The following is a 144179-nucleotide window of genomic DNA, read 5'->3' on the forward strand; positions in this document are numbered from 1 at the left end:
TTTGACTTCCGATTTAATTTAGAGAAATGAAGGCAAAATTATGAGAAATGTTTCATATATTGTTTCACTTCATTTACATACTAAACGCCAAGTAGCTATGAGTATTTAATGTAGGTTTAGAAAGAATCGGAAAAAAGACTTCGAAAACTTTCCTTGTACAGAGTTTATAAGCTGTATGTGGGTGTAATTTATTTATTGTGATTTCCCTGTAGACTACGATATATTGGAAACACTACTTACTATCTTAAGAGACCAGATGAGCAAGAGCTGCATCTTTTATATGTAACTGACTTTAACCTCCTTTTCTCACATAAAGACCATGTTTCCTCAAGGGCATTCCAAATGATACAATCTTTTTTATGGAAGAGAAATGTTCTGCTCTCTCAAGCTGCAAATTCGATGTAAAAATGTTCTGAATGGAGCTGTCAAGACTTTTTACCAACCACAACTATCCTTATTTTTCCCCCTCGTATACCTAATCTTCACTTTATTAGGCTGAACCTGCACGGCGACTTTGGCCACGACATAGGTCTACCCACCAAAGATTGCTTTAACTCATTGCAAGATTGCAGCAAGGTACCACAATGGACTAAACAAGTGACAAAAAGTCAGAATCAGGTTAATAATAATAATCTTTATTTTTATATAGCACTAACATATTCCACAGCGCTTTACAGTTTGCACAGATCATCGCTGACCCGATGGGGCTCACAATCTAGATTCCCTATCAGTATGTCTTTGGAATGTGGGAGGAAACTGGAGAACCCAGAGGAAACCCACACAAGCACAGAGAGAACACACAAACTCTTTGCAGATGTTGTCCTGGGTGGGATTAGAACCCAGGACCCCAGCGCTGCAATGCTAACCACTGCGCCACCGTGCTGCCCAGGTTTTTGTGACTTGCATGTTGCTGTACCTTCTCATCTATCTGCACTATGTTGTGATGTAGCAGCAGCATACATTGATCTTTGTTGTGTGGCCCGCGTCATAGCCAAAGACGCCGTGTAGCTCCAGCCATAATTAGACTCAATGGTTCATCAATCGTTCTATTTTTCAATGAAAGTTTAAATTTTGGATTTCTCTACTCCAAATTCATTATGGAGTTTACCAATGTTTACATTTTTTACATTTTGCTTGACAATGTGAGTGTGATTTTCTTTATCCAGTAGTTAATTAGGACTTTTTGAGTTGGAGCTAAATTTGAGTGCAATAGCACTCCAGTATCCTACAGGAGTAGTAAATCTTTCCAATATTATTTTTTGGTGGTGTTTCAGACTAGCATGTAAGTTGCAACATTTTTTAGCTTGAAAAAGTGTACATTTTACTGTAAAAGGAGCAAAAAAAATCCTCAAAAGAGCAAAAAAATATAATTTCAGCTAAATTCATTAAAATTCGAGTTCCATTTTGATGAAATTGTTGCAAAAACCATCTGCAACAATGGAAAGGCTTAGGGTATGTGCACACGTTGCAGATTTACTGCAGATCTGCAGCTTTTTTTTCCATGCAGAAACGCTGCAGATCTGCAAGTGATTTACAGTACAATGTAAATCAATGGCAAAAAAAAAAAATGCTGTGCTGATGGTGCAGAAAAATCTGCACGGAAAACGCAGCAGATTCAAAAAAGGACCATGTCACTTCTTTTGTGCAGATCTGCTGTGTTTCTGCACCGATTCCATAATAGAAATCTGCAGGGGTAAAAAAAGGAAGAAATCTGCACAAAAATCTGCAACGTGTGCACATACCAAAAAAAGGTGAAGATTCTGACCTGCGTTTTCTGCCAAGAAATGCAGAATCTGCACAGAAAATTCCACAGTCAAATCTGCATAATATGCGTTTAAGCAGTCATAACCTGGCTCCAATAATCAAAATGTACCCGTATTTTTCGGACTATAAGACGCACCGGGCTATAAGACACACCCAGGTTTTAGAGGTGGAAAATAGGGAAAAAAATATTTGAAGCAAAAAAATGTGGTAAAATATTTAATAACATAAATAACATACTATTATATGTGGTGTTACTATATATAATAGTATGTTATTATGTTGGAAGCTGCGGGTAGAAGATGGTGCTGCGGGACCAGTGTGGGCTTATATTTAAAGCACCACTCCAGCACTGAAAAATAACACTGGAGTGCTGCTTTAAGATCCCATTTGGAGAACTATAAATCCCAGCATGTTCTGCAGATCCTATGGTATGCTGGGAGTTATAGTTCACCACAGGAGAGGCAGAGTGCTTTATTGTGTGTTGTAAAGACTAACCTTTTAATTGTGGCAGCCAGCCACACTGTGGTGAGGTAAAAAGCTGGAGCATCCCATGACTGCACAGAGCCCTCCCTCTTGTTGCCTCTCCACAGCACAGGTCATAAGAGGAAGCTTGCAGATTCTAGGGCGGTGTCTGAAGGACATGTGCTGACATCAGAAGAGGGAGGGCTCTGTGCTGTTATGTGATGCTCCAGCCTGCCCTTCATGACATCACACAGGTCCTTATGCCTCAGCATCCAGCACAGCCCAGGCAGGTATGCGGTGATCTTGTCCCCTCTGGCTCCTGCTGCTGCCTCCTCCTCCACCAGACACAGATCTCCCCAGCTGCTGCAGGAATCCAGCGCTGGTGAAACCATGTGTGTCCCTAAGTGAAGGAGTATTCAATGGCTGCTCCTGCTCACTGCTCAGCTGACAGGTGGGCGGGGAAGCGGCTAATGAATATTCACTGCATTTTAATCATCCGGATCACATGGTTTTCCCAGCGCTGGATTCGGGCAGCAGGCACATTTTTCTGCCTCCTGCAAGTGGGATCACAGTGTGATCCCACTCGCTGGTGCCCCTCCCCACATGCTAAATTCCGACCATAAGACGCACCCACACTTTCCTCCCAAATTTGGAGGAAAAAAGTGCGTCTTATGGTCGGAAAAATACCATATATCATACATCACAGCCACATGATTTGGACACCCTGCAAGACAAAAATTACAGTTTACTTTGGACAGCCAGCTAAACATAGAAAATTAACCAATGGAAGACCAAAAGTGTATGCAAAAGGAAGACTTCACATCTAAAAAATGAAACTTTATTATGAATCAAATGTAACAGAGCGATTAAAAACTAAAAATACCAAAGATGTGTATGATAACGTATCTCAGCCAAAGATAATGAGAAAATATAGACCACTTCCTCAAACTAAAATAATGCGGACAGATATGTAGTTGGAACACACAAAAATAAAAAAAACAATAACCCCAATAATGATTACGTTATAAAATTCAAACAATATTTTGAGAATGTGTAATAAATATATGTTTCAGAGCCTAAGAGGGATGATGAGAAAATAAGAAATGAAAAAAGAGCGCTAGAGGTGTGTAGTGGCCAACGCAATATTGGTCAAGATAGAAAAAACATGCATGGTGGATAAACAGAGTAAAGAAACGCAGTAAATAATAGTGAAGTCAACCCATAGGCGAAAAAAAATAAAAGTGCAAATTTTGCTGACCATATCTGGAGACAAGAAGCAGGTGTACAGAGCGCTGCACCATGTTTCGCCACATACAGTGGCTTTGTCAGGAGCTAGCAGATTGTAGATAGAGCTGTGTTTTATGTGTAACAAAAGCTAGTAATAGGTAAAACCTGAAATGGAAGCACCTGAGGATACAGCAGCCAAAAGGCACAAGGGAGTTTTCTCCACTTATTATCATAATTCCAAATAACAGGCAGGAGTGCTCAGGACCACATACAAGGAGATGCTTTTTAAATAACCAAAATGTGTCATATTGGACAATGAGTAAGACACAATATAGTACAAATGCGACTAATAAAGTCAATGAGATGATTCACTAATCACAGCCTTAAAGACCTACTTAAAAATACAACTGATGATTTGTGCCCCAAATCTTTTTCTTTGTGCAGTTTTCCTAATGTTTTACAAATGGAGTATGCTGATGAACAGGACTAGTCTGATGCTCCTCCATTGACTGCCTAGCTGAGAATAGGAGCATAGTTATGATGTGCAGTCCTTTGTATTGACCCCACATGTATTTGTACATATAAATGAGATCCCCCCTGAGACGACTCTTTTTCTAAGCTAAACATGTCCAATGTTTCTATTCTCTCATCATATGGGAGGCCTTCCATACCATGTAGTAATCTAATTGCCTGCTTTTAAATTTACTTTAACTTTCCAATATAATTTTTGAAATGTTGAGCCTAAAACTTGGATGCAATTTCAGACATCTGGGTCTTCAAGGTTTTGAATGTCCTTTGTTTTTGTCTTATTATAAAAACCTAAAGAGATTAAGTGGAATATAAGTTGGTGTGCATACAGCTTGCAGGCGTATGTTCACACTGGCCACTAAACAGACAAAACCTAAGATCAAAGCAAAATAAGCAAATACCCTGCGGTAAATAAATAGCAACAGTGCATGGAAATAATATATGATACTTAAGGTACCTTCACACGAAACGACTTTGTAACGATATCGCTAGCGATCCGTGACGTTGCAGCGTCCTCGCTAGTGATATCGTTTAGTTTGACACGCAGCAGCGATCAGGATCCTGCTGTGATGTCGCTGGTCGCTGAATAAAGTCCAGAACTTTATTTGGTCGTCCGATCGCCGTGTATCGTTGTGTTTGACAGCAAAAGCAACGATACCAGCGATATTTTACACTGGTAACCAGGGTAAACATCGGGTTACTAAGCGCAGGGCCGCGCTTAGTAACCCGATGTTTACCCTGGTTACCAGAGTAGAATGTAAAAAAAACAAACAGTACATACTCACCTGCGCGTCCCCCAGCGTCTGCTTCCTGACACTTACTGAGCGCCGGCCCTAAAGTGAAAGTGAAAGCACAGCGGTGACGTCACCGCTGTGCTGTTAGGGCCGGAGCTCAGTCAGTGTCAGGAAGCGGACGCTGGGGGACGCGCAGGTGAGCATGTACTGTTTGTTTTTTTTAACTTTTACGCTGGTAACCAGGGTAAACATCGGGTTACTAAGCGCGGCCCTGCGCTTAGTAACCCGATGTTTACCCTGGTTACCCGGGGACCTCGGCATCGTTGGTCGCTGGAGAGCTGTCTGTGTGACAGCTCCCCAGCGATCAAACAGCGACGCTGCAGCGATCGGCATCGTTGTCGCTATCGCTGCAGCGTCGCTTCGTGTGAAGGTACCTTTAGTTAACATACTTTTGATTAAAAAATGTAAAAGTCATCCCACTGCGTCAAGGTGACCCTATCTCAAGTTTTTTTGTGCTCTGTGCAAATAAGGGTGTGGACTGCCTTTTCAGGAATAGGATTACATTGACGTGGTGGGATGACTTTTACGTTTTTTTTTTAAAATCAAAATTATGTTAACTAAGTACCCTATATTATTTTCATGTTGTATTGCTATATATTTATTTGTAACTTACAAATAGAAAAATAACCCCCATAAAATGGAATACTTTATTAAATATTGCACTAAAAAATCCCTATCTAATAATTCAGTATAATGGGGCAGATAACCCCAACATATATACACACACGCCCTATACTGAAAATATACCAACAATAAACATCATAACATGTCCTACTTAGGTGATATAGCACAGGTGGTATATAAAATACCTAAAGAGTGTCAGGATATATGTGTACTGCCCCTAATGGTAATGCAGACCTGTAATATATCCCTACCTAGATGCGGGGGTTGTCACCCTAAGAAAATACGAGAACGGCGCCCCCGCTCGTACGATGACTATCCCTGGTCTCCTAGGGATTCCCTATAAGGGATAGACTATGAAACAGAAAGCCAGTTGGCTGTATATAACTTGTAAGAATATGTGATACCGTTAACACAGCATGTCAGGCCCGCATCCCACAATGTGCTGTAAGATAGGGATAGAGGTAAAAGCTAAATATCACAAGTTACCGGACAATAAATAGAAAAATACAAAATATATATTCAGCATACTAAGGAACCGATACCATGAAACATATTAATGCCATAAAAAGCAATAACTAAGGCAAGCCCCCACCACATAAACCTGGAAATGGGCAGATAATGCAGTCAGTTCAGTCGGGAATGCAGCAAGTAATAAAGATACATATTAATGATAATTGTCATATACTCATCTGCTGCAAAAATCAACCCCAGCCAAACGTCCATCCAGCAGTGGTGGCTCATACGATAAATTAGGGCACACCAACTTCACAAAAGACCTCTCAACGCGTTTCCCCCAGACCATGGGTTCATCAGGAGAGTAAGAACATCAGCATGGCAGTAAATGATATATATAGATACATACAAAGATAGGGCTGCAGCGACATACCGGAGGCTATTGCTTAAATAGATGGTCTCCCAGCAAGGTAGTAAAGTACTTCCTAATTCAAGGTGTAAAGTCCGTAGCCGTCCCTCAATCCAGATAAAGTAATAGCAAGTGTAGGTAAATCCATGAATACCGCCATATTGGTGAAGTACACGGCGGCCCCACACGGAAGTGGACAGTGAAAAATGCCTCTATCAGTAAAAACAGGCCAGCAGTGCCCGGTATCAGCGCTACAAACAGCGCATGCGTAGTGCTAGACCAGAAAGGCAGAGTAAAGCCTCACCGACCGCCATAATGGTGGAGTCCAGAGGTGCCTTGTATATATAGTAAGCAGCCGCGCACGCGCCGCACTGCGCAGGCTACATGCGATAAATCCCCATAGACCACCATAATTCTGGGGTCCAGCAGAGACCTAAGAAAGAAAATATACAACCTATATTACGGCGATAACAGCACAAGACAATGATATTTACTGTAATAGATACACCGGTTTATGAACAAAAGAGGCATAATGGATACATCACTGAATGCGCATACAGACCAAATATGGTAATATACACTCACAACGGTAAGGGAAAGAAGCGCAGGACTATACATACAACACTAATATAGATGGTAGAAAAATGAAGCAAATATGCTATATCACAAAAAGATAACTTAACTACCAAAAAATAAACAGGGAAGCAGAAAAATAATAATAAATCACAATTACTATGGAGAAACCACTGATCAATAGAAACCACGAGGTTACACTGCACAGGATCAAATATGGATAAATAAAGATAGCTTAATATAATAAACCGGGAAGGATAACCCAAATAAGACTAGCTGACATCAATGAATTGACCCATCACAAAAAACAGCAATAATTTTGCTGCTCATTCAAGCCATAAGGTGCAAGAGTGCGTAGCCTAAAAATCCACTGACATTCCTTTTGGAGGAGCAATTTGTCCAGGTTACCACCCCTGGGATTACGTCGCACAACTTCAAGCACACAAAAAGAGATAGCTCTATCGTTATTGAAATGAACACATCTAACATGCTTCGCTATTGGTGTATCCCGCTTATGTTTTATGTCCCCCAAATGTTCACCGATGCGTCTCCGTAGCTCTCTCTTAGTTTTTCCAATATAACTGAGTGGACACGAACACGTAGCCATATATACTACCCCCTCAGATTTACAATTGGCAAAGTCCCTCATATAGTAAATCCTATCAGATGTGGTGCTCTTGAATGTTTTCTCCTTCCTTACCCATGAACAAAATTTACAGCTACCACACCTAAACGTGCCACACGGTTTACGATCCAACCAGGTACCAGACATAACGGGGCGCTCATAGAAACTATGGACCAGACGGTCCTTGATGGATCTACCCTTTTTATACGTAATTTTAGGGGTAGGGGGGACAAAATCCTTAAGATCAGGATCCGCCCTAAGGATCCCCCAATGTCTTTTCAAGATACTCTGTACCGCATTCGATCTGTTATCAAACATACCAATGATTCTCGGTATCTCGGGTATATCCTCTCCAGGTGGTGGGTGAAGCAAGTCTTGCCGAGAACAACCAGCTGCATGTCTCAGGGCCCCATCCAGAACTGTCCCAGGGTAACCCCTTTGGCCAAATCTACACCTAAGATCATAAGCCTGCTCAGAAAAATCATGATTATTGGAGCAGTTTCTCCTGACACGTAAAAATTGCCCTTTTGGGATTCCTCTACGCAGGGGGCCAGGATGGAAACTATCCCACCTAAGGAGACCATTAGTGGATGTGGGTTTCCTATAAGTCTTAGTGGTAAGTCTACCCCTCTGATCCTTACTAATATTAAGGTCAAGGAAGTTGATGGATTCTTCCTGAATCTCCGATGTGAACCTCATGTTTATGTTATTCTTATTAATACACAGAATGAACTGATTAAACTCGGCAACAGTGCCTGACCAGAGTACGAACACATCGTCGATAAATCTCGACCAAAATAAAATCTTAGGGAACCACCAAGCTTCTTCCACAAAAATAACAGTCTCTTCCCACCAGCCCAGGAAGAGGTTGGCGTACGATGGGGCACAGGAGCTCCCCATCGCCGTCCCCCTGAGCTGGTGGTAAGTCTTGCCAAAGAAAAGAAAACAATTATGATTCAATATGAATGTCATTAACTCAACCACAAATTTGTTGTGCGGGATACATTGGGTGGCACGTGTATTAAGAAAAAATTCCATCCCCCTGATACCTGCCTCATGTGGAATATTACTGTACAACGCTTCCACATCTATGGACGCCAAAAAAGTGTTAGTATCAATGTCAAGACCCTCGAGTTTAGTAAGTAAGTCCAGGGTATCCCTAAGGTATGAGGGCAGAGACACAACAAAAGGGCGGAGGATCTTATCGATGTAGACCCCTACATTTTGGCCCACCGAGTTAACCCCCGACACAATAGGACGACCCCTAAGGGGCAAAAGCCCCTTATGAACCTTAGGAAGACAATAAAAGGCAGGTACCAGAGGGAAAGATGGGGAGAGAAACTCAAATTCGTCTTTGGTAATCAATCTGAGATCAAGGCCTCTGATAAGAAGACACATTAGCGTATCTGTATATTGGGGAGTTGGATCCTTACTGAGAATTTCATATGTCTCACTGTCATCAAGTATCAGCTTACACATTGACATATACTGATCATGGTTCATTATGACCATATTGCCCCCCTTATCGGAGGGCTTAATAATTATATCTCTATTTTTCTCTAATTCAGTTAAGGCCAACATCTCAGACCTAGTCAGATTAGACGATAGAGTGTCCCCCCTCTCTCTGGAATTAATCCTCAATAGATCTTCCTCAACAACTTTGAGAAAGATATCAATAGAATCCAGAGTCCCAGCCGGGGGTGCCCTAGTACTCTTACGTTTGAGTGATGTAAAGGGACCCAAACCATCATTACGTTCATTATCTCTCAATAGGTCAGTCAAGATGTCAACAGCTTCAAGATCATCGACCGCAATACCCAAATCCACGCACCTTTCTCTATCTTTATCAAGATGGAACTTGTGCCACTTGAGTTTCCGTGCAAACAAATTAATGTCTTTAACCCAACCAAAAGCATCAAACTTAGTTGTGGGGACAAAATTAAGGCCCTTATGAAGGACATTACACTCGTCAAACGACAACTCATAATTACTCAAATTAATGATTTGACCAGACCCCACACGTCCTAAACCATTCTGTTTCTCAGTGGATAAACAAGTGGGGCCCTCTGCTCCAAAAAAGGAGAGGAAGAAGGCAAAGAGGGCGTAGGTCCAGATACTGGCATTGGAAGGGATGGCTCGCCCAAACCGATAGTGGAGTTGTTTGTTTGTATACCTCCTCGTGTCTGTATACCCATGTTGGTGGACCCCATAGGGGTATGCATATGTGTGCCATATCCTTGCCATCTCTGTCTCTGTCTTTGTCCCCTGCCTCTTGACCTACCCCTCTGCCTCCACCTATTACTGGAGTTGGATCTCTCACTATCAGAATTATCCGTTTCAGATGACGAAATATGAGTCCGGTTATCCCGTTGAGGATTCACAAAATTATACGCCCTATTTTCTTTGAATTCCGTATAATCCCTTGTAAACTGGAAATGCTTTCTATCCTTGATGTTTGCCTGAAATTTTTCCACAGAGGTCTGTAGCAAAGATTCCCTCCTCGTAAATTCAGGGTCAGATTTAAACACTAGCACTTTTTCTATAAGTTCTCCCAATATTTTCCTAGTGCGTTCAAAATTGATCTTCTCCTCTTCAATCAGGATTCTCATGAACCTACAAGAGGATTCAATTGATTCCCGTTGCCAGACCTCTAACAATTGGGGATTCACCAGTCTTGGAGACGGAAACAACCGAATCCTCAAGCCACTGGGAACAATGTTGTTTTTGAGATAGTTTTCAAGGGCCTTTATTTCCCAAAACGATTTGATATTGTTTTTGTACCCCACAAATAGTTCATTAAATAGATTTTTTATGGAAATTGAGCTACTAGCTCCTACCCGGCTATTATCAGTGGAGAAGGCTAAATTAGCATCCTCTATCCATTGCCCCGTATTAATGGGTCCAGATAAAAAGCTAGCCATGAAAAAAAGCAATAAGAGACTTACTAATGAAAAAATATATGTTTAGGAGGAAAAACCAAAAATAACTTACAAATAGAAAAATAACCCCCATAAAATGGAATACTTTATTAAATATTGCACTAAAAAATCCCTATCTAATAATTCAGTATAATGGGGCAGATAACCCCAACATATATACACACACGCCCTATACTGAAAATATACCAACAATAAACATCATAACATGTCCTACTTAGGTGATATAGCACAGGTGGTATATAAAATACCTAAAGAGTGTCAGGATATATGTGTACTGCCCCTAATGGTAATGCAGACCTGTAATATATCCCTACCTAGATGCGGGGGTTGTCACCCTAAGAAAATACGAGAACGGCGCCCCCGCTCGTACGATGACTATCCCTGGTCTCCTAGGGATTCCCTATAAGGGATAGACTATGAAACAGAAAGCCAGTTGGCTGTATATAACTTGTAAGAATATGTGATACCGTTAACACAGCATGTCAGGCCCGCATCCCACAATGTGCTGTAAGATAGGGATAGAGGTAAAAGCTAAATATCACAAGTTACCGGACAATAAATAGAAAAATACAAAATATATATTCAGCATACTAAGGAACCGATACCATGAAACATATTAATGCCATAAAAAGCAATAACTAAGGCAAGCCCCCACCACATAAACCTGGAAATGGGCAGATAATGCAGTCAGTTCAGTCGGGAATGCAGCAAGTAATAAAGATACATATTAATGATAATTGTCATATACTCATCTGCTGCAAAAATCAACCCCAGCCAAACGTCCATCCAGCAGTGGTGGCTCATACGATAAATTAGGGCACACCAACTTCACAAAAGACCTCTCAACGCGTTTCCCCCAGACCATGGGTTCATCAGGAGAGTAAGAACATCAGCATGGCAGTAAATGATATATATAGATACATACAAAGATAGGGCTGCAGCGACATACCGGAGGCTATTGCTTAAATAGATGGTCTCCCAGCAAGGTAGTAAAGTACTTCCTAATTCAAGGTGTAAAGTCCGTAGCCGTCCCTCAATCCAGATAAAGTAATAGCAAGTGTAGGTAAATCCATGAATACCGCCATATTGGTGAAGTACACGGCGGCCCCACACGGAAGTGGACAGTGAAAAATGCCTCTATCAGTAAAAACAGGCCAGCAGTGCCCGGTATCAGCGCTACAAACAGCGCATGCGTAGTGCTAGACCAGAAAGGCAGAGTAAAGCCTCACCGACCGCCATAATGGTGGAGTCCAGAGGTGCCTTGTATATATAGTAAGCAGCCGCGCACGCGCCGCACTGCGCAGGCTACATGCGATAAATCCCCATAGACCACCATAATTCTGGGGTCCAGCAGAGACCTAAGAAAGAAAATATACAACCTATATTACGGCGATAACAGCACAAGACAATGATATTTACTGTAATAGATACACCGGTTTATGAACAAAAGAGGCATAATGGATACATCACTGAATGCGCATACAGACCAAATATGGTAATATACACTCACAACGGTAAGGGAAAGAAGCGCAGGACTATACATACAACACTAATATAGATGGTAGAAAAATGAAGCAAATATGCTATATCACAAAAAGATAACTTAACTACCAAAAAATAAACAGGGAAGCAGAAAAATAATAATAAATCACAATTACTATGGAGAAACCACTGATCAATAGAAACCACGAGGTTACACTGCACAGGATCAAATATGGATAAATAAAGATAGCTTAATATAATAAACCGGGAAGGATAACCCAAATAAGACTAGCTGACATCAATGAATTGACCCATCACAAAAAACAGCAATAATTTTGCTGCTCATTCAAGCCATAAGGTGCAAGAGTGCGTAGCCTAAAAATCCACTGACATTCCTTTTGGAGGAGCAATTTGTCCAGGTTACCACCCCTGGGATTACGTCGCACAACTTCAAGCACACAAAAAGAGATAGCTCTATCGTTATTGAAATGAACACATCTAACATGCTTCGCTATTGGTGTATCCCGCTTATGTTTTATGTCCCCCAAATGTTCACCGATGCGTCTCCGTAGCTCTCTCTTAGTTTTTCCAATATAACTGAGTGGACACGAACACGTAGCCATATATACTACCCCCTCAGATTTACAATTGGCAAAGTCCCTCATATAGTAAATCCTATCAGATGTGGTGCTCTTGAATGTTTTCTCCTTCCTTACCCATGAACAAAATTTACAGCTACCACACCTAAACGTGCCACACGGTTTACGATCCAACCAGGTACCAGACATAACGGGGCGCTCATAGAAACTATGGACCAGACGGTCCTTGATGGATCTACCCTTTTTATACGTAATTTTAGGGGTAGGGGGGACAAAATCCTTAAGATCAGGATCCGCCCTAAGGATCCCCCAATGTCTTTTCAAGATACTCTGTACCGCATTCGATCTGTTATCAAACATACCAATGATTCTCGGTATCTCGGGTATATCCTCTCCAGGTGGTGGGTGAAGCAAGTCTTGCCGAGAACAACCAGCTGCATGTCTCAGGGCCCCATCCAGAACTGTCCCAGGGTAACCCCTTTGGCCAAATCTACACCTAAGATCATAAGCCTGCTCAGAAAAATCATGATTATTGGAGCAGTTTCTCCTGACACGTAAAAATTGCCCTTTTGGGATTCCTCTACGCAGGGGGCCAGGATGGAAACTATCCCACCTAAGGAGACCATTAGTGGATGTGGGTTTCCTATAAGTCTTAGTGGTAAGTCTACCCCTCTGATCCTTACTAATATTAAGGTCAAGGAAGTTGATGGATTCTTCCTGAATCTCCGATGTGAACCTCATGTTTATGTTATTCTTATTAATACACAGAATGAACTGATTAAACTCGGCAACAGTGCCTGACCAGAGTACGAACACATCGTCGATAAATCTCGACCAAAATAAAATCTTAGGGAACCACCAAGCTTCTTCCACAAAAATAACAGTCTCTTCCCACCAGCCCAGGAAGAGGTTGGCGTACGATGGGGCACAGGAGCTCCCCATCGCCGTCCCCCTGAGCTGGTGGTAAGTCTTGCCAAAGAAAAGAAAACAATTATGATTCAATATGAATGTCATTAACTCAACCACAAATTTGTTGTGCGGGATACATTGGGTGGCACGTGTATTAAGAAAAAATTCCATCCCCCTGATACCTGCCTCATGTGGAATATTACTGTACAACGCTTCCACATCTATGGACGCCAAAAAAGTGTTAGTATCAATGTCAAGACCCTCGAGTTTAGTAAGTAAGTCCAGGGTATCCCTAAGGTATGAGGGCAGAGACACAACAAAAGGGCGGAGGATCTTATCGATGTAGACCCCTACATTTTGGCCCACCGAGTTAACCCCCGACACAATAGGACGACCCCTAAGGGGCAAAAGCCCCTTATGAACCTTAGGAAGACAATAAAAGGCAGGTACCAGAGGGAAAGATGGGGAGAGAAACTCAAATTCGTCTTTGGTAATCAATCTGAGATCAAGGCCTCTGATAAGAAGACACATTAGCGTATCTGTATATTGGGGAGTTGGATCCTTACTGAGAATTTCATATGTCTCACTGTCATCAAGTATCAGCTTACACATTGACATATACTGATCATGGTTCATTATGACCATATTGCCCCCCTTATCGGAGGGCTTAATAATTATATCTCTATTTTTCTCTAATTCAGTTAAGGCCAACATCTCAGACCTAGTCAGATTAGACGATAGAGTGTCCCCCCTCTCTCTGGAATTAATCCTCAATAGATCTTCCTCAACAACTTTGAGAAAGATATCAATAGAATCCAGAGTCCCAGCCGGGGGTGCCCTAGTACTCTTACGTTTGAGTGATGTAAAGGGACCCAAACCATCATTACGTTCATTATCTCTCAATAGGTCAGTCAAGATGTCAACAGCTTCAAGATCATCGACCGCAATACCCAAATCCACGCACCTTTCTCTATCTTTATCAAGATGGAACTTGTGCCACTTGAGTTTCCGTGCAAACAAATTAATGTCTTTAACCCAACCAAAAGCATCAAACTTAGTTGTGGGGACAAAATTAAGGCCCTTATGAAGGACATTACACTCGTCAAACGACAACTCATAATTACTCAAATTAATGATTTGACCAGACCCCACACGTCCTAAACCATTCTGTTTCTCAGTGGATAAACAAGTGGGGCCCTCTGCTCCAAAAAAGGAGAGGAAGAAGGCAAAGAGGGCGTAGGTCCAGATACTGGCATTGGAAGGGATGGCTCGCCCAAACCGATAGTGGAGTTGTTTGTTTGTATACCTCCTCGTGTCTGTATACCCATGTTGGTGGACCCCATAGGGGTATGCATATGTGTGCCATATCCTTGCCATCTCTGTCTCTGTCTTTGTCCCCTGCCTCTTGACCTACCCCTCTGCCTCCACCTATTACTGGAGTTGGATCTCTCACTATCAGAATTATCCGTTTCAGATGACGAAATATGAGTCCGGTTATCCCGTTGAGGATTCACAAAATTATACGCCCTATTTTCTTTGAATTCCGTATAATCCCTTGTAAACTGGAAATGCTTTCTATCCTTGATGTTTGCCTGAAATTTTTCCACAGAGGTCTGTAGCAAAGATTCCCTCCTCGTAAATTCAGGGTCAGATTTAAACACTAGCACTTTTTCTATAAGTTCTCCCAATATTTTCCTAGTGCGTTCAAAATTGATCTTCTCCTCTTCAATCAGGATTCTCATGAACCTACAAGAGGATTCAATTGATTCCCGTTGCCAGACCTCTAACAATTGGGGATTCACCAGTCTTGGAGACGGAAACAACCGAATCCTCAAGCCACTGGGAACAATGTTGTTTTTGAGATAGTTTTCAAGGGCCTTTATTTCCCAAAACGATTTGATATTGTTTTTGTACCCCACAAATAGTTCATTAAATAGATTTTTTATGGAAATTGAGCTACTAGCTCCTACCCGGCTATTATCAGTGGAGAAGGCTAAATTAGCATCCTCTATCCATTGCCCCGTATTAATGGGTCCAGATAAAAAGCTAGCCATGAAAAAAAGCAATAAGAGACTTACTAATGAAAAAATATATGTTTAGGAGGAAAAACCAAAAATAACTTACAAATAGAAAAATAACCCCCATAAAATGGAATACTTTATTAAATATTGCACTAAAAAATCCCTATCTAATAATTCAGTATAATGGGGCAGATAACCCCAACATATATACACACACGCCCTATACTGAAAATATACCAACAATAAACATCATAACATGTCCTACTTAGGTGATATAGCACAGGTGGTATATAAAATACCTAAAGAGTGTCAGGATATATGTGTACTGCCCCTAATGGTAATGCAGACCTGTAATATATCCCTACCTAGATGCGGGGGTTGTCACCCTAAGAAAATACGAGAACGGCGCCCCCGCTCGTACGATGACTATCCCTGGTCTCCTAGGGATTCCCTATAAGGGATAGACTATGAAACAGAAAGCCAGTTGGCTGTATATAACTTGTAAGAATATGTGATACCGTTAACACAGCATGTCAGGCCCGCATCCCACAATGTGCTGTAAGATAGGGATAGAGGTAAAAGCTAAATATCACAAGTTACCGGACAATAAATAGAAAAATACAAAATATATATTCAGCATACTAAGGAACCGATACCATGAAACATATTAATGCCATAAAAAGCAATAACTAAGGCAAGCCCCCACCACATAAACCTGGAAATGGGCAGATAATGCAGTCAGTTCAGTCGGGAATGCAGCAAGTAATAAAGATACATATTAATGATAATTGTCATATACTCATCTGCTGCAAAAATCAACCCCAGCCAAACGTCCATCCAGCAGTGGTGGCTCATACGATAAATTAGGGCACACCAACTTCACAAAAGACCTCTCAACGCGTTTCCCCCAGACCATGGGTTCATCAGGAGAGTAAGAACATCAGCATGGCAGTAAATGATATATATAGATACATACAACGATAGGGCTGCAGCGACATACCGGAGGCTATTGCTTAAATAGATGGTCTCCCAGCAAGGTAGTAAAGTACTTCCTAATTCAAGGTGTAAAGTCCGTAGCCGTCCCTCAATCCAGATAAAGTAATAGCAAGTGTAGGTAAATCCATGAATACCGCCATATTGGTGAAGTACACGGCGGCCCCACACGGAAGTGGACAGTGAAAAATGCCTCTATCAGTAAAAACAGGCCAGCAGTGCCCGGTATCAGCGCTACAAACAGCGCATGCGTAGTGCTAAACCAGAAAGGCAGAGTAAAGCCTCACCGACCGCCATAATGGTGGAGTCCAGAGGTGCCTTGTATATATAGTAAGCAGCCGCGCACGCGCCGCACTGCGCAGGCTACATGCGATAAATCCCCATAGACCACCATAATTCTGGGGTCCAGCAGAGACCTAAGAAAGAAAATATACAACCTATATTACGGCGATAACAGCACAAGACAATGATATTTATATATTTATTTGCTCATTTTGCTATTATCTTAGGTTATATCTTATTACAGTTTGTACTGCTCTATAGTGTTGAGCATTCCAATACCGCAAGTATCGGGTATCGGCCGATATTTGCTGTATCGGAATTCCGATACCGAGTTCCGATATTTTTGTGATATCGGAAATCGGAATCGGAAGTTCCCAGTGTATGGTTCCCAGGGTCTGGAGGAGAGGAGACTCTCCTTCAGGCCCTGGGATCCATATTCATGTAAAAAATAAAGAATAAAAATTATGGATATACTCACCCCTCCGGCGGACCCTGGACCTTAGCGGTGTAATCGGCAGCCTCCGTTCCTAAGAATGCAGTGAGTGTAGGACCTGCGATGACGTCGTGGCTTGTGATTTGTCGCGTGAGCGGTCACATGAGCGGTCACGCGACCAATCACAAGCCGCGACGTCATCGAAGGTCCTTCACTCTGCATTCTTAGGAACGGAGGCTGCCGGTTACATCGCTAAGGTCCAGGGTCCGCCGGAGGGGTGAGTATATCCATATTTTTTATTTTTATTCTTTATTTTTTACATGAATATGGATCCCAGGGCCTGAAGGAGAGTTTCCTCTCCTTCAGACGCTGGGAACCATCCAGGATACCTTCCGATATTTGTGTCCAATTGACAAGTATTGGTATCGGGTATCGACGAGATCCGATATTTTGCCGTATCGGACGATCCAATCCGATACCGATACTTTCGAATATCGAAAAGTATCGCTCAACACTACTGCTCTATTTAACCAGAATGATTTCTTTTTATTCCTGGACATTTTATTTTCAGAGGGTATAATCTTTCTATAGGATACTAGTAATATATCTTTAGATATGCCCCATTTGTATTCAGCATCCCCAGTTACCAGGACATGATACCAGTCTTAGAGACTAAGCTCTGCCCTTAACTGATTGAATTTAGCTTTCCTAATGCTCCAGGTTTTTGCATTTGCCCTTTGAAATGTTTTACTATGACTTTGAAACTTATTATACAGTATTACGGTCGCTACAGCTCAAATGTTCCCAGACCTGTAGATCTGAAATTATAACTGGTCAATTTGATAGGACGGCAAATTTTATCTCCCCAGATTGACTCATCTACCAACGGTGTGGGGTAATTGTCTTGAATGGCGGATGAGATCTTGCAGCTTTTAGCATAATCAGCAAATTCTATATCTCATTGAATGTCTCGATAATTAAAATCCCCCATAATAGGGACCGTATTATTATTTATTGCCTTTTTAATTTGTTGCAGCATTTCCTCCTCTACCTGTTCAGCTATATTAGGAGGCTTGTAGCAAATTCCTATTAGCAGCTTTCAATGATTGCCATCCCCATGTATATTTACCCATACTGACTCTACATTGTCATAGCGTCCCCCAATGCCATCAGTGAGCACAGGTCTTAAGTTGGATTTAATGAAAATACGCACTCCTCCACATTATGTGTTTTTTTGTGTCCTTTCTGAATATAACCCTCTACATTTGTCATCAAGCCTTGGCTTCATACAGCCAAATTTCTGTAATGTCCACCACATCGTAATCTAAAGATGAGATAAGCATCTCCAATTCATTCATTTTGTTTGCAAGATGTCTTGCGTTCGTCAGCAAACTTTAAAACGTTTAGCACATCTATAATATAACGCTGGGAGCGTCACTCTGTCCGAAGCCTTTATAGACTGCGCAAGCGCAAGCGCCGGCGCAGTCTGGACCCCACAGAGCGACGCTCCCAGGAGATCGCGGTATGCGTAAGCGCTGAACGCACACCGCGATCTCCAACAGAGAAACAGGGACGAGCCAGGAGGCGGAGGGTGAGTATACTTACCTGTCCCGTTCCACCGACGCCATTCCGGGCCATGACTATCCCCCTGCTCCCGGAATCGGCGCCTGCGCAGTCCGCGCTTTCCGGCGCCATTTTCTTGAAGACACATTGCAGTGTGTCTTCAAGAAAATGGCGCCGGAAAGCGCGGACTGCGCAGGCGCCTTTTCCGGCACCAGGAGGACACAGAAAATCTGTCCTCCTGGTGCCGGAAAAGGCGCCTGCGCGGTCCGCGCTTTCCGGCGCCATTTTCTTGAAGACACACTGCAATGTCTTCAAGAAAATGGCGCCGGAAAGCGCGGACTGCGCAGGCGCCGATTCTGGGAGCAGGGGGATAGTCATGGCCCGGAATGGCGTCGGTGGAACGGGACAGGTAAGTATACTCACCCTCCGCAAGTAACAAATTGCTGTGCCATGAGGCTGTGGCACTTCATGCCACAGCTATTTGTTACTTACGCCACTTACGTCCACAGCCACCGCACCCACCACAGCCACCGCACCCAGCACAGCCGCCGCACCCAGCACAGCCACGCACAGCCGCCGCACCCAGCACAGCCGCCGCACCCAGCACAGCCACGCACAGGCGCCTACAGCCGCCCACAGCCGCCGCCCACAGCCGCACTCAGCACAGCCGCCCGCACTCAGCACAGCCGCCCGCACTCAGCACAGCCGCCCGCACTCAGCACAGCCGCCCGCACTCAGCACAGCTGCCCGCACTCAGCACAGCCGCCCGCAATGATGGGGGCGCAGGATGGAGCAGCACGTGATAGGATGGGGGCGCAGGATGGGAGCACATGACAGGATGGGGATGCAGGATGGAGCAGCACATGACACGGTGGAGCAGCACATGACAGGATGGGGCGCAGGATGGAGCAGCACATGACACGGTGGAGCAGCACATGACAGGATGGGGATGCAGGATGGAGCAGCACATGACAGGATGGGGGCGCAGGATGGAGCAGCACATGACAGGATGGGAGAGCAAGAAGGGAGCAGCACATACCAGGATGGAGACCATATACCAATATAAATGCTCGCCACCCGGGCGTAGAACGGGTTCAATAGCTAGTACATTATATTATTCCTAGTTACCTCCTGCTTTCCTTTCTTGTCACAGTGTAAGCAGGTTGCGGGATGCAGTAACAGACAGAAGGCAGAACACGGGTTAACAAATATAGCAGTTTTAATTTATCAAGTGGATAACTCCTCGCAGGGAGGTGTAGGGTTAAAGTAGGGAGAATAACAGTCCAATTGTAAAGGATATGCAGAGTTAAGGAACAATGAATCAGATAACGGCAGTTCTTGTGAATGTTGCGGGGGAGTCAATAGCGCCAGCAATGGCTGGCGCGGTGCTGAAGAAGGCTCAGCTGGTAACTGTGGTACGTCTTCTGGCGGCAGCGGTCGGTCTCCAGTACCTTTCGCCGAGCCCCTAGTCCATGAACATATGTGGCCGGAGCAAACAAGGCTGCAGCACGATTAGAGCCCCCCGGCTGAGAACGTCTGAGTTGGAGTGGAGCTCTCTGCCCTTTACTGATCCAGCCTCTGGCCCATCAAGAGTCACTCTCATTTCATCAGTCCATAAAACCTTTGAAAAGTCAATCTTAAGATATTTCTTGGCCCAGTCTTGACATTTTATCTTATGTTTCTTGTTCAACGGTGGTCGTTTTTCAGCCTTCCTCACCTTGGCCATGTCTCTGAGTATTGCACAGCTTGGGCTTTTTCTTACTCCAGTAACGTTGCAGCTCTGAAATATGGCAAAACTGGTGACAAATGGCATCTTGGCAACTTCACGCTTGATTTTCCTCAATTCATGGGCAGTTGTTTTGCGCCTTTTTTGCCCTACACGCTTCTTGCGACCCTGTTGGCTATTTGCCAAGAAACGCTTGATTGTTTGGTGATCACGCTTTAAAAGTTTGGCAATTTCAAGACTGCTGCATCCCTCTGCAAGACATCTCACAATTTTGGACTTTTCAGAGCCCGTCAAATCTCTCTTCTGACCCATTTTGCCAAAGGAAAGGAAGTTGCCTGCTAATTAAGCACACCTTAAATAGGGGTTTGATGTCATTAGACAACACCCCTCCTCATTACAGAGATGCATATCATCTGATTTACTTAATTGGTAGTTGACTCTCAAGCCTGAACAGCTTGGAGCAGGACAACATGTATAAAGAGTATCATGTGATCAAAATACAACTTGCCTAATAATTCTGCACGCAGTGTATTGTATATACAGTTGGTACAGAATGTATTCAGACCCCTTTAAATTTTTCACTCTTTGTTTCATTGCAGCCATTTGGTAAATTCAAAATTGTTCATTTTTTTTCACATTAATGTACACGCTGCACCCCATCTTGACTGAAACAAACAGAAATGTAGACATTTTTGCAAATTTAATAAAAATGAAAAACTGAAATATCACATGGTCATAAGTATTCAGACCCTTTGCTCAGACACTCATATTTATGTCACATGCTGTCCATTTCCTTGTGATCCTCCTTGAGATGGCAGGACTTAAGGCCCCGTCTCACATAGCGATTTACCAACGATCACGACCAGCGATACGACCTGGCCGTGATCGTTGGTAAGTCGTTGTGTGGTCGCTGGGGAGCTGTCACACAGACAGCTCTCTCCAGCGACCAACGATCAGGGGAACGACTTCGGCATCGTTGAAACTGTCTTCAACGATGCCGAAGTCCCCCTGCAGCACCCGGGTAACCAGGGTAAACATCGGGTTACTAAGCGCAGGGCCGCGCTTAGTAACCCGATGTTTACCCTGGTTACCAAAAAAAACAAACAGTACATACTCGCCTTTCGGTGTCCCTTGCCGTCTGCTTCCTGCTCTGACTGAGCCGCCGTACAGTGAGAGCAGAGTGCAGCGGTGACGTCACTGCTGTGATCTGCTCTCACTTTCCGGCCGGCAGTCAGTCAGAGCAGGAAGCAGACGCCGGGGGACCTGACGGACATCAGATGGTGAGTATGTAGTGAGTTATCTTTTCAGCATCGAGATACATGACACTAATATCGGGCCTCCTGATGAGCCAGTGGGGCGAAACGCGTCGAGGCGAACTATGCTAAGTGGCAGATGGCGCGGCACCTAGAGAGTGATAAGTACAAGCCGCACGGACATTGATTCATGAAGTCATATTCAGCTGCTAATCGGGCCATAGCAATACATTGCACTGTGACACTTTAAAATCAATGTCACAGCATCTTGTATAACGTGCCCTTTGGGTACAGCTCATGATATTCAATCTGTCCGCTTGTTCAGAGCTGTTGTTCTACAGTGGTAGTGTTAAAACTGTGGCACCGAAGGTTGTGGTGGGCAGTGGGCCCTACGGAGGATTGATTTCCATGGTCTTGATTACTGCTTATAGACTGCCTTCATTTAAATAGGTGCTGCTGATATTTGCAAATATTGTTTACAACTTCTATATGCACCATGACACTTTAAATGATTTAATATCAGGTACAACAAGTCGCTCCTAGAGGGACAGTGCGTGCTATCTAAAAGACATTCACTCTCATGGTACAGCATGGTGTTCATGTGCCTATCGTCACAGCATCTCTTATTGCTCATTGTGGCAATATGAATGGGTAATGTGCCATATGCAGGATTTATTCTAATACCCTGCAGTCTGTGACATTTTAATAGGTGCTGTGTATAGTTTCCCAGGTGAATATCGCTTCTTCTGGGTTAGCATCTCACAATTTGCCATCATAAGCCCACTACATGTACTCAAACTTTTTAATTCACGTTGTTGGGGTATAGCATTCCCTATCGTTAGGTTCATCTTTGTCTAGCCGATTAGGGGCACCTTTAGATACATGCAATGTGTGGGTAGGGGAACCCTCTTATACTGGCAGGGTCTATCAGGATCCTAGGGTAAGACTACGAGGAGTGGGGGCGCCACAACGTTCCCCCTAGGGCGCCAACCCCCACTGATAGGTAGTTAACAGTGTAGCAATCTTGATAGGGTTTATACTTACCCCCAACAGCAGGTTTTTCACTGTGTGTTTTGGTTTTTTTGGTGCAGCCACAGGTTGGTGGCATTTTAAATATTTATTAATAAATATATTGGGTTTTATATGATTTTTGCAGATGGTGAGTATGTACTGTTTGTTTTTTTTTACATTTACGCTGGTAACCAGGGTAAACATCGGGTTACTAAGCGCGGCCCTGCGCTTAGTAACCCGATGTTTACCCTGGTTACCAGTGAAGACATCGCTGGATCGGTGTCACACACACCGATTCAGCGATGTCAGCGGGACCTCAACGACCAAAAAAAGGTCCAGGCCATTCCGACACGACCAGCGATCTCACAGCAGGGGCCTGATCGCTGGTACATGTCACACATAGCGAGATCGCTACTGAGGTCGCTGTTGCGTCACAAAACTAGTGACTCAGCAGCGATCTCGCTAGCGATCTCGCTATGTGAGACGGGGCCGTTAGTTTGAAAAGGCACACACCTGTCTATATAAGACCTCACAGCTCACAGTGCATGTCAGATCAAATGAGAATCATGAGGTCAAAGGAACTGGCCAAGGAGCTCAGAGACAGAATTGTGGCAAGGCACAGTTCTGGCCAAGGTTACAACAGAATGTCTGCAGTACACAAGTTTCCTAGGAGCACAGTGGCCTCCATAATCCTTAAATGGAAGAAGTTTGGGACCACCAAAAGTCTTCCTAGACCTGGCTGTCCAGCCAAACTGAGCAATCGTGGGAGAAGAGCCTTGGTGAGAGAGGTAAAGAAGAACCCCAAGATCACTATGGCTGAGCTCTAAAGATGCAGTAGGGAGATGGGAGAAAGTTCCACAAAGTCAACTATCACTGTAGCCCTCCACCAGTCGGGCCTTTATGGCAGGGTGGCCAGACGGAAGCCTCTCCTCAGTGCAAGACATATGAAAGCCTGCATAGAGTTTGCTAAAAAACACATGAAGGACTCCCAGACTATGAGAAATAAGATTCTCTGGTATGATAAGACGAAGGTAGACAGTTTTGGTGATAATTCAAATTAGTTGTGTGGAGAAAACCAGGCACTGCTCATCACCTGCCCAATACAATCCCAACAGTGAAACATGGCAGTGACAGCATCGTGCTATGGGGGTGTTTTTCATCTCAATATTGAGCAAAGGGTCTGAATACTTATGACCATGTGATATTTCAGTATTTCTTTTTAAATAAATTTGCAAAAATTTTCAGTCAAGATGGGGTGCAGAATGAACAATAATGAGAAAAAAAGAACTTTTTTGAATTTACCAAATGGCTGCAATGAAACAGAGTGAAAAATTTAAAGAGGCCTGAATATCCTCCATACCCACTGCATACTCTCCCTAAAATGGCTGTTCAAGGCATGCATTTATCTTACAATATATGCACTTGGTAGCATTGTCCATGGAGCTCTGTGCAATTAGTGAGGAAGGCATCACTAAAAAGACTATGAGAAGACCGTGTAATACATACAGTAGCTCCCAACTGTCCTGGATCCAGTGGGATAGTCCCATTTTGAAGGAACTGTCCCAGTGTTCCAAGAGTTCAGGACTATGTCCTGTCTTTCATTTAGGCCGGGGTCACACTAGAGAGAAATACAGACAGGGAGAGGCGCAAAAACAACGCATTGCACACGGACCAATGTTTCTCTATGGGGCAGCTTCCATCAGCCGTATATTTCTCAGCCGTATTTTACGGGCTGAGAAAATCGCAGCACCAATGAAAGTCTATGGGTGTGAGAAAAATACGGATTGCACACGGATAATTTTGGAGAAAAAAGCACATCCTCGCATTGAATATGGATCACTGTTCAGGAACTTTTCTGCATATTTCGGCTGTAAAAAACGGACTGTATTTTGATACGTTAGGTCTGACCCCGGCCTTACTCTGTGTGATGCCTCATTTCCTGCTGTGCAGGACTTCACTGAGTGCATTGCCCCCATCTCTCTGCAAATTTAAGTTCATTTAATTATCTCATTCATCTCCTTTGTTGAAATGTGCTCTTCACTGGGATTTGACTGCTTATCCTGTAACAATGGAGGCAGCAATAATAGCCATAGGCTGCACTGTCAATTGTAAGAAAATTTGCATCGCGTTCTTCCACTTTACAGGCACATTGTGCTTGTACATAGCGCTACATCTCTATATACCAGTGCATTTCTATATACCTTTATTTTAGGGGTAAAATAAAAGTTAAGGATTTTTTTTTCTACCTATGAAATTACTAAAAATTTTAATGTACTTAAAAAAGAGATATAACAAATCTGCAAATAACAGACATATTTTGTATCCCTGTAATTGTAACAATCTATGCAAAACAATGAACAAATTATTTATGGTGATCAGTAAATAGCGTAAAAAAATTGTGTGATTTGATTTTATTTCTCCATTAAACCCATAAAAAATATACTAAAAATGGAACATTGAGGCTGTGTTCACTCAGTATAAATGCTTTGTGTTTTCTGTGGGTGTCCGCACCACAATACACAATAACAATCTTATTGTGCTTTAGCTTTGTTTTTTAGGACTTTTCTACTTTGCTTGATGTGCTTTCGGTGTAGATTGGAGACAGCGTTTTTAATTATTTTTTATAGAACATAAAAGTATTGATACTGCATTTATAAACACAAATACACTTTTTTTTTGCATGCATTTTTTTTCAGGCTCACCATAGCAACTTATAGAGACAAAATGCAACAAAACCACTCAGTTAAACAGTTTCCTGAAATGCACAGTGAGCAGTTTTCATAAAATGACATCTACTTTTCATGGACAGGTAGGCCGTATTTACATTGTAGCATAAATGCTGCATTTTTTTTTGCTCAGAAAATCTGCTGCTTAAGTGTTAAAACAAAGTTGATGTGATTTCATAAAAACTCCTGGTGCTGTTTTATCTCTAAAATTTTCCATGGGTAGCCAAAAAAATTGCATTTTAAAAAGCATGCAGAACTGCAAATGTATAAAACAAGATATCAGCCACAATAAACACAAATAATATCTGGTTTTGGCGTCAGCACAGTCTAAGGATGCATTTACATTAGCCAATTTGCAGCGAGAAATGATCACCAATCTGCAAATATTTGCCATGGAATCACAGGTCCTGTTTACACAGGACAATGCAATGCCGAAAACCATGATTTTTGGAGTTGGAGCGCCCCCATGGGGCCGTGGGGTACTCGGTACCAGGTCCTGTGGTTCACAGGGGGGATGTCACAGTGGCTGACCCAGTCCGTGGCCCTGGGACGTCCGTGTAAAAGGGAAAGGTCTTTAAAGGGATAAAGTTTGTGTTCGTGACGCCACCTGTGGTATTCGGTCAGGGTGACCGACGCTGCTTTAAGGGGTCCGCTGGGGTGATGTTATGGCAGCTAGATGGTATACCTTCCCACAGGTGAAGTATGTCCCCAGGGCTTCCCAGTGTGTAGATGGTGATATGGTGAATGGCGCAGGGAATAACAAAGACACAAGGTTGCAGTCTCTTTACCTTTACTGAAGACTTCAGCATCCACAGTCCAGGGCACCAGATCACAGGGCAGGCAGAGTCCGGCCAGTTTGGAGGCAAGTCCAGAGTCCCCTTGTCCAGGTGGAAATCAATAGCCTTCCTCTAACGCCGTGGTGTTGTAGTCCCTTACTGCTAAGCTTCTCATAAGGTCCTCACAACTGTTGCAGATGTTGTGTCTTTCTCTGTCCCCCGGATAGGACAAACCCGTATGACTGGTGGCTTGAGGCGGTTTATAGGGACTCTATCATGCCTCAGCCTCTAAGGGGTGCCACCGTGCCTCCTGGGTGTAGGGTGGACAGGTAACGTGAAATTAGCTGTCATGCCGGTCTCCTGGAGCAAAGCATAAAGGTCCTTACTCCCTCGGTGTTCCGGCTACCGGGATCCTGCGCCTCAGAAGGAGGCAGCCTGTGTAGGGCTGGTCCCCTTCTGGTATCCTCTCCTTTTGCTTCCTCTCCTTATACGCTCGCTGCAATACAATTCTGATTTCAATGTCTCTTTCTGGGAGCTGCAGCTCTGAGGTCATGCACAGCTCCTTTGGACCCTCTGTCCACCTCAGACTCAAGTTTGGAACGTTCTAACTTTCCCTACAGATTACCAGTTATATATATATGGGGAGTCACCTAATAAATAGGAGCAGAAGCTCCCCCTGGTGGTCTGGAGTGTGAAATGTGTTGCATGTTTGTGATACCTGGATGCAGTTATCCTTCTTTGCCTCCAAACGTAGCATCACTCTCCCAGAGAGGAAAGCAATACCACTGTGACGACCAGGACCCTGGGGCGCCGCACTGGATGCACAGATAGACACAAGGCAGGAACAGCCAATGAACTATTTATTTCCCTTGCTTTGACGAGAACTTGCAATTGTTAAGAAACAGTTTAAACAGGGTATTCACAAGTAGACTATAAAGTACAGGACATATAATGAGTTTTAAAGTACAATTAGAACAGCAGTAAAATCTATCAGAAATTATACTAGTGTTCCTCTGACGGGGGAGGCACACCACTCTCTGTTGAAGCTACTACAGTGGCTACTACTGAAGCAATGGCCTTAGCGGGGATCGTCGGTTGGTCCCCCTAGGCCTAGGCCATAAGTCCTCCTGAAAAAGTCTACCAATCCATATTGATCCTCCACTCCAGCTGACCCACACTGTCTACTGACTTAGCCCTGGTCGACCCCTGTACCGTACGTCAGTGCTAGAAGCGATGGCCTGGCTCACTTGTGCCTTCCTTCTACCACGACAGCCATCCTCCTCCTAGCTGAGTCTCCTCAGGGGTCTTTGGTGCCTGACCAGTGATGGTTGTCTTCCATATCTGGGAAGAAGAGGGCTGGGCTTAGGATCTTGACCTTCGTTTTGCATTTTGACCAGCGCGGGTCTGGGATTTCTGCCTTGACCGGCACAGTCTGAACTCTGAGTCTTGTCCAGTGGATCGGGGCCATGCGTCTTGACCGGCATCATCGGGGCCTGGATCTGAGTTGGTGTCGTCTGGATCCCATCTGAAAGCAGCCAGCAACCTGCTGCCACTCGCTTACTGCTGCAGCCTGTCATGCAGGCTGCAGCGTCTTCTCCTGTGCACCTCTCTCTCTATTGGCGCCAAAACCTGTTCTGGTTTGGTACGCTGCTAATAAAAAAAAATTCAAACTATATAAATATGTTTGCTGCTTCTCTGTAGATCTCTATAGGTTTAGAACAAAACCAACCTTGCCACACCACATGACCCAGAGGAAAAGTTGCCCAAGTATAGCCATATAACCAGGTCAAGCCATCACAGCTGGATTTTTACTGACCATACGTGCAGCTACAGAACAACCAGAACCTAATGCATGCCATATAGTGAGCTCAGAGGCTGATAATAATTTCATGGAAAGTGCAAAATGATAGGTTACTTTCATTGTCTAGGGGCAAAACTCCTTAAGGCTATGTGCCCATGTTGCGGATTCGTGTGCGGATTTTTCTGCACTGTTTTTGAAAAATCCGCAGGTAAAACGCACTGCGTTCTACTTGCGGATTTCCATTTTTTGTGCGGATTTCACCTGCGGATTCCTATTGAGGAGCAGGTGAAAAACGCTGCGGAATCCGCACAAAGAATTGACATGCTGCGGAAAATACAATGCAGCGTTTCCGCACCATGGACACAGCGGATTTGGTTTTCTATAGGTTTACATGGTACTGTAAACCTGATGGAAAACTGCTGCGAATAAGCAGTGGCCAATCTGCTGCGGATCCACAGGCAAATCCGCACCGTGTGCACATAGCCTAAAGGGAACCCATCATCCCCCCAGGGCCTATTAAAGTATAATGGCCACCTTTAGCAGCACTAAGGCTGCATTCTGTGAAGGTGGCTCTTATGTTTATTATCCCTAGGAACGCTGAAATAATGACTTTTATAAATTTCCAGCCATACCTCTATTGAGTCAGGGAGGAATGTTTTCTCCCCCTGACTCAACCGCCTCACAGCCATCCATCATCCAGCTCTGTCCTCCGTGCACTGCAGCGGCTGTAACCGTTCCCCTGGCACCGACTGACAGTAAGTCCATCAGAGTCGACTATCAGTCAGTGCCGGGGACATGGTCACAGCCGCCCGTCTCTATGCACAGAGTGGTGACTGAAACAGCGCCAGTGCCACCCGTGTCTAAGCACTGGAAGCTGCTGGGTGGAATAAAGTTCATTTCCTCCTGGAATCGGGGGCCGCACAGTGTCAGAACTCTATTAGCCTGCAGATTAATCCCATATCTGTAGGTTAATAGCATTATTTTACATGGCAGGTTCCCTTTAACACCTTTCTGGCATTGGACGTACTATTCCGTCCATGTGACCTGGGACTTAATTCCCATGGACGAAATAGTAAGTCATAGGCGATCAGCCGCACTCACGGGGGGAGCACGGCTGATCGAGGCCGGGTGTCAGCTGATTCTCACAGCTGACACCCGGCACTATGTGCCAGGAGGGGTCACGGACCGCTCCCAGCACTTTAACACCCGGGACACTGCGATCAAACATGATCGCAGCATTCTGGAGCCGGCAGAGGGACTGACAGCCCCTCTGCCTTTAGATCGGAGACCCCGTGGCATGACGCGGGGTCTCGATCGCTGCCATGGAGACCCAATGCCGTCATTACGACATCTGGGTCTCCAGAGCTGAGAGACTTCCTGTCATCCGCAGTGCATGTCAGGAAGTCTCTAAGGTCAGTGTGTAAGGTTCTAGCAGGAACGCGGGATGCAGTGATGGACGGGGAGGCAGAGCAAGGGTAAACAGATTTATTAACAAGGGAATACTCTACGCAGGGAGGTAATGGGTTAAACGGTATAAATGGGAACAGATGGTGGGAGGTACAGGGTACACGGGGGAATAAACAGTTTAAATGGCAAAGGATATGTGAGTAGACGAACGATGGTTCAGATGACGACAGTTCCATGGGAAACACATATCAGAAGTTCCGCAAACTGTAACTCCTGCTGGGAACTCAATAGCGCCAGCAACGGCTGGTGCGGTGTCTTTTCCAGGATGGTCCTGATGATGACGGTGGTTTGTCTTCTGGCAGCAGTGGGCGGTCTCCGGTACCTTCCACTGGGCCTTGTCCATGAACTGCAGTGGCCAAAAGAGGCACGGGCCACAGTGCTGTAAGAGCCCAACATGGCTCTGCAATTATATTCACTGGAGAAGTCAGCTCACAAGTGTCTAGGCAAATAGTCACTGGAAACGTCAGGGCGCAAGTATCAGTCCCGTATGACGTCACTCTTATATGGCACGTGTACTGTACTCACAGTCATGAAGCACACAGCACCTCGATCTCTGTCAACTGCAGGGCGCGCTGCACTCTTCTATGTTGCGCACTGCTTGTTCCCACCAAGACTGAAGCGCCGACAAAAACTGGTGCGCTGCTTTTCTGGCGGGGTACTGCACCCGATCTCTCTGGCAGCACGCTCTCAGTACTCACTCGCCCGTAACTCTGTGGTGACCAACGGGCACCCTGCACGTCTCTCCTCACAGTCTAGGTAAGCGGTGGTGCTGCTTGGGTGCGGGCCTGCGTTGTACAGATGCTCTGGGGCCGCAGACCTCACTGGTCCCTGCTGTGCACTATCTGGCTCTGCACAGCTTTGCTCTGCACGGCTCTGCTGTGTGCATGGCTCTACTCTGAAGGCAACGGGGGCTCCTTCTATACGGCCCGTTGCCACGCCAGTACTCTCTGGTGGGGGAAGCAGAGTGCATCGCTCACCCCTCTGCGCGCTGCTCTTTGTGCTGCCCTCCGCACTGCTCTGCAGCAGCGCCAGACTCTCCAGCTTCACGCGCTTTCTCCTCTTATGCCTCTGATCAAAAAGACAGATATAAATAAACATGGTACTGATGAAAACGTCATTTTGTCCCACAAAAAAACAAGCCTCCCATACAGCTCCATCACCAGAAAAATAAAAAAGTTATAGCTCTCAGAATAAAGTGATGCAAAAATAATTATTTTTATATAAAATAGCTTTTATTGTATAAAAGTGCCAACACATAAAAAAAGATATAAGTGAGGTATCGCTGTAATCATACTGACCCGAAGAATAAAACTGCTTTATCAGTTTTACCACACGCGGAACGGTATAAACGCCCCCCCCCCTAAAAATTCATGAATTGATGGTTTTTGTTCATTCTGTCTCACAAAAATCGGAAACAAAAGCGATCTAAGAATGTCATGTGCCCAAAAATGGAACAAATAAAAATGTCAACTCGTCCCGCAAAAAACAAGATCTCACATGACTCTGTGGGCCAAAATATTGAAAAATTATAGCTCCAAAAATGTGGTGATGCAAAAACTATTTTTTGCAATGAAAAGTGTCTTTTTGTGTGTGACAGCTGCCAAAGATAAAAACCCGCTATAAATAGTAAATCCCCCCTTTATCACCCCCTTAGTTAGGGAAAAATAATAAAATAGAAACAATGTATTAATTCCATTTTCCCATTAGGGTTAGGGCTAAAGTTAGGGTTAGGGTTGGGGCTAAAGTTAGGATTACGGTTACGGTTGGGATTAGGGTTGGAATTAGGGTTGGGGATGTGTTGGGGTTAGGGTTGGAGTTAGAATTGGGGGGTTTCCACTGTTTAGGAATATAAGGGGCTCTCCAAACACGACATGGCGTCTGATCTCAATTCCAGCCAATTCTGCATTGAAAAAGTCAAACGGTGCTCCTTCCCTTTTGCGCTCTGCCATGCCCCCAAACAATGGTTTACCCCCACATATGGGGTATCAGCGTACTCAGGACAAATGGCACAACAACTATTAGTGTCCAGTTTTGCCTTTTACCCTTGGGAAAACTGAATTAAATGGGGACTAAAAGATCATGTTTGTGGAAAAAATATGATTTTTTTATTTTCACGTTCGGGCGCTATAAATTTTAGTGAAACATATGGGGGCTCAAAGTTCTCACCACACATCTAGATAAGTTCCTTGGGGGGTGTAGTTTCCAAAAGGGGGTCACTTGTGGGGGGTTTCCACTGTTTAGGAACATCAGGGGCTCTCCAAACGTGACATGACGTCCGCAGACCATTCTATCAAAGTCTGTATTTTAAAACTTCACTACTTCCCTTCCGAGCCCAGACGTGTGGCCATACAGTAGTTTTCTCCCACATATGAGGTATCGGCATACTCAGGACAAATTGGACAACTTTTGGGGTCCAAATTCTGCTGTTACCCTTGAGAAAATAAAAAATTGGGGACTACAAGATCATGTTTGTGGAAAAAATATGATTTTTTTATTTTCACGCCGGGGCGTTATAAAATGTTGTGAAACACCTAGGGGTTCAAAGTTCTCACCACACATCTAGAAAAGTTCTTTGAGGGGTCTAGTTTCCAAAATGGGGTCACTTGTGGGGGGTTTCCACTGTTTAGGCACATCAAGGGCTCTCCAAACGCGACATGGCGTCTGATCTCAATTCCAGACGATTTTGCGTTGAAAAAGTCAAACGGCGCTCCTTCCCTTCCAAGCTCTGCCATGCGCCCAAACAGTGGTTTACCCCCACATATGGGGTATCAGCATACTCAGCACAAATTTCTCAATAACTTTTTGGGTCCTGTTACCCTTGGGAAAATTGAAATTGGGGGTGAAAACATCATTTTTGTGGAAAAAATATGATTTTTTTAATTTTACGGCTCTACGTTATAAACTTCTGTGAAGCCCTTGTGGGTTCAAAGGTCTCAGCACACATCTAGACAAGTTCTTTGGGGGTCTAGTTTCCAAAATGGTGTCACTTGAGGGGGGTTTCCATTGTTTGGGCACATCAGTGGCTCTCCAAAAACGACATGGCATCCGATCTCAATTCCAGCCAATTTTGTGTTGAAAAAGTCAAACGGCGCTCCTTCCCTTCCGAGCTCTGCCATGCGCCCAAACAGTGGTTTACCCCCACATATGGGGTATTAGCGTACTCAGGACAAATTGTACAATAACTTTTTAGGTCCTGTTATCCTTGGGAAAATTAAAATTTGGGGTGAAAACATCATTTTTGAGGAAAAACTATGATTTTTTTAATTTTACGGCTCTACGTTAAAAACTTCTGTGAAGCCCTTAGGGGTTGAAAGTTCTCACCCCACATCTAGATAGGTTCCTTGGGGGGTCTAGTTTTCAAAATGGTGTCACTTGAGGGTGGTTTCCACTGTTTAGGCACATCAGGGGCTCTCCAAACGCGACATGGCATCCGATCTCAATTCCAGCCAATTTTGCGTTGAAAAAGCCAAGGGGAGAGCAAAGTACTGCAGTGCGCAGGCGCCGGGAAAGGTCAGAGAGGACCGGCACCTGCGCACTGCAGTACTTTGCTCTGCCCTCAACAGGGCAGACAAAGTACGCCTGCGCCGGAGCCGCAACATGAATACAAGAAGAGGACGTCATCCTATGAAGATGGGAGGCCCCGGACCGCGACGCCCACCGCAGCGGGACCGCCCCTGGGTGAGTATAATCTAACCTCTTTTTCTCATCTTTCAGGTTACATCGGGGGCTTATCTACAGCATTACAGAATGCTTTAGATAAGCCCCTGATGCCGGTGGGCTTAGCTCAACTTCCATTTTGGGGGTGACAGGTTCCCTTTAAGCATTTTTTCTTGCAAAAACACATTCGGTTTCTTAATTGTGGAATGAAGTTAAAATTAAAAAATAGACTGGAAGTGGCAGTAAAAAAGACACAACAAAAGCACTGTAGAGATGCTAAAAAAGGCATTGTGTGCACATAGTCTAAAAATGACATACATAGGACAGATGCACTTGGCCATATGATGGCGCTCCGTGGTACAATATGGCACCTTGGCATTGTCATGCACATAGTAAGGCCAATTAGACAAAGTCTAGGTAATGAAAGGATGTAACATGAACAGCAAGCTGCATCTCATCATGAATGCACCACCTTTACCCCAGCATAGGCTTCGCCATGATCAGAATATCTACCACTCATTTTACCATTTTTTCCCTCACAGATTGACATGGTCTACACCTGATAAGTCCCCATCTGTCATTTTTGCACAGAGCCATTGTTTCAGTTGCTACGGCAATCGGTTGATGACTTTTGTTCATTATGACCTTGAGAACGTCATTATTTCCCATCTATTTGTGGCGCAGAGCTGTAAATGGAGGTCGGCCTCTTTCTCTATACTACGCTTGTTATATGATGCAGCAGTTGTAATATACCATGACGCTAAATCATTCAGCAATGGAATAACAAAGCATCGGCCAGGACGCTACAGCGCCTTTCTGACTCCAAACAGCAGATCCCAGCTCCCCTCACTTAAAGGGGATGTTCATTTCTGCAGCTGAAAATCAATGCCATGTGTGAATGCGGCTGTTTCTGCAGCATGTGCCTGGCTCCCTGTAAACCCCATTCAGATGACGGGGACTATCGTAGAAATATCTGCCACAAATCTTGTAAACATTCTCTAAGGGTGCCAAGACCGACGTATCGAAGGCAACCGGTCAGCACGTTTTTACATGTGGATCTGGTGATGAGATTGTATAGGTGTTTGCCCCCAATAAAATGCTACCTTTATTGTAGTGTCAGTCATGAGAAATATAGGAGAAGGTGGAGAAAGAAATGTCTCCATCTTCTCCATTCTGTCAGTCTGTGGAAATCTGACTGCACTCAGATGTCATCTGAGTGCAGGCTGATGATTTCTATGGACTCATTGTCTTGCATGGCCGAGTGTGATCCGAACATCAGATCAAACTCTTGCATGTAGCTATTTTTTTTTCTCCAGATCTCTGTTTAAGAAAAAAATTGGACAGGTGCACATCCCATTAGGCAAATATTGCTCTGGACTGGACTCGGACCAATAAGATGGCCATGCACACGAGCCCATACATGTATTTATGTACAAAATCTTCGTTAATGCTGCGTGCCTCAATCACTTTAGTCCACAGTGACATTTTGTTCACGCTTGTAATGGCACATAGGGGAACTGGTGAATCCCCCGGTGGGCTCCTGTGAAGGAGAGAGCGACCACATACCTGCATGAGCCATGCTGATACACTTGGTTCCCTATTTAAGGACAAAGGCAGCATCTAATCCTGCATCAGACACCCCCCGGGGTATTATATGGAAACAATGTGTGTACTAGGGCCACGTATAGGAACAGTTGGCCCCAGGAACAATATTGGGGTCCCAGTCCGACGCTGATTTCGCCCATAGTGACTTAACATCCCATTGTAATATACCCTACATGCATTTCTGAGTCATCTCTGACAGCTGTGACATTGTGGAGAGCGGATTATAGACGGGTACCACAATGTATTTCCTATCCAACTGACCCCACAAATAACTGGCCGGACCCTCAGCGTCACAGTCCACCACACGCCACAAGTGACCGACCGGACCCTCAGCGTCACAGTCCCCCACACCCCACAAATGACCGGCGGGACCATCAGCGTCACAGTCCCCCACCCCACAAATGACTGGCCGGACCCTCAGCGTCATAGCCCCCCACTAATGACCGGCTGGACCCTCAGCGTCACAGTCCACCACACACCACAAATGACCGGCCGGACCCTCAGCATCATAGTCCCCCATACCCCACAAATGACCGGTCGGACCCTCAGCATCAGTCCCCCACACCCCACAAATGACTGGCCGGACCCTCAGTGTCACAATCCCCCACACCCCACAAATGACCGGCCGGACCCTCAGCGTCATAGTCCCCCACACCCCACTAATGACCGGCCGGACCCTCAGCGTCATAGCCCCCCACTAATGACCGGCCGGACCCTCAGCGTCACAGTCCACCACACACCACAAATGACCGGCCGGACCCTCAGCATCATAGTCCCCCACACCCCACAAATGACCGTCTGGACCCTCAGTGTCACAGGCACCCACTAATGACCAGCCGGACCCTCAGCATCATAGCCCCCCACTAATGACCGGCCGGACCCTCAGCGTCACAGTCCACCACACACCACAAATGACCAGCCGGACCCTCAGCATCATAGTCCCCCACACCCCACAAATGACCGGCCGGACCCTCAGCGTCACAGTCCCCCACACCCCACAAATGACTGGCCGGAGCCTCAGCATTACAGTCCCCCACACCCCATAAATGACCGGACGGACCCTCAGCATCAAAGTCCCCCACACCCCACTAATGACCGGCCGGACCCTCAGTGTCACAGTCCCCCACAAATGACTGGCCGGACCCTCAGCATCATAGTCCCCCACACCCCACAAATGACCGTCCGGACCCTCAGCGTCACAGTCCCCCACACCCCACTAATGACCGGCCGGACCCTCAGCGTCATAGTCCCCCACACCCCACAAATGACCGGCCGGACCCTCAGCGTCACAGTCCCCCACACCCCACAAATGACCGGCCGGACCCTCAGCGTCATAGTCCCCCACACCCCACAAATGACCGGCAGGACCCTCAGCGTCACAGTCCCCCACACCCCACAAATGACCGGCCGGACCCTCAGCGTCATAGCCCCCCACTAATGACCGGCCGGACCCTCAGCATCACAGTCCCCCACACCCCACAAATGACTGGCCGGACACTCAGCGTCATAGTCCCCCACACCCCACAAATGACCGGCAGGACCCTCAGTGTCACAGTCCCCCACACCCCACAAATGACCGGCTGGACCCTCAGCGTCACAGTCCCCCACACCCCACAAATGACCGGCCGGACCCTCAGCGTCATAGTTCCCCACACCCCACAAATGACCGGCCGGACCCTCAGCGTCACAGTCCCCCAAACCCCACAAATGACCGGCCGGACCCTCAGCATTATAGCCCCCCACTAATGACCGGCCGGACCCTCAGCGTCACAGTCCCCCACACCCCACAAATGACCGGCCGGACCCTCAGCGTCATAGTCCCCCACACCCCACAAATGACTGGCAGGACCCTCAGTGTCACAGTCCCCCACACCCCACAAATGACCGGCCAGACCCTCAGCGTCATAGCCCCCCACACCCCACTAATGACCGGCCGGACCCACAACGTCATAGTCCCCCACACCCCACTAATGACCGGCCGGACCCTCAGCATCAAAGTCCCCCACACCCCACTAATGACCGGCCGGACCCTCAGTGTCACAGTCCCCCACAAATGACTGGCCGGACCCTCAGCGTCATAGTCCCCCACACCCCACAAATGACCGTCCGGACCCTCAGCGTCACAGTCCCCCACACCCCACTAATGACCGGCCGGACCCTCAGCGTCATAGTCCCCCACACCCCACAAATGACCGGCCGGACCCTCAGCGTCACAGTCCCCCACACCCCACAAATGACCGGCCGGACCCTCAGCGTCATAGTCCCCCACACCCCACAAATGACCGGCAGGACCCTCAGCGTCACAGTCCCCCACACCCCACAAATGACCGGCCGGACCCTCAGCGTCATAGCCCCCCACTAATGACCGGCCGGACCCTCAGCATCACAGTCCCCCACACCCCACAAATGACTGGCCGGACACTCAGCGTCATAGTCCCCCACACCCCACAAATGACCGGCAGGACCCTCAGTGTCACAGTCCCCCACACCCCACAAATGACCGGCTGGACCCTCAGCGTCACAGTCCCCCACACCCCACAAATGACCGGCCGGACCCTCAGCGTCATAGTTCCCCACACCCCACAAATGACCGGCCGGACCCTCAGCGTCACAGTCCCCCAAACCCCACAAATGACCGGCCGGACCCTCAGCATCATAGCCCCCCACTAATGACCGGCCGGACCCTCAGCGTCACAGTCCCCCACACCCCACAAATGACCGGCCGGACCCTCAGCGTCATAGTCCCCCACACCCCACAAATGACTGGCAGGACCCTCAGTGTCACAGTCCCCCACACCCCACAAATGACCGGCCAGACCCTCAGCGTCATAGCCCCCCACACCCCACTAATGACCGGCCGGACCCACAACGTCATAGTCCCCCACACCCCACAAATGACCGGCAGGACCCTCAGCGTCACAGTCCCACATCCCACAAATGACCGGCCGGACCCTCAGCATCATAGCCCCCCACTAATGACCGGCCGGACCCTCAGCGTCACAGTCCCCCACACCCCACAAATGACCGGCCGGACCCTCAGCATCATAGTCCCCCACACCCCACAAATGACTGGCAGGACCCTCAGTGTCACAGTCCCCCACACCCCACAAATGACCGGCCAGACCCTCAGCGTCATAGCCCCCCACACCCCACTAATGACCGGCCGGACCCACAACGTCATAGTCCCCCACACCCCACAAATGACCGGCCGGACCCTCAGCGTCACAGTCCCCCACACCCCACAAATGACCGGCCGGACCCTCAGCGTCACAGTCCTCCACACCCCACAAATGACCGGCCGGACCCTCAGCATCACAGTCCTCCACACCCCACAAATGACCGGCCGGACCCTCAGCGTCATAGCCCCCCACACCCCACTAATGACCGTCCGGACCCTCAGCACCACAGTCGCCCACACATCCCACCGAACCATTGCTTTAGATGCAGCGGTGTCAGGCAGACATCTGCTGATGAGAGGAGCCGGACCTCAGGGGTCTGCACAGCATGTAAGGCGCTGGTGGTCTGCTGACAGGTGGGCAGGGGCTTCTGCTACTGGGGGCCCCACTGAATAATGTATATAACGGCAGGCTCTCAGACTGGGCACTCATCATTGTGGGTGAAGTGTGGCCCTCAGCCTGCAGATCAGCATGTCTGTCCGTCTGCTTCTTCCTGTACCAGGAATGACTGCTAGGAAACTGGGTCAGCAGCAGAAGAAATGGAGCCCTCGCTAATCTGCGCAGGCAGGGCTCGGCTGGAAGGTGTAACCTGTTCGGTGCCGCTCCAGCCCCTCACGATGCAGAATAGCTGCAGACCCGGCGATTTAGGATGCAGCGCAGGTAACGGGGGCGGGGCGGTGACGGGCAGTGGGCGGGGCCAGTGCAGGACTCGGCTGCAGCAGCCAGTGGTGTGTGCGGCCTGTGTGAGCTGCAGCGCTCCGTCCCTCCTCCGGAGCTGTCCGTCCCTCCTCCGGAGCTGTCCGTCCCTCCTCCGGAGCTGTCCGTCCCTCCTCCGGAGCTGCCCTCCCCTCTTTGTGAGGGCTGCAGATAAGAGACAGGAGGGCTAGGACTGGCAGCAGCAGCAGGCGACCACTGCGATATCACTGCACCACAGCATGCCGCTGCCAGGGAGGAGGATGCCCGGGCCACTGACGACACCTCTGTAGGGAGCGAGCAGGGGGCGATGCCCGTGTGATTGGGGGCTGTGTGTCCGCTATGCCAGCATAGTGCCATCCGAGGCTCCGTCTCCGCGCACAGCATCAGCACTCTCACATTGTGCCGCACTGGAAAATGGCCACACTGCTGCGGAAAATAGGACTGATCCGTCTCCACGACCGAGATACGGAGGACCCCAAGCATCACCACCACCATCACCAGCGCAGCCAGCAGGGATCGCTGAAGAAGGGCAAGAACTGCAGCAACAAGCAGCAAGGGGGCTCCGCGGGAGGCAGCGGCGGCGCGGGGGGCTGCAGCACGGAGGGCATCCTCAGCCAGGCCGACCTCAAGGGCAAGAAGAACGAGCAGTGCCACAAGCACGAGAAGAGCAGCGCCAAAGAGACCAGCACCCCCACTATCACCAAGGAGCCCAAGCAGCAGGGGGGCGGCACTGCAGGAGGGGGCAACAAGCCCAGCGGGGGCTCCGCACTGCAACCGCTGCTGCCCCCCAACAGGCAGCACTGCACCCAGGTGAGGAGCCGGCGGCTGATGAAGGAGCTCCAAGACATCCGCAAACTCAGCGACCGCTTCATCTCGGTGGAGCTGGTGGATGACAGCCTGTTTGACTGGAACGTCAAGCTGCACCAGGTGGACAAGGACTCCACCCTGTGGCAGGACATGAAGGAGACCAACACGGAGTTCATCCTGCTCAACCTGACCTTCCCGGACAACTTCCCCTTCTCCCCACCTTTCATGAGGGTGCTGAGCCCCAGGCTGGAGAATGGCTATGTGCTGGATGGTGGAGCTATCTGCATGGAGCTCCTCACCCCCAGGGGATGGTCCAGTGCCTACACGGTGGAAGCAGTTATGAGACAGTTTGCAGCCAGCCTAGTTAAAGGGCAGGTAAGTGTGAGGATCAGTCTTCCACATTCTGTCATGGGCAGTGGTGGTGCCAGCCTTCTCCTAAGTCTTTCCTAGATGTTCCACCATTGCTTATCCATATGGTCCACATTCTGTCATGGGCAGTGGTGGTGCTAGCCTTCTCCCAAGTCTTTCCTAGATGTTCCACCATTGCTTATCCATATGTTCCACATTCTGTCATGGGCAGTGGTGGTGCCAGCCTTCTCCTAAGTCTTTCCTAGATGTTCCACCATTGCTTATCCATATGTTCCACATTCTGTCATGGGCAGTGATGGTGCTAGCCTTCTCCTAAGTCTTTCCTAGATGTTCCACCATTGCTTATCCATATGTTCCACATTCTGTCATGGGCAGTGGTGGTGCCAGCCTTCTCCCAAGTCTTTCCTAGATGTTCCACCATTGCTTATCCATATGGTCCACATTCTGTCATGGGCAGTGGTGGTGCTAGCCTTCTGCTAAGTCTTTCCTAGATGTTCCACCATTGCTTATCCATATGTTCCACATTCTGTCATGGGCAGTGATGGTGCCAGCCTTCTGCTAAGTCTTTCCTAGATGTTCTACCATTGCTTATCCATATGTTCCACATTCTGTCATGGGCAGTGATGGTGCCAGCCTTCTGCTAAGTCTTTCCTAAATGTTCCACCATTGCTTATCCATATGTTCCATATTCTGTCATGGGTAGTGATGGTGCAAGCCTTCTCCTAAGTCTTTCCTAGATGTTCCACCATTGCTTATCCATATGTTCCATATTCTGTCATGGGCAGATCACATGTAGGGTGCCATTACCGAGCTTGTACCATTAGGTATTCTGCAGACCTGGTAATGTAGTAGCCTTATGTTCCTACACCGGTCCAGCTCTTTTCTGCTCCCCACTATTAGCTCTACCAGACCTACCGTGAAGTGTCATCCCTTGTGGAGCTCATTGTACAATATGGCACCCTTGACAGGTGAAATCTGAGGCTGTAGAACAATCGCCACCTATCTGCTGCATATCTACTAAGGTTTTATCATCATCCTTTATGGTTTATTGTACCCGATCTGCCAATACAAGCCGGTGGGACCCCATGGAGAACAATTCCCGAGCCCTAGGTGCTGATGTGATATCAGGCCTGGAGCATTGTTCTCAGATCATCAGTGACCTCCACAAGATTGGGAAGATTGTAATGAGCCAGTGACCACTTGCTGACCTCAGATTTTCATTCATTGTCTAGCCTTTGTCACTTATTTTCAGATCACATCTGCTTCTGAGATTGAGATTACAGCACCCAGAGGAATATTATGTAGAGTGAGGTTTGCTTTCCTCAGGCACTTCCACCATCGGTGATTGCAGAATCCAAAGTGCTGGTTTAACCCATACTGGTTTTGTGCCTGATATGTCTTATTTGCTTGGTGTGCAGAAAATGGAAGTTATGTTCTTGTGATGATGAGATAGACTAAGAACTGCTGATCATGAGGTACAAGCTTGTTATCACCATTGATACATGGCTGGTGATACTATGTCTAATGGAATTGATACATGTCAATGGACTTTTGTTCATTGAGCCGACAAGCTATGTGATGGGTGGTGTTACAAAGGACGCAGGCTAAAGAAAGAGCACTCGACCGTAATTGATGGTCACTGCGTTCCGTAGACATTTTCAGGGGCTAACCCTCATTTTCTTCCTAGTGTTTATGAAATTGAACCAATTCTCTAACTTTGCCTATATCTGAGCCAAATGTTTGATATAAACCCAATAAAATATATTCTGAATTATTATTTTTTTTTCAATGGGGCATCATGTACCAGTATAATATCGACACTCGTACATTCTATATCTGCACATGTTACAATAGGTAGTAGCCACCTTACCTAACGCCATTGTCATGTATACAGAATCCGTCGTGTTTGTATGTGCTGCCCCATCACACCACCATCCGCTCTTCTATTCCTGCATATCGATTTCTGAATTACACGACATTGCCCAGAATTATCACTGGAAATGTGAATTTTTCCATATCTGCTCTATGAGGGCACAGCTGATAAGACATTTCTAGATTGATAAATTGGAAATATAAATATTGGCGAGGGGGGTTTTAGATGATGAGTGGCGTGAATGGAGAAGCTTTTATGATAAAGGTTATATTCAGTGTAAAAATGTGTGATGGTAAACGCATAGAGGAATATACAGTCATATATGGGGAAATGAGCCAAAGTCGATACTGGGAGCCAAGCAATAAATGATGAATCTCTGCATGTACTCTACCCTCAGCCTGAGCACTCTACCCTCAGCCTGAGCACTCTATCCTCAGCCTGAGCACTCTACCCTCAGTCTGAACACTCTAACCTCTGCATGCGCACTCTAACCTCAACCTGAGCACTCTACCCTCAGCCTGAGCGCTCTACCCTCAGCCTGCACGCTCTATCCTCAGCCTGAGCACTCTACCCTCAGCCTGAGCGCTCTATCCTCAGCCTGAGCACTCTACCCTCAGCCTGAGCACTCTACCCTCAGCCTGAGCACTCTACCCTCTGCATGCACACTCTAACCTCTGCATGCACACTCTAACCTCAACCTGAGCACTCTACCCTCAGCCTGAGCGCTCTATCCTCAGTCTGCGCGCTCTATCCTCAGCCTGCGTGCTCTATCCTCAGCCTGAGCACTCTACCTCAGCCTGAGCACTCTAACCTCAGCCTGCGCACTCTACTCACTGCCTGAGAACTCTATCCTCAGCCCGCGCACTCTATCCTCAGCCTGCGCACTCTATCCCCAGACTGAGCACTCTATCCTCAGCCTGAGCACTCTATCCTCAGCCTGAGCACTCTACCCTCAGCCTGAGCACTCTGACCTCAGCCAGAGCACTCTGTCCTCAGCCTGAGCACTCTAGAATTACTCTAAAGATATTTTAGGATAAATAAATATAGGAAAGTATCACGTACATAATATACTGTACAATGCACATTGGATATTTTTTGTTATGGAAATACACGTAGAAATCCAATCCCAACATCCCTATTTTGAATAAGAAGCCCCCAAAATGGACAGCTGTTATTACCAGGGGCTTCAATGTGTGTGTGCTAACACTGCAGTAAAAAAGAAGCGTACTACAAAGCAATGAAATCAGTAGGCGTGTATTGTTATCAGTGGTGACCTCTCATAGGCAAGAGCTGAGGAAGGAGATCGTTCCTGACGGCAGAAGCCCCCTCAGTGACCCACCAAGTACATATCTGATTATCTTGAGGAGCCTCCTCTTAATAAAAGGGATCTTGAACAGAAAGGATGGGTTGGGCTGTGTACACACTGCGTCACCGACACCACTGAGCTGTGCCCTTGTCATTAACGTCATGCTTTGCCTACAGGGCCGTTGGCCAATCCCATTGGCGTTTTTGTTTTCGGCATCCATGATTAGCTCTTTATGCATGATGCCATTTGTGGCCTACCAGGACGGCAAGGGAAGCCAGCTGTTACAGTCACCATTGTCTTTTATGTTACTAAATTAGTGCTGGAGGCCGCACCTTTTATATATTTCTTTCACATCCTTCAGATTTGCCCTAGTTTATGGTTGTTGTCAAAATGCTTCCTTACATAGGAGATTGTAAGGGTATGTGCACACGTAGAATAGTCCACTGCGGATTTTTCCGCAGCGGATTTTATAAATCCGCAGGGCAAAAACACTGCGGATTTATCGCAGATTTACTGCAGATTTACCGCGTTTTTTGTGCGGATTCCACTACGGTTTTACACCTGCGGTTTTCTATTATGTAAAACCGCTGTGGATTCCGCACAAAGAATTGACATGCTGCGGAATGTAAACCGCTGCGTTTCCGCGCGTTTTTTTCCGCAGCATGTGCACTGCGGATTGCGTTTCCCATAGGTTTACATTGTACTGTAAACGCATGGGAAACTGCTGCGGAAGCGCTGCGAATCCGCAGCAAAATCCGCAGCGTGTGAATATGGCCTAAGGGTCTATTCTGCCGTCTCATGCACATCACTACAAGGATTGACGCGTCTTCTGTCACCGCAGAGGGGGAGTGGTTTCAGTATAAAAAAGAGTCTGACATTTCCATTGTAAGGAAAATGTAAAATATGCACATACTTATATTTTTAATGTCTCTGCTGGTCTCTGATTGCTGTTAGTATAGCATTGGGCTGTGCCAACACGTGACCACACTGGCTGTAGCAGTGATGCCATTATGTAAAGCACCTGAATACTGCACTGATGTGAACAGGGACCAGCATTAAAGGGAATGTGTCACTATGAAAATGCAGTCTCATCTGAAGGCCTCATGTTATAGCGCTGAGCAGATTCATATATAGATTTGTGATCAGATATTCAGTATAACCCATGATCTAACCATTTAATCCCTTTTTGGAATTTTCGGTCCAGTGGGCGGTCCCCCTGCCCTACAATGTGGTGCCTGCACGTTGGATGGCATTTTCTCTTTAACCATTTAACCACTGCCGCCAGATCAGTGGGATATCTAAAAGGAAACTGTCCATTTGTTATTTTACACCATAAGCATAGTTTTATAGAACTGAAAAAACCCTTCAAGGTGTAGGTGAGTCTTAAAGGGGGGGTCCACCCCAGGGAAATCCTTCAGCAGGCTTACTGAATGCCAACAGTGTGTATCATACACAGTGTTGGGATGTGGCTCTGCTGGCCGGTTTTAGTGGCCGTCACGTGTCCATAAGTACCGATTCACATGCTGACTAGCTTCTCGTCCTCACCATTCATTAGAGCATTGAAAGGAGCAGATGAGAAGCTGCAAGTATGCGAATCGGCACTGCTCGCCAAAACGATTGCCCTGGAGTGGCATTTGAAGCCATTTTGGTTATATATATATATATATATATATATATATATATATATATATATATATATATATACATATATGGAATGAATGAAAAAGTGATTTTATTCTGAGTGTTATTATCATATTTCCTCTGTGTTTACCTGTATGGTAAAAATATCTAATAATCAGGTGACTTTTTCCAGGATTTTGAGGTGTTTATTTATTCATTGTTGGCAGGTACCAGAGTCGTTCCATTTCCAGCAATTATCGGTTACGTTTTGGCTCTGGTCCTGGTGCCCTGTTACAATCACTGGAGCATATTACCCCAATTCCTCTTCCAGAGATCAGATTAAGCATCTGATCCCCTGCAGCGTTCCCCTTCATAATTGCCATCATTTGCTCAATAGTTGTGATAAAATGGCATTTCCACATTAGGGTAAAGCTTCATTGTCAATGTCCTGAAATCCTGATAAAGTGTAAATGAGCCTTTGTTTTCTATTGGCCTTTGTGAAGCTTTTAATTCCTGTGTTTTAGGTTTTCATAGCTATGTGTGAGGGCTGTCGTGTGGGTGTACTGCAGAAATGAAAAATAATTGTTTTTCAGAGACTAGTCGTACTGGTAAAAGAGGTCTTTGAAGGCATGCCGGCTTCTAGATGCATTCTTCAGTAGAAGGAAGCTTTTCTATATTCTGTGCCGTCCTTAAAGGATATATACAGCCAGAAATCTGGGATTACTCCAGGCTTGTAGTCCTGCCTTCAGATTCTGGAGGAAGAAGTTGTCAGGCATAGTAGCTCTCTTGGGGCTAATTTCGCTGTCACCCGGTCACCTAGAGGGTCACGCGGTCACCTAGAGGGCCACCCACCTTCCATATCTCTACTCATCTGAGCTGGAAATCCCCAAACTCTTGCTGTACCGATACATGCTGTATTGACTCTGCCTATGGGGCATGATCTAGTATTAGTGACCAGTGATTGTGCATTTGTCTATTAGGGATGTGTCCAACAAACCAAAACTTTTACCCTTATTTATTGCCTTTAAGGTTACAAGATGTAGTAAAAGTATAAATTGCAAATAGGATACACCATTTAAAACTTATATAGATAAAACAGGTACGCTCGTTACAAAGTAAAAGTCACCAAGAACAAAAAAATAGTAAAATAAAAAACTATTTTACTGAAACTATAATAACCCCTTACCACCACTTTCAGTTTTATTTTATTTTTTTTAACCAATCTTTTGACCATAACTTTTATTCTTCCGTTGAGCCATATGAGGGCTTGTATTTTTTAATGGTGCCAGGTTTACACTGCTAGAGCACTATTTTTTTTTTAGCAGGTGTAAGGTGTAGTAGAAAAAGTCAGCACTTCCTCAGTTCTCTGAGATTTGTCTTTCGGGTTCTGTTTGGTTGGAAATACTTCAATAAAACTTTTTTTTTTGTTTTGTTTTTACAAATTAACCTTTTTGAGTTGCCAGACTTGCCTCATTGAGAGATTAGATAATATTTTCATTTTGGAGTGCAAACTTTTAATCAATGTTTATTCCATGTTTTTGAGAGGATTTATGAACAAAAAAAATGGTTTATTTTTTTTGTTTTTAATATATATTTTTTTTTAGCAGCGCTGGGAGTGGATGGTTATGTGACCCAATAAAGGGATCTTCATGATTCCAGCCACATTCAGACTAGACTGTGTCTCTTGTATTGAGCCAGGCCACCCCCATCTAGTCGGCACATAACCATATGTATGCAAATCGCATACTTGCGGCCTCCAGCCTGCCAATCCTGGCCCTGGCACTAGTGAATTCCCACAGCCCACAGTCTGTGCGATGTGAGAACTCACAAGTCTGCAGTAACATAAAGTGACAACACACTTGTAGCCTAACACAGGACAACCCCTCTAACGTACACGTAATGTCTGCTGTAAAGGGGAAGGGCAGCTATCATACCACTGTACATAAATGACCAATGTCAACAAGAGATTAAAAAATCCATATCATTGTATACATTTAATTTATAGCAAAATTGCTTTACCCCGGCATGTGGAATCCGTGAGTAATCTACATAGTATGATAATCCACCATTTTTTTCAATCACTGCAATATAATGAGGAATTTTCACAAAACCGAAAGCAAAAAACTGAGCAGATAGAACAAACTTGGAAATAACTTTGAAGTTAAAGTCGTTTTATTTTGGGATGTCTTTCTGAAGGTTTTCCACTCCTGAAAGTGAGTTTTATCTACTTCTCAATAACTATCCAATAATCCAAAATATCCAATAAGCTGGCACCTGCCATGCCCCTTTTCTGTTTTGCTGTTTAGATGCTGGAATCGCTTTTCCTCCACACGTAATGAATGTCTCCCGATCCTTTGTAAGGTCTTTCGAAGGAATAAATCATGCCCCAGTTCTTTGTATTGAGCACACATGTATAAATACATATAAATGAGATTGCATCTGAGACTAAGCCCAACGTTCTCAACTTCTCATTATAGGAGAGGCCTTCCATCCTTTTGAACCATCCTTTTTCATATTTCCTTTTTAAAATCTGGCACCAAAACTAGATCCCATATTCTAGATGTGGCCTCACTAGTGATTTATAAAGAGGTAACAATACATTGGGATCGTGGTATTTTATCTCTCTTTTTATAAATCCTAAAATCTTGTTTGTGGCTGCTGCTTGACATTGAGTACTGCTGCTCAGCTTACTTGTAACCAGAATACCCAAGTCCTCCTGTTCTGAAATCCCGAGTATGTTTTCATTTCATGTAAATTCAGCATATTACTCCATCCTAGGTGCATTACTTTACATTTACCAACATTAAAGTTCATCTGCTTTCTTTGTTCAGGATACCAGCTTATCCAGGCCTTCCTGTACTCTTTTACGTTTAATTCCATACATAAGGACACTATTAGGGTATGTGCGCACGATGCAGATTTAGTGCAGAATTGGTGCAGATCTGCAGCAGAAACGCTGCAGAAGTGCACTGTGATTTACAGTACAATGTAAATCAATGTGAAAAAAAAAGAAGCTGTGCACATGGTGCAGAAAAATCTGCGCAGAAACGCTGCAGATTTCAAAGAAGTGCATGTCACTTCTTTTGTGCAGTTCTGCAGCGTTTCTGCACCCCTCCATTATAGAAATAAAATCTGCACAAAAACGCACTAAAAACGCATAAAAAACGCAGCTGCGGATTCTGCCAGGAGATGCAGATTTTGTGCAGAAAATTCTGCACCTCTTTTCTTACGTGTGCACATAGCCTTATAGATATTAAAAAGAATTTGGCATAAAACAGATCCTTTACGTCCCCACTGCTGATTTGGTCCCATTTAAAGAATGGAACATTTACAGCTTTTGTTTTTCCTGTCCCTTAACCATTTTTTTACCAATGCGCATATAGTGTCCCCAAGTCCCTGCTTTTAACTTCAGTATAAGGCTGCTGTGTGGTACAGTATCAAATGCCTTTCCATAGATCAGATACATTTCAAGTGCATGACCAACATGCAGAATTGCACTTATCTCCTCCAACATTTTGGTTAAAAAACATATCTTTCAAGAAACCACGCTGGTTAGTATATATATTCCCTTCTATTGTTAGGTCATCTCTTCTAAACCTTCAAAAATTCTGTACACCCCTGATGTCAAACTTATTGGATGGTAGTAACCTGGAACCACCTTCTTACCACATCAGCCACCCTTCCATTTTTGTGACACCAATTGTAATTCAAGAAAGTCTAAAATGAGATACAGTGGTCTGTCAATTACTAAGCTCAACTCCCTCAATATCCATGGATGAATGCCTTCTTGCCTGGGAGATGTGTCAATATTACATTTGCTCAGATGCAGGCGTACTTCTTCTTGTGGTGTTAATAATTGGTGCTCAACCTTGATTACACCTTTAGTGAATAATATATGCCACTTCCTGCTCATTTTGTCAGCACAGATCTAAAGTACACGTTTAACCCTTATAGAAGGGCAGATTTTTATTTTAGTGCTTTGGTTTTTCTTATATTTTCTCCCCTTTATCAAGAGCAATATCATTTTTTTTTTCGACGTCATAGCCAAATGTGCTCTTGTTTTTTACTGGATGAGTTGTAGTTTTGAATAACATTTGAATTGACAGTGACAATTTGAAGTGTTTTGAAATGGTAAAAACAAAAATATTCAACCATTGTTTTTAGGGGTATTGTTATTAAGGTTTTCATTATCCATTAAAAAAACAGGCAACATGGTACTCCAGGTCAGTACCATTACAATGGGACCAAATATCTATAGTTCTTCTTTTTTTATTCTGTTTTTTTTCAAGTGGTGAAAAAAAATCAGAAATGTATAAAAATAACTAAAAAAAAGGGTGGGTGGTTGTGTTACCCTTCTCTGAGACCCATTGATGGAACTACTGCTACGACAGTATACTGGCTGTGTATCAGTGAGCCAACATCTCCCAGGTATGTATGGTGCAGGCTCAGCACCTGAGCACGCTGCATACACTTGTGACGTACCATTGCATGACACGCCTGGTATGAGTTATTATATCAGACTTGTATTCCTGTGGTCCTCTTTTAGTATTTCTATATTATCTTTTTTTTTTGTCTTTTTGACATTTATGCAATTATATAGTTAGTACAGTTGAAAAAAAGACAAATGTTTATCGAGTTCAACCGAGAGATGGTAAAGTACATAGGGAATGGGGTATAGGTCCATAATGCATCACCCAGTCTGCCCTAAAGAGCATATTCTTCCCTCCGGATCCCAATTGTTTGTCAACTGTATCAACATTCAGAACAAGTATTTTATTTTACTGTGACTAATATATAATTTTTTTTTTCCGCTTGGGAAAGGTTTATACTTCAGTAACAAAATGTTGCCATTGTGGGCCAATAAACTGTCACAGCTCTTTGATGATATTGGCAATCAGCACAGGTTTTTAGTTGGATTTTACAAAAACGCATACCTCCATCTTTTTATTTTTTCCTATCTTGTCCTTAAGCTTCCTCTTTCTTTCTAAAGAAGCTTCCCGCACTGGCAGTATTTCTGAAAACAGCACCTTGAAGGTCCAGGATTTTAGATTCTCTTATGATTTCTTAAAATGATTTTCAAGTACAATCCATCTCCCTCTAGCCTTATCATTGGTACTAGAGATGCGCAGATCAATACACAAGACTGCAGTCCATCGGCCGGGTCAGTAGTCTCTTGTTCCTGGACAGAAGTCTCGTGAATATCAGTGGTTCGGCTTTTGATTAGCTGCGCTGATATGTATTAGTAGATCATAAATCTATAATCACAAATTTATCCTTTATGTTTTGTTAACATAATATCATGATTTTATTGAAATTACAGCTATTAGGGTCTAACACATAAATTATAGGTTTCCACAATTGATTTTTGTACATGTAAGGAACGTGGATTTGGCTGTTTTTTGTACTGTTTTCTAATGATACATTTTCCATGTAAAAAAAAAATGGGTGAGAGCTTTACAAATATGGCGTTCTGCCTAAACATCATATTTTTCTATGTATTTTCTATGGAAAACGGCATAAATTTAGATAAATCTTTCCTAGTGAGCTCCAAATTACATACTTCTATTCACACTGTAAATAATAAAGCTGTATCTGACTCTCTCTCTTAACTAGGGTGAGCTTAATGCATATACAAAAGATACATTATTTATGGCTACTATTGAGCTATACAGTACAGACCAAAAGTTTGGACACACCTTCTCATTTAAAGATTTTTTCTGTATTTTCATGACTATGAAAATTGTACATTTACACTGAAGGCATCAAAACTATGAATTAACACATGTGGAATTATATACTTAACAAAAAAGTGTGAAACAACTGAAATTATGTCTTATATTCTAGGTTCTTCAAAGTAGCCACCTTTTGCTTTGATGATTGCTTTGCACACTCTTGGCATTCTCTTGATGAGGTTCAAGAGGTAGTCACCGGGAATGGTCTTCCAACAATCTTGAAGGAGTTCCCAGAGATGCTTAGCACTTGTTGGTCCTTTTGCCTTCACTCTGCGGTCCAGCTCACCCCGAACCATCTCAATTGGGTTCAGGTCTGGTGACTGTGGAGGCCAGGTCATCTGGCGTAGCACCCCATCACTCTCCTTCTTGGTCAAATAGCCAATACACAGCCTATCGGATTGCTGATAGATGCTACCAATCAAGTGCGAGCGGCGCCATCTTGGAGACAATTTATCTTTTTTCTAGCAAGATGGCGGCACCTGTGCAGTAGCAGCTATAGGTGATGTGATAGATGCTACTGTGCAGGTGCCGCCATCTTGGAGGAGGCAATTTTATAGTAAGATGGTGCTGCCGGCGCCTGTGCAGTAGCAGCTATTGGATTTCCAATAGCTGCTACTGTGCAGGCACGGCAGGTGTCATTTTAAAACAGTTTTTTTTTTTCAATGAATTTATGGATACCATCAAAGAAAATAATTAAATGTACATTATAAATGCGATCATGCTGCAGCACAGGAGGAGGCAATTTTTTTTCTCTAGCTGCTACTGCGCCGGCATGGCCAGCACCATTTTCAAACTGATTTTTGTTGTTGTTCATGAATACCATCAAAGTAAAGAATTCAATACACATTATAGATCGCATGATCATGCTGCAGCGCAGGCGTCTCCGCCTGCCTGCAGAAGGGAATTTTTTTTTTTATTTATAATATTCATTATGTAAGTATCTTGTAGCGTTACTTCTCTAGTGCCTAAAACAAGACACAATATTGTGGCTGATGTCTTCTGTGCAGTGCTAGGCACAGCCCATGAGCAAGACTGATACTGTTCTGTGAATAATTAAATCAAACTTTCTTAATAAATATATATTTTTTGCTTTTTTCTTAGCACTATGCAATATTTGTATATTACATGATTTTACTATAAGAACAGCCTGAGCATTGTACTGTACACACCCAGACATACCTCAGACATATTTTGTTCAACTCCGTCAATCTGTTTCAAACGAGATCTTTCATTGATTTCACACCACCCAAACAGCTTGTTAGCACTTGATAAATTATGACGTAGTATTTGTACAGTTTGCCAAGCTACAAATGCTATAAGGTGAAATTGGAGAAAACATTTCAGTCAGCTTTGGCTTTGCCAAGACATGGCGCAAATCTCTGGAAACCGAATTCTGCATATGTCGAGGTATTAAATCATTGGCTGTCACTCTTCGATGCTGGATAGTACTAGCCCTTTAATTTTAGTGCTGAGTTTTGAAAGCATTGACATATTTTCAGTTTTAAAAAATGTTCCATTGTGGAAAATAGCGGTACTAACAACGTTTGCATCCTGTAGAGGCACCGTACTTTATCTGACTCCTGTTTGCTATTAACAGAAGTCTCTTGTGGTGAGAAATGGAGGAATATCGAGAACCTTTTATGGACAGGTCAACATAGTTCAGGCATCATGCGACTATTTCAGCTGAAGCTAACTATTGGTACTAGTAAAATATAATTCTTTAAGAGTAACCTTTATTTTAATTTGTATTTCATAAATCTATAGTAAATCACATGAAAAACAGCAAATTTTAATACAGTGCTCAGCATAAATGAGTACCCCCCCTTTTGAAAATTAAGATTTTAATCAATATCTCACTGAATACAAGAACCACATCCAAATTTCTGTACAATACAAGACTGAGTTTCATAGAACAGTTTTAACCCATAATATGAAGGTTATGTTAATAATATAACTTTTATTACAGAATCTTCAGTTTTACTCAAATTAGTTAATGCAAAGATGAATATTCCACGTCAAAAACAATGGCATCTAGTATTTTGTATGACCTCCATGATTTTTAAGGACAGCACCAAGTCTTCTAGGCTTGCAGTGAACAAGATGGTGACATATTGCAACATCTATCTTTTTCCATCTTTCAAAAACGACCTCTTGTAGAGCCTGGATGCTGGATGGAGAGTGATGCTCAACTTGTCTCTTCAGGATTTCCTATAGGTGTCTGCCTCCCAAAAATCTGAATAGAAAGTGATCGAAAAATGTTCTGCAATAAAAACGTCAACTCGTCTCTCCAAAAACAAGCCTTCATGACTCTGTCGGCAGAAATATAGAACAATTATAGCTTTCAAAATATGGCGATGTAAAAGCTTGTTTTTGCAAAAAAGAGTCTTTAAGTGTGTGACAGCAGCCGAACGAAAAACCCTAATATAAATCTGGTATTGCTGTAATCTCACCGACCTCAAAAATAGTCATCTAATCACTTTACCATACGAGGAACGGCATAAAAATGAACAAAACTAACTGTTCACCTACTGTTGATTTGTTCATTCTTGCTCCCAAAGATCACAGTAAGGCTCACATTTATCCTACGCTCTGCGCTGAACGCTTACACCGGAGTTTCCATGTAAATATCTGAAATACGTGATTCAGATCCAATCCCCAGAGGAAGATTCCCTATAATGAGGCAGATGGAGGCACTGTGGACGCTGTCCGGCTGTGTTCATCTTTTTAAGAGTGCAGTCAGACACAGTTTTGTGCACTTCTGCAAAGAAGGACACTGATGAACAGAGGACAGATGAAATCCAGAGTAATTCTGCTGCCTCATTATAGTAAATGGATCCCTCGGAGGTTTCATCTAAATCACATCACTCGGGAGATTAAGCTGGAAACCCTAAAGTAAGTGCTCAGCATAGAGCGCCGGATAAATGTGATCCTAAATGTTTTGCAAAATGTTGTTCAGCATAGAGCACTGGATAAATGTGATCCTAAATGTTAAGTAAAATGTAAAAAAGATGCTGTTAAATTGTGTGATTTAAAAATAAATAAATAAAATGCAATACAAAAATACAGTAGTAACCTAATTTACTGAATAGAAACAGAAATACTACAGAATTTCTATCAAAAACTCACCAAATACTCATGGTGAGAATGTAATCTTAATATCACCGGTGGTGAGGTGACATGTGAATCATAAGCAGCACATGTGTTATTTGTTGCAATTTGTTGTGTTTGCTTTGTACCTGCTGATCACATATTCTACTGCGGATGTTCAGTGATTCACCTTCAGGCCACCTTTGTTGAATACATTATTAATCTTACTGTCTACCTCATGTGTTCAGTAAGGCAGCTCATTTTCATGTCTTCGGACAGAGTATAAACAAATTCACTGCACTGTAAAAATACTACACTGGCAGGTGAACCAGAAATCCAAGGAGCGGATACTTTGTTTTTTTTTAAGGTAAAACCTAAAAGGGTGGCCAGGCAGTTATAATAGAAGTGGAAAAGCCACAGAACTGTAACGGCAGGGTTATAAGATTATTTTACTGAAATGAAGGTGATATATTTGTGCAGCCCTAGCTATTGAAAAAGCAGAAATTTACAGCTCTAATTTTAGTTTTCTAGGCATTTCTGCATCACAAATATTTGTTGCAATCCTTATGGATATTATCTTCCACAGCTTTCATCTATCTAGCTAGGAAAATCCAGACGGCTTAGATTTATTTACCCTCGTGCATAATGGCAACGTTTTGGCTCAAATAAGTACGGTAATTGAGCTTTTGTCAAGGTGCAGTGCCATATAAAGGGAAGCGCTGCCGAGTCATAACCTCCTCCCATTTATATTTTTATTATTTATTTTTAGAGCACCATTGATTTCATAGGGTAGGGGCTACATACAAAATACAGATATAAATTACAGTGAATAAACTAATAGTGACAGACTGCTACAGAGGAGAGAGGGACCTGCCTTGCGGGCTTACAGTTTACAAATAATCACAGCCTCCTCCCACCTAAATTAATGACCAGTTGCAAAATTGGAAAAGGGGGGTATCCATGGAGTGTAGTAGGCTGACTTTCATGGCAATGGGGTGTGGCTTCAGAAATCAAGTAACACATAACTTGTGAAGACTACATTACTAAGTTGTAGTAGAAATAGTCTCTTGTAGATGTTGGTGCTCAGAAGGAAAAATTACCGATTTCCAGAAAAAACCATCGGCACTCAAAACAAGACACTTTGGGTATATTCAAATTGAATCAAAAGATTTTTAATTCACAGCCGATGGTTGAAAATGACAGAGCATAGTTTCCAACTTTTCGGCACTTAGGCCTTTATCAAGGATGTCTATGTATGAAATAAGACCATAATGAAACCAAAAATTAGCAAAAAACCTGCTATATCTAATTGAGTCCCATTAAATTTAATTTATCAATATGAATATGTACAATACGTTTACTCAGCTGGTCAATATACATGAAATCATTTTACATTCATTTTATGTAGGAGTGAATCATCTTCGAAATACATCCAATGAAATGAAGGTAAGGGTAAGCATATATACATAAACACAAGCCAGTGGGATAATACAGGTAAATAATTTCAGTCTGAGTAGCCGTGGTCTCTGTTTCAGGGAGTGATTCTTATCTGTAGAGATCATGACATGGGAATCCCTCAGAATCCCAGAGGAGGAGAGCAATCATGGATGTTGGGGGAAGAAAGTCGGTGTTTGAAGCCCTATGTGTGTGAGTTCCCCACTATATGTCTAAGCATAGGAAGGTTACTGTGAAGAAGAAAGACAAATGAGCTAGATACAAATAATGGAGAGTAAAGGGTTACCCTGTCCCATGGTGCGTCAGCTTGCTGTCCAGAGCGATGGTGGGTGTATAATGGGGGCTCCACACTGGTTTTTAACTTGCCGGTTGTCGTCGGCACTTTTGGGTGCGACACGTGTTCGGGACAGGTCATGTAACCGAGGGTGCAGTCTGTCGGAGAGTGCTGAGCTGCCGAATGCAGTAGTGCGCATGCGATACACATCGTGAATGAGGATGGTATCATTATGCTCATAAAACAACATGAGACAAATGTTTAAACATAAAGAATGAATGACAGGTGACTCCAACATGGTCCAAAGAAGCCTTACACCATAAATGGGTGAGTAAAGAGTTTTTAAGGGAATTAAACTAAAATAGGAACCACAATATGAAATGAATTGGGAGAAAAAAGGTGTTATGAAGAAAAGGAGAGAGGATAGCGGGAAAATAAGGAAAACAAAATGGAAAAGGGGGAAAAAAGGAAAACAAGGGGGAGAGGGGGTGAACAAAAAGGAAGAATGAGGAGAAAAGAGAAAGCGGGGAAGGGGACAAAAGGCGAGTGGAAGACGGGGAGGGGGAAGAAAGGTAGGAGGGAAAAGGGTATGATAAATGCATTAAGTGATGTAAAAATGGGTCAGTGGAGGAGAGGGGGAAAAAAGGGGTTAGGAATCAGAAAAATAAAAAAAAGGGAGAAAGAAACGTGGAGGGAAAAGTCGAGGGGTTGATGAGAGGGAAAAGAAAGGAAAAAGCAAGGGTTAGAAAACAGGTATGAAAAGAGAAAAGAGAGGAAGGAAAAATAGGGAACTATTTTTTAAGGAAGAATTGGAAAACCTATTGCTAGGTTCGGAAATCACTGTGTCATCTAAAAGATAAGATAAACAACAATTACCTTCGAGGAAAAGTTATAAAACCAAAAAGTCATGAAACGGGGTAAAACGAATTCAAAAGAATGTTATTTAAAAGAAGACTTCATATTCTCTATTCAACCCCCTGGGTTCCAAGGTCTGTAAGGTGTATATCCAATACGCTTCTCTTTCTCTCAACATCCTGACCCTATTTCCAGCCCTTCTTAAGATTGTTACACTTTCGAGTACCTGATATTTCAGTTGGGCCACAGTGTGCCTGCTGAGGCAAAATGTGCTGGGATAGGTAGCATCACTCTTTTACATCAGATAGTCGATTTGTGTTGAGAGATGCGGTCTCGGATATGCTGGGTGGTCTGACCAACATAGCCGAGATCGCATGGGCACTTGATGAGGTAAGTCACATGTGACGAGTCAAACGTGAAGAATCCCTTGATGGAGAACCATTTACCCTATCTTGGATGCGTAAACGTATCACCTTTAGTAATATTAGAACACTGAAGGCAGTGTAAGCAGGGGAACATTCCCTGTTTTTGTGTGAGAAGAGTTCTCTGACAATTAATGAGTTTACTGGAACCAATATCAGTCCTAGCTAAGAGATTCTTGGGGTTGGGTTGTTTTTTGTTACATTTGAGGGGATGGTTGTTAAGTTCAGGGATATTGGGATATGTTTTCCCGAGGAATGACCAGTGTTCATTGATGCAGCCCTTTATAATCTGCATGTAGGGTTGTTCATTTGGAAAGACAAGGTGATACAAATTTCCCAGCTCGATAAAAACTCAACCTTTTCTAACTTTGTGCCAAAAAACAGCAGCCATCGGTTCTTCTAAGTAGCTTCATAGCACTCTGAAAATAAAAATGGTGGAACCTCACAAAGCAGGGAAAGGGTATATGAAGATAGCAGTGTTTTCAAGCTGCCATTTTCTTAGTTTGAAATGTAATTAAGGAATTGCAGTTAACAAGAACAGTGGAGGTCAATATAAGGTCTGGAAAACCAAGGAAAAATTCAGTGAGAACTGCTCGTAGGATTGCTAGAGAGGCAAATCAGAACTCCTGGCTTGTCTGCACAAGACCTTCAGAAAGATTTAGCAGACTCCGAAGTTGTGTTACATTGTTCTACTGTTCAGAGGCACCTGCACAAATATGGCCTTCATGGAACAGTCATCAGAAGAAAACGTCTCCCCATAAAATTCAGGGTAAGAAGTTTGCAAAAGAACATCTAAACAAGCCTGATGCATTTTGGAAACAAGTCCTGTCAGCCAATTATATTAAAATAAAACTATTTGGCCACAATGATCAAAGGTATGTGTGGAGAAAAAAAGGGCACATGATTTTTAGGAAAGCAACATTTCGCCACCCATTGCAGTAAGTGGCACGGGGAACATTTCATGGGTAGAGGGAAGAATGGATTAAATGAAATTTCAACAAATTCTTGATGCAAACATAACACCATCTGTAAAAAAGATGAAGCTGAAAAGAGGATGGCTTCTTAAAATGGACAATGATCCTAAACAAGTCAAAATTCACAATAGACTACCCCAAAAGGCGCAAGCTGAAGGTTTTCAATGTATCTCACAGTCTCCTGGTCTGAACATCATTGCAAATCTGTGACTAGACCTCAAAATAGCAGTGCATGCAAGACGAACCAGGAATCTCACAGAACTGGAAGAATTTTCCGAGGAAGAATGGATGAAAATATTCTTGGCTGGCTACAAAAAGCATTTACAAGCTGTGATACTTGCAAAAGGGGGTGCTACTATGTACTAAACATGCAGGGTGCCTAAACGTTCGTACTGACCCATTTTCCTTTTTCTAATGTTTTTAAATGTAAAAGATGAATATATATATTATATGTACTCGAGTATAAGCCGACCCGAGTATAGGCCGAGGCACCTACTTTTGCCACAGAAAACTGGGTAAGCTTATTGACTCGGGTATGCATTGTCCCCTCATCCTTGTTCTGCTATGCGTGGCTCCCCCTGTCCCTGTCCTGGTATGAATAACCTCCCCATCCCTGTCCCTCTTTGCATGCCTCCCCTGTCCCTGTCATTGTATGCATGCCTCCCCTTCCCTGTCCTGGTATGAATGCCTCCCCCATTCCGTTCTTGTATGCATGCCTCCCATTTCCATCCCTGTATGCATGCCTCCTTATCCCCTATCCCTGTGTGCATGTATTGAAAAAAAAGCAAAACATCATACTCAGCTACCTGTGCGCCCTAGGTGCTGGCACTGCATCTCGTTCCGGCCGCCAGTGCCACTCATTAAGGTGATGAATATGCGCTCCACGCCTATGGAGTGGAGACTCGTCTATATTCATCACCTTAATGAGCAGTGCCAGCACCGAGGTGACGTGCAGGTAGGTGAGTATAATGTGTGCGCCGGCTCCTGGCACCCGCTGAAAATGTGCTGAAAAACTCTGCTTATACAGGAGTACAGTACAGACCAAAAGTTTGGACACACCTCATTTAAAGATTTTTCTATATTTTCATGACTATGAAAATTGTACATTCACACTGAAAGCATCAAAACTATGAAGTAACACGTGGAATTATATACTTAACAAAAATGTGTGAAACAACTGAAATTATGTCTTATATTCTAGGTTCTTCAAAGTAGCCACCTTTTGCTTTGATGACTGCTTTGCACACTCTTGGCATTCTCTTGATGAGCTTCAAGAGATAGTCACCGGGAATGGTTTTCACTTCACAGGTGTGCCCTGTCAGGTTTAATAAGTGGGATTTCTTGCCTTAAAAATGGGGTTGGGACCATCAGTTGTGTTGTGCAGAAGTCTGGTGGATACACAGCTGATATTTATACTGAATAGACTGTTAGAATGTGTGTTATAGCAAGAAAAAAACAGCTAAGTAAAGAAAAATGAGTGGCCATCATTACTATAAGAAATGAAGGTCAGTCAGTCCGAAAAATTGGGAAAACTTTGAAAGTGTCCCCAAGTGCAGTGGCAAAACCATCAAGCGCTACAAAGAAACTGGCTCACATGAGGACCGCCCCAGGAAAGGAAGACCAAGAGTCACCTCTGCTTCTGAGAATAAGTTTATCCGAGTCACCAGCCTCAGAAATCGCAGGTTAACAGCAGCTCAGATTAGAGACCAGGTCAATGCCACACAGAGTTCTAGCAGCAGACACATCTCTACAACAACTGTTAAGAGGAGACTTTGTGCAGCAGGCCTTCATGGTAAAATAGCTGCTAGGAAACCACTGCTAAGGACAGGCAACAAGCAGAAGAGAGTTGTTTGGGCTAAAGAACACAAGGAATGGACATTAGACCAGTAGAAATCTGTGCTTTGGTCTGATGAGTCCAAATTTGAGATCTTTGGTTCCAATCACCGTGTCTTTGTGCGACCCAGAAAAGGTGAATGGATGGACTCTACATGCCTGGTTCCCACCTTGAAGCATGGAGGAGGAGGTGTGATGGTGTGGGGGTGCTTTGCTGGTGACACTGTTGGGGATTTATTCACAATTGAAGGCATACTGGACCAGCATGGCTACCACAGAATCTTGCAGCGGGATGCTCTTCCATCCGGTTTGCGTTTAGTTGGACCATCATTTATTTTTCAACAGGACAGTGACCCCAAACACACCTCCAGGCTGTGTAAGGGCTATTTGACCAAGAAGGAGAGTGATGGGGTGCTACGCCAGATGACTTGGCCTCTACAGTCACTAGACCTGAACCCAGTCGAGATGGTTTGGGGTGAGCTGGACCGCAGAGTGAAGACAAAAGGACCAACAAGTGCTAAGCATCTCTGGGAACTCCTTCAAGATTGTTGGAAGACCATTCCCGGTGACTACCTCTTGAAGCTCATCAAGAGAATGCCAAGAGTGTGCAAAGCAGTCATCAAAGCGCTAAGAAAAAAGCAAAAAATATATATTTATTAAGAAAGTTTTATTTAATTATTCACAGAACAGTATCAGTCTTGTTCATGGGCTGTGCCTAGCACTGCACAGAAGACATCAGCCACAATATTGTGTCTTGTTTTAGGCACTAGAGAAGTAACGCTACAAGGTACTTACATAATGAATATTATAAATTGAAAAAAAAATCCCCTTCTGCAGGCAGGTGGAGACGCCTGCGCTGCAGCATGATCATGCGATCTATAATGTGTATTGAATTCTTTACTTTGATGGTATTCATGAACAACAAAAAAAATCAGTTTGAAAATGGCGCTGGCCATGCCGGCGCAGTAGCAGCTAGAGAAAAAAAAATTGCCTCCTCCTGTGCTGCAGCATGATCGCATTTATAATGTACATTTAATTATTTTCTTTGATGGTATCCATAAACTCTTTGAAAAAAAAAAAAACAGTTTTAAAGCGACACCCGCTGTGCCTGCACAGCAGCAGCTATTGGAAATCCGATAGCTGCTACTGCACAGGCGCCGGCAGCACCATCTTACTAGAAAATTGCCTCCTCCAAGATGGCGGCGCCTGCACAGTAGCATCTATCAGATCACCTATAGCTGCTACTGCACAGGTGCCGCCATCTTGCTAGAAAAAAGATAAATTGTCTCCTCCAAGATGGCGCCGCTCGCACTTGATTGGTAGCATCTATCAGCAATCCGATAGGCTGTGTATTGGCTATTTGACCAAGAAGGAGAGTGATGGGGTGCTACGCCAGATGACCTGGCCTCCACAGTCACCAGACCTGAACCCAATCGAGATGGACCGCAGAGGGAAGGCAAAAGGCCAACAAGTGCTAAGCATCTCTGGGAACTCCTTCAAGATTGTTGGAAGACCATTCCCGGTGACTACCTCTTGAAGCTCATCAAGAGAATGCCAAGAGTGTGCAAAGCAGTCATCAAAGCAAAAGGTGGCTATTTTGAAGAACCTAGAATATAAGACATAATTTCAGTTGTTTCACACTTTTTTGTTAAGTATATAATTCCACATGTGTTAATTATAGTTTTGATGCCTTCAGTGTGAATGTACAATTTTCATAGTCCTCAAAATACAGAAAAATCTTTAAATGAGAAGGTGTGTCCAAACTTTTGATATATAAACTTTTGGTCTGTACTGTATATACGCTGTATATGCTTATATTTTAATCATATCGACCCATACTATAAAACTATAATTATTTTTTCCTACTCTGTGAATGTAAGGCAAAATATGAAAAACAATACCTAGGTTACTGTTTTTTCTAATCCAGCCTCACAATCAAAAATAGCATACAAAAGTGGTCAAAAAGTTGTATGTAATCAAAATGGCATCAATTAAAAATACAGTTTGTCCTAAACAAAATAAACCCTGATACAGCTGTGGTGTTTAAAGAAAAATAAAAAGTGTTGTGGATCTTGAACCTCAAAATATGGTTTAATAAAATTGTGTAAAAGTAGTAAAACACAAAAAATCTACATAATTTGTCATTATCATGCTGAACTTCAGAATAAGGCATTACAATAATCAGGGTGACCCAAAGAATTTAGGTAACACTTTAGTTCTGCAGCATATGTGAAGCATAACATTTGCGTAAAAGCTTTTTTTTCTATCTTTTTCCTAGAAAGAGTTAATAAGTTTTGTATTAGGTTGCATTAGGTCAACCAGAATAGTGCTAATTACAGATACAACTGATCCAGCAAAAAAAAAAATGCATAAAATGTAACCTGTCAAAAAAATCACCAGAATTGCTGTTTTTTTTCTAGTTTTCCCAATAAAAAGTTAAAAAATATTTGGTAATAAGTTATATGTGTCTCAATATGGTGCAACTAATAAATACAACTCTTTCTAAAAAGTAAGCCATCATACTAATACGTCAATGAAAAAAAATAAACCTGTTATGGCTCATGGAATGCGATGATGAAAAATAAGAAAAAAAATGTGGTCATTAAGGGGTTAAAAAAGATGTAAAAAGATATGAAAAAATCATAATGCATTAATAAATGAACAACATTGCAACTATACACAGAAAGATTGGACAATTTCTACATATAGATGCTTATAGAGTACCAGATTATCTAATATATAAAGCTGAGTGTGTGTGTGTATGTGTTTATGTGTGTATGTCCGGGATTGGCATCTGCACCGTCGCAGCTACAGCCACAAAATTTTGCACAGTCACACGTCTGGACCCCGAGAGCATCATAGGCTATGTTGTGAGGTGAAATTTTAGCCCTGCGCATTCCAATTCACCAAGCAATTTTGCCCCTATCTACATAATGGGGAAAAAGTGAAAGGAAAAGTGTTGGAGGCAAATTGACAGCTGCCAGATGTGAACAAGGGGGACTTAAAGAATGAGAGCGATGGCGCCAAAGAGTATATACCATACAGTTGCTCAGGTGGGGCCCCGACATGGGATACTCACCACACACGGGGATATGAACACACACACAAAATGCGCCACACACTACCACGTGCTTGAACACATATACCACCCTCAGCACACATTTCACCACACATACACCAACCTCGCCACATAAAAGTCGAAACATAAAAGTCACCGCTCAAAACTCGCCACGCGCAAAACTCGCCACATGCAAAACTAGGGTCACGCAAAACTCTTCACATGTGCAAAACTCACCTCATGGAAAAGTCGCTACACGCAAAACTTGCACACGCTGAAAAATTGCCACATGCACAAAAGTTGCAACACATGCAAAAGTTGCCTCACACAAAACTTGCACATACTCAAAACGCACCACACATAAAACTTGCCACGCGCAAAACTCGCCATGCGCAAAACTTGCTGCACACAACTTGCTACACTAACCTGTCACATGCAACTCGACACACAAAAAGTTGCTACACGCATGTCGCCACACAAAACTCATCTCACAAAAGTAGCAACATGCATGTCGCCACACACAACTCAACACACACAACTTGACACGTGAAACTCGCACTAAAACACACACAAGTCTGGTATTATCCTTCAAAAATAAAAATCTGATTAATAAGCAGACAAACTACAAGAGAAACAACTGTACAATATAGGAAATACGGCAGCTGTCAGTCACATGACCTGTCTATTATGTGTATGTGTGAGCTAATATATACTGCCAGGGGGAGAGCTTCCTGTTGGCTGGGGATTTATCAGGCTGCCAATTTAGCTTACAAATACTGAAGTAAAAATACTGAGCAAATAACGTGAACGCAGTCTAAAACGGGAGGAGATGACATACAGATATTTACTATATACAGGAGGAGATGACACACAGGTATATACTATATACAGGGGAGATGACACACAGGTATATACTATATACAGGAGGAGATGACACACAGGTATATACAGGAGGAGATGACACAGGTATATACTATATACAGGGGAGATGACACACACTTATATACTATATACAGGGGAGATGACACAGGTATATCCTATGTACAGGGGAGATGACACACAGGTATATCCTATATACAGGGGAGATGACAGGTATATCCTATATACAGGGGAGATGACACACAGGTATATACTATATACAGGGGAGATGACACAGGTATATACTATATACAGAGGAGATGACACACAGGTATATACTATATACAGGAGGAGATGACATACAGGTACATACTATATACAGGAAAAGATGACATACAGGTACATACTATACACAGGGGAGATTACATACAGGTATATACTATATACAGGTGATGACATATAGGTATATACTATATATAGGAGGAGATGACATACATGTATATAGTATATACAGAAGAGATGACATAGGTATATACAGGAGGAGATGACACATAGGTATATACAATATACAGGAGGAGATGACATACATCAGGTATATACTATTTACAGGGGAGATGACATACAGGTATATACTATATACAGGAGATGACATACAGGTGTATACTATATATAAGGGAGATGACAAATATATATATACTGAGGGGAAAATGAGAGGTGTGAGGTGCAAATGAGGGGTGTGAGGTGAAATTGAAAAGGTGTGAGTGCAAATTGAGAGGAGTGAGGGAAAATAGTGGAGTGATCGGAAAATGACAGATGTGAGGTCAAAATGACAAGTGTTAGGGGGGAATGAGAGGAGTGAGGATGAAAATAAGAGGAGTGAGGGGGAAAATGAGAGGTTTAAGGGAGAAAATGAGAGATGTGAGGGGGAAAATGAGAGGCGTGATGGGAAAATAAGAGAAGAGAGGTGCTATAACTAACCACAGATATGTACTACGCCCAGGCAACGCCGGGCTCTTCAGCTAGTATGTATATACAATACATATAAAATACACACATATATTTTATATGCATATGTATATATATATATATATATATATATATACAGTGGGGCAAAAAAGTATTTAGTCATTCAGCAATAGTGCAAGTTCCACCACTTAAAAAGATGAGAGGCGTCTGTAATTTACATCATAGGTAGACCTCAACTATGGGAGACAAACTGAAAAAAAAAATCCAGAAAATCACATTGTCTGTTTTTTTTATCATTTTATTTGCATGTTATGGTGGAAAATAAGTATTTGGTCAGAAACAAAATTTCATCTCAATACTTTGATACAGGAAAGAAATATATCTTGGTATATATCTCAATACTTTGTAATATATCCTTTGTTGGTAATGACAGAGGTCAAATGTTTTCTGTAAGTCTTCACAAGGTTGCCACACACTGTTGTTGGTATGTTGGCCCATTCCTCCATGCAGATCTCCTCTAGAGCAGTGATGTTTTTGGCTTTTCGCTTGGCAACACGGACTTTCAACTCCCTCCAAAGGTTTTCTATAGGGTTGAGATCTGGTGACTGGCTAGGCCACTCCAGGACCTTGAAAAGCTTCTTACGAAGCCTCTCCTTCGTTGCCCTGGCGGTGTGCTTTGGATGATTGTCATGTTGAAAGACCCAGCCACGTTTCATCTTCAATGCCCTTGCTGATGGAAGGAGGTTTGCACTCAAAATCTCACGATACATGGCCCCATTCATTCTTTCATGTACCCGGATCAGTTGTCCTGGCCCCTTTGCAGAGAAACAGCCCCAAAGCATGATGTTTCCACCACCATGCTTTACAGTAGGTATGGTGTTTGATGGATGCAACTCAGTATTTTTCCTCCAAACACGACAAGTTGTGTTTCTACCAAACAGTTCCAGTTTGGTTTCATCAGATCATAGGACATTCTCCCAAAACTACTCTGGATCATCCAAATGCTCTCTAGCAAACTTCAGACGGGCCCGGACATGTACTGGCTTAAGCAGTGGGACACGTCTGGCACTGCAGGATCTGAGTCCATGGTGGCGTAGTGTGTTACTTATGGTAGGCCTTGTTACATTGGTCCCAGCTCTCTACAGTTCATTCACTAGGTCCCCCCACGTGGTTCTGGGATTTTTGATCACCGTTCTTGTGATCATTCTGACCACACGGGGTGGGATTTTGCGTGGAGCCCCAGATCGAGGGAGATTATCAGTGGTCTTGAATGTCTTCCATTTTCTAATTATTGCTCCCACTGTTGATTTCTTCACTCCAAGCTGGTTGGCTATTGCAGATTCAGTCTTCCCAGCCTGGTGCAGGGCTACAATTTTGTTTCTGGTGTCCTTTGACAGCTCTTTGGTCTTCACCATAGTGGAGTTTGGAGTCAGACTGTTTGAGGGTGTGCACAGGTGTCTTTTTATACTGATAACAAGTTTAAACAGGTGCCATTACTACAGGTAATGAGTGGAGGAAAGAGGAGACTCTTAAAGAAGAAGTTACAGGTCTGTGAGAGCCAGAAATCTTGATTGTTTGTTTCTGACCAAATACTTATTTTCCACCATAATATGCAAATAAAATGATAAAAAAAACAGACAATGTGATTTTCTGGATATTTTTTTCTCAGTTTGTCTCCCATAGTTGAGGTCTACCTATGATGTAAATTACAGATGCCTCTCATCTTTTTAAGTGGTGGAACTTGCACTATTGCTGAATGACTAAATACTTTTTTCCCCCACTGTGTAATATATATATATATATACACTCACCGGCCACTTTATTAGGTACACCTGTCCAACTTCTTGTTAACACTTAATTTCTAATCAGCCAATCACATGGCGGCAACTCAGTGCATTTAGGCATGTAGACATGGTCAAGACAATCTCCTGCAGTTCAAACCGAGCATCAGTATGGGGAAGAAAGGTGATTTGAGTGCCTTTGAACGTGGCATGGTTGTTGGTGCCAGAAGGGCTGGTCTGAGTATTTCAGAAACTGCTGATCTACTGGGATTTTCACGCACAACCATCTCTAGGGTTTACAGAGAATGGTCCGAAAAAGAAAAAAAATCCAGTGAGCGGCAGTTCTGTGGGCGGAAATGCCTTGTTGATGCCAGAGTTCAGAGGAGAATGGGCAGACTGGTTCGAGCTGATAGAAAGGCAACAGTGACTCAAATCGCCACCCGTTACAACCAAGGTAGGCCTAAGAGCATCTCTGAACGCACAGTGCGTCGAACTTTGAGGCAGATGGGCTACAGCAGCAGAAGACCACACCGGGTACCACTCCTTTCAGCTAAGAACAGGAAACTGAGGCTACAATTTGTACAAGCTCATCGAAATTGGACAGTAGAAGATTGGAAAAACGTTGCTTGGTCTGATGAGTCTCGATTTCTGCTGCGACATTCGGATGGTAGGGTCAGAATTTGGCGTAAACAACATGAAAGCATGGATCCATCCTGCCTTGTATGGAGCATCTTTGGGATGTGCAGCCGACAAATCTGCGGCAACTGTGTGATGCCATCATGTCAATATGGACCAAAATCTCTGAGGAATGCTTCCAGCACCTTGTTGAATCTATGCCACGAAGAATTGAGGTCCAACCCGTTACTAGCATGGTGTACCTAATAAAGTGGCCGGTGAGTGTATATATATATATATATATATATATATATATATATATATATATATATATATATATATATAGTACAGACCAAAAGTTTGGACACACCTCCTCATTTAAAGATTTTTGACTATGCAAATTGTACATTCACACTGAAGGCATCAAAACTATGAGTTAACACATGTGGAATTATATACTTAACAAAAAAGTGTGAAACAACTGGAATTATGTCATATTCCAAGTTATTCAAAGTAGCCACCTTTTGCTTTGATGACTGCTTTGCACACTCTTGGCATTCTCTTGATGTGTCTGTACTGTATATATATAATATAATATTCCCAGTATATAAGCTACAGGTTAGAACAGAATGTTAGAGTTGGAAGGGACCTCTTGGGTCATCTGGTTAATTCCCAATACCTCCCTACTGGAGTATTATATTTGTCTTTTAGGCTGTGCTATACGTTATGTATCTCTCCTGAGATGGTTTAATTATTTTGTATGACATTTGTTAGGGAAACATGGGAATTAACACCTTAGCTCATTAGCAGTTGTTATATTACCAAAGGTAATGCTTAGACTACCATTGTGGGAATGTATTAACATAAAACTAATTGTTTCCACTTATGAAAACAATGTCACATATGTGGCATAAATATGTACTCTATGACAAGCAGAGCAGTACCAGTTACTCTTTTTGGCACACTGTATAGTTTTCCTACTGAATAGTTTTGCTGCTTTACCTTGTTCAAGTGCCTTGATTTTTTTTAACGTTATGATTGTGAGGGTCTCAAAGTATCTGCACCAATTTCACTTTAAAGGGAACCTATCACTAGGTTTGGCCCATAAGAGATATGGCTATCACCTTTCAGGGCTGATATATACACTGCTCAAAAAAATAAAGGGAACACTTAAACAACAGAATATAACTCCAAGTAAATCAAACTTCTGTGAAATCAAACTGTCCACTTAGGAAGCTTTGAATGTTGGTTGTGCTTTCACACTCGTGGTAGCATGAGGCGGACTCTACAACCCACACAAGTGGCTCAGGTAGTGCAGCTCATCCAGGATGGCACATCAATGTGAGCTGTGGCAAGAAGGTTTGCTGTGTCTGTCAGCGTAGTGTCCAGAGGCTGGAGGTGCTACCAGGAGACAGGCCAGTACACAAGGAGATGTGGAGGGGGCCATAGGAGGGCAACAACCCAGAAGCAAGACCGCTACCTCAGCCTTTGTGCAAGGAGGAACAGGAGGAGCACTGCCAGCGCCTTGCAAAATGACCTCCAGCAGGCCACAAATGTGCGTGTGTCTGCACAAACGGTTAGAAACCAACTCCATGAGGATGGTCTGAGTTCCCGACGTCCACAGATGAGTTTTGTGCTCACAGCCCAACACCATGCAGGATGATTGGCAATCGTCACAGAACACCAGGATTGGCAAATTCACCACTGGCGCCCTGTGCTCTTCACAGATGAAAGCAGGTTCACACTGAGCACATGTGACAGACGTGACAGAGTCTGGAGATTCCGTGGAGAGTGATCTGCTACCTGCAACTTCCTTCAGCATGACCAGTTTGGCAGTGGGTCAGTAATGGTGTGGGGCAGCATGTCTTTGGAGGGCCACACAGCCCTCCATGTACTCGCCAGAGGTAGTCTGACTGCCATTATTTACCAAGAAGAGATCCTCAGATCCCTTGTGAGACCATATGCTGGTGCGGTTGGCCCTGGGTTCCTCCTAATGTAGGACAATGTCAGACCTCATGTGGTTGGAGTGTGTCAGCAGTTTCTGCAAGATGAAGGCATTGAAGCTATGGACTGGCCCACCTGTTCCCCAGACCTGAATCCGATTGAACACATCTGGGACATCATGTCTTGTACCATCCACCAATGTCACGTTGCACCACAGACTGTCCAGGAGTTGGCGGATGCTTTAGTCCAGGTCTGGGAGGAGATCCCTCAGGAGACCATCCGCCGACTCATCAGGAGCATACCCAGGCGTTGTAGGGAGGTCATACAGGCACGTGGAGGCCACCCACATTACTGAACATCATTTCTTTGTTTTGAGGCATTTCCACTGAAGTTGAATCAGCCTGTAACTTCATTTTCCACTTTGATTTTGAGCATCATTCCAATTCCAGACCTCCGTGGGATATTAGTTGTCATTTTCATTGATCATTTTTAGGTTTTATTGTTCTCAACACATAAAGATTTACAACTGGAATATTTCATTCAGTGATATCTAAGATGTGGGATTTTAGTGTTCCCTTTATTTTTTGGAGCAGTGTAGTTATTACACCCGAAGATGAATTCTGATAGGAGTGTAATTTGCACTTGAGAAGTTTCTACTATTGTCTATTAATGGACGCACATCCATAAAAAAAGAACTTCAGACTACCTTCAATGATTCCAACCAGACTAAAGAATACAATATAAAAACTGCCATCTCTTGTCAACCTAAAGGGGTCATTTATATACTCAAATGCCCTTGCAATAAGATGTATGTAGGCAGAACGAAGAGATGACTCACCGATCGAATCAAAGAACATCTAGACAATATTAATAGTCTGTCATTGTTAGTTTGCTTACTGTAAGTGATGTCTGTAATTTGTATGTAACCCCTTCTCATGTACAGCACCATGGAATCCATGGTGCTATATAAATAAATAATAATAATAATAATTAATAAAGGCTTCAAGGGCCACCCCTTGTTATGCCATTTTCTGGACATTCACAATTGGTCCTGTCAGGGAACCTCGTTTTGTGGTATTGAAACTGTTCGACCGAACATTAGGGGCGGGGACTATTTAAAACAAATGTCCAGAGTAGAATCAAGATGGATTTTTATCCTGGACACTATGGCTCCTAAAGGCTTGAATCATGAAATTGAATTGTATGCATTTTACTTGGGTGAGGATTCATTTTTGTGAATATTGAATCAATCCTCTACGCGTACAATTCATATAATACTGTTAGCAACTTCATTTTATTTTATTTTTTAATTAATAAACCTTGTTTTATTACCTAATAGTTTTTATTCCTATTAAATCATACATCCAGTGTATTTTTTCTAAAAGATTTTTATATATACATATATGTATTTTACATGTTTTTGTAGTTATATTCTAATTTGACTGGAATAGAATTTGCTTTCCATTCCCCTTTTATTATTGTTATTACTATTTGATGATTAGCAACTATTCTCAATGACAGATCGATTTTTTTTAATTTTTCTTATGTTTTAAAGGGCACCTGTCACCCCGTTTTTTCAGTATGAGATAAAAATACTGTTAAATAGGGCCTGAGCTGTGCATTACAACAGTGTATTTTGTGGACCCCGATTCCCCACCTATGCTGCCAAAATACGCTACCAAAGTAGCCGTTTTCGCCTGTCAATCAGGCTGGTCTGGTCAAAAGGGCGTGGTGTCTTCCCCCAGATCTTGCTTAGTTTTCCGTTGGTGGCGTAGTGGTTTGCGCATGCCCAAGGTCCCGAATCCACTGCACATGGGAGTTAAAAGAGCGCGATGTGCACTATTTCATTGGTGATCAGTGGGGGCGGCCATCTTCCTTTGGCCGCGCGTGCGCAGAAGCGGCGCTCTGCTGGCCGCGGCTTCAGGAAAATGGCCACGGGATACCGCGCGTGCGCAGATGGAGATCGCGGTGGCCATTTTCCTGAAGCCGAGATGCGAACTCTGCTTCAGGAAAATGGCCGCCGCGATCTCCATCTGCGCACGCGCGGCATCCCGCGGCCATTTTCCTGAAGCCGCGGCCAGCAGAGCGCCGCTTCTGCACACGCGCGGCCAAAGGAACATGGCCGCCCCCACCGATCACCAATGAAATAGTGCACATCGCGCTCTTTTAACTCCCCTGTGCAGTGGATTCGGGACCTTGGGCATGTGCAAACCACTACGCCACCAACGGAAAACTAAGCAAGATCTGGGGGAAGACACCACACCCTTTTGACCAGACCAGCCTGATTGACAGGCGAAAACGGCTACTTTGGTAACGTAGTTTGGCAGCATAGGTGGGGAATCGGGGTCCACAAAATACACTGTTGTAATGCACAGCTCAGGCCCTATTTAACAGTATTTTTATCTCATACTGAAAAAACGGGGTGACAGGTGCCCTTTAAATCCAAATGAATAAAGTTTGTTTTTAGATAATTCAAATCCCATACAAGACACAATTGTAATATATTTATATATTATTTATTACTAGTGCGTTCATCTTAATATGTGCTTTACAGTGCATCCTATACTTTCATTAATGTGCTCAATCATGATGGTGTATAACCAATGAATGTGAACAGGCAGGGGCAGAAGGGCACTCCACAGCTATATAAGGACGGTTTTAGGGGCGGTATCTGTAACCCTGAGGAAGAGGGACCGCGTCCCTCGAAACGCGCTGGTTTGGTCTGACCCCCATGCGCACCCGTCCTTACCAGCCACGTGACGTCACATTCTCTAACTGTTCGGCAGTGTCAGTTTCACGGCGGCGGAGCTTCCGGCCGGAGCCCGCCGCTACTCTTTCTGCCTCCACACATCACTGCCTGTGGTTCTGTGCACCCACGCCCGCAAGCAATACGGGAGGACGCTCCCTATGCTCCGGTCTTCCTGCACTTCTACAACCCTCAGCATGGCATCAGCTTCCTTGATTTGGTCTACACAAGTACCGTACGTGGCTGCAACTATTGTCACTCACTAGTTTATCGCTGTATACCGCAGCAGCGTGCTACAGTGATCCACCAGTCTAATATTTATTAATATCTGACTTAATCTTTGAGGGTAAGTGCACCTATAACCCCTTTTTTTCCTTATTAATACAATTTTTAATTTTCACTTTTGAGGTATTGGCGTATGCCAGAGAGATTGCAAAATTAATTTGGGATTCATAGTCTCTTGTTAGAATTGAAAAATTTGGGGCTAAAGCAACATTTTAGTAAAAATAGCAAATTTTTTGTCACTATTTCTTTCCACATTGCATTAATTCCTGTGACTCACCTTAATGATTACCAATTTACCTGTTCGTGTTTTTGAACACATTGGCGGGTGAGTTTTTTGAAATGGGGTCTTGTTTGGGAGTTGTCCAGTATATCTTTTCCTTAAAGTCCCCTTCAAACTGAAGCGGGCCATAAAAAAGATCACTTTTTTTTTTTTTATCATTTCATTGAAAAAATGAAAAATTGCTGCTAATCTTTTAAAGAGGTTGTCCACTACTTTAGCATTGATCACCCATCATTAGGATAGGTCATCAATGTCTGATCGGTCGGGGTCTGACACCTGAACCCCCGCTGATCAGCCGGGCGCCGGCAGGAAATACTCACTTGCAAAGCTGCTCCTTTGCTCAGCCTCTGCCATTGTCAGAAGACGGCCAGCTCTGCAAGTGAGTATTTCCAACCAGCGACCGCCGCTGCCGATACCAGTAACAGCTGAGTGGCGGGTGGTCGCCCTCGACCAATATTTCCTAGGGATAGGTGATGACTAAGGATAGGTCATCAATGCTAATGTAGTGGACAACCTGTTCAAGCCTTTGAACACATTAGCAAAAAAAAAGTTTCAATAATGATTCTGACGTAAAGTAGACAATTATTATTCATTATTATTAAGATGAAAAATTGCTCATTTTTCGAAATTTTCATGACATTTCTGATATTTTTAACAATTGTTACAAATCTTATCAGCCTAAATAGAACGCACACAATGTCATGAATATACAATCTCAGAATCAGTGGGAAATGTTGAAGGGTTCCAGAGTGATTACCGCATAAAGTGACAGTGGTCAGAATTGAAAAAGGTGAAAACAAGCTTTGGCGGGAAGGGGTTAAACAATAGGAACTTTCTGGATGACACATTTTCTTTCATTGTATTTGGTAAGTTTGAGCTTTTTGGTTGTGGGAATGGGCTCCTGGCGATCTGTAATAGAGGTGGGTGGTTTTTATATGCTGCTGTAGATAACAAAACGAAGCTCTGTGTAAACTTGTGAAATGGCATTGCTCCGTTATTCCCTAGTATGAAATAGCGCATGACTAGATTGTGTGTATTGCATGGGATATATTAGGAATGCACTAAGCTAGCATTGCTTATGTGTAATTATGGCCTACGTAAGCCGGGATTTACAAATGTTTGATCCACTCACACTGGGATTGACCTGTACCTGCCATTCACCTCTGCGCCAAGTTCACCGCTGACTCTGCATGGCATGGTTACACAATTGCCGTCTATAATTTTTGCCACTGAAGGAGGGTGCCGCTCTGTAAAATTTTACCCATTACCTTACTATACAGATTGGATCAGTACTTTTAGCGTGGCTCATGATATTTGGAAATTTATTCAGGTTATTTTTGCATTATATAGTGAAACCTCTTTGAGGTGAACAGCCAAAATGAAATATATACAGAAATGAAAATAAATAAAGGGTTCGTCCACTACTAGGACAACCCCTTCTTAAACGAAATGTTCGGCCCTGATGACATAATAAATCCTACACTCATCTCCCGTGCCGGCGCCGTTCCCGCGGTGTTGGCACTCGCGGTCCTGGGGCTGTCATGTGGTGAAATGACACGTGACGCCTGGCGCCCAATCAGCGCTGGCGACGCTGTTCCCGCCTGAATATGAAGAGGAAGTCGGGGTTCAGCTATAGCCCGGACTTCCCCTTCATGTTCAGTTCATCCGAAAGCAGAAACAGTGACATCAGCACTGACTGGATGCCAGGTGTCACGTGTCATTCCACCGCATCACAGCCCCAGGACCATGGGTGCCAACACCGTGGGAACGGTGCCAGCATGGGAGACGAATATAGGTTTTATTATTTTATTGGGGCATTACATTTAGTTTAAGAAAGGGTCGTCCAGTCCAAATCGATGTCTGCTGTTTGTGTGACTGCAGACTTATGAATTCCCCCAGTGCACGCGCTCTGTGCTGCTGGGATTCAACAGTTTTGACCTGAGGGTATATGTTATACATACTCCCGGCCAGTGGGCGTGGCCTCACTTCCATACACTTGTTGTATTGAGTGAGGACGTGCCCTGTCTAGTGACGCAACCGGCCAGTGGGTGTGGGCTGACTAGAGGGCGTAGCCTCGCTCCATACAAGTGTATGGAAATGAGGCCACACCCACTGCCCGGGAGTATGTATAACTCATACACATCCGCCGCTCCCGGGTAAGAAACTGGTGAATCCCCGCAGCGCACAATACTTGCCCGGGGGGTATTTATAAGTCTGCAGGTACACTGAGTGACTGCAGACTTATCAATTTGGACCAGACAACCCCATTAAATCTAATGAAGTGACAGAATCTGTGCAAGTCTTCCTTCCAGTCAAAAAAAAATCATACTTGGCACAAGGATAAGCTTTAGATTTTCAGGTCTGTTTTTTACTTGGCTTTGGCTCTGGAATGAATTGTCCCTGTCTGAGATGTTTTTGTCCAGTGTGTTCCTCTTACTGCTCCTAAAATTGTTGGGTCTGTCTTGGAGTAGAGATGATGGACTGTCACACGGTCATCCGCTAGAGAGTGTATGTTCTCATTTATTCCATGCTGAAGCTTCTTCCCATAGCTGCGCCTTGTTGTTCAGGTAGTCCTCAGTGTCACGAAGGAACGTGTCTTGTAGGCCTCTTTCATATCATTAACGTTTACACTGTGTTGGATTTCAGGTAATGCCATTGTCTGGTTGGGTTGATGATAGTTATGCCTCATTGGCGTTTATTTATGGTCACTTTCTTTAATACATTTCTGAAGACATTCCATGATCTACACAATAAGATGCAAGCAGCACTTGTTTAGGACACTTTGGAATTTTACTGTATAATTGCAATGTTCCTGATTGTCAGTAATAGTGAAGGTCTCAGGATGTTTCCCTGTAACTAGTATCCTAGTTTTCCTTTTAATTCTCCTCCCTAAGGCTGTGTTCACCCGTTGCAGATTTTTCGCATTTTTTTCACGTTTTTTCACTATAAAAACTCGAAAATAACGCATACATTATGCTTCCCATCATTTAGAATGCATTCCGCAATTTTTGTGCACATGATGCCTTTTTTTTCACGAAAAAAACGCATCGCGGTAAAAAACGCAGCATGTTCATTAATTTTCCGGATTTTTTGCGGATTTCCCACTATATTATTGCATTGGGAACCTCCAGAAAAATCTGCAAAAAAAAGCACCAAAAACGCGAGGACAACGCTCAAAAAACGCATGCGGATTTCTTGCAGAAAATGTCCTTGACTTTACTACAATAGAGTTCCACAGAGAGGTGGTTTATCATGTGTTTCTACTATAGGCATCAGTTCTTTAATTCTTTAATTAATTCGGTCACCAGATTTTTGCCACCTAATATAAAAGAAGCATAATGCATAGACAGAGATCCTGATTCTAGCGTTTGTAACTTACTGGACTTCTTGCTGTTGTTTTGATAAAAATCATTGTTTTATCAGCAGGAGATTATCACTAGAGGACTGATGCCAGGTAGTCCTCCATATTCCGGAGCTCAGTATAATCCACCCCCCACTGATTGGCAGCTATCTGTATGCACTGTACTTGGGCAGAGACCTGCCAATCAGTGGGAGGCGAGGTTATACAGAGAACTGATAGATCTGCAGCAGATGAAACAGGGATTGTATCAAAATGAGTGCAAGCAGCCTAGTAAGTGATACATCACTGGAATCAGGGTCTCTGCCCTTACAAAATGCCGCTCTTGGGGTAGCAAAAGATTCCCTTTAACATATAGCATAGTAAGTACACCACGTACTGCATGTATTGACACGTTGTATGACATCTTTTCAGGATATACTTTACCGCACTATGCTTATTCTAAGGCCTAGTGAATACTGAAACACCCTTATGTAAGTCACTATGTATTCTCATTTCTATAGTTAGATTATTACAATCCCTTTGTGTTTTACTACTAAAATCCTACTTGGTGTCTACATGAAGCCCCCAACTGCAGAGCTCAGGTTTTAAAGCGTGCTATGATTTCTACAAATTCACACTTTGAGGTTCTCTCCCTTATGAGTGTTATTGAGCCTCCTACACATGGATTGCAGTCCATATCCTAGAATAATGACCACTAGTAATGACTTATTAATCAGAACCTCATTTTACACGCGGGCTGTATTTCTGTAGCGAGGTAGCTCTGACTAGCATGATTGTATTATAATTTAATTAGAATAAGCACTTTGTGCGTAATACACTATCTAATATGTATAGAGGCCTCCTGGATTACCACTGACGGCAAATGAAAACATGATCAGGCATGTTGGATTTCAACATGCCTAATCTTTTCCCGCGGTGAAGATAAGCTGTTGCCCAAGGTGTCTGTTATTTGGTTATTCCATACTCTCTATTGAAATATTATGCAAGTTTGGCGAGGAGTGAGGAATAGCTGGCGGGACTGAGCATACGGCCGGCTTAGAAAACTGTTTACTCATGCATATACTGTACCATAGCAAGTCTTCAGATATGGCCATGCAGTATGTTTACACCGTAGATTTGACTTGATGTCATTTACAGGCTTTAAAGGATAACTCAGTTAATGTAGTTTTTCTTTACACAGCTAGTAACAGATATGGATTCCTCCAAAGCAATGAACTGAAAGAAACTTGTTTTGGCAACTTCTAGCCGGAAGTGTGCTTCATAGAGATGAGCAGTTTGCGCAAAATTCTAATTCACCTTTTTGAGTGGATTTTCCCAAGACATTCAGTTGGAAAAAATTGAAAATTTCAATGTCGGAAAGGGGTTAATGTGAAGCGATCCTTACTCTAGTCTTCACATGTTAATCTTATGTAAGTTCACTCAGGATGGGTATTTCATAAAGAACAGATTAAAACACTTTGAATGATAATCTTTACTATGCAGAATAAAGCAGTAGGGCGTACTTTCTGGGTGGAGATAGCGCGTGATGTGCTCCTGTCGTACAGTAGAAGACATCAGCATCAGCGTCTCCTATGATGTCTTTACCGCAGCCTCATATGTCTCTAATGATGTCTATACTGCAGCTCCATGTTTCTGTTTTGTAATGTATATCCCACATCCTCATGTCTCCTTTGATGTATATGTCGCAGCCCAGTGTCTCTTTAGTAGGGTTTATACCGCTGCCCCATTTCTTCTGTGATGTATATGCCGCACCCCCATGTCTCTCTGGTGATGCATACCCCACAGCTCCATGTCTCCTGTGATGTATATCCCACAGCCCCATGTCTCTCTGGTCATGTATATCCCACAGACCCATGTCTCCTGTGATGTATATGCCGTAGCCCCATGTCTTCTGTGATGTATATGCCATAGCCCCATGTCTCTCTGGTGAAGTATATACTGTAGTCCCATTTCTCCTGTTGTGTATATACCAAAGCCCCATGTCTCTCTAGTGATGTCTTGTCTCCTGTGATTTACAGTGGGGAAAAAAAGTATTTAGTCAGCCACCAATTGTGCACGTTCTCCCACTTAAAAAGATGAGAGAGGCCTGTAATTAACATCATAAGTAGACCACAACTATGAGAGTCAAAATGAGAAAACAAGATAGAGAGCATTTGGATTATCCAGAAGAGTATTGGGAGAATGTCATATGGTCTGATGAAACCAAAGTAGAACTTTTGATAGAAACAAAACTCATTGTGTTTGGAGGAGACAGACTGCTGAGTTGCATCCAAAGAACACCATACCTACTGTGAAGCATGGGGGTGGCAACGTCATGCTTTGGGGCAGTTTCTCTGCAAAGGGACCAAAACAACTGATCCATGTACATGAAAGAATGAATGGGGCCATGTATCGTGAGATTTTGAGTGCAAATCTCCTTCCATCAGCAAGGGCATTGAAAATGAAATGTGGATGGGTCTTTCAGCAAGATTGTGATCCCAAGCACACCACCAGGGCAATGAAGGAGTAGCTTTGAAAGGAGCATATGAAGGTCCTGGAGTGGCCTAGCCAGTCTCCAGATCTCAAGCCCATAGAAAACCTTTGGAGGGAGTTGAAAGTCCGTGTTGCCCAGCGACAGGCCCAAAACATCACTGCTCTAGAGGAGATCTGCATGGAGGAATGGGCCAACATACCACCAACAGTGTGTGCCAACCTTGTGAAGACTTACAGAAAACGTTTGACCTCTGTCGTTGCCAACAAAGGATATATTACAAAATATTGAGATGAACTTTTGTTAATGACCAAATACTTATTTTCCACCACAATTTGCAAAATACATCTTGCGAAGTCAGACAAGGAGATTTTCTGGATTTGTTTTCTCATTTTGGCTCTCATGGTTGTGGTCTACCTATGATGTCAATTACAGGCCTCTCTCATCTTTTTAAGTGGGAGAACGTGCACAATTGGTGGCTGACTAAATACTTTTTTTCCCACTGTATATGCTGCAGCCCCATCTCTCTCTAGTGATGTACGGTATATACCGCAGCCCTTTGTCTCGTGTTATGTATATGTGCCTCCCCATGTGTTTCTAGTAATGTCTAAACCGCAGCCCCATGTCTCCTGGGATGTATATGCTGCAGCCCCATGTCTCCCAAGTGATGTATATACTGAAGCCTCATGTCTCCTGTGATATACTGTATATGCCACAGCCCCATGTCTCTAAAGTGATATATATTGCAGCCCCATGTCTCCTGCGATGTGTATGATGCAGCCTCATGTCTCTCTAGTGATGTCTATAGACAAAAAGGAAAAAACACACAAACACCATCATAGAAACATTAAAAAGTCATAAAATGACCGATACAAACATGCTCATAATAGAGCCAGCCCTCATAATGATAGACTCAATATATGGATAATAAAGCTCAAAATGACCAGTAGATAGTAAATCAGCACACCAAAAAATGGCAAAAAATAACATTAATGTATATAATTATGTAAACAGGCCGTATAAATGATCATAAAAGTGATCAGCTCAGAATAGTGGGGTAATCATGCACATATATTCTCCACTAAATAGATATAATAAAATCCCAGATATGGAAACAAATAGTAAATGTTAATATGATGCACGAATCGCATATGCTGACCAACAGCCTATAATGCCCTGATGGCGACTGATATGCGTGTGAGATGTGCAGACAGCACTGATCAAATGCAGGGTGAACAAAGGCACCTGAAAACGAGAAATAAAGGTGAACAAATGCACCTAAATGTAAGAAAAGCTTCCTAAATACTTCTCTATAAAAGAGGCTTGAATTGGCGGTGCCAGGAAAAGAATCACATTAAGAGGGCAGAAGACATGCCCAATGCGTGTCGCCACTCGAAGTGGCTTCATCAGGGGTGCTTTTCTTACATTTAGGTGCATTTGTTCACCTTTATTTCTCGTTTTCAGGTGCCTTTGTTCACCCTGCATTTGATCAGTAAGTAAGTAAGATATGTTGCATACGTTATGCTACAGATCATCATTAATTAGAACAGAGGGTTTTGCCATGCCACCTCCCACCCCAACTCTGTCCATTTTGGTGTCACAAACACTTTAATAAATCATGCCTTAATGTTCTATTAATTGACTCCTACATTCCTTCTTCATTTATATTTTGTGTTATACTGAGCCTGATGAAGAGACCTGAGTAGTCTCAAAAGCTTGCTATTTGTTGCCTACTTTTTGATGGCTAACTGAAAAGATTGTATCAACCATTGAGGACTTTCAAATTTTAATATTTTCAATGTCAGCTGGCAGTTGAAATTCAATAATAGGTTATGGTGACCATGACATCCACTAGTAATTTAAAGCGCCCCATACACATTAGACTGCTGTCAGCCAAACTTGCCGATGATACCGGGTTCAGCTGACAGTCTGAGGGTCCAGCGTGTCCAGTTTTGGACTGCTTATCCTTTTGTTCTCCCTGAGATAAGCTGCTACCAGACATGTTTGGCAGCGACTCTCTGATAGACCACATGAGAGCTTGTCCGAGCAAGTGCTCCTGTGTTTGGCAGAGACAGCCAAGATAGCTGCTGATTGAGCAGCCATCTAATGTGGAAGGCTTTACACGTGTCTCCTTATTTCTGCTGTCAGGAGGAACAGGATTGGGCATTTTAAAATCTCCCCATAAGGTAATAATTGGCACTGTATGTGTCTGGCATCTGCTTACCTTACCCCTAAAGTTGCAGACGCAGCAGTTTTTGCATGCATTTTTAGGGGGAAGCTAAGGCAGATAGCTGGAATATGGGCAACTTTAGTCTAATTTTTAAAACATTTTATAAGACAAAACCTTGAGTGAATCTAAATAAAGGATATTATTATCCGTCTGCACTTCAGTTGTCCATAGATAGTAAATTAAATATTCAGAATCCAGATACGGTACCATTTTGCATTCATATACACTTTATGGTGATCAAAGCTTATGCTGTAGCTAAACCCATAGCCATAACTAAATTGTATCCTTATTTTAAAGGAATATTGGTGGTTTGCTTTATTTATCTCACATTTCTGCAAAAGCATTCACAATCTTTTTTCACAGGGGAGATTTACAATTGCCTAATTTGTCTTGACTGGAACTTATGAATATGCATGCTCAGCTAGTCCAAAATCTGGTAGAATCACAATAAATATCTACCGTATGTACTGTATGTCTAGCTGCAGTGTCTATATACCTTATGGTTAAGCCAACATTTGTCATCCAGTATTTAGATTGACTTGGAGACATTGAGAATGACTATTTTCCCATAGACATACAGGTCCTTCTCAAAAAATTAGCATATAGTGTTAAATTTCATTATTTACCATAATGTAATGATTACAATTAAACTTTCATATATTATAGATTCATTATCCACCAACTGAAATTTGTCAGGTCTTTTATTGTTTTAATACTGATGATTTTGGCATACAACTCCTGATAACCCAAAAAACCTGTCTCAATAAATTAGCATATTTCACCCGTCCAATCAAATAAAAGTGTTTTTTAATAACAAACAAAAAAACCATCAAATAATAATGTTCAGTTATGCACTCAATACTTGGTCGGGAATCCTTTGGCAGAAATGACTGCTTCAATGCGGCGTGGCATGGAGGCAATCAGCCTGTGACACTGCTGAGATGTTATGGAGGCCCAGGATGCTTCAATAGCGGCCTTAAGCTCATCCAGAGTGTTGGGTCTTGCGTCTCTCAACTTTCTCTTCACAATATCCCACAGATTCTCTATGGGGTTCAGGTCAGGAGAGTTGGCAGGCCAATTGAGCACAGTAATACCATGGTCAGTAAACCATTTACCAGTGGTTTTGGCACTGTGAGCAGGTGCCAGGTCGTGCTGAAAAATGAAATCTTCATCTCCATAAAGCATTTCAGCCGATGGAAGCATGAAGTGCTCCAAAATCTCCTGATAGCTAGCTGCATTGACCCTGCCCTTGATGAAACACAGTGGACCAACACCAGCAGCTGACATGGCACCCCACACCATCACTGACTGTGGGTACTTGACACTGGACTTCAGGCATTTTGGCATTTCCTTCTCCCCAGTCTTCCTCCAGACTCTGGCACCTTGATTTCCGAATGACATGCAAAATTTGCTTTCATCAGAAAAAAGTACTTGGGACCACTTAGCAACAGTCCAGTGCTGCTTCTCTGTAGCCCAGGTCAGGCGCTTCTGCCGCTGTTTATGGTTCAAAAGTGGCTTTACCTGGGGAATGCGGCACCTGTAGCCCATTTCCTGCACACGCCTGTGCACGGTGGCTCTGGATGTTTCCACACCAGACTCAGTCCACTGCTTCCTCAGGTTCCCCAAGGTCTGGAATCGGTCCTTCTCCACAATCTTCCTCAGGGTCCGGTCACCTCTTCTCGTTGTACAGCGTTTTCTGCCACATTGTTTCCTTCCAACAGACTTACCATTGAGGTGCCTTGATACAGCAGTCTGGGAACAGCCTATTTGTTGAGAAATTTCTTTCTGGGTCTTACCCTCTTGCTTGAGGGTGTCAATGATGGCCTTCTTGACATCTGTCAGGTCGCTAGTCTTACCCATGATGGGGGTTTTGAGTAATGAACCAGGCAGGGAGTTTTTAAAAGCCTCAGGTATCTTTTGCATGTGTTTAGAGTTAATTAGTTGATTCAGAAGATTAGGGTAATAGGTCATTTAGAGAACCTTTTCTTGATATGCTAATTTATTGAGACAGGTTTTTTGGGTTATCAGGAGTTGTATGCCAAAATCATCAGTATTAAAACAATAAAAGACCTGACAAATTTCAGTTGGTGGATAATGAATCTATAATATATGAAAGTTTAATTGTAATCATTACATTATGGTAAATAATGAAATTTAACACTATATGCTAATTTTTTGAGAAGGACCTGTACATTCCCTTTTGTTTTTGATTTTTTGAGTATTTGGATTATTTTGAGTGTTATATCCTGTTGAATAGTTGGGCATATACAGTGGGGGAAATAAGTATGTAATACACTGATGATTTTGCAAATTTCCCCACCTACAAAGAATGGAGAGGTCTGTATTTTTTATCGTAGGTACACATCAACTGTGAGAGACAGAATGTAACAATAAAAAACAGGAAATCACATTGTATGATTTTTAAATAATTAAATTGCATTTTATTGCAGATTACTATTTGATCAACCAGCAAGAATTCTGTCTCTCACAGACCTGTTATACCTCCTACTCTGCACTCCTGTCTACACAATCAATCACACTCCAACCTCTCCACCATGGCCAAGATGAAAGAGCTGTCTAAGGACATCAGGGACAAAATTGTAGACCTGCATAAGGTTGAGATGGGCTACAGGACAATAGGCAAGCAGCTTGGTGAGAAGGCAACAACTGTTGGCACAATTATTAGAAAATGGAAAAAACACAAGATGACTGTCAATCTTCCTCAGTCTGGGGCTCCATGCAAGATCTCGCCTCATGGGGTAAGGATGATAATGTGAAAGGTCAGGAATCAGCCCAGAACAACACAGGAGAACCTGGCCAATGGCCTGAAGAGAGCTGGGACCACAGTATTAAACATTACCATTAATAACACACAACAACATCATGTATTAAAATCCTGCAGGTCACGCAAGGTCCCCCTGCTCATTCCAGCACATGTCCAGACCCGTTTGAAGTTCGTCAATGACCTTCTGGCTGACCCAGAGGAAGCATGGGAGAAGGTCATATGGTCAGATGACACGTAAATAGAACTATTTGGTATCAACTCCACTCACTGTGTTTGGAAGAAGAAGGATGAGTGCAACCCCAAGAACACCGTCCCAACCGTGAAGCATGATGGGGGAAACATCATACTTTGGGGGTGCTTTTCTGCAAAAGGGACAGGACGACTGCACTGTATTAAAGGGAGGATGGATGGGGTCATTTATCGTGAGATTTTGGCCAACAACCTCCTTCTCTTAGAGCTTTGAAGACGGGTCATGGTTGGGCCTTCCAGCATGACAATGACTTGAAATACACAGCCATGGCAACTAAGGAGTGGCTCCGTAAGAAGCATTTCAAGGTCCTGGAGTGGCTTAGCCAGTCTCCAGACCTGAACCCAATAGAAAATCTTTGGAGCGACAGCCCCGAAACCTGAAAGATCTGGAGAAGGTCTTTATGGAGGAGTGGGCCAAAATCCCTGCTGCAGTGTGTGTAAACTTGGTTAAGAATACAGGAAACGTCTGACCTCTATAATTGCAAACAAAGGTTTCTGTAGCAAATATTAACTTCTGTTTTTCTATTGTATCAAATACTTATTTCATGCAATAAAATGCAAATGAATTATGTAAAAATTATACAATGCGATTTTCTGTTTTTTTATTTTTAGATTCTGTCTCACACGGTTGAAGTGTACCAATGATAATAATTACATCCCTCTCCATGGTTTGTAGGTGGGAAAACTTGCAAAATCGACAGTGTATCAAATACTTATTTTCCCCGCTGTATGTGTATGTCACTGTATGTGTATGTTTGTCAACACTTTTTAATATTTATTTAAGTAAATTGTATGGTATTCCATGAAAAAATATGATTATACTGAAACCTGACAGCTGATGATACATGCCCGATCCACAGGCAGCATGTATCACACTCTGGCTGTATGATTTCAGCCATATGTGGATGAGACAGCATGTATCAGCTGTTAGGTTCACTTTAAAGTCTGCCTGAGACCATTAACTCAAAAGGTCTACCTTAGCGAGACATTGCGCTAGCAACTCCCATCTAGCAGATTCCCAGAGGATCCCTGGCCTTCACACTTTACAGGGTCCTGGACTTACAGCAGGGCCAATAAGTTGCATCCACAGAGTAGCTGGTAGCCAGAAGAGAGAGCCTGAGGCAAGAATAGTTGAACTATCTGAGTTAGTCAAGGACAGAATCAGAAGACCGTACCATAGTCAGATGAATAGCCTGTTTTGGATTCCAGAAGATCAGTCAAAAGCAAAATCAGATAAACTAAAGTCACATCAGTGGGACCACGGAGGCAGATACAGTCAGGGTCACAAGCGGGGTCAAGAATAAGATGAGCACAATAGAAGAATAGCGCAGAGTACTTGGAGAAACCAAGCACAACTGGCAGCTCCCAGCAGTAGTATGCAGGGAGTTTAAATAAGGTGTGGTACTGCCTCACTTAACATTACATCTGTTGACAGCTTACACATCCATTTTGTCTTGATGGACAGCACTAGAAGTCTCATCCACACCAGTATTTCTGACTTGACAGTGCTTCCACCATCGTAATATATTGGCCATAACGTGTCTTCAATCACCAACAACAGCCACAGAGTGAATAAAATGGTGCATGGGGACAGAAGCAGATGTCTCTGGAGAAGTTCCAGGTAGAGATGTAATGGGTCGTTTTTTCTGTGCTGACCAGTTATTGCGATAACTGTGTTCTTTATAATGTTTGCAGCTTTATCTACAACTAGTATTCACTGACACACTGATTTCAGCAGGAAGCTAAGCTTCACTTCCTTACATCTTTGGGTTAAGCAGATCAAGGTTCCTCATTCTGTAGGTGAAGCAGGGAGGCATTCTCTGCTACTTCTCTTCTAGTTTGAGACATGCAGGTATTGTAGTCTTGCTGATAGTGGCCTTGAAATACGTATTCATACCTAATGGAACCCTGCTGGGTTGAAGACAATTAACCCCTTCATCAATAAAAGGCTTCGGAACACGCAATGACAAGTAAAGATGTTTTCTCGATTGATTTTCGGCCTTGATTTTTATTTCCTTTGTGTAGAATTTATTATTCATTCAGTGAAACAGTAAATTGTGTGAGACATTATCCTCCCAACTGAGGCCCTGGTTAATACCAACCTTTTGTATGAGAGTTTTGACATATATGAATTACCTGCATCTGTAATGCACGCTGACCTATTTTACCAGAAAGCTGGGGGATTCTATCTAAAAATAACAAACTCTTTTATGTTGAGCATGTGTTTATGTTGAAAAAAATCTATGCCTTTACTGTTTTTCCCTATAATATCTACTATTATTTATGGCAACCTATTTTACAATCATTAAGTTTATATATTGTCATGATTTTTCCTATTGGTGTGTCTGGACGCAGTGCGTGCCAGTTCAGTTTTCCAGTCTAGGGCAAGGGCGTGCTGAGCTGTCAGGATGGTGATGGATAGCTCGGCCGTCCAAGCTGTCAGTGTTGTTGAGTGACAATCCAGCTGCCCAGTCAGGGACAGAATGTGCGGGGTTTCCTCCATGTGTCTCCTGTTCTTGGTGATTATCTAGCTATTTATCTGGCTCTCTGCTTCTTGTTAGTGCCAGTTGTAGCTTAGCTCAAGTGATGTGCATTTGCTCTGTGCTCTAAGTTCCTGAGCTCTGATCCTTGTTGCGTGACCTTGGATGTTCCCTTGACTACTCTTTTGTGTAGATCCACTACCTTCTTGGAATTCTGGCCCTGGACTGTGAGGTGACTATGCCTTTGTCTCACCCCTCTGTTTATAATGAGCTATCTTGGTATCTGATCCCAGACTTCTTAATTTCCCTGCCCCACGGTTTATCCTTGAGTAGTGACTCCATGTCACACATATATTGTATAAGTATTTGTGATGCTCAGATATGAAAGTAATGCGCAAGGGGCAATACTTGACTTAGGTGGTGGCTGTTCCTTCTATATCTCACGTACAACATAATTGGAAATAGAAATGTGTAGGTGACACCACGCTGCACTACATCCTCTGGTGTTGCTGCAGTGTGGTGTACCCCAATATGTTAAAGCATCCAGAAGAACAGGAGAGAAGCAGTAGTTTAAGCCAAAATCACATTTAGTGGTCATGTGTATCAGATTCATTTGATGGTGGTGTACAGTGCAGTTTTCTCACAAGAGCAGGCCTTAGGCTCCTTATCTACATCCTTGGTGTTCTCCTTCCTCTTCCTTACTCCTACCACTGCCTTTGCTGCTTCATCGGTCTTAAAATATAGGACAGTTCCCTGTAGGCATTCTAGCAGTCTGCCCTATGGGCATTCTAATGGTCTCCTCTCTTGGATATTCTAGCAGTCTCCTTTTCCAGAGAGTATGCAGACTCAGTTGAGGGAATTTAGGCATCAAAGCTTTCAGACTTGGTGGCTGCTGTTATCAATTTCAGCATCTCAGATTAAATATGCAAATTTTCTTTTCAGAGAGGAAAAGGAATAGAACTCTAGTGCCAGGACACATATTGGAAGTAGCAATCCTAAAAGTCAATATTGACTGTTGTGAATTTACCTTTTGGCTCCCTCTAGTGGTTACTAGTGATTTGACTCTGGGTATGTCATTTATCCCTTGTATGCTCACCTGGGTCGTTAGGTCAGGGGTGTTGCTATATAAGCTCCCTGGACCTTCAGTTCAATGCCTGGCAACGTTGTAATCAGAGCTAATCTGTTGTGCTCTTGTCTACTGATCCTGGTTCCTGCTAAATTAAGCTAAGTCTGCTTTCTTGCTTTTTGCTATTTGTTTTTGTTTGCATTTTTGTCCAGCTTGTACATAATCTGTATCCTAACCTTGCTGGAAGCTCTAGGGAGGCTGGAGTTCTCCCCCCGGGCCGTTAGACGGTTCGGGGGTTCTTGTATCTCCAGTGTGGAATTTTGTTAGGGTTTTTGTTGACCATATAAGTTATCTTACTACATTCTGCTATTAGTAAGTGGGCCTCTCTTTGCTAAACCTAGTTCATCTCTGTGTTTGTCATTTCCTCTTACCTCACCGTTATTATTTGTGGGGGGCTTGTATCCGACTTTTGGGGTCTATTCTCTGGAGGCAAGAGAGGTCTTTGTTTTCCTCTTCTAGGGGTAGTTAGTCCTCCGGCTGGCGCGAGACATCTAGCGACCAACGTAGGCATGTTCCCCGGCTACTTCTAGTGTTGGCGTTAGGAGTAGTTATATGGTCAACCCAGTTACCACTGCCCTATGAGCTGGATTTTTGTACGTCGCAGACTTACTTGTTCCTCTGAGACCCTCGCCATTGGGGTCATAACAGTTTGCCAGGCCTGTATTAAATGTTAAATGCATTGCAGAAGCGGGATTATAAGAAAGAAAGTTCTGAGTTTTTTTTGGTTTTTTTTCTCTCTCTCATTTTTTTTTCTTTTCCCCTTTACCTCTGAGTGGCTTGTGTTTGCTGCAGACATGAATGTCCAGACCTTGATTACAAGTGTGGATCAGCTTGCTGCTCGTGTGCAGGGCATACAAGAGTATGTTATCAGAAATCCTGTGTCAGAACCTAAGATACCGATTCCTGAACCGTTTTCCGGAGACCGATTTAAATTTAGAAATTTCAGGAATAATTGTAAATTGTTTTTGTCCCTGAAACCCTGTTCATCTGGAGACTCCGCTCAGCAAGTAAAAATTGTTATTTCTTTTTTACGGGGCGACCCTCAGGATTGGGCTTTCTCGCTGGCGCCAGGAGATCCGGCATTGGCTGACATTGATGCGTTTTTTCTGGCGCTTGGTTTGCTTTATGAGGAACCCAATCTTGAGATTCAGGCAGAAAAAGCCTTGCTGGCGATGTCTCAGGGCCAGGACGAGGCTGAAGTGTATTGCCAAAAATTTCGGAAATGGTCCGTGCTGACCCAGTGGAACGAGTGTGCATTGGCTGCAAATTTTAGAAATGGCCTTTCTGAAGCCATTAAGAATGTGATGGTGAGTTTTCCCATTCCCACAGGTCTGAATGATTCTATGGCCCTGGCTATTCAAATCGACCGGCGGTTGCGGGAGCGCAAGACCGCAAATTCCCTCATGGTGTTGTCTGAACAGGCACCTGATTTAATGCAATGTGATAGAATCCTGACTAGAAATGAGCGGAAAATTCATAGACGCCAGAATGGCTTGTGTTACTACTGTGGTGATTCTACACATGTTATCTCAGCATGCTCTAAACGTCTTACTAAGGTTGTTAGTCCGGTCGCCATTGGTAATTTGCAACCTAAGTTTATTCTATCTGTAACTTTGATTTGCTCACTGTCATCGTATCCTGTCATGGCGTTTGTGGACTCAGGTGCTGCCCTGAGCCTTATGGATCTGTCATTTGCCAAGCGCTGCGGATTTGTTCTTGAGCCATTGGAAAATCCTATCCCTCTTAGGGGTATTGATTCTACGCCATTGGCAAAAAATAAACCGCAGTTTTGGACACAGGTTACCATGTGCATGACTCCCGAACATCGGGAGGTAATACGTTTTCTTGTTCTGCATAAAATGCATGATTTGGTTGTTTTGGGTTTGCCATGGTTACAGACCCATAATCCAGTCTTGGACTGGAAGGCTATGTCAGTGTCAAGTTGGGGCTGCCATGGAATTCATGGAGATTCCCTGCCCTTGTCTATTGCTTCTTCTACGCCTTCGGAAGTTCCGGCGTATTTGTCTGATTATCAGGATGTCTTCAGCGAGTCTAAGTCCATTGCACTGCCTCCTCATAGGGAATGTGACTGTGCAATAGATTTGATTCCTGGCAGTAAGTTTCCTAAGGGGAGACTGTTTAATCTGTCGGTACCTGAACATACCGCGATGCGTTCATATATCAAGGAGTCTCTTGAGAAGGGGCATATCCGTCCTTCTTCTTCCCCTCTTGGTGCGGGATTCTTTTTTGTGGCCAAAAAGGACGGATCTTTGAGGCCTTGTATTGACTATCGGCTTTTAAATAAGATCACTGTCAAATTTCAGTATCCTTTGCCGCTGTTGTCAGATTTGTTTGCCCGGATTAAAGGTGCCAAGTGGTTCACCAAGATAGACCTTCGTGGTGCGTACAACCTTGTGCGCATTAGGCAGGGCGATGAATGGAAAACCGCATTCAATACGCCCGAAGGTCATTTTGAGTACTTGGTGATGCCATTTGGGCTCTCTAATGCCCCTTCAGTTTTTCAGTCCTTCATGCATGACATTTTCCGGAAGTATCTGGATAAATTTTTGATTGTTTATCTGGATGATATTCTGGTTTTCTCTGAAGATTGGGACTCACATGTGGAGCAGGTCAGGATGGTCTTTAAAATTTTGCGTGAAAATTCTTTGTTTGTCAAGGGCTCAAAGTGTCTTTTTGGTGTACAGAAGGTTCCCTTTTTGGGGTTCATTTTTTCCCCTTCTGCTGTGGAGATGGATCCAGTCAAGGTCCGAGCTATTCATGATTGGACTCAACCCTCGTCAGTTAAGAGTCTTCAGAAGTTCTTGGGTTTTGCTAACTTCTACCGTCGTTTTATCGCAAATTTCTCTAGCGTTGTTAAACCGCTGACGGATATGACCAAGAAAGGCTCTGATGTAGCTAACTGGGCTCCTGCTGCCGTGGAGGCTTTCCAGGAGTTGAAACGCCGATTTACTTCGGCGCCTGTTTTGTGCCAGCCTGACGTCTCACTTCCCTTTCAGGTTGAGGTGGATGCTTCGGAGATTGGGGCAGGGGCCGTTTTGTCGCAGAGAGGCCCTGGTTGCTCTACTATGAGGCCTTGTGCCTTTTTCTCTAGGAAGTTTTCGCCGGCTGAGCGAAATTATGATGTGGGCAATCGGGAGTTGTTGGCCATGAAGTGGGCATTTGAGGAGTGGCGTCATTGGCTCGAGGGTGCTAAGCATCGTGTGGTGGTCTTGACTGATCACAAAAATCTGATGTATCTCGAGTCTGCTAAACGCCTGAATCCTAGACAGGCCCGCTGGTCATTGTTTTTCTCCCGTTTTGACTTTGTGGTCTCGTATTTACCAGGTTCTAAGAATGTGAAGGCCGATGCTCTGTCTAGGAGCTTTGTGCCTGATGCTCCTGGAGTCGCTGAACCTGTGGGTATTCTTAAGGAAGGAGTTATCGTGTCTGCTATTTCTCCAGATCTGCGACGTGTGTTGCAGAGATTTCAGGCTGGTAGGCCTGACTCTTGTCCACCTGACAGATTGTTTGTGCCTGCTAGATGGACCAGCAGAGTCATTTCCGAGGTTCACTCCTCGGTGTTGGCAGGGCACCCGGGAATTTTTGGCACCAGAGATCTGGTGGCCAGGTCCTTTTGGTGGTCTTCCTTGTCAAGGGATGTGCGGTCATTTGTGCAGTCCTGTGGTACTTGTGCCCGAGCTAAGCCTTGTTGCTCTCGTGCCAGCGGGTTGCTCTTGCCCTTGCCTGTCCCGAAGAGACCTTGGACACACATCTCTATGGATTTCATTTCGGATCTTCCGGTGTCTCAGGGCATGTCTGTCATCTGGGTGATATGTGATCGTTTCTCCAAGATGGTCCATCTGGTTCCTTTGCCTAAGCTGCCTTCCTCTTCTGATCTGGTTCCTGTGTTCTTCCAGAACGTGGTTCGTTTGCACGGCATTCCTGAGAATATTGTGTCGGACAGAGGATCCCAGTTTGTTTCCAGGTTCTGGCGATCCTTTTGTGGTAGGATGGGCATTGATTTGTCGTTTTCGTCCGCTTTCCATCCCCAGACTAACGGACAAACGGAGCGAACTAATCAGACTCTGGAGGCTTATTTGAGGTGTTTTGTCTCTTCTGATCAGGATGATTGGGTGACCTTCTTGCCGTTGGCTGAATTTGCCCTTAATAATCGGGCTAGTTCCGCCACCTTGGTTTCGCCATTTTTCTGCAACTCTGGTTTCCATCCTCGTTTTTCCTCGGGACATGTGGAGCCTTCTGACTGTCCTGGGGTGGATTCCGTGGTGGATAGGTTGCAGCGGATCTGGAGTCATGTGGTGGACAACTTGAAGTTGTCACAGGAGAAGGCTCAGCGTTTTGCCAACCGCCGCCGCGGTGTGGGTCCCCGACTTCGCGTTGGGGATTTGGTATGGCTGTCTTCTCGATTTGTTCCTATGAAGGTCTCCTCTCCCAAATTTAAGCCTCGCTTCATTGGTCCTTACAAGATATTGGAAATCATTAATCCTGTATCCTTTCGCCTGGATCTTCCGGTGTCGTTTGCCATTCACAACGTATTTCATAGGTCCTTGTTGCGGCGGTACGTTGTGCCTGTGGTTCCTTCTGCTGAGCCTCCTGCTCCGGTGTTGGTTGAGGGCGAGTTGGAGTACGTGGTGGAGAAGATCTTAGATTCTCGTCTCTCCAGGCGGAGGCTTCAGTACCTGGTCAAGTGGAAGGGCTATGGTCAGGAGGATAATTCCTGGGTGGTCGCCTCTGATGTGCATGCGGCCAATTTAGTTCGTGCCTTTCACGCCGCTCATCCTGATCGCCCTGGTGGTCTTGGTGAGGGTTCGGTGACCCCTCACTAAGGGGGGGGGTACTGTTGTGAATTTACCTTTTGGCTCCCTCTAGTGGTTACTAGTGATTTGACTCTGGGTATGTCATTTATCCCTTGTATGCTCACCTGGGTCGTTAGGTCAGGGGTGTTGCTATATAAGCTCCCTGGACCTTCAGTTCAATGCCTGGCAACATTGTAATCAGAGCTAATCTGTTGTGCTCTTGTCTACTGATCCTGGTTCCTGCTAAATTAAGCTAAGTCTGCTTTCTTGCTTTTTGCTATTTGTTTTTGTTTGCATTTTTGTCCAGCTTGTACATAATCTGTATCCTAACCTTGCTGGAAGCTCTAGGGAGGCTGGAGTTCTCCCCCCGGGCCGTTAGACGGTTCGGGGGTTCTTGTATCTCCAGTGTGGAATTTTGTTAGGGTTTTTGTTGACCATATAAGTTATCTTACTACATTCTGCTATTAGTAAGTGGGCCTCTCTTTGCTAAACCTAGTTCATCTCTGTGTTTGTCATTTCCTCTTACCTCACCGTTATTATTTGTGGGGGGCTTGTATCCGACTTTTGGGGTCTATTCTCTGGAGGCAAGAGAGGTCTTTGTTTTCCTCTTCTAGGGGTAGTTAGTCCTCCGGCTGGCGCGAGACATCTAGCGACCAACGTAGGCATGTTCCCCGGCTACTTCTAGTGTTGGCGTTAGGAGTAGTTATATGGTCAACCCAGTTACCACTGCCCTATGAGCTGGATTTTTGTACATCGCAGACTTACTTGTTCCTCTGAGACCCTCGCCATTGGGGTCATAACAATTGACCCTTTAACGAGCCTTGTCACATGACTTAGTGTAAAAGTCAAACCAATGAGCAACTGAGATTCTGGTTTGGCTTTTATCCTAAAGGTACCGTCACATTTAGCGACGCTGCAGCGATCTAGACAACGATCCCGATCGCTGAAGGGTCGCTGTGTGGTCGCTGGAGAGCTGTCACACAGACAGCTCTCCAGCGACCAACTATGCGAAGTCCCCTGGTAACCAGGGTAAACATTGGGTTACTAAGCGCAGGGCCGCGCTTAGTAACCCGATGTTTACCCTGGTTACCAGCGTAAACGTATAAAAAACCAAACACTACATACTTACATTCCGGTGTCTGTCCCCCGGCGCTGTGCTTCCTTGCACTGTGTAAGCGCCGGCCGGCCGGAAAGCAGATTACAGCAGTGACGTCACCGCTGTGCTTTCCGGCTGGCGCTTACACAGTGCAGAGAAGCACAGCGCCGGGGGACAGACACCGGAATGTAAGTATGTAGTGTTTGTTTTTTTTTACGTTTACGCTGGTAACCAGGGTAAACATCTGGTTACTAAGCGCGGCCCTGCGCTTAGTAAGCCGATGTTTACCCTGGTTACCGGTGAAGACATCGCTGAATCGGCGTCACACACGCCGATTCAGCGATGTCTACGGGAGATCCAGCGACTAAATAAAGTTCTGGCCTTTCTGCTCCGACCAACGATGTCACAGCGGGATCCTGATCGCTGCTGCCTGTCAAACTCAACGATATCGCTATCCAGGACGCTGCAATGTCACGGATCGCTAGCGATATCGTTCAGTGTGAAGGTACCTTTAGTCATGTGGTAAGGCCTGTTAAAAGGTCGATATTGACTTTTAAGGTTTCTACTTCCAATAGGTGGCACTAGAGTTCTAGTCCTCCTCCTCTCTGAAGAGACAATTTGCATATGTAATTTCCCAGAGGAGCATTGCAAGGCTTAAAAGTCTATTTACCTTGGCATGACAGGCTTGACATGTCACTCTCCACAAGGAGAAACATCACCTCTTGGATCGCAGCACCTCAGATTAAAATTCTCTCAGTTATGAGCTGCTTCTACTCGTACAGCTCTAACTAGTGGCTGGAGCCTAGATATCATTTATCTGATCACATTAACTACAATCCTCTGTGGTGCTTACACGTGAAATTAAGTAAATTCTTGTTATCTATCTAAGTACCACTTATGTGTGAAGAACGATACACTATTAGAACAAACAGAACACAGAACGGTGCATGCATTAAAGAGGTTGTCCACTAATGGACAACCCCTGCTTAATCACTTCAGGCCCTAATTTAAAAAATATACTATATATGTGTACATACACTTACGTCTTGTAGTGGTGTCGTTCTAACTACAGTGACAGAAATAAGTATTTGAACCCTTGCTGATTTTGTAAGTTTGCCCACTGACTAAGACCTGAACAGTCTATAATTTTAAAGGTAGGTTAATTTTAACATTGAGAGATAGAATATCAAAAATAAAATCCAGAAAATCACATTGTATAAATTATATACATTTGCATTTTGCAGTGATAAATAAGTATTTGCTGTTATGATCTGGTGGCCTAAGAGCAGCATGAGATGTACTCTGGAGACGGTGGTACCTGTACTGACCGCAGACTCTGAACCTAACACCGCAACTAGAAGTAGCCATGGAATGTACCTAGCGCTCCCTAGACATCTCGTCACAGCCGGAGTACTAATTACCCCTAGAGATAGAAAAGGGAAAACTATCTTGCCTCAGAGAAAAACCCCAAAGGATAGGCAGCCCCCCACAAATATTGACTGTGAGAGGAGAGGGAAAAAACATACACAGACTGAAATGAGAATTTAGCAAAGGAGGCCACTTCTAGCTAAATAGAAAGGATAGGACAGAGTACTATGCGGTCAGTATTAAAACACTAGAAAATATCCACCACAGAAAACACAAAAACTCCACAGCTAACTAAAGATTTGGAGGGTATATCTGCATCTCCAGAGATACCAGCTTGGCTAAACAAATCCTTATACAGACCAAGCTGGACAAGACAAAACATAGAAAAAAACTGAACAATAAGGCCACAGCATGTGGACAGCAAAATTAAAGCCAGAACTTATCTTTGTTGAAAAGAACTGCAAAGCAGAAGGGACCAGGCAGGGATGTGAATCCTCCAGGAACAATGGACAACTGGCACTGACTAAAGGGTGAAGCAAGACTAAATAGCCCAGTCAAAATTGCAAAAAGTGAACACACCTGACAAATGCTGCGACTCAGAGACAGCAGCGCTACCACTTACAACCACCAGAGGGAGCCCAAGAGCAGAATTCACAACAGTACCCCCCCCTTGAGGAGGGGTCACCGAACCCTCACCAGAGCCCTCAGGCTGATCCGGACGAGCCAAATGAAAGGCACGAACCAAATCATCAGCATGAACATCAGAGGCAACAACCCAAGAATTATCCTCCTGGCCATAACCCTTCCATTTGACAAGATACTGAAGCCTCCGCCTCGAAAAACGAGAATCCAAAATCTTCTCAACCACATACTCCAACTCCCCATCAATCAACACCGGGGCAGGAGGATCAACAGAGGGAACAACGGGCACCACCTATTTCCGCAACAAAGATCTATGAAAAACATTATGGATGGAAAAAGAGGCTGAAAGGGCCAAACAAAAAGACACTAGATTGATAATCTCAGAAATCCTATAAGGGCCAATGAACCGAGGCTTAAACTTAGGGGAAGAAACCTTCATAGGGACATGACGGGAAGACAACCAGACCAAATCCCCAACCCGAAGCCGGGAACCAACACACCGACGACGGTTAGCAAAACTCTGAGCCCCCTCCTGAGACAACACCAAATTGTCAACAACATGAGCCCAAATTTGCTGCAACCTGTCAACCACAGAGTCCACCCCAGGACAATCAGAAGGCTCAACCTGCCCTGAAGAAAAACGAGGATGAAAACCAGAGTTACAAAAGAAGGGTGAAAGCAAGGTAGCAGAACTAGCCCGATTATTAAGGGCAAACTTGGCCAATGGCAAGAAAGCCACCCAATCATCCTGATCAGCAGACACAAAGCATCTCAAATAAGTTTCCAAAGTCTGATTAGTTCGCTCGGTTTGGCCATTTGTCTGAGGATGAAATGCGGAAGAAAAAGACAAATCAATGCCCAGCCTAGCACAAAAGGCCCGCCAAAACCTAGAAACAAACTGGGAACCTCTATCGGACACAATGTTCTCCGGAATGCCATGCAAACGAACCACATGCTGAAAAAACAACGGAACCAAATCAGAAGAGGAAGGCAACTTAGGCAAAGGTACCAAATGAACCATCTTAGAAAACCGGTCACAAACCATCCAGATAACTGACATCCTCTGGGAAACCGGAAGATCCGAAATAAAATCCATAGAAATATGCGTCCAAGGCCTCTCAGGGACCGGCAAAGGCAAAAGCAACCCACTAGCGCGGGAACAGCAAGGCTTGGCCCACGCACAAGTCCCACAGGACTGCACAAAAGAACGCACATCCCGTGACAAGGCCACCAAAAGGACCTACCAACCAAATCTCTGGTACCAAAAATCCCAGGATGACCGGCTAACACAGAACAATGAACCTCCGAAATCACTTTACTAGTCCATCTGTCAGGAACAAACAATTTCCCCACTGGACAGCGGTCAGGTTTATCAGCCTGAAATTTCTGAAGAACCCGTCGTAAATCAGGGGAGATGGCAGAAAGAATCACCCCTTCCTTCAGAATACCGACCGGCTCAAGGACCCCAAGAGAATCAGGCAAAAAACTCCTAGAGAGGGCATCAGCCTTAACATTCTTAGAACCCGGAAGATACGAGACCACAAAATCAAAACGGGAGAAAAACAGGGACCATCGGGCCTGTCTAGGATTCAGCTGTTTGGCAGACTCGAGATAAATCAGATTCTTATGATCGGTCAAGACCACAATACGGTGCTTGGCCCCCTCAAGCCAATGTCGCCACTCCTCAAATGCCCACTTCATAGCCAACAACTCACGATTGCCGACATCATAATTGCGTTCCGCAGGCGAAAACTTTCGAGAAAAGAAGGCACACGGTTTCATCAAGGAACCGTCAGAATTCCTCTGAGACAAAACGGCCCCTGCCCCAATCTCAGAAGTGTCAACCTCAACCTGAAAAGGAAGAGAAACATCCGGCTGACGCAACACAGGGGCAGAAGTAAATCGGCGTTTAAGCTCCTGAAAGGCAGAAACAGCCGCAGAGGACCAATTCGTCACATCAGCGCCTTTCTTCGTCAAATCGGTCAGGGGTTTAACCACACTGGAGAAGTTGGCAATGAAACGGTGATAAAAATTAGCAAAGCCCAAAAATTTCCGAAGGCTCTTCACGGATGTGGGCTGGATCCAATCATGAATGGCCTGAACCTTAACCGGATCCATTTCTATAGATGAGGGAGAAAAAATGAAGCCCAAAAAAGAAATCTTCTGTACTCCAAAGAGGCACTTAGACCCCTTCACAAACAAGGCATTATCACGAAGGATCTGAAATACCATCCTGACTTGTTTCACATGAGACTCCCAATCATCTGAAAAAATCAAAATATCATCCAAATATACAATCATGAATTTATCAAGATAATTCCGAAATATATCATGCATGAAGGACTGAAACACAGATGGAGCATTAGAGAGTCCGAATGGCATCACAAGGTATTCAAAATGGCCTTCGGGCGTATTAAACGCAGTTTTCCATTCGTCACCCTGCTTAATACGAACAAGATTATATGCCCCTCGAAGGTCAATCTTAGTAAACCAACTAGCCCCCTTAATCCTAGCAAACAGATCAGAAAGCAAAGGCAAAGGGTATTGTAATTTGACCGTGATCTTATTCAAGAGGCGATAATCAATACAGGGTCTCAAGGAGCCATCTTTTTTGGCAACAAAAAAAAAAACCTGCTCCCAATGGTGAAGAAGATGGCCGAATATGCCTCTTCTCCAAGGACTCCTTAACATAGCTCCGCATGGCGGTATGTTCTGGCACAGACAGGTTGAAATCTGACAAAAACTCAGGAATTTCAGAAGAGGGGAAGGAGGCTATTGACATCAAAGGAACGTCACCATGAACCCCCTGACAACCCCAACTAGTCACAGACATAGATTTCCAATCTAATACCGGATTATGCACCTGTAACCATGGAAAACCCAGCACAATAGCATCATGCAAATTATGCAACACCAGAAAACGACAATCTTCCTGATGGGCTGGCGCCATACACATGGTCAGCTGTGTCCAAAACTGAGGTTTATTTTTAGCCAACGGTGTAGCATCAATGCCCCTCAAAGGAATAGGACTCTGCAAAGGCTGCAAGGGGAAACCACAACGTCTGGCAAATTCTAAGTCCATTAAGTTTAGAGCGGCGCCTGAATCCACAAATGCCATGACAGAAAATGACGATAATGAGCAGATCAGGGTCACAGATAACAGAAATTTAGGTTGTACAGTACTGATGGTAACAGAACTAGCGATTCTCTTGGTACGCTTAGGGCAATCAGAAATAACATGAGCAGAATCGCCGCAGTAAAAACACAACCTATTCTGACGTCTGAATCCTTGTCGTTCAGCTCTAGACACAATCCTATCACACTGCATAGGCTCAGGACTCCGCTCGGAAGACAATGCCATAGTGTGCGCAACTCTGCGCTCGCGCAAGCGACGATCAATCTGAATGGCCAGAGACATAGAATCACTCAGACCAGCAGACGTGGGGAACCCCACCATAACATCTTTAACGGATTCAGAGAGACCCTTTCTGAAGATTGCCGCCAAGGCATCCTCATTCCATTTAGTCAGTACAGACCATTTTCTAAACTTCTGGCAATATGATTCTGCCGCTTCTTGACCCTGAGACAGGGCTAACAAGGTCTTCTCAGCATGATTCACTGAATTAGGTTCGTCATACAATAACCCAAGCGCCTGAAAAAGGTGTCAACATTAAACAACCCCGGATTCCCAGGTTCCAGGGCAAATGCCCAATCCTGGGGGTCACCACGCAGCAGAGATATAATAATTTTAACCTGCTGGATGGGATCACCAGAGGAACGGGGTTTCAGAGAAAAAAACAGTTTACAGTTATTTTTAAAGCTCAGAAATTTGGACCTATCCCCAAAAAACAAATCAGGAGTTGGAATTCTAGGCTCTAAAACTGGAGTCTGAACGATATAATCAGAAATACCCTGTACTCTAGCAGCAAGTTGATCCACACGAGAAGCCAATACCTGAACATCCATATCAGCGCCGAACTCCTGAGCCACCCAGAGGTAAAGAGGGAAGAAAAAAAAAAAACACAACAGACTACAGAAAAAAAAATGGCTCAGCACTTTCCTTCCCTTCTTCTGAGATGCGGTTAACTCATTGTTGACCAGTTGTACTGTTATGATCTGGTGGCCTAAGAGCAGCATGAGACGTACTCTGGAGACGGTGGTACCTGTACTGACCGCAGACCCTGAACCTAACACCGCAACTAGAAGTAGCCGTGGAATGTACCTAGCGCTCCCTAGACATCTCGTCACAGCCGGAGGACTAATTACCCCTAGAGATAGAAAAGGAAAAACTATCTTGCCTCAGAGAAAACCCCCAAAGGATAGGCAGCCCCCCACAAATATTGACTGTGAGAGGAGAGGGAAAAAACATACACAGACTGAAATGAGAATTTAGCAAAGGAGGCCACTTCTAGCTAAATAGAAAGGATAGGACAGAGTACTATGTGGTCAGTATTAAAACACTAGAAAATATCCACCACAGAAAGTACAAAAACTCCACAGCTAACTAAAGATATGGAGGGTATATCTGCATCTCCAGAGATACCAGCTTGGCTAAACAAATCCTTATACAGACCAAGCTGGACAAGACAAAACATAGAAAAAACTGAACAATAAGGCCACAGCACGTTGACAGCAACATCAAGGCCAGAACTTATCTTTGTTGAAAAGAACTGCAAAGCAGAAGGGACCAGGCAGGGATGTGAATCCTCCATGAACAATCGACAACTGGCACTGACTAAAGGGTGAAGCAAGACTAAATAGCCCAGTCAAAATTGCAAAAAGTGAACACACCTGACAAATGCTGCGACTCAGAGACAGCAGCGCTACCACTTACAACCACCGGAGGGAGCCCAAGAGCAGAATTCACAACAATTTGCTACCCTACCAACCATTAAGAGTTCTGACTCCTACAGACCAGTTAGACGCTCCTCATCAACTCGTTACCTGCATTAAAGACAGCTGTCTTACATAGCCACCTTTATAAAAGACTACTATCCACAGACTCAATTAAATCTGTCATTGAGAAGTGAAACCGTGTGCACTACAGTCAGCGGTGCCAAGGTAGGTTCCCACGCCTTGTGATACTAATAAATAGAACCTGGCACTCAACTTAATGCTGTGAAAGGTTTATTGTAGTACCAAAAAAACCTTTCTGTCCTCATTCAGGACCTTCATCAGTTACGTACTGGCAGGTGAGTATGTTTGATCATGTGTCCAAAGGACACTTATTGTAAACCGCATCAATCAATGGCTGTGGGTGGCCGTGTATAAGAGGTTAGGTGAGGCTTGTAATGCGAGTATGTCTGTGCCTGGACGCAGCCTCACCTAACCTCTTATACACGGCCACCCACAGCCATTGATTGATGCGGTTTTCAATAAGTGTCCTTTGGACACATGATCAAACATACTCACCTGCCAGTATGTAACTGATGAAGGTCCTGAATGAGGACCAAAACATTTTTTGGTACTACAGTTAACTAATCAGTCAGACTCTAACCTCTACAACATGGGCAAGACCAAAGAGCTTTATAATACAAAATCAGCAAAGGAGCAAATAATTATTTCCTTCACTGTTTGTTGGTAGGTCATGTGACATTGTTGTGTTATAGGGCTGCTGTCGCTATTGAGCAGGTGACTGATAGCTGCTGACAGAATATTGATGAGCTATGGCCAACCAGCAGCAGCGATTGGCTACAACAGATGAGTGACACAACAGTGTCATTTAGCCTGCCGAGAGTAGTGTGCCGAATGCCGACATCACTGCAACGGCACCAATACAGGAGGTTACTACCAATTGTTTTTATTTTTAAATGAGGCCCTACTGATTAAGCTGGGCCTGTCTCTTAGTGGACAACCCCTTTAAATACCAGGAGTGCAAATCATTAATGTTTGACAAGGATTGTAATACATATATTTGGGATGTTTCACATCTTTAGTTTGGCCCCGATGTGATCACCATATTATGGCCATCTCTACTTACTGCTCCTAATATTGACTGCTAGAAGAAATTCCTTTCTGTACACAATTCAGGACAATCCCTTTCAAAACTAGATTTTAAAACTATTCCCATTTTTCTGACACATTCATATAAATGAGCTACACATTTACTAACCATGTTGTAACATTAGTTCCGATAACAACCAAATAACAGATTGCTTTTTGGAAATGTACAGAGGTTTGTCCTAATCAGAAGAAAGGCTCAGGTCACTACCACCCACACATTTGCCATCGCTCAATGCAATAATCTCTTTAAATAGTCTTCCTGCTGGGAGCATTCTTTGTCTTTATTTGCCACTAAAATTAGATTAAAAGCTTGGCACCTGTGAGAAGTAAGAGTAATACCAGCAGGAATTACATCCATGGCCTCATTCCACTTTGTAAATGGAATAGTTTTCTATTTAGCACTCACGATAAAACAATGAAGTCAGGAGTAGGATAGTAAAATATGAGGCATCAATTAAAGATACATCACACTAATGCGCTAAAGAACTTGTACTGAACCGTGACTTAATATCATGTGTAATGCACTTCTCTCATTAAGCTGCAAGCATTACTTAAAGGGAATCTGTCAGAAGGTTTTAGCTAATTAATCTGAGAGCAACATGGTGTAGGGGTTGAGACCCGGCTACTAGCAATGTGTCACTTGCTGGGCTGCATGCTGTCATTTTGATACAATCAGTTTTCTCTGCTGCAGATCTAGAAGTGCTGAGAATGCTGAGCCCTGTGTAACCCCGCCCACACCACTGATTGGCAGATTTATCTGTACTCTTGATAGAAAGCTGCTAATCGGTGGTGTGGGCGGGGTTACACACAGCAGTTGACTAGAAGGCACAAGACACCTAGTCCTGTCCTGATTATTTTTTGCTGTTAAAGCGATGATCTTATTGAAACCGCCTATTAAGTGACACATTGCTGGAATCAGGCTCTAAGACCCTACATCATGATGCTTTCAAATTACAAAGCAAAAGACTTTGTCGTGTTGAAAATGGTTTCCGATTTGCATGCAGGAATTTAAAAAGCAGGCGGAGCTGATCAGATTAATATACATTTTTGTGTGGAAAAGTTTCAGTAGAATTTGCTTTTTATTCATTGAAATCCCTGGTGTTTGTATGCATGAGTCCAGTGGGCGGTCCTACTCAGTGATTGACAGCCTTCCCTGTATGACTGTACATGTAGAGGTAGCTGTCAATCACTGAGTAGGACCGCCTACTGGACTTATGCATACAAACTCCAGGGATTTCAATGAATAAAATACAAGTTTCACTGAAGATTTTCCCACAAACCTACATATCATTGTGCTCAGCATCTTCTTCCCTATATCATGCTCTCCACAAATCGCACTGCATGTACAACGTGACTGGATCCTTTTAAAGAGTTGTTGATATAATAGGACTAAACTAATTACAGGAATACTGATTTCTAACTTTCTGGTCATTTTTCTATCGATGTCTATGGAAGTTTTCCTGGCCTGACCTCTCCTAAAAAAAAAAAAATCAGGCAACCTTTTGATGTCTCCATTAATTTATTCTGTCCTGATAGGGGGGTGTATTTCTGCATATTTTGGTAAAATACGTCAATGTTCCCACCAGATAATCATTTGTGTGATAAAGCTGGAATTTTGGGGATTTCTGCATATCATGTGGCTCCGTGTGCCACTCGAGAAATCTGACCCCAGTTAGTGACTGGCATAAGCTTTCAGCTGCTCATGAATTAAACATACTGTGGCACCATGCCCCTCTCCCGCCCCAAGCTCCTCTCATTTGGGCAGAGCTGGGAGAAAAAGGTGTGAAAACGCCAAAAGTTGCAAATATTTTGCTCACCTAAAAATTGTGCAAAATATTGCAACCTTTGAAACCAATTTATGCCAGAATTCTGGCAAAATTGCTTTGAGGAATCTGCCAATGTGTGAATGGATCCGTATTAGAAAGACGTAGCAGTGGTGCAGTTGTCATCTTTAACTTGTTTTCATGTACCAGAAAGAGATTTTGTGTTCTAAGCCACCTCTTTCATTAGATTAATCAGCAGATCCCAACATTTTTGTTCTATTAATGGACGTTTTCACAATAAAGGTGATAGTCAGAGCAGTTGAAGCATAGCTACCGTATATGCACGATCATGGTGGTTACATGGACATAGAATCAAAGCTTAATTTCCATTGCGTTGTGCGACATTAAGGGAGAAGATACAAATTAGATATTAGAAAAAACTTTTTGACAGTGAGGATGATCAGTGAGTGGAACAGGCTGCCACGAGAGGTGGTGAGTTCTCCTTCAATGGAAGTCTTCAAACACAGGCTGGACATACTGGTTTTTTTATCTTTTTTTTTTTTAATTATTGAAACTTGAGGGGTGGAGATTGGGACATGATCTCAACTTGAGCTGTTCATATGATAGCATAGCTTGAAAAGAACATGTTAATAATACTCAAAGAAGAAAGTAGTAGGAAAATAATCTGCAGCACAACATTTGCTCCTGGAAGAATGATAGAGATGGGAGCTAATTCACAATAAGGATTCCTCTTTACTAAACATATCTTCATTTCTCCAACCAAAATCAACTTGTATGTGACAGTAGGGGTGAGGAGTAAGATGTCTCCATTAATTTATTCTGTCCTGATGGGGAGGTGCATTTCTGCATATTTTGGTAAAATACGTTTTCTTTATTGAATTATTCATTTGTATGTCGCCATTATAGATTTGGGTTGTAGGAGTTACATACTTTAAACCAACTGAAAATCCTAAAGTGCTTCCACTGATTCCGTGTAGTAAAGCTTACTTTAATTACATGTTTCATTTAATATATTTCAAGAGCATTTGATTAAGCTAAGATTATGTAGATCATTTCATTGTCACACTTTTTTTAAATTATGCTTTAAATTACTCATGTGTTTTAATTTACTAAATGAACTCCTAAAGATGCCTAGTCACAATAGCCTGATAAATATTTAGCTTTGTGAATCATATTATTCGAAGGTTATTTATATTGTTCTATGTTTTTATTCCTTTTAGGGTCGTATCTGCAGAAAAGCTGGAAAATCTAAAAAGGCCTTTAGCCGTAAAGAGGCGGAAGCAACGTTTAAGAGTTTGGTGAAGACCCATGAGAAATACGGTTGGGTTACTCCGCCAGTATCTGATGGTTGACGTATATCACCGTGATAAATAGACTTCAAGACAGGCGGAAGAAAACCACCTCACCAAGAGAAAAATTAAATATATATATGAAAAAAAAATCACCATGCCATCTCCTCAGTGCTGTACATCATACATCATCCATCTGTCTTTTTCTACTTCAGCTTCAGTTTAAGAATGTGATTGACGGAAAGACTTAATTTATTTATGTTCAGAAGTGTTTACACTGGAAGACATGGAGGAGGAAAGCGTGCGTGGCACAGAATGTTGCGTTCCGGTCATGCTTCACGACTGATGACAGAACATCTTCAGGTCACTGTAGAGGAGTCTGAGATTGCTTCATTGTCCATCCTAGACGCATGGTTTTTCGGCTTCTTCCATTGACAGCAGCGCCAAAAAGCAGCAGTGGGAGTCCTAGTCACTGCTGCTCAATTTATGTAAATGTACATGAAGCCTTTAATATTTAATAGGCAAGCAGTGCATTGCAGGTACATGTTTGCTGTGCTGTTTATCTTTGTCTCTTTTCCTGGCAGGTCAACACAACATTGAAGATTTGTCTTTATGTGGAGCTGTGGTCCGCTGTGACTCAAACTTTAGACCTCATTTGTGTTCGATGTGATCTGTGTTGGATAACCGACGAAATATAACAGTGGAAAAAAAAATAAAGAGTTATAGTGTGGAACTATTGTAAAATAAAATCATTTCAACCGTGTTTCCAGATTTCTACTGATTATAGAGACCACTAATGAGCCGCAGCCAGGAGGTCGGGGTCTAGGCTTTCGGGCCATTAGTAACGGTCCCCCTGTCTTTTCAAATGGACTCATTAATACAATAATTAGATGTACCCTGGCAGGAATCTTCGCCTGACCTTTCTCTTAGCTCATTACGGAATCTAGCATGTAATGTAAGGTGTATATTTGTGTCTTTTCTGTCCTGTGCGCTTCTGTTATCTTCGTTGATGGTAAAGTGTTATCTACTTATAGCAAGGATCAATGCAGCGTTTGGCTCCCATAACAAAGTATGAAATATTAAAAATATAAGTAAAGTAAAATTATACCGCATCACAAATTAGTTGCGATTTTACAGTCATTTTACGGTTATTTTCCTCAATTATAACCAGTTATCAGTTTATGGTAAGAAAAGTAAGGGGACAGCTGTTATCAAAATGATAGTGCCTTCAGGAAAAGGAAATATCAGTTCTAGAATTAACCTGAGGCATAAAATGTGGTCAAAAATTGTTTTATTATAAATCGGACCAATTGTACAAAAAACAACGTTTCGCCCCTGTTGGCCTTTATCAAGGTTATCTGTAGAATAGGCCGTATTTACAAGCTGTGGAAGTGTGAAATAGGCACCTATTTCTACAGATAACCTTGATAAGGCTACTTTCACACTAGCGTCGTGCACTGCACGTCGCTATGCGTCGTTTTGTAGAAAAAACGCATCCTGCAAAAGTGCTTGCAGGATGCGTTTTTTCTCCATAGACTTGCATTAGTGACGCAGTGCGACGCATTGCCACACGTCGCAACCGTCGTGCGACGGTTGCGTCGTGCTGCGTCGGTCCGTCGCCACCAAAAAACGTTGCATGTAACGTTTTTTGGTGCGTCGAAACCGTCTTTTCCGACCGCGCACGCGTGGCCGGAACTCCGCCCCCGCCTCTCCGCACATTACAATGGGGCAGCGGATGCGTTGAAAAACAGCATCCGCTGCCCCCGTTGTGCGGTGCTTTCACTGCTTGCGTCGGTACGTCGCAACGACGCAATTCGTTGTGCATCGTACGACGCTAGTGTGAAAGTAGCCTAAAGGCCAACAGGGCCGAAACATTGTTTTTTGTACAATTGGTCCGATTTATAGTAAAACAATTTTTTACCACATTTTATGCCTCAGGTTAATTCTAGAACAGTTATCAGTTTATGTCATCATTTTGATATTATTCTGCCGCGCATACAATAATGTCAAAATAGAATCTCGCCATTTTAGTGGTGTTATTTATTATTGTAGCAACCCTGCTGGCATCACTGCATGGCCTCCCATCCCCCACCTGCTTTTCACACAAACTCACTCACTTTTCTGGTCCATGCTCTGAGTTCTCTCTGCTGCCAGCTTCATGCTGTGTGCCTCATGTCTGCTGTTTGCTCTGTGCATGCTTTGTCTGTGTGCATAGGGAGGTGGCGCCGGCAACCCCTGTGTCTTATTGAGTCTGTGTGCACCTTGCTAAGGTGTTCCCGGCCAATTGCCATGAGGCTTCCTGTATTTAAGACTTCCCCACCCATTGGTGGGGACCTGTGCAACTTAGTCCCTCAGTGAGTTCTTAGCTGCTGAGGTGCAAGGCCCTGTCTCTGTGACTCTTATGTCCGCCACCGAGGGCTCTGGCTCCGCTCCTTGCAGTTCTTCCCTGCTCCGCCTCCTGCGTCTCTGCTCTTGGCTCTACCTCCTCCGTCTTTGCTCTTGGCTCCGCTTCCTGCGTCTCTGCTCTTGGCTCTGCCTCCTGCGTTTCTGTTCTTGGCTCCGTCTCCTGATCTTGGCTCCACCTCCTGTGTTTCTGTTTTTGGCTCCACCTCCTGCGTTTCTGTTCTTGGCTCCGCCTCCTGCTCTTGGCTCCGCCTCCTGCATCTCTTCTCTTGGCTCCGCCTCCTGCATTTCTGCTTTGCTCCACTCCTTGTGGTCTTTCTTTACCTGTTTCCCATATACCCTCCTGTCTGAACAGTTTCTTACCTGTTTTACATACCTGCCTGCATACCGGTCCTTCCAGTGTACCAGCCTTGTCCGCATGTCCTGCCAGAGAGCCAGCCGTGCCCACATGCCAGAGAGCCAGCCGTGCCTGCCTGCCAGAGAGCCAGCCGTGCCCGCCTGCCAGTGTCCCAGCCATGCCCCCTGTCTGCCAGGGTGCCAGCCATGCCCGCTTGCCTGTCTATGTTCTGTTCCCGGTGGGATCAGCAGCCACAGCCAGACACCACCCTGGAGTAGTACCTGGTAGCTTCCTGCTGAACAAGTCTGACCTCACTATCAGAGGCTCTAGTCTAGCGAATACCAAGGAAGCTGCTTAGTTATGCCCCTTCCAGGGTAGTCTGGTCTGTGGCACAGTGGGGCCACATGCCCGCGCCAACCAGTCTGGGCGTGAGCATGACAGTTTGCACAGGCCATGGTTCCCGCTGAGTCCCATGTCCTTTCGCTCTCGGAGCAAGATGCACCAATCATTGTCTCTGATGCTATCTTTAATAAACTTCTGGCCTATGAAAAGCAAGCTCCTGCGGATCCGCCAAGGTACTATGGGGATCCAAATCAGTGCCGTGTGTTCCTGGAGCAATGTTTGCAGAACTTCGAATGGTATGCTTCTGCTTTCCCCTCTGATCTGTTCAAGGTTGGATACATAATGTCCTACCTAGCAGAAGATGCTTTGCTATGGATCAACCCCTTCCCATCATCACGGACTTGGAGGCCTTCCTGGCAGCCTTCCGAAAAAGTCTCTGTTGTGCCTACTTCTGCGTCTCCTGAAAAGTCTTCCCCTCCTAGCTCACAGAGACGGTCCAGACGAAAGAAACCTGTGGGTAAACCGTCACTTCCGTCCATGACCGTCCAAGACTCACCTGTTCCACAACCTGTCGAAGCAGCCACCCGAGCAAGAACCAAGAGGTCTAATAAGAGGGGGCTGGCAAATCTGCAGCCTGAATCTTGTGCTGAGATTGAAATACGGTATAGCTGTGGTTGTAAAGAACATTCAGATGGTCTCTGCCCTGTGAAGCCTGTACTCCAAAACCCTGGGCCAGTAGGAGAGGCTGCCCCTGGCGAGAGTACTTCCTCTCCATGAAAGTTAATGACTGTTTCTCTGCCTTCTGGTGGCTTTGGTGTGTTTAAGCCGCCTGTCATACAGAGTTGGTGTATGGTCTCCGTTCTACAGCTCCAGAACCCGGTGTGGGCGTTGTCTGATAATGGCCGAGCACTGCTAAAGAGCAGTCTAGTCCTGCAAGGACAACTACAGCTCCAAGTTGGAGCCTTATACACAAAGAAGTTTGATTTCCGTATGCTGTATGTTATGCCCATGGATCATTCTGAGCCAAGGACTCTGCCACCTGCTCTGGTCAAGAGTTCCAGTAAAGTGCTTCATTTGAACTTACCCAGTCTTGAGAAGTGTCTGGTTCCCATGCGTCAAAGACACTCAGCAGTGTCATCTTCTTCCTCAGTTGGTCTGCTATTCATCGAGTCAAGATGTAGTGACGTCACCAAAGATTGGGAAGCGGTGACAATCTCTCCACACATCTACAGCGACTATACCTGTAATCCATTCCTAGGAACATCCCCGCCGTTTGGACGATTTCTTCTGGATAACGGGCAGAAGATGGTTCCTATGTGGATATCTTCAGCGTCCTTGTGGCCGGCTGGTGAAGTTTTCAAAACAGAAGTTTGTTCACCTCAATTTTTCTCTGACCCGGTGGAGCTGTTGTTCTCCACACTCATCTCTATTTAATTTTCCTGTGTTCAGTATCGAAGAACATCTCTGCTACCTGTCGGGCAAAAGTTGAACTCTGTGAGAAGGTTTCCAGTTTCCAAGTATCAGGCTGGTGAAGATGTTAAGACAGCAGCATTCAAGTCTATCTACCTGGAGGAGGTGGTCCAGCTCATTGTGGAAGCTAACCCTGTTGAGCACCAAGAGACTTTGTTTTCTGAGATTCCTGGTGACCCGCCTGCCTTGAAGATGTCATGATGGCCTGGTCTGTGTGTGGACCTATTCTTCCACTGCAGATTATCCTGGCGAGCTTGAAGAAGGTCGGCCGTAAAGGGGGGTACTGTAACAACCCTGCTGGCATCACTGCATGGCCTCCCATCCCCCACCTGCTTTTCACACAAACTCACTCACTTCTCCGGTCCATGCTCTGAGTTCTCTCTGCTGCCAGCTCCATGCTGTGTGCCTCATGTCTGCTGCTTTCTCTGTGCATGCTCTGTCTGTGTGCATAGGGGGGGGGGGCGCCGGCAACTCCTGTTTCTTAGGGAGACTGTGTGCACCTTGCTAAGGTGTCCCCGGCCAATAGCCATGAGGCTTCCTGTATTTAAGACTTCCCCACCCATTGGTGGGGGCCTGTGCAACTTACTCCCTCAGTCAGTTCTTAGCTGCTATAGTGCAAGGCCCTGTCTCTGTGATTCTTGTGTCCGCCACCCAGGGGGGTGTTGTACCCTGGTCTGTGTCCTGTGTTTTCCACCCAGTGGGGCATAGTACCCTGGCCTATGTCCTTGTGTAGCCACCCAGTGGGGCGTAGTACACTGGCATGTGTCTGCCACCCAATGGGGCATTGTACCCTAGCTTTTGTCTGTCTCTGTGCCTTGTCCCATTCCTGATTCTATCTTAGCCTAGTCCTGTTCCTGTGTTTGTTTATATCCCTGTCTTGGTTTGCTTTCTCGGCTCTGCACTCTGTGTCTTGCTTTGCTGTGCTTTCAGCTCTGCACTCTGTGTCTTGCTTTGCTCTGCTTTCGGCTCTGCTCTCTGTGACCTTGCTTTGCTCTTTGCTCTGCAGTGACCCTGCTCTGCACTCTGTGGTTTTGCTCTCAGCTCTGCACTCTGTCTTGCTCTGCTCTCAGCTCTGCACTCTGTGGCTTTGCTCTTGGCTCTGCTCTCTATAGCTTTGCTCTGCACTCTGACTTTGCTCTGCTCTCAGCTCTGTACTCTGTGGCTTTGCTCTGCGGCTCCGCTCAGCTCTCGCTCCTTGCGGATCTTCCCTGCACCGCCTCCTGCGTCTCTGCTCTTGGCTCTGCCTCCTGCATCTCTGCTCTTGGCTCCGCTTCCTGGGTCTCTGCTCTTGGCTCCGCCTCCTGCGTTTCTGTTCTCTGCTCCACCTCCTGCTCTTGGCTCCGCCTCCTGCATTTCTGTTCTTGGCTCCGCCTCTTTATCTTGGCTCAGCCTCCTGCGTTTCTGTTCTTGGCTCCGCCCCTGCTCTTGGCTCCACCTCCAGCGTCTCTGCTCTTGGCTCCGGCTCCTGCGTTTCTGCTTTGCTCCACTCCTTGTGGTCTTTCTCTACCTGTTTCTCATATACCCTACTGTCTGAACATGTTCTTACCTATTTTAGGCTACATTCACAATTGCGTTGTGCGCCGCAGCGTCGGCGCCGCAACGCACAACGCAAACAAAAACGCAGCAAAACGCATGCACAACGCTGCGTTTTGCGCCGCATGCGTCCTTTTTTTCATTGATTTTGGACGCAGCAAAAATGCAACTTGCTGCGTCCTCTGCGCCCGGACGCGGGCGCCGCAGGGACGCATGCGGCGCAAAACGCAAGTGCGACGCATGTCCATGCGCCCCCATGTTAAATATAGGGGCGCATGACGCATGCGGCGACGCTGCGGCGCCCGACGCTGCGGCGCAGACCGCAAATGTGAACGTAGCCTTACATACCTGCCTGCATACCGGTCCTTCCAGTGTACCAGCCTTGTCCGCCTGTCCTGCCAGAGAGCCAGCCGTGCCCGCCTGCCAGTGTCTCTGTTGCACCCGTCCGCCTGCCTGTGTCCCAGCTGTGCCCGCCTATCTGCCAGAGTGCCAGCGGTACCAAAACAAGAATAGTACTTAGCAACATCATATCATTATGATATGAATATTGAATATTTATTCTCCAATTCCATATGCTAATTAATCATGGACATTAAATGGATCAGTCGCAATATATATATCAAGAGAGGAGAATGTGGAAAACCACAAAACACGACCAAAAGATCCAAAATATATTATGAGAAAACTTTATTAGGGCAGTATAGGGATTACATGGGGAACGTGTGCAAAATGCAAGCAAAAAGTGCAAAAAACCGCCCTGACCTGGACTTATCACACTCACAATGTGTGCATGTTACAGCATGTTTAGTTTTACAAGTTAGCGTTGCAATACAAAAAGCCATACAGAGTAAAACATCTTACGATACTGCGACATAGTGCATGCTACTACAATATTAGGGGAACATAGTGGGTAATTCAGCAAAAATTAATGTAAGCCTACATAGAGGCACAAGCCACACTGCACATAGGCACAGCAGCGATACCTCAATCCCATCCTGGCTTTTAGCAAAGCAATATATTGCTACAAAATCTATGTAGGACTAGCCAGGTAGAGTGCCCCCACTAGCATTCCTATTATGGCCGGTAATGTACCGGTTCTTCTTCCATCAAATGTAGCAACACAGCATAGAGTGTGATAATATTTACCTTAATGATGGCGGCAACACGTGTGAGGGTCCGGGTCAGCGCGTTACCCGATGCGTGTTTCGAAGCGGTGCCCGCTTGCCTGTCTATGTTCCGTTCTCCAGTGGGATCAGCAGCCACAGCCAGACACCACCCTGGAGTGGTACCTGGTAGCTTCCTGCCGCACAAGCCTGACCTCACCACTAGAGGCTCCAGCGAAAACCAAGGAAGCTGCTTAGTTACGCCCCTTCCAGGGTAGTCTGGTCTGTGGCACAGTGGGGCCACACCCCTGGATGCCCGTGCCAACCAGTTTGGGCGTGAGCGTGACAATTATCAATATATTTGGTTCTTTTATGTTCATGGTTAAAGGGAATCTATCAGCACAAAATGACTTTTTAACCAAGAACAGACCAATCTTGCACCCTTGGTGTGGCCAAACAGGTCAGTGCACCTTCCCACCTACTTGCCTTGCATCTATCTCCATGTCGCTCTTCCTTCATGATAGCCAATGATGGATCGGAGAAGGTGCACTGAACTTTTTGGCCATAATAAGGGAGTACTGTGCACTTGAGATTGGTTTGAAACGTTATTTTGTGCTGACCGATTCCTTTTAGTTCTAAAGGAGAACCTTTTAGATTTCTTGACAGATCTGAGTAGATACCTGTTTCCTCCATGAAGTAATTATAGAATATCTTTTCTTTGAACTTTGTATTCTGCCACTCTTCTGTTGTTTCACCTGAAAGTTTATCAATACATTGAAAACTATGGGGCCAATTCATCAATACTGGTATGGAAGATGCTCATGCTATGCAAGTCTTGCTGGAGTAGAAGATACAACAGTCAATAAATTCAGCTTCTCCTCTGAGTTGTGTGTGCCTCCATGGCCCACGCCAGAAATGCTACTCCAGTCACGGACTCGAGTAGCGTTTCTGGGGTATAAAACACCGTGACATTTGATTAATTTAACAATGGGAGATGGTCAATCCCCGAACCACCCTGCTACTCCCCAGCGCCGTTATTTTATGAGAAATGCTAACATTTTGTAATATAGTCATATCATGTGCGATTCAAAAGTTAGGGCATTATTACATGTAAATCACTTCTCATAAAATTGGGGTCAGAAAGTTTTGGTGGATAATGCACATTTAGGTGTGACAGTCTCTTCCAAGACATCTGTTCCTTCTCAAAATCAGTAGCTAGACCTCCACTGCACTCCTGTGTTTTTTATAAAAGAGCCACTGCCAGACATAACTGGCGATGACTTATCTTTTAGACAAAAAGTGATTGACCCTCTGTAACTGAACTTGCCGGATTCCTCTTTCCACAGACATCTTCAGTGGGGGGACAATAAGAAGGCCTTTATATACAGATGTCTCACAAAGAAGGGAATTGACTTGGCACTATCATGTAATTCACATGGGAAGCTCCTGTGTGAATACGGGCTGACTTCCAAAGCCCAAAGTGTATGGAGGTGCTTAGCTAACTAGACCCAAAAGGTATTATAGTGTACCCAGTGAAAAAGATAGTTTCTGGCACTCACCAATATCCATAAAAAGTTTTTCTTCTTAAATCCATCTCTGTGGCGGAGGGAGTGGGAAAAGGGAGTGCGGTAGGTGCAGCAGAACAGACGCCAACCGCTTTGCGTTGGCGTGAGCTTCAACATTGGAGAGACCCGTTGAAGTGCACTTCAGCACAAAATGGCTGTCTGTTGTGCAACACCTCCTGCCCTCCCTCTCTTATCGTTTGCCTCTGCCACAGAGATGGTTTTAAGGAAGGAAGGAAGGATTTGAAATAAAGAAATACTTTTTATGGAAATTGTTGAGTGCCGCTAACTTTCATTTTCACTGGATACTTCATACACAGACTGTCTGCGAAACCCGTCGATAGCAGTGGGTTCAGGCAACGTTCTAACGTATATGGGGGTCTTAGGTTTTCACAGTTTGATTTTGCATATTCCGATAATTCTTTGTGCAAAAAGAAAAAAAAAAAAGCATGAACCGCACATCCCAAAATCATACGTTGATCTAAAGCTGCTAGGCAAAAATTTATATACTGAACATGAGGTTTTCAGTTTAACATTCTGATCAGACTGTATGAAGCCCACTGCCACTTCAGGACAAACCTCGTAGTGGGTCCTAACGCCCTAACGGAGCGGAGCCGTGCGGCGACCACCGCCGCAGCGGCCATGCACCCGCAGGGCGGACAGCCTGTTGCCCCACAGCACCCATGCTGCGAGACTGAGCCCCCATGACTCCAGACCGCGCTGCCCCACCAGCACAAAGCCACAGCAACAATGGCCGCCACACAGCACCAGCACCAAAATGAAAGGAGCATTTAGGCTATGTTCACACTTTGCGATTTTTGCTGCGGATCCGCAGCGGATTTGCCGCTGCGGATCCGCAGCAGTTTTCCATGCAGGGTACAGTACAATGTTACCCTATGGAAAACAAAAACCGCTGTGCCCACATTGCGGAAAATCCCTTTAAAAACCGCGCGGAATTGCTGCGGAAAAAAAGAGGGAGCATGTCACTTCTTTCTGCGGATTCCGCAGCGGTTTTCAACATGCACCAATAGGAAAGTGCTGTTGAAAACCCGCAGAGGAATCCGCAGATGAAAACGCAGGAAAATCCGCAGTGAAAACCGCAGCGGTTTTTGCACTGCGGTTTTTCCAAATCCGCTGCGGAAAAATCCGCAGCAAAATCTGCAAAGTGTGAACAAGCCCGTAAACTCACCTTCCTCCAGCTCTTCAGTGAGAGCCAAAATGGGCTAGACCCCTTACTTTGCAGTCTCCTGCTAATTAAAATCACCTGTGCCAAATGGGAGGTCCAAAAAAGAGACAAGAACATGCTTTGTGCAAAAAGAAAAAATCATACGTTGATCTAAAGCCGCTAGGCAAAAATTTATATACTGAACATGAGGTTTTCAGTTTAACATTCTGATCAGACTGTATGAAGGCTTCATACAGTCTGATCAGAATGTTAAACTGAAAACCTCATGTTCAGTATATAATTTTTGCCTAGCGGCTTTAGATCAACGTATGATTTTGGGATGTGCGGTTCATGCTCTTTTTTTTTGTTCTTTTTACACAAAGCATGTTCTTGTCTCTTTCTTGGACCAGCACTCCTCCCATTTGAAACAGGTGATTTTAATTAGCAGGAGACTGCAAAGTAAGGGGTCTAGCCCATCTTGGCTCTCACTGAAGAGCTGGAGGAAGGTGAGTTTAAATGCTCCTTTCATTTTGGTGCTGGTGCTGTGTGGCGGCCATTGTTGCTGTGGCTTTGTGCTGGTGGGGCGGCGCGGTCTGGAGTCATAGGGGCTCAGTCTCGCAGCATGGGTGCTGTGGGACAACAGGGCGTCTGCCCTGCTGGTGCATGGCCGCTGCGGCGGTGGTCGCCGCATGGCTCCGCTCCGTTAGGGCGTTAGGACCCACTACGAGGTTTGCCGTGAAGTGGCAGTGGGCTTCATACAGTCTGATCAGAATGTTAAACTGAAAACCTCATGTTCAGTATATAAATTTTTGCCTAGCGGCTTTAGATCAACGTATGATTTTGGGATGTGCGGTTCATGCTCTCTTTTTTTTTCTTTTTACACAAAGCATGTTCTTGTCTCTTTCTTGGACCAGCACTCCTCCCATTTGGCACAGGTGATTTTAATTAGCAGGAGACTGCAAAGTAAGGGGTCTAGCCCATCTTGGCTCTCACTGAAGAGCTGGAGAAAGGTGAGTTTAAATGCTCCTTTCATTTTGGTGCTGGTGCTGTGTGGCGGCCATTGTTGCTGTGGCTTTGTGCTGGTGGGGCGGCGCGGTCTGGAGTCATGGGGGCTCAGTCTCGCAGCATGGGTGCTGTGGGACAACAGGCCGTCCGCCCTGCTGGTGCATGGCCGCTGCGGCGGTGGTCGCCGCACGGCTCCGCTCCGTTAGGGCGTTAGGACCCACTAAGAGGTTTGCCATGACGTGGCAGTGGGCTTCATACAGTCTGATCAGAATGTTAAACTGAAAACCTCATGTTCAGTATATAAATTTTTGCCTAGCGGCTTTAGATCAACGTATGATTTTGGGATGTGCGGTTCATGCTCTTTTTTTTTTTTCCATATTCCGATAATTGCTAATATTTTATCTTAGAACATTAATGACACTTTCCTATTTGAGGGACTGACGGCTGACAGTCCTTGATATGCACAACTTGTTTTTTTTTTTAGACAGAAATGGCTCCATTCCAGTTTATGGGCTGTATGTGGCATTGCAGGAGACATCATTGGAGCTGATCTACAATAACAGTCACAAATCATGTACAGTAGCGCTGTTCTTGGGAAGTTCAGTATATGCTTACTTTTAAATTTAAAAAATGGCTGCTAAATCTAAAAACATTAAGGAGCTGATTCATCAAGACTGGTATAGCTATTAGGCTGGAGTAGAAGGTTCTGCATTCATTAAGAGGCACACACAACTTAAGAAATTTGACACCTCTTTTGAGTGTCGTGCAGGTTGTCCTAAAGGCTACCCCAGTAGCATTTCTGATGTAAAAATGGCTGACCCATTTGATGGGCTGATGTGGCCATGATCCTGCCATGTCCTGACTTCTCTTCTCCTCCCATTTCGTATGAGTTGATTCAAGCTGCAAAAAGACAGAGTAAAACCTTTGATGAATTGGCCTCACATAGTTTATTCTATGAACAACACCAGTCAGCCATAACATTAAAGCTGTCTCCCTAACATTGCGTAGGACCTCTCTTACCACCAGAAAAGCCCTGGCTTAAGGAATGAACGCCATCCAACCTCTGAAGGTATTCTGTAAAATCTGAATTCCTATTAAACCATTCCTGAACAGTTTTGGCAGTTTGTCGGGTTCATTATTTTGCTAAAAGAGGTTAATACCATGATAGATAGATAGATAGATAGATAGATAGATAGATAGATAGATAGATAGATAGATAGATAGATAGACTGCTGCAGTACTTAGTCTGTAACATGGAGTAGGTGCTTTGTGTCAAAGAAGCATCTACAGTGTATGGAAAGTATTGGAAACAGCATCACGCCTCCTATGCCTTATCTTCTTTCCATTGTTCATCCTGTTTACCCAGGTAAGTGACACAATTGCACTATACGGTCAACATAATGTAAAAAATGTGATTTATATCACTGAGACATCTTTCATTGTACCATGGTTGAGTTATGATAACTATTGCAGGTGCTTTTCCTAAGTACGCAGGCCATAAACCGCAAACTGTGATGCACAGTGTGTTCTGACACTTTACAATCATAGGCAGAATTAAAGTACCATATTTAAAATTTGTGCCACAGTAACATTTTCTTAGCATTAAATAAACAAGCCAGCCATCGCTTTTCAGTGAGCTTTGGTTGTCCATGACCCTATCACCAGGTCCTACTTTGGACCACTTTTGGTAGTTATTAGGCACTGCACGTAGAATCTGCTAAGTTTTGAGGTGATATATATATATATATATATATATATATATATATATATATATATATACACTCACCGGCCACTTTATTAGGTACACCTGTCCAACTTCTTGTTAACACTTAATTTCTAATCAGCCAATCACATGGCGGCAACTCAGTGCATTTAGGCATGTAGACATGGTCAAGACAATCTCCTGCAGTTCAAACCGAGCATCAGTATGGGGAAGAAAGGTGATTTGAGTGCCTTTGAACGTAACATGGTTGTTGGTGCCAGAAGGGCTGGTCTGAGTATTTCAGAAACTGCTGATCTACTGGGATTTTCACGCACAACCATCTCTAGGGTTTACAGAGAATGGTCCGAAAAAGAAAAAAAATCCAGTGAGCGGCAGTTCTGTGGGCGGAAATGCCTTGTTGATGCCAGAGGTCAGAGGAGAATGGGCAGACTGGTTCGAGCTGATAGAAAGGCAACAGTGACTCAAATCGCCACCCGTTACAACCAAGGTAGGCCTAAGAGCATCTCTGAACGCACAGTGCGTCGAACTTTGAGGCAGATGGGCTACAGCAGCAGAAGACCACACCGGGTACCACTCCTTTCAGCTAAGAACAGGAAACTGAGGCTACAATTTGTACAAGCTCATCGAAATTGGACAGTAGAAGATTGGAAAAACGTTGCTTGGTCTGATGAGTCTCGATTTCTGCTGCGACATTCGGATGGTAGGGTCAGAATTTGGCGTAAACAACATGAAAGCATGGATCCATCCTGCCTTGTATGGAGCATCTTTGGGATGTGCAGCCGACAAATCTGCGGCAACTGTGTGATGCCATCATGTCAATATGGACCAAAATCTCTGAGGAATGCTTCCAGCACCTTGTTGAATCTATGCCACGAAGAATTGAGGCAGTTCTGAAGGCAAAAGGGGGTCCAACCCGTTACTAGCATGGTGTACCTAATAAAGTGGCCGGTGAGTGTATATATATATACTTGATTTTTAAAATTGGATTTATTATCAACAGGGTATTTACATGTACATACTGGACGTAGGAGAAACAGCAAAGGGACAAGAGTATAGACAGAGGGGAAAGGTAGTGGAGGATGGAAAGTGATTAGCTCTGGGCTATCTCATCAAGCAGACTCAAGCATAGCCCATACAATATCCATCACTGTGACACCTCCACATCCCATCAGGTCACTGGCCTTGGGCATAAGCTTTCCTGCTGGCGTTGACATTTCACTAACGGTCATATTTATGTTGAAAATGGATTACAGATGGAAGGTTAATTTACAAATATGGTAGCAGTGGTCGTCATCCACCTGGGATTTGTATCTTTGCACTTAGGACAGGTCTTTATGACAAAGGTCTGAGGTCATCTGACCATTCCAAGCACTAATGTGCCTTCCAATAGGAACATTGAGACTGAGATATATATTCACCAGAACAATGGATACATTTACAAAACACCACAGGGCTTGTGAAAAATGTGAACAAAGACCAACAAGTTAATCCTGTAAATGATCAGCATTCCTTGTGTCATGGCCTCTATTGTTTATTTATGACCCACATCAGCATTTTGTCTACTTTAACCGTTTAATGGCCAATATGTGGATTTGAGAAGGTCATTAATGGGCCTTATCTTCAGTGCTGCCTTTTATCGTTCTGAAGAATTAGTAAATACAGACTGCTACGACCCATAACCGTTTTCTCCCATTAAGTGACACAAACAAATTATCAAACTTGAAAACTTTTATTGGGAAATATATGCATAAAATTTCCATCTTTTAACTTTGGGTAAAATATTTGGTCGCAGCTTATAAAAACAGGCAATATCTGCCAACAAATTTGGGTGTAGGGAGATTAACTGCCTTCCGGACTCCCGGGCAGGTATCTTCACCACCAACAAAACTCCACCCTTCCGCAGCTGCGACTGAAACAAACCATAACAAAAAGGGGAGGGAGGGCGGGAAACAGGTCCGGGTCCAGGGATCGGATGTGCTATCAGCACTTCCGGGCGCCAGAAGCAGGGGATAAGCCCCGCCCCCTCTGCGGGGAGTTAACCCCATATTCCATTTGGCCACAGAATGGGAGATCTGCTTTTTACACAGGGGAAGGCGCAGCAGTCAGGGGACAGCGGCGTAAGCCGCAGTGTCCCAAAGACTGCTACGACCCATAACCGTTTTCTCCCATTAAGTGACACAAACAAATTATCAAACTTGAAAACTTTTATTGGGAAATATAAGCATAAAATTTCCATCTTTTAACTTTGGGTAAAATATTTGGTCGCAGCTTATAAAAACAGGCAATATCTGCCAACAAATTTGGGTGTAGGGAGATTAACTGCCTTCCGGACTCTCGGGCAGGTATCTTCACCACCAACAAAACTCCACCCTTCCGCCAAGGAGGAGCGAATACAGAGAGCTGCGACCCCCCCAACGAATGCATAGCCTGTACCACACCTTCACGAAGCCCATTAAGGAAGATATCCAAACCCGCCTCGTACAAATGAACTCCGTCTGAAAGAAGAAAACCGGAATTATCTCCCTCCAGACGGTGGTGCCTTACCACTACACCATTCTTAAATCTCACGAAGCACGATATCCTCTGATTCAAAGTGCGTCTGGATCTCTCCATAGCATCCAATTCCCTGGCACCCCGCCACACCAGTTTTGGGATAACTTCGGACCAGACTAGTCGCATCAGCGGGAAAAACTCGGGAATTTGTCCATATCAGATCTGATAAGCGTAAGCAGCTCGGCAAGTGGAAACAAAGCCAGGTCATTTCCTCCGGCATGGATAACCACAATGGCGGGAGATGAAGACACCCTTGCAATGTGAGCGACCTCCGGCAGCACTTGGGACCACGTCAGACCTCTCATACCACGCCATATCACATCGACATCATCAAAAACCCAAGGATCGCCCTCCTGGGCACAATTCAGCACGACGAGCTGCCCAATATATGTATGAGTGACCCACTATCCAGACACTGGGTCGCACTCCATCTAGGAAATAAAGTATACAATTAGCCAACATATAATAACCAAAACACTAACGATAACTTCTCCGATTTGTATCTGGAGCTGCTTCTATATTATTATTAGACAAAACAAAACCAAAAAAAAATTTTTTTTTTATTATAACACTAAGTCAGGCTTGATATATCTGGCAAAACAGCGGGATTTCCATCTGCCCACCCTTTGAATCTCTGATTCAAATAAACCCGCTCTGGAAGCTTCAGTCGCTGCACCTATACGAAAAGAATGAGTCCCAAATTCTGCTGCAGGCATTCCCAAAAAAAAACAACGCACGTCTCAATATGGCTAAGAATTGGCCCGACACTAGAGGGAAACCACTCGCATGCATGAAAAATTGATCACCATCCTTTCTCACCTGCATGTAGTTCTTGATTAACCCCTTCCCGACATGTGACGGTATAGTACGTCACATGTCGGGACCCCCGCTTTGATGTGCGCTCCGGCGGTGAGCGCACATCAAAGTCGCGACATGTCAGCTGTTTTTTACAGCTGACATGTGCGCGCAATAGCGGCGGGTGAAATCGCGATCACCCGCCGCTATTAACTAGTTAAATGCCGCTGTCAAGCGCAGACAGCGGCATTTAACTACCGCATCCGGCCGTGCGGCCGGATATGAGCGCATCGCCGACCCCTGTCACATGATCGGGGGTCGGCGATGCTCCTCCATTGTAACCATAGAGGTCCTTGAGACCTCTATGGTTACTGATTGCCGGTGGCTGTGAGCGCCCCCCTGTGGTCGGCGCTCACAGCACACCTGCATTTTAGCTACATAACAGCGATCTGATGATCGCTGTTATGTAGCAGAGCCGATCGGGCTGTGCCTGCTTCTAGCCTCCCATGGAGGCTATAGAAGCATGGCAAAAGTAAAAAAAAAAAGTTTTTAAAAATGTGAAAAAAATAAAAAAAACATAAAAGTTTAAATCACCCCCCTTTCGCCCCAATCAAAATAAATCAATAAAAAAACCCAAAAACCTACACATATTTGGTATCGCCGCGTTCAGAATCGCCCGATCTATCAATTAAAAAAAAGCATTAACCTGATCGCTAAATGGCGTAATGAGAAAAAAATTCGAAACGCCAGATTTACGTTTTTTTGGTCGCCACGACATTGCATTAAAATGCAATAACGGGCGATCAAAAGAACGTATCTACACCAAAATGCTATCATTAAAAACGCCAGCTCGGCTCGCAAAAAATAAGCCCTCACCTGACCCCAGATCACGAAAAATGGAGACGCTACGAGTATCGGAAAATGGCGCAATTTTGTTTTGTTTTGTTTTTTGCAAAGTTTGGAATTTTTTTTCACCACTTAGGTGAAAAATAACCTAGTCATGTTAGGTGTCTATGAACTCGTAGTGACCTGGAGAATCATAATGGCAGGTCAGTTTTAGCATTTAGTGAACCTAGCAAAATAGGCAAGCAAAAAACAAGTGTGGGATTGCACTTTTTTTGCAATTTCACTGCACTTGGAATTTTTTTCCCGTTTTCTAGTACACGACATGCTAAAACCAATGATGTCGTTCAAAAGTACAACTCGTCCCGCAAAAAATAAGCCCTCACATGGCCAAATTGACGGAAAAATAAAAAAGTTATGGCTCTGGGAAGGAGGGGAGCGAAAAACGAAAACGGAAAAACGGAAAAAGCTCCGGGGGTGAAGGGGTTAACGTTAATGGACAAACATCCTTATTGATGGCAAATATCGGGAACCACGTCCCCAGCCCTCCTGATCAGTTTTAGATTTACATATCCTGATCCTGAGATCGTGACAAATCAATACATCATCACGCCTCAGTCCACCCGGTTTATTTAGGGCCGTGGGTAAGATCTCACTGACCCGCATGGCCCCAAAAACGCCAGTCCGAAAGCCGCTGATGTAAGTGCAGCTTCATAGTTATAATCGCAAACTGATACCGCGGATTTAACCAAGCTAATTAGCAAATCAAAGGAGATAGGACGCCTGTTGTCGCAGTGCTTATCCACTCGGCGCCAACCTTTCAATAGCTGGCTGACTAAAAAAGAAAAAATGTTTTGTGGAATCTGACCATCCTCGCAATTTAAAATGGAAGGCCAACGCAGACACACGGTTGCGCGCTACCGCACCCAATACTCCCTTGGCATGCAATTTGGATAGAAATGCCATGGTCACCTGCATCCGAACATCATCCGAAGACCCCACCGGCTTTCCGTCTGCTAAAAGCCACCACTCCTCCCACGCCTTACCATATGCTCTCCAGGTCGACGGAGCTACCGATGAGCGTATTAGCGGCATCAGGTCCCCAGGACATCCCAGATCGAATGTAGGCAATCCACCTCCTCCAAACGCTCCTGAAGAAGCAAATCCCGTAGGTCCTGTGAATAAAACCCAGTTACTAACTCTGGAACAGTCTCATTGTTATCAGGTAATGTATTAGATTTAAACCAAACATTAAACATTTTAATACTGAGTATTAGTACTCTGATCAGGTACAAAACCAAAATGAATGAGATGCTAGGTAGCTGATGGCATGCGCCCCGCCAACGGTTTCAGGGTGTAAGCGGATTCGCATGTTGGCCAATAGTGGGCCCCATATTTCCATGGCAGCCGCAACGGGAAAAGGTCAATCAAGGTTGGGTCACCGTTCCACTCCTTGGCAATCCAGGAAGCAGGCCATTGGGCGGAGTATATGTGGCTGCCGAAACGAACACTGAAACCCGTGTGGCCTGACGCTGCAAACAACAAACCCATATCAACGTTTGAACACTCTGTCTCCTGAAAGCAAGTCCTGCCATTGTAATTGCTGAGAAACATCTTCCATGTGTTTAAATCAGAACGTAACTGAGCTGTGATCCTGAATCTGTGATGACGTTGTTCCACTCCTCTCGTGGCAAACGTCAATCTGCGAGAAAATATCCTGCCCGCTGGCATGATCCTGCATGCAAAATTTAGTGAGCCAAGAAGTGACTGCATTTGCGTCAATGTGACTTTGCCAACCGAAATGCATCCATTAATGAGGTCCAGCAATTTGTTGATTTTGTCTTTCGGCAATCTAAATCCCATGGCGACCGTGTCGATTTCAAAACCAAGGAATGTGATCACTGATACTGGCCCTATCGTCTTCTCGGGGAAAAGTGGGACCCCAAAATATGTCATGGCATCTTTGAATTGTGCCAGCGCTGTGGAACAGACGTCTGAGTCGGCTGGGCCAACTATCAAAAATCATCAAGATAATGAGTAATGGCGGTTAGCCGAGTGATCTCGCGGGCAACCCATTCTAAAAACTTGCTGAATAATTCAACATAAAAACAGGAAATTGATCACCCCATGGGAAGACGTGTCGTAATAGTAAAAATCCTCAAATTTGGCTCCCAGTAATTGGTAGCAATCCGGGTGAACCGGAAGTAGGCGGAAAGCGGATTCTATGTCTGACTTGGCCATAAGGGCCCCCGGACCAGCATTTCTGACTAAATCCACCGCTTTATCGAAGGATAAATAAGTAAAGGCTGAGTCCTCACTGGGTATGCCGTCGTTGACCGACATCCCCTTGGGGTAGGACAGGTGGTGAATCAACCGGTACTTGCCTGATTCCTTTTTGGGAACCATACCTAGGGGTGAAACACGCAAATTAGGGAAAGGAGGTGTCTTAAGAGGACCGCGGAAGCGACCCAACCCGATTTCCTTACCCAATTTCTCTGCTAACACGTTGGGTAACTCCCTAGCTGATTGTAAATTTGGGGCTGACTGCGACTCGAGGGACCAGTTAAACGGGATGAAAAAAAAAAACCATAGGAAAAACCGAACCGCAGTTGCGCCGCAGCCGACTTATTGGGGTATTTGTCCAGCCACGGCCCCATTCTTTCTACGCTCGCTGGCGTCGGTAACCTCACCTGTAGAGGGGTTTTTTCCGGGGTTAGCTTTTTGGGGCTGAACACTCGTGCTTATATTTGCAGAGCCCGTAGAACTTACAGTGTCCTTCATTAAATAACCAGCACGAACCTGGCCTACGAGTAGATGCTGCTGCCGTGTTGCTATTGGACCCGGCAGCAGGCACATGAAAGGATTGAGTCGTTTTTTGGGCCATCATCAGGCGAAGCCACGAATCCGTGGCTTTCACACCCAGCCTAATTGGGGATTGACGGACAGACGACGGCGGAAATCTTCATCATATTTCCACCATGCTGATCCCCCGTGGGCCTTGTAGGAATTATAGATGCTGTCTAAGTATACAAAAAGCTCAGAGCACCTCTCCGGGTGCTTTTCCGCCATAACACATCCTAGGAGGCCCAGATTTGTTCCTTGATGGCGCTGTCCTAGTGAGCCCCTAACTGAGGGACACCACAAAACAGACCATCCTTATAAACGTCCGGGCGAGGAGGGAGGGGCTGCCTGCACGATCCTGACGGTTGTAGTATTTTGGGGTTAACACACAGTGCCTACAAGTAGTATTCAACCCCCTGCAGATTTAGCAGGTTTAATAAGATGCAAATAAGTTAGAGCCTTCAAACTTCAAACAAGAGCAGGATTTATTAACAGATGCATAAATCTTACAAACCAAAAAGTTTTGTTGCTCAGTTAAATTTTTATAAATTTTAAACTTAAAAGTGTGGGTCAATAATTATTCAACCCCTAGGTTTAATATTTTGTGGAATAACCTTTGTTTGCAATTACAGCTAATAATCATCTTTTATAAGACCTGATCAGGCCGGCACAGGTCTCTGGAGTTATCTTGGCCCACTCCTCCATGCAGATCTTCTCCAAGTTATCTAGGTTCTTTGGGTGTCTCATGTGGACTTTAATCTTGAGCTCCTTCCACAAGTTTTCAATTGGGTTAAGGTCAGGAGACTGACTAGGCCACTGCAACACCTTGATTTTTTGCCTCTTGAACCAGGCCTTGGTTTTCTTGGCTGTGTGCTTTGGGTCGTTGTCTTGTTGGAAGATGAAATGACGACCCATCTTAAGATCCTTGATGAAGGAGCGGAGGTTCTTGGCCAAAATCTCCAGGTAGGCCGTGCTATCCATCTTCCCATGGATGCGGACCAGATGGCCAGGCCCCTTGGCTGAGAAACATCCCCACAGCATGATGCTGCCACCACCATGCTTGACTGTAGGGATGGTATTCTTGGGGTCGTATGCAGTGCCATCCAGTCTCCAAACGTCACGTGTGTGGTTGGCACCAAAGATCTCGATCTTGGTCTCATCAGACCAGAGAACCTTGAACCAGTCAGTCTCAGAGTCCTCCAAGTGATCATGAGCAAACTGTAGACGAGCCTTGACATGACGCTTTGAAAGTAAAGGTACCTTACGGGCTCGTCTGGAACGGAGACCATTGCGGTGGAGTACGTTACTTATGGTATTGACTGAAACCAATGTCCCCACTGCCATGAGATCTTCCCGGAGCTCCTTCCTTGTTGTCCTTGGGTTAGCCTTGACTCTTTGGACAAGCCTGGCCTCGGCACAGGAGGAAACTTTCAAAGGCTGTCCAGGCCGTGGAAGGCTAAGAGTAGTTCCATAAGCCTTCCACTTCCGGATGATGCTCCCAACACTGGAGACAGGTAGGCCCAACTCCTTGGAAAGGGTTTTGTACCCCTTGCCAGCCTTGTGAGCCTCCACGATCTTGTCTCTGATGGCCTTGGAATGCTCCTTTGTCTTTCCCATGTTGACCATGTATGAGTGCTGTTCACAAGTTTGGGGAGGGTCTTAAATAGTCAGAAAAGGCTGGAAAAAGAGATAATTAATCCAAACATGTGAAGCTCATTGTTCTTTGTGCCTGAACTACTTCTTAATACTTTAGGGGAACCAAACAGAATTCTGGTGGGTTGAGGGGTTGAATAATAAATGACCCTCTGAAAAGACTTTTCACAATTTAAAAAAAAAAATAAACAAAGAAATAGCATTCTTTTTTGCTGCAGTGCATTTCACACTTCCAGGCTGATCTACAGTCCAAATGTCACAATGCCAAGTTAATTCCAAATGTGTAAACCTGCTAAATCTGCAGGGGGTTGAATACTACTTGTAGGCACTGTAAATCCTATACCCTGTGGCCGCATTGGCTACTGTGTCTGAAAGGATGGTGTTGGTTCTCTCCCCACCCCAAGCCCCAACAAAGGGTACTCACCAATTGGTGCACCAACCTCCGAACGGCTTGTGTCCCGTGCCACGGGAGTCATCGAACCTTGACGTTCCATGCGATGTATGGACCTACGACGAGAAGACTCCTGCCTGTGTGACCTGCTTGAAGAAATGCCTGATGACGAAGGCGAGCGCCAACGCGACGCTCTAGAATGCCTACTGCGCCGGCTGGACCTGGATCGATACGAACGCCGCTTGCTGTCAGAACGACCGCGCTTCCTATGTCTATTCCTGCGGTGCCCTCTGGGGGATGACGATGATGATCTGCGCGCGGAGCGGATACCTGCACTCTGTCTGTTATCCAGAGCCAGGGTGCCAGCCCCTGAATTGGGGGACAAACACCGGTTGCCATCAGCGATAGCGACGCTAGGGGGTTCAGATGTTCGGCTACCGCTGCCTGAGAGGGAGCTAAATGCCCATCCGGTATTTGCGAGTACAGGGTACTAAAATGAGTGGGTAGGATGGAAACTGTGACTCTCCCCCTATACTAGACCGGGAGTATGCGCTGTGCTGTCCGGGCGCTAGTATTATGTGAGGTGAACCCACATTCTGCTGCACTGGGGCTGCCGTATCCCTGCCCCTGTCAGTATTGGCCATAACTTCCCCCATGTTCCTAGAAAGTGGTGGGATGCCCCCCTGCGGAGCCTCAGTCTCCTTCGCTGCAGAACCTGCATCCTGTGAGGAAGCAGACGTTCCCTGGGCCCCCCCCATGCTGTTACCAAGTAAGATTGCAGTGCCAGGTAATAACGCTTGCACTTGCAGGCCTGCACCCCTTCCTACTGTAACTGGGGCAGCAGGGGCTGAACTAATGTGCGTGTCACGCAGCGCCGATCCCTGCACCTCCCCCACCTGATGTACGACGCTGCTTCCCGCCGTGCTAATGCGCCTGGCGCCCGAGTTAGAAGAAGCGCGCGCACGCGAATTGCGCGCGCTCTTCTTTGAATGTAATGGCGGGCTCAGCCGTGCCGGAGGCTGGGTGGCTCTGCGAGAGCGCCGGCCCTCCGGCGGCACCGCCGTCGCCATGGCAGGGAAGGAGTCGCTCCCGGTCAGCAATGCTGCTAACCAAGCGCTACCTTCCCTGCTAATCCTGTCCCTCACCGCTTCTCCCAGCGGGTCCATGATGCCGGCTGCCCTCACAGGTCCGGGTCCAGGGATCGGATGTGCTATCAGCACTTCTGGGCGCCAGAAGCAGGGGATAAGCCCCGCCCCCTCTGCGGGGAGTTAACCCCACATTCCATTTGGCCACAGAATGGGAGATCTGCTTTTTACACAGGGGAAGGCGCAGCAGTCAGGGGACAGCGGCGTAAGCCGCAGTGTCCCAAAGTAGCTCCTCCCAAGAATATGCAGCAGGTCTTGATATAGATGTATTGGTCTTAATTGGTTTTAGTATTGTTCAGATCGTTTAGCACCATAGATGCCACTGTCAATTGAATTGTGACAGGAACATCTAGATGTTTAACAGAGGGAGATGGCTCCCTCTCTGACTATATCTGGTAAACTAAAAACAATTCCTGAATTGCTGGGGTAATTTCATTCTGCATCCCAAAAATTGGAATAGAAAGTGATCAAAAAATATTAAATACCCCAAAATAGTTCAAATAAAAACTTCAACTCATCTCACAAAACCAGACCCTAATAACCCAGAATATGCCAACAAAAAATTAATAAAAGTTGTTTTTAGTGTGCAAAAATAACTAAAAATGATAAAAAGACTATATACATCTGGTATTGCTGTAATCATACGGAACCAAAGAATAAGGCCTCTTTGACAAGTTAGTGTGTCCAGTACGTGTGGAGTCCGTTTTCACACGAACCAGAGACACACACGTAGACCGATTCAAGTGAATTGGGTCTGTTCACATGTCAGTGTGTTTCCAATGACCGTGTGTCTGTGAGCAAAATACGCTGACTTGTCCATTTTTTAACAGCAGCACGGGCCGCAAGACATCCCGCACATGTGCACACTGATGACACATGGATGATATCCAGATGTCTTCAGTGTGATACGTACGGCATCGGGGAATCAGTAGTACAGATAGTGCTCTTTCACCAGCGCCGAGTGATGTAGACGTAAAAAGATGAGAAGAAAGCGCAAAGTATAGTGCACACAAGGCGATGATATATCAAAAAGTGGCTTTATTAACAACAATGCCAAGTTAGACAGCAAAATACAATTAAAAACATTTAATTGTGATGAAGCGACATGCAAGACAATGCAGGGCAGGTGAGTAAGAAATGTGCAAACAATACAAAAAATATTGAATGTTCACAGAGACAGTTCACATAACACATACATGGCAGAAACAATATGTATAATAAATAGGAAAAAAAAAAAAAGCTCAAAAAGGAAGTGGCCTCTAATGTGCAGGACCATAAAATAAGTGTAGAGTGATATTAGACTAGTAAATAAGACGATAGTAAAGCTACGATTTATAGGTCCTGGACCAGGGAGCACACTCCTAAGAGCCAAAAAATATACAAATATATAAATTACTAATCAAAAAAATGACATGTATGAAGTTAATACCAATATACATCTACAGTTACAAGAATGGCACTTATAAATATAAGACATGCATGTAAACATATCAATTATGTGTATCACAGAATAGCAAGGCAAAAATAGGCCAAATATAATCACATGCAAGAATAGGCCATGAAAAGCCGCACCATTATCAAAGAGTAGTAAATGTGGACTGTGCTAGTATTGTGTCATGTCATACTTACTAAATCAACATGCCCTGGGTCTGCCTGCTCTGCCCAACGCGTGTCGCTGCCTCAAAACAGCGTCATCAGGGGAAGCGTCATGGTGTGCATAAAGGCCCAATTTATAGGTAGCAAGTGCACTTGCTAGTCAATCAGAAGACGCCAACACAGCTGCGCGGCGTCCACTGAGAGACTCTGATTAGAGAAGTGAAAGAAAAAATAAAATGAAATAAACATTTTTTAGGAAATCAATACGCACGCGCTAGTTACATCAAATGCATACCAAAAAGCAGGAGATCGTAGCGTATCACATACCGGAAAGGCTTGGGCAGCGCATGCGCAGTTCACACCAAAGTGCGCAGCATCAATGGAATACTCTAATTAGATGAATGGCAAACAGTCAGTGCGCACGCGCCAGTCACACAAAGCACATTCCACAAAGCAGGAAAAAAATCACTATATGTCACATATCAAAAGAGACCAGGCAGCGCTTGCGCAGTTCACACAGAAATGCGCAATGTCCACTGAAAAAATCAAATCAAATAAATTGCAAAAAATCAATCAAAAAGTCAATATGCAAGCGCCAATTACATAAGGAATGCACCATGAAGCAGAAAAAGGATCAAAGCATGTCACATGAAAGAAAGAAGAAAACAGCGCATGCGCAGTTCACACTCAGGCACAAAGCGGCACCCAGGAGTCCTGAAAAGCCACTAAATGCGCCCAGAGATGCGTGCACACGCACTGTTGGAATATATGGCATTCAACAAAGGTAGAAGCACAAGTGGAAAAAAAAAAGGAGGGGGCCAGAGCATGCGCAGATAACACTCAGACATAAAAAAATGTCTGAGGAAATATATTACATCAATACCCGATCAAGGAAAAGATATATAAAGCGCATATACCATTAAAAACCTGAAAAACAATAATTACCGCATGGGTATGCGGAAAAAAAAGGGTTTTGGTAATTATAATTGTAATTTTTAAGTCATGAGAAAACCAGTAAAAGCTAAATCTTCATTGATGCCATATGGCCTGACACAATTAAGTTCATGAATCCACCGGGATTCCATTCTCAAAAGTTCCCCCTGCCGATCTTGTCTACACATGTTAGGTTTGACTTTTTGTAAACCCACTACCTTTAGACCTCTTGTAAGTCCCTCATGATGCTCTAGAAAGTGGGAAGTTCCAGTAGGAATGGTTTTCCCTTTTTCCACATCCGATTTGGCCAAACTTATATTTGAAATATGTTGCTGTATGCGTTTCCGCATTTCCTGAGAAGTTTGACCAACATATAACTTAGAACATGGGCAAACAAGTACATAAACAACATTATGTGTTTTACAGTTAATGTAGTCCTTTAATATATGAGTACTTAGATCAGCTGGATTAACAAACAAAGTGGTGCGCTCCATATGCCCACAAATGCTATAGTCACCACATGGATAAGATCCCCTTAACCGATGGCCTGTGCCCAACTGTCACGGGTTCCTTCTCCGGTATCACACAATCAACAGAGCAAGAGAATAGTGAACAATTCCAGAACCTTTATTTAGGCAAAAACACGAAAGGTCCATATAATCCACCACACAAAGGATAAAAATATTCCAGAACACAAATGCAATTCAGTTACAGGATAAAAGTCCAACAATCCAGCACAGAGGATAACAGTCCATATTCCCTTCTTTCTCTCTCTGACGTGCTGTGTTCACTTCATAGTTCCAAACAAGCCTTGTCTGTGTCTCACCTCCCCATTCACAGGTTAGGGGGGTGGGTCAGTCGCAGGGGCTCATTGTTTCAACAAGCTAGGTCAACATGTCATTAGCATATTAGCAAACAACATTATTCACTGACCCTGTGGAGAGATAACAATACAGAACTGTGGGGAGAATATCAGATGGCAAATAACAACTCAACACCATGAAAATAAGTAAAATAGAAATATACACAAAATGATACCCACATAGCATATCACACCATCACACCAACCTTTTTGTAGGGCGAACAAAATGGCTTTGCATCAACGAATCACGAAGGTTTGGAGCCTATCTAGCAGTCAAAATGGGGCATTCCTGTAATAGGTCAGAAACACGAGAATCCGTCTTGAGAATTTGCCAATGTGTCTGAAACAAGCCTCTCACCCTTTCCCATTGATTATGGTATGCAGTTATAAATATAATTTCATTATTGGACGCACGTGGACTAGGAGTTAATAGCTGTTCACGAGTCACCGACACAGTTCTACGGTAAGCCTGAGTAATCACAGATCTAGGATATCCCCTACTGCGCAGCAGCGCCGAAAGGTCCTCAGATTGGGTCTTAAAATCCTGTATTTCTGAACAATTGCGGCGCGGTCTTGTGAATTGTCCATAGGGAATGCCGCGTTTGAGATGCTCTGGATGAAAACTTCTAAAATCCAGTAATCCGTTAGTTGCGGTCTTCTTCCGAAAAAGATTAGTGCACACTTGGTTTCCTTGGAGAGAGAGCCTGAGATCCAAAGATTCTACAGTAAGAGGGGAAATATGATGAGTCAAACAAATGTTAAATGAGTTTTGATTTAATGACGTAATGAAATCCTCACATTCATTTTGAGTACCTGTCCAAATAAAAAAAAATCAATAAAACGAAACCAAGAAAAAACATGTGTTTGAAATGCTGGTAAGGGGTACACGTGCTCCGCCTCCCACCAGCCCAAAAAGAGGTTGGCGAAAGACGGAGCACAACGCGCACCCATGGCCGTGCCGGATATTTGACGAAAAAAAGAAAAATCAAAACAAAATAATTGTTAGTCAAAATAAACTTCAATAGAGTAAAAAGAAAACAATTATGCTGTTGATAAGAAAAAATTTTTTGTATAAAAAATAATTAACAGCATCAAGTCCATGTTGATGCATAATATTCGTGTACAACGATTCCACATCAATTGTCACTAATAAAGCTGACTCAGGTAAGTGAAAACTCCTCAATTTATGAATGAGGTCCAAAGAGTCCCTCAAATAGGATGGCAATGTCAACACCATTGGTTGTAAAAAAAAGTCCAAGTAGATACAGGCTCTCTCTCCAAGACTCCCAATCCTGGCCACAATGGGTCTACCGGTAGGACAATTGAGGTCCTTATGCACTTTGGGCAGGAGGTAGAAAGTCGGTATGACTGGTTTCCTTACAAAGATATAATCCATTTCCTGTTTATTAATAGTGCCCTCAGTCAAAGCCGCCAAAAGTAGGCGCTCAAGTTTTTGATTGAAAATGACTGTAGGATCAGATGGCAACTTTACATAATAATTCTGGTTATTCAATTGTCTCCTTGCTTCATTAATATGCATATCAATGGGCCACAGAACTATATCACCACCTTTGTCTGCAGTTTTAATTACAAACAGGGTGTTGGATTGTAATCCTGAGAGTGCCCTCCTCTCAGAAGCAGTCAAATTTTGCCTATCCAGACAATTATCAGGAAGACCCAGTATCTCGTTTTTCATCACCTCAAAGAAGGTTCTTACAGAAGGTATTAAAGACAGAGGTGGTGAAGTCGTGGATGGAAGTTTGAATGGAAAACGCCTCATACCTGTATTTCCCTCATTCAATAAATCAAGTAGATCTAAAAACACTCGTCTATCCAATGACGAGGCAGAATCAGGGAGCAAATCCGGTTTTGTATGTAAAGCCTGTAAAATGATCTTCCTACAAAATAGAAAAAGATCCTTGATTAATATGAATTTATCTGCAGAATGTGTCAGTGAAAAAGTTAACCCCTGTTCAAGTATTGACCTCTCAGGTTCAGTTAACATATATGTGGACAGATTAAGAATTTGTAGTTGCTGACCCTCAGAAGCTACCGCTTGTATTTCTTCTGTTGGGTCTGTGGAAAGTTTGCCGCCTGGTAATTCTTCTTTCTTCTGCCACACCAAATCCTCTGTCCGTGTCGCTGTTGTCTGAAGCTAAAAAAATCACTCAGACTGTGATCTGAATGTACTGAGGCCACAGTGTTAGGGGCTCTGGAAAAATTAACTCTCTTATTAGCAGAATGTTTCCACTTATAAGCCAACTCTTTATCATAAGCAAAAAGAAGAGAAGCCAGCACTGCTGAAGGTCAAAACGCAATATCCAAAGTGCACATGCACATAATAAATTCTGACTGTATTTCAAATATGAGATATTTAGCAAATAATTGATCAATTCTTTGAGCTACCCCGCCACTTCACGGCAATCTCATAATGGGGCAGTCCTAACTCTACGTTTTTTATTACATTGTGCCGTTACGGCCTCCTAAATGGCCGTAATGGCACAACGTTAATAAAAAACGTAGCGTAGGACTGCCCCATTATGAGATTGCCGTGAAGTGGCGGGGTAGCTCAAAAAATTGATCAATTATTTGCTAAATGTCTCATATTTGAACTACAGTTAGAATTCAGTAGGTGCATGTGCACCATTTGTATTGCGTTCTGACCATTAGCAGTGCTGGCTTCTCCTTTTTATTTTCTTTTACATTGGTAAGTGGCTGACCACCACTGTTGCCGCGCACGCTGGGTTACGTACGCCATTCTTTCTGTGTTCTCTGTGATTGATAGGCTGCTGTTCACACACACAGCAGCCCTGCCCTGCCTCAGGCTCTAGTTAATTTTGCAGCTGTGTCTGAACCTGTCTCACTCTTTAACCTTGGTGCTGGCTTGGAGGCGTGGAGGCCAGATCTGACATGTCCGCACTGGACCTGATCGGCCTTCACCTACGCTTGTCCTTCCTGGCACCAAGGGGGTGATTCTGAAAATGTCTCCAGGTACAGCTTGCATGTCATAGTATAGTAATGGTGTCTTTCTTTTTATGCTCTTTTTATACATCTAGGAGGCCGTAATGGCACAACGTTAATAATAAAAAACGTAGCGTAGGACTGCCCCATTATGAGATTGCCGTGAAGTGGCGGGGTAGCTCAAAAAATTGATCAATTATTTGCTAAATGTCTCATATTTGAACTACAGTTAGAATTCAGTAGGTGCATGTGCACCATTTGTATTGCGTTCTGACCATTAGCAGTGCTGGCTTCTCCTTTTTTTTAACTCTTTATCATAGTCCTGTTTATCACATGCCAATTTCCTTTTTTTGCCTTCAATAATATCTTTTTCAAATTTGGTAATTATTTCCTTCAACTTAATCTGAAAGGGTTGAACCTGCGTACCCAAATCAAAACCTTGTAATTGCATCTCCAGACTTTTAATTTTCGTTTTTAACCCCTTCGTGACATGTGCCGTACTAGTACTGAGCTGCGGCAACTGCAATTGTGCCAGCCGCAGTACTAGTACGGCGCACCGATCACCGCGGTCTAGCGCTGAGCGCCGCGGTGATCGGGTGCGGGTGTCAGCTGTATATGACAGCTGACACCCCGCAGCAATGCCCACGATCAGCGCTAGCACCGATTGCGGGCATTTAACCCCTCTGATGCTGCTGCCAGTAGTGACAGTGGCATAGAGGGGGATCGCGCAGGGACGGGGGCTCCCTGCACTCTCCCACCTGAGCAACGCGATGCGATTGCGTTGCTCCGGTGATCCGGAAGGAGTCCCCGGATCCAAGATGGCCGCGGGACTCCTTCCGGGTCATGAAGTGAAGTGGCTAGCCGGCGCCTGCTGAGAGCAGGCGTCGGAAAGCCTCCTGCACTGCCTGTCAGATCACTGATCTGACACAGTGCTATGCACAGTGTCAGATCAGCGATCTGATCTAATATAGTGATGTCCCAACCTGGGACAATGGTAGAAAGTAAAAAAAAAAAATAGAATGCATAAAAAAAAAAAAAAATCACCAAATAAAGGAAAAAAAAAAATTCCCAATAAATCCATTTATTTATGTAAATTTAAAAAAACAATAAAAGTACACAGATTTGGTATTGCTGCGTCCGTAACGACCCGCTCTATAAAACTATCCCACTAGTTAACCCCTTCAGTGAACACCGCAAAAAAAAAACAAGGCAAAAAACAACGCTTAATTATCATACAGGCGAACAAAAAGAGGAATAACACGCTATCAAAAAGACGGATATAAATAAACATGGTACCGCTGAAAACGTCATCTTGTCCTGCAAAAAAAAAAGCCGCAATACAGCGTTATGAGCAGAAAAATAAAAAAGTTATAGCTCTCAGAATAAAGCGATGCAAAAACAATTTTTTTTATATATAAAATAGTTTTTATTGTGTAAAAGCGCCAAAACATAAAAAAATTATATAAATGAGGTATCGCTGTAATCGTACTGACCTGAAGAATAAAGCTGCTTTATCAATTTTACTACACGTGGAACGGTATAAACGCCCCCCCTTAAAAGAATTTCAGGAATTGCTGGTTTTTGTTCATTCTGCCTCCCAAAAATCAGAATAAAAAGCGATCAAAAAATGTCATGTGCCCTAAAATGGTACCAATAAAAACGTCAACTCGTCCTGCAAAAAACAAGATCTCATATGACTCTGTGGGCCAAAATATGAATAAATTATAGCTCTCAAAATGTGGTGATGCAAAAACTATTTTTTGCAATAAAAAGCGTCTTTTAGTGTGTGACGGCTGCCAATCATAAAAATCCACCAAAAAAACGCTATAAAAGTAAATCAAACCCCCCTTCATCACCCCCTTAGTTAGGGAAAAATAATAAAATTTTAAAAAAAGTATTTATTTCCATTTTCCCATTAGGGTTAGGGTTAGGGCTAGGGCTAGGGTTAGGGCTAGGGTTAGGGCTAGGGTTAGGGCTAGGGTTACGGCTGAGGTTAGGGTTTCAGTTAGAATTGGGGGGTTTCCACTGTTTAGGCACATCAGGGGCTCTCCAAACGCGACTTGGCGTCCGATCTCAATTCCAGCCAATTCTACATTGAAAAAGTAAAACAGTGCTCCTTCCCTTCTGAGTTCTCCCGTGCGCCCAAACAGTGGTTCCCCCCACATATGGGGTAGTAGTGTTCTCAGGACAAATTGGACAACAACTTTTGGGGTCCAATTTGTCATGTTACCCTTGGGAAAATAAAAATTTGGGGGCTAAAATATCATGTTCGTGGAAAAAAATATATTTTTTATTTTCACGGCTCTGCGTTATAAACTGTAGTGAAACACTTGGTTCAAAGTTCTCACAACACATCTAGATAAGTTCCTTTGGGGGTCTAGTTTCCAATATGGGGTCACTTGTGGGGGGTTTCTACTGTTTAGGTACATCAGGGGCTCTGCAAATGCAACATGACGCCTGCAGACCATTCCATCTAAGTCTGCATTTCAAACGGCGCTCCTTCCCTTCCGAGCTCTGCCGTGCGCCCAAACAGTGGTTCCCCCCATATATGGGGTGTCAGCGTACTCAGGACAAATTGGACAACAACTTTTGTGGTCCAATTTCTCCTGTTACCATTGGGAAAAACAATTGCGAGCTAAAACATCATTTTGTGGAAAGAAAAAATGATTTTTTAATTTTCACGGCGCTACATTCTAAACTTTAGTGAAACAATTGGGGTTAAAAGTTCTCACCACACATCTAGATAAGTTTCTTAGGGGGTCTTCTTTCCAAAATGGGGTCACTTGTGGGGGTTTTCCACTGTTTAGGCACGTTAGGGACTCTCCAAACGCGACATGGGTTCCGATCTCAATTCCAGCCAATTTTGCATTGAAAAGTCAAACGGCGCTCCTTCCCTTCCGAGCTCTGCCATGCGCTGAAACAGGGGTTTATCCCCATATATGAAGTATCACCGTACTCAGGACAAATTGCACAACAAGTTTTGGGGTCCAATTTATCCTGTTACCCTTGGGAAAATAAAAAATTTGGGGCAAAAAGATCATTTTTTGTGAAAAAGAATATGATTTTTTTTTACGGCTCTACATTATAAACTTCTGTGAAGCACTTGGAGGTTCAAAGTGCTCACCACACATCTAGATTAGTTCCTTAGAGGGTCTACTTTCCAAAATGGTGTCACTTGTGGGGGGTTTCCACTGTTTAGGCACGTCAGGGGCTCTCCAAACGCAACATGGTGTCCGATCTCAATTCCAGCAAATTTTGCATTGAAAAGTCAAATGGCGCTCCTTCCCTTCCGAGCTCTCCCATGCGCCCAAACAATGGTTTACCCCAACATATGGAGTATCAGCGTACTCAGGACAAATTGTACAATGACTTTTGTGATCCAATTTCTCCTGTTACCCTTGGTAAAATAAAACAAATTGGATCCGAAGTAAAAATTTTGTGAAAAAAAAGTTAAATGTTAAATTTTTTTTAAACATTCCAAACATTCCTGTGAAGCACCTGAAGGGATAATAAACTTTTTGAATGTGGTTTTGAGTACCTTGAGGGGTGCAGTTTTTAAAATGATGTCACTTTTGGGCATTTTCTGTCATATAGACCCCTCAAAGTCACTTCAAGTGTGAGATGGTCCCTAAAAAAAATGGTTTTGCAAATTTTGTTGCAAAAATGAGAAATCACTGGTCAACTTTTAACCCTTATAACTCCCTAACAAAAAAATTTATGTTTCCAAAATTGTGCTAATGTAAAGCAGACATGTGGAAATGGGAAATGTTGTTTATTAACTATATTATGTGATATAAATCTCTAATTTAAGGGCATAAAAACTAAAAGTTTGAAAATTGCTTAATTTTCACAATTTTCGTCAAGTTTCCGTTTTTTTCACAAATAAATGCAAGTCATATCGAAGAAGTTTTACCACTATCATAAAGTACAATATGTCGCGAGAAAACAGTCTCAGAATCACCAGGATCCGTTGAACGTTTCAGAGTTATGAACTTATAAAGTGACAGTGGTCAGAATTGTAAAAATTGGCCCTGTCACTTAGGTGAAAACAGGCTTCGGGGTGAAGGGGTTAAAGATGTCAGGAGCTCTTTGTCATGTTGAATTAATAAATTGATCAAAATTTTTGAACATTGAGCCAAGCCAGCCTCCGAAGTGTTCTTAAAGGGTGATGTTACTTCCTATGCTGGAAAAATTTGGACCCAGAGACGGCGTGGAAAAATGGTCAATTTTAAATACTCCTCCAAGCACCTGATGTTCCACCAAACACGTGTGATTGATTTGTGCGTATCGATTAAGGCCGGCCTCACACTGGGCGTAAGACAATACGCCACGTATTATACGTCCGTACTACGGCCGTAATACGGAGAAATGTTCCCAAAATATTGATCCGTAGTCAGGGTGTGTCAGCGTATTTTGCGCATGGCATCCTCCGTATGTAATCCGTATGGCATCCGTACTGCGAGATTTTCGCGCAGGCTTGCAAAACCGACATCTAATGGATTTATGTGCGCAAATGTTTGGGAAAACATATATACAGTATATATATATATATATGTCATTGAGACACATATATATATATTCTGTATTTAGATTTCATTCAGCGCGATATGTGTTAAAAGCCGGTAATTCAATTGCCGGCTTCTCATTTCTCCTGCACAAACCCGACAGGATATGAGACATGGTTTACATAAAGTAAACCATCTCATATCCCCATTTTTTTTGCATATTCCACACTACTAATGTTAGTAGTGTGTATGTGCAAAATTTCAGCGCTGTAGCTGCTGAAATAAAGGGTTAAATTGCGGAAAAAATTGGCGTGGGCTCCCGCGCAATTTTCTCCGCCAGAATGGTAAAGCCAGTGACTGAGGGCAGATATTAATAGCCAGGAGAGGGTCCATGGTTATTGGCCTCCCCGTGGCTACAAACATCTGCCCCCAGCCACCCCAGAAAAGGCACATCTGGAAGATGCGCCTATTCTGGCACTTGGCCACTCTCTTCCCACTCCCTGTAGCGGTGGGATATGGGGTAATGAAGGGTTAATGCCACCTTGCTATTGTAAGGTGACATTAAGCCAGATTAATAATGGAGAGGCGTCAATTATGACACCTATCCATTATTAATCCAATTGTTGGAAAGGGTTAAAAAACACACACACACATGATTTAAAAGTAGTTTAATGAAATAAACACAGCGGTTGTTGTAATAATTAATTGTTTTCTCAATCCATCAGGAACACCCTCGCTTGGAAAAATAATAAACGCACAAGATACATACCTTCTGGTGAACCGTCTCGTCCCACGAAGTAATCCATCTGAAGGGGTTAACTAATATTACAGGCACGAGCCCTGCTAATGCAGCTGTGCTCCGTGCCTGTAATCCCCGGCGAATGAATGAAATGTAGGTCATTGACCTACATTTCCTTCAGTCGCGGTGATGCGCCCCCTGGTGGATGTCCTCATATGACCTGGAGCGTGGGAAAAAGTTCCCAGGCTGCAGTTCATGAGAACATCCACCAGAGGGCGCCTCACCGCGACTCAATGTAAGTACAGATCCTGCTTTCCTTTCAGCACCCGGGGATTACAGGCATGAGCGAGTGGTTTATTGCAGCTCCTGCCTGTAATATTAGTTAACCCCTTCAGATGGATTACTTCATGGGACGAGACGGTTCACCAGAAGGTATGTATCTTGTGCGTTTATTATTTTTCCAAGCGAGGGTGTTCCTGATGGATTGAGAGAACAATAAATTATTACAACAACCGCTGTGTTTATTTCATTAAACTACTTTTAAATCATGTGTGTGTGTGTTTTTTAACCCTTTCCAACAATTGGATTAATAATGGATAGGTGTCATAATTGACGCCTCTCCATTATTAACCCGGCTTAATGTCACCTTCCAATAGCAAGGTGGCATTAACCCTTCATTACCCCATATCCCACCGCTACAGGGGAGTGGGAAGAGAGTGGCCAAGTGCCAGAATAGGCGCATCTTCCAGATGTGCCTTTTCTGGGGTGGCTGGGGGCAGATGTTTGTAGCCACGGGGGGGCCAATAACCATGGACCCTCTCTAGGCTATTAATATCTGCCCTCAGTCACTGGCTTTACCATTCTGGCGGAGAAAATTGTGCGGGAGCCCACGCCAATTTTTTCCGCCATTTAACCCTTTATTTTAGCAGCTACAGCGCTGAAATTTTGCACATACACACTACTAACATTAGTAGTGTGGAATATGCAAAAAAAAAGGGGATATGAGATGGTTTACTGTATGTAATCATGTCTCATATCCTGTCGGGTTTGTGCAGCAATTGAATTACCGACTTTTCACTAACAGCGCTGCGTATTTCTCGCAAGTCACACTGCAGGTCCGTGTGGAATCCGTATTTTTCTCGCCCCCATAGACTTTCATTAGCGATTTTTTTGCGCAATACGCTGACAAACGCAGCATGCTGCGATTTTGTACGGCCGTAGAAAGCCGTATAATACTGAACCGTAATATACGGCTAATAGGAGCAGCCCCATTGAGAATAATTGTGCCGTTTATTTTGCGAGTTTTACGGACGTAATTTCTGCGCTCTTACGTCCGTAAAACTCGCTAGTGTGAGGCCGGCCTAAGTCTCTGCTTAGTTTATCAAAATCAGAATTTTCTACCTCAGCTGTATCAAAAAGGGCCTGTCCACCATGACTGCTCTAAGCACCCTCCCTGGCATTGAGATCAAAAGCCATCAGAATATATCTAGAAAAAATAACAATTCACAATAAGAACAACAAAATAAAAATAATAATCATGCCCAACAGGGTATTTCATGAATATCTTAGTGTGCGGCCACCAAGAACCCCAGCAACTGGGAAGGAAAAGAGTATGAAAATAGACAGGAAAAAGTGGGCACCACTTAATCCAATGAAATTAATCAAATTAGCCAGGTGCTACTCAAAACGTAAAAAGATGAGAAGAAAGAGCGCAAAGTATAGTGCACACAAGGCGATGATATATCAAAAAGTGGCTTTATTAACAATAATGCCAAGTTAGATAGCAAAATACAATTAAAAACATTTAAAATTGAGATGGAGCGACATGCAAGACAATGCTGAGCAGGTGAGTAAGAAATGTGCAAACAATACAAAAAATATTGAATGTTCACAGAGACCGTCCACATTCCACATACATGGCAGAAACAATATGTATAATAAATAGGGGAAAAAAAAAGCTCAAAAAGGAAGTGGCCTCCAATGTGCAGGACCATAAAATAAGTGTAGAGTGATATTAGACTAGTAAATAAGACGATAGTAAAGCTATGATTTATAGATCCTGGACCAGGGAGCACACTCCTAAGAGCCATAAAATATACAAATATATAAATTACTAATCAAAAAAATGACATGTATGAAGTTAATACCAATATACATATACAGTTACAAGAATGGCACTTATAAATATAAAACATGCATGTAAACATATCAATTATGTGTATCACAGAATAGCAAGGCAAAAATAGTCCAAATATAATCACATGCAAGAATAGGCCATGAAAACCGCACCATTATCAAAGAAACCACTCCAAAGAACAACCAGTATACTGTGCTATATTAAAAGGTAATCTTTATTAAACAAACACTACAAACACCTGTAGCTGCAATTTCAATTCATGTTAATCTCAATAACCAGCAAGTATAATATATGTCACTACTTGATGAATATAGGAAAATACATCAACGCTTACAAGGTCTACCCTTCATATAAAAAGTGCTAAGTGCTATTCTCAGTAACAACCCCAGGTGGCGTCCTGTACTCATGGACACCTATTTCACCATGGGATCAAGTGAACGCATATTAAGAATCAGACACTTACATGAGAGGTGAACTTATCAGCGTGGTTTTCCTGAGCGCCCCAACGCGCGTTTCGTCCCTTCGTCAGGAGGCGAACGCTACAGGGCGGGTGAATATATCTTAAATAATAACTAGTGTCCAATAGGGTAGCCGGTTTCATTTTACCTGGCAGCGTTTAATCTAGTATATACATCACATCCGAAGCTTACTGCGCGTGCGCCAGGCGGCAACGTCCGTCTCCCAGGTGTCGAAGTTTGCAGCCGTGGAACGCAAGCTCAGCCTGGGCCGTCATGGAGACGGCGCAGGCGTCCTGCTCCAATTGCCCGCTCACCACCACACCGACAAACGTGACGACTGCGCACGCGTCGCTTCGGATAATGACACAAAGAGGAAGAAGGACTATACTGAGGCTACTTAAGGTGCTAAGTGCATGAGTAAGGTGCTAAGGAGTAAAAGAATCTGTATAAAAAAAAGGGGGAACTACATAGTGGTTCAATAGTTAAAGTGCTTTCTACATGTAAATCACATTCTTCAGAGTGAATAAAGTGCATAGTGTCAACTATATGACTACTCCTACTGCATTAGAGAGCCATAATATATAATCATCAATTAACTTCTTAAAGATAATAAGGTGACATATCAAGCCATAAAAATAATATGGCTCGATAAATATAAGTATAGAGTGCATATTATTAATAACGTAACAAAATAATATTAACATATCTGGAGTGCCATTAAAAGTATTTAGTGACATTATATAACCTAGTATAAAATCCACAAAATTCAAAAACATATGGTAATAACTCCATATACTAACAACATAATTGTGAACAAAGTGCCATCCGTGAAATACAAAGTTACACATACACACAAAATAAGCCTTCTGTTGGTCGATGTTATTTCCTCAGTAGTAGAGTGTCCAAATTCCACATTGGTGCCATGTAGTTCAGTCCCTCGCAGATTTCATCATCGAACTCTTAGACTTCATAATTGCTTCATATTTAATAATCAAATCTATCTCCAGACCCAGGGAACTGCGATGGGGGCCACTTGTGCCCCCTCGTATGCAAATTTGTTCCTTGGGTTCTGGGAACGTAATATTTTCCAGAGTAATCCCATAGAAAATGCGGATAAGATCCATCACTGGATCCGCTATATAGATGATGTGTGGTTTATCTGGGAGGGATCTAAGGAGGAACTGAGAGACATGATTGACGTGCTAAATGACAATGACCAGAACATTAAACTTACATATACATGTGGTCGAGAGGTCAATTTTCTCGACATTACTGTTCGTGCTGATGAGCATGGGATGCTGGTCACGGATGTATATAGAAAACCCACGGCCACCAATACCATCCTTCATGCGGAGTCATTCCATCCATACAAGACAATAAGTGGCATTCCAATAGGTCAGCATCTTCGTATTAGAAGAATATGTTCTACGGAGGAAAACTTTCAAAAACAATCTAGGGATCTTTATTCCAGGTTTCGGGACAGAGGCTACAGCCATAGAACCATCCGTAGAGGCTATAAAAGAGCAAACCAATCCTCCAGAAATACTCTTCTATACAAATCTGCCCCTCCAGTGGACAATAGAAAGAGAGATCAACTCAGATTCATAACGTCATACACTGATCAGTGGGACAACGTTAGGGAAATTCTCCAAAAACATTGGAGTGTCTTAAAAACTGACCCAATATTGAGAAAAGTGATTCCCCCTGTACCACTGATCACTGCAAGAAGATCTAGGAATCTTAGGGATCTCCTCGTGAATAGCCACTATGTGGCGGATCATCAGAAATACAAAGGGTCTGACCTAGCTGCATTAAAAGGCTTTTTTCCATGTGGCCTATGCAAGGCCTGTAAAAACCTGGTCAAATGTAAAGAATTTCAAAATTCCAGTGGTACACGTATATTTAAAATCTGGCATAGACTTACGTGTTCATCCTCGGGTGTCATCTACTATGCCCAATGCCCATGTGCAAAGATCTACGTGGGGATGACAACCCGTGAACTAAAAATCCGAGTTAGGGAACACGTGCAGGATATTGACAAATCTAAGTCTAAGGATGGTACAAAAGAGGAACCCCTAAAAACACTACCCAGGCACTTTAGGGATTTCCATAACTCGGATTCAAGTTTATTAAAAATTAGAGCAATAGACCAGGTATCCTTGGGCCAATGGGGTGGAGACCTTTTCAAAAAACTGGCACAAATTGAAAGTCGCTGGATTTATCGTTTGCAAACAGTGACACCATTAGGGCTAAATGAGAACTTTGGATTCAGTTCCTACCTGTAGAGTTTTTGTCAATAACTTGGCTATGGGTTGGCATTTTAATTGGTATAGGGTGGGTGATTTTATTGTTTTATTGTCTTGCATTTTAACATTTTATTCTTGCAATTATGTCATAGGGTGTTTCTCACTAATATGGGTGGCAGGCCAAATTTTCATCCATATACTACCTTGGGACTGAACTACATGGCACCAATGTGGAATTTGGACACTCTACTACTGAGGAAATAACATCGACCAACAGAAGGCTTATTTTGTGTGTATGTGTAACTTTGTATTTCACGGATGGCACTTTGTTCACAATTATGTTGTTAGTATATGGAGTTATTACCATATGTTTTTGAATTTTGTGGATTTTATACTAGGTTATATAATGTCACTAAATACTTTTAATGGCACTCTAGATATGTTAATATTATTTTGTTACGTTATTAATAATATGCACTCTATACTTATATTTATCGAGCCATATTATTTTTATGGCTTGATATGTCACCTTATTATCTTTAAGAAGTTAATTGATGATTATATATTATGGCTCTCTAATGCAGTAGGAGTAGTCATATAGTTGACACTATGCACTTTATTCACTCTGAAGAATGTGATTTACATGTAGAAAGCACTTTAACTATTGAACCACTATGTAGTTCCCCCTTTTTTTTTTTATACAGATTCTTTTACTCCTTAGCACCTTACTCATGCACTTAGCACCTTAAGTAGCCTCAGTATAGTCCTTCTTCCTCTTTGTGTCATTATCCAAAGCGACGCGTGCGCAGTCGTCACGTCTGTCGGTGTGGTGGTGAGCGGGCAATTGGAGCAGGACGCCTGCACCGTCTCCATGACGGCCCAGGCTGAGCTTGCATTCCACGGCTGCAAACTTCGACACCTGGGAGACGGACGTTGCCGCCTGGCGCACGCGCAGTAAGCTTCGGATGTGACGTATATACTAGATTAAACGCTGCCAGGTAAAATGAAACCGGCTACCCTATTGGACACTAGTTATTATTTAAGATATATTCACCCGCCCTGTAGCGTTCGCCTACTGACGAAGGGACGAAACGCGCGTTGGGGCGCTCAGGAAAACCACGCTGATAAGTTCACCTCTCATGTAAGTGTCTGATTCTTAATATGCGTTCACTTGATCCCATGGTGAAATAGGTGTCAATGAGTACAGGACGCCACCTGGGGTTGTTACTGAGAATAGCACTTAGCACTTTTTATATGAAGGGTAGACCTTGTAAGCATTGATGTATTTTCCTATATTCATCAAGTAGTGACATATATTATACTTGCTGGTTATTGAGATTAACATGAATTGAAATTGCAGCTACAGGTGTTTGTAGTGTTTGTTTAATAAAGATTACCTTTTAATATAGCACAGTATACTGGTTGTTCTTTGGAGTGGTTTATATCGTGGTCAGTTATATGTGCCGT

At 43.9% G+C, this 144179-nt stretch overlaps 1 protein-coding gene across 1 annotated transcript; it reads left to right on the top strand.

Annotated features, from left to right (window-relative positions):
* Positions 1 to 38583: 38583 nt before the first annotated feature.
* UBE2QL1 (ubiquitin conjugating enzyme E2 QL1) lies at positions 38584 to 104174 on the top strand. Its single transcript, XM_077269690.1, has 2 exons — positions 38584 to 39756; positions 103343 to 104174. The coding sequence occupies exons 1-2, from the start codon at positions 38989 to 38991 to the stop codon at positions 103472 to 103474; spliced, it is 900 nt and encodes a 299-aa protein (XP_077125805.1). The 5' UTR covers positions 38584 to 38988; the 3' UTR covers positions 103475 to 104174.
* Positions 104175 to 144179: the final 40005 nt, after the last annotated feature.

Source organism: Ranitomeya variabilis, chromosome 6 (genome assembly GCF_051348905.1).
Source record: "Ranitomeya variabilis isolate aRanVar5 chromosome 6, aRanVar5.hap1, whole genome shotgun sequence".
Classification (NCBI taxonomy): domain Eukaryota; kingdom Metazoa; phylum Chordata; class Amphibia; order Anura; family Dendrobatidae; genus Ranitomeya; species Ranitomeya variabilis.

Bases quoted from the DNA above. Each gene is read 5' to 3' on its own strand.
- UBE2QL1 (XM_077269690.1), top strand. From the start codon at position 38,989: ATGGCCACACTGCTGCGGAAAATAGGACTGATCCGTCTCCACGACCGA. The intron at 39,757-103,342 runs GTAAGTGTGAGG...TATTCCTTTTAG, and splicing joins CCAGCCTAGTTAAAGGGCAG to GGTCGTATCTGCAGAAAAGC.